A 144,179-nucleotide genomic window follows, 5' to 3' on the forward strand; every position below is an offset into this window, starting at 1 on the left:
CACGCTGACATGGACATACTAGGACATAAACAAGTCCCTTGGTTCTACAATTTATAAATTGCCTGATTCTGCACGTACGCCCACAGTGGGTAAAATGGCCACCCCCCACCATGAAGTTACAACATGAACACTGATGGCATCGAAAATTACCCGAGGGTCTGGCTGCACCCAACCAAGAAGTTGCTGCAGGATTGATAAATTCACTATGGGACAACCTATCTTTTAGATTAGGTACTCTTTTATACGATACACAGGGTAGCATGGTGCTCTTGTTCTGAAACAGTTTATCCTGTTGGATGATCCACCAGTTTTGGGCGATAGTTTTCTTTATCGTGTTGTACATAGGTGAATAGGAGAAGTGCATGAAAAAACGGTTCTGCTCAGTCTGTCGAACCCGGGGGACTAAAAGGGAAGGCCTGTCTCTCTTAGCTGCCTTGTCAAAAGCCTGATTAATTAATTTTTCACTATAACCCCGCTGATTCAACCTCTCTTTTAATTCACCAGCCTGCTGTAGAAAATCCTCCCATGTACTAGCATTTCTCCGCAATCGGAGAAATTGACTGTAAGGGAGACTTTTAATTGTTGTCAAGGGGTGGTAGCTTAGGCCTGTAACACAGAATTCACAGCCGATTTCTTCCTAAAAGTTTTAGTTAGTAGGCCCCCACCTCTGACAACAATGTCCAAGTCCAAAAACTGTAGTTGCTGGTCTCCCCAATGATGGGTGAATGACATGTTAACATCATTTACATTCAAAAAATTCATAAACTGTTCAAATTCACCCTCTGAACCCTGCCAGACCAACAAGATATCATCTATATAGCGGATCCAGAGCTTAATCCGCTCCAGGAATCCATTCCTCGATGAATAAATGGTGTTGGCCTCCCAGTGGCCCATAAAGAGGCCGGCATAGGTAGGGGCCACCGGGCTCCCCATCGCTGTACCGACCTCCTGATGGAACCACTGGCAGTCAAAGAGGAATGAATTCCTGGTGAGGACAAACTCCAGACCCGCCCCAACAAACCACTCCAATGCATCCCCCAATCTTAGTTCCGGCAAGAAAGCACCCACAGCTTGCAACCCATCCTGATGACAAATCCTACTATAGAGGGAGACCACATCTATAGAGGCTAGATGGTAGTCCGCCTGCCATTCAAAGTTATTCAAAATATTAAGTACTTCAAGGGTATCTCCTACGTATGATGGTAAGGAACGCAGAAGGGGCCGTAACTGATGGTCAAGAAATTGGGCCAATGGTTCAGTCAATGACCCAATAGCCGACACTATCGGTCGGCCCGGTGGGCACTCCAAGGTTTTATGTATCTTTGGGATACAGTACCACACCGGGCTCCGTGGGTATTCTGGTAACAACTTATTAGCAACAGATCTATCCAAAGCCCCATCCATCAAACCCTTGTGTAATAATTTTTTCAGTTCCCCTACATACGCAGGGATGGGATTTGAAGGCAACTTGGAATATGTGGAACTGTCCTCAAGTTGTCGAAGACATTCTGTGTGATAGTCCTCAGTTTTAAGAATCACAACCCCACCCCCTTTGTCCGCCTCTCTAACAGTTAAGTCTGTTCTTCCTCGGAGCCACTGTAGGGCGTCTCATTCTGCTCTAGAGAGATTCGGGGCTGCCTTGGGGTAAATTAATGACTTACAGTCACTCAAAACCTTTTGGTAGAACAGTTCCACTGACCCCCCAGGAATGGTCGAGGGATTGAAATGAGACTTGTTACCTATATTGTGGGGTAGTGAGCGTTGGATTTCAACTTCATTGGGGGTATGGGTTTCTGAAAGTTCACAAAGGTCTCGCAGGGTCTGTTGGTCCCAGTAGTCATCCTGGGGTCCCACCAACAATGGAATAGTGAACCTGTCAGTGTTCGTTCTATTGACAGTAGTTGTTGCTTTTGTAGAAAAGAACCTGTGAAGAGCTAATTTTCTTGTATTAACAAATAATTCTTGCTCGAATTTCACAAAGTCAAATTCCACCGTGGGGCAAAAATTCAACCCTTTTCCCAACAAAGAAAGGACAGCTTCACTCAGGTGGGTGTCAGATAGGTTGTATATTTTTAGTTCCGCTTGTTCCTCTCCGACCGTCTCACTTGTGGTTTGGTCCAAGCCACCTGTTTCAAGATCCCTTTTTGGCCTCCTTTTGCCCCTCCTGTTTTTCTTTTTTCTAAAGGGATCTCCTCTTCTGACGAGGAGCCTCCATTCACTGTTGTATTATAGGAGCTGCCAGGGGATGACTGAGGGGACCCCACTACAGAGCTCCCACCTGAAGGATTCCGCCTCCTCCTCTTTTTGTGCTTATTTTTAGGACTACGAAAGTAGTTGTCCTGTCTCCATGTGAAGACCTTGTGTTGTTCATAATCTATACGATCCCTAGTAAATTTCGCATTCTTGTCCTTTTTAATTTGCTCCTGAACCGGAATCAACTTCAGCTCAAACCTAGCTACACATAATTTAAGGTGATCTTCATCACTTGCAGCAATTATCAATTGTTTGACTTTTTCAATTTCTTCAGTGATTTCCTGATAGTCAATCTCATCCTCTTCAATCACCAAGTCAAGACATAGTAATACACATTTTTCAAACAGGGCATCACACTTGACCTTGGCTGAGGGACGACTTTTCGACTGAAGAGGGATTTTAGAGGTAGGGACTGGCACAAAAAGCTTCTGCAACGAGAAAGCTACTGGATATCATTTTTTGAGGCTACTGGACCTTTGGGCATGAATGAGAAGAACAACCTTGCAGTATTTATCTAACTATATGACAGTGATAGTTTAGGTGTTTATAATAATTTTTAACAATCTTAAGATGTGATTCAATATTAATATTTCTCTGTCTTTTGAAATGTCTCTGACTTTATGTATTTTTCTACTATTTGTCTTTTTTATAGACAAGGACCATATCCTTGGACATATTGGGTCCTGTTGAATATTGTGGGGTGGTGAGTTTTTTCATAACAGATGTATAATGTATGCTTTGGCCCTCTTGCTTTATATTCACCCCGCCATGACCTTTTATGTCTAGGGTATGTTATACTCCCCCTTTCTGTTGAGGCGGTTTTTGGATCCTAGTGGAATTGCCAAATGGCTGTTAATTGTTAACTGGCCACTAGGTGGCAGTCTAATTCAGGGAAGCCGTGAGCATGCGTAGATATTGCCGCTTGGTGGAGATGCATGATCTCTTGCAGTTAATGGATGGCAATAGTGCCCGGGGATCATAGATCCGTCGCTCCTATGACGCTATGCGACGCTTGCGCTCCATCGACCAACCGCGACCCGGAAGCCGTATTCCCTACCACGGAAGTACTCCGTGGAGGGCGAGCATTCAGCATTCAATTGATTGGTGTGCGTTCCACAGGGCGGATGGCCGCAAATTGCATTGGGATCTAACCGGACGGCCTCAGCAGGTAAGGGGGGTACTTAAGCAAATTCACTCTGGGGGCAAATTGTCCTGACGATGCGCCACAGTGCTTAGGCGCGAAACGGCTGTTGACCTTACTCTCTCTGCCTGTACCTCTCTCCATGGTGGTGATGTATATGGAATTTTAAACCTTATGGAATAAAGGCTATGTTTTACCTGATGTGCACAACCGCTTGTTCTTGGAATGGAGTTGCTGTGATGGTTACTGGGAAGTAGCACTCAGGTTGTACCCTGTAGTCCTGTGCATATATCCACTTCTCTGCTGTATAAAAGTCCCTTGGTGGTGAAGTGCTTAAGGTAATGGCACATGGAGGTGAGAAAGAGGCTGTTGTCCTCAGTATTTTCGACATGTTTGCAAAGGTATTCAACATGTTGAAATGCATAGTGTCTGGGCTGGAACTGGAAAGGGGACTTAACACTCACTATGCTACCTTTCCTGGATAGAGGGGAACCCTATGCATTTTTTTCAATACTACGTTCCCCCACACAGCAGTTGGAGGCTTGCCATGCCGTTTTGGTGACAATACATTGCCACTTAGCAGTGTTCTAGATCATAAGTTGGTAATAAGCTCCCCGGTGACTTCAAAGGCCCGTGTATGTAATTAAATGCGTATAATTACTATCTGCATTTCATTTCACGTTTCCTACAGCCCATTTTTCAATTCACTTCTCACTTTACACACACAAAATGACATTGATGAATAAGAAAATAAAGACTCTGCAGACAGATGTGGAATACATATAAAGTGAGAGTGAACGCTACATTTTTTGCACACCAATGAATTGGCCTCTAAATTCTTGTTTGGTCGCTAGGCCATAAACTTATATAGGGTCTCTATGCAACATACCTATAGATGTGGAAAAAGGGAATGTGGCATTGGTTTTAACAGAGGAAAATTGAGTTGCTCTTATAAGAGAGTAAAATGTAAATATTTTCAAGAAAAAAAGGAAGCCGATTCCTTAGTAGAATTTCTGTCCAGTCATTGTACGAACTGTGTAACTATAATTTTAAGTCAAGGGATGTTTTGATTTTCTACAAAATTTCTTATTTAATTGTCATGGAGAAAAAAATAAAGCTTCCAAGGCAGTCTGCAGATAAATCTGATCTCCCTGACAACATAGAGAGCTAGTGCATATTTTATGAGTATTATCATCACTTCACTGCACTAAGTATGTGCTTCTAGTCAGGTTTTCCTCTATATATGCTGATCTTTTTAGTAAGTGGCATACTGTGTTATAACTAAAGTAATCCTACATTAACACAAAAAAGAAAACTATTTTTATTGTCTAATTATAGCTATGCAAGTTTTTTTCCATGCTTAGCATAAGAGCATTGATTATAAGGAAAGGCACACAATTATGCCAATATTACTGTAATGCTGACCTGAACTATGTTAGATAGGTTTGAAAATCACATTTTTAAAACACCCTGCTAAAAAAAACAAAACCTAATTGTTCACAACAAGACGCATTATGAGGTCTCTAATTGCAAAATTAACTAACTTACTTTTGTAACTGCTCTTTTATGAGGACAGCCATATTGTTCTTTTTTTGGCTAGGGCTTGGAGATATTTTTTCCACCTGACATCCTGTACCTCGGCCTGCATGGGTTACATGTTACAGAAAGGGATGTCCAGACATCACAAACTAATGTTCCCGAACGCCCTCGCAAATTTTCCCTAGAAAATTTGCAAATGAATGTTCACGGCGAGCCCTACTGACTTTAAAGTGTACCTGAAACGGTACACTGTGGCTAATTTATACTTACCTCGAGCTTCCTCCGGCCCCATGAGGACCGTGAGCTCCCTCACCATCCTCTCTGGCTGCTCCGATGTCTCAGGATCGCCTCCGGTGTCTTCTAAAGTCAGGGCCAGTTGTGGTGTTCTGAACCTGTGCAGCCCTGTTGCCTGTTAGGAGTTTTTCGCATCTGCACAGTACTACTGCCCAGCCCCAGGAGAGTGACGGGGTGTGCATGTGGCCGGGTCACACAGGCTCAGAACACCACCACTGCAGAAGATACCAGAGGCGATCCTGGGACAACAGAGCAGCAGGGCAAGATGGCGAGGGAGCCCACAATCCTCATGGGGCTAGAGGAAGCCCAAGGTAAGTGTGTATAGCCCCATAGCAGTCATCTCATGTTCCCTTTAATGGCAGGTTAACGTCTAAAAACTTTAGTGGTTACTAGCAAAGCCCCCACTCATACTAGAATCAGGATTTAGAGGTATGTTAAAGGGACCCTGAGCAGTGACTAAAAAATGGAATTCTGAACTTACCTGGCGCTATAGCCCATGAGTCCCTCAGAGTCCTCTGGGTTTCCTCCGTGCCCCCACGGTCAACTCCATTAGGTGTGTGACTTTGCCCAGAGTCGTGCACAACTGCACATGCGCAGCCCGTCTGGCTCCTGGATCAATCACGAGCCATCGCTGTGGGCATTCTGCGCAAGGTAAAGACTGAACAATGCTTGCGCAGAACCTAGACCAGTGGGAACAAGAGGGAAGAAAAAATACCAAGTAGTTTTTTCAAAAAGACCAAGTAGTTTTTAAAAAAATAAATTTTGAATACTTCAAAGGAAAAATGTTTTTAAAGTCAGCAACATGATATTCTGAAACGGAATTCAGAAAGTCATTGCTCTGGGACTTGCAATACTTAGTATAGCAAGTCCAGGTCTGGGAATGGGATTGACATGTGTGGCTCTGTTCGTCAATCGTCGGGGTAGGGATTGACATGTGCGTTATTCTCCGTCGTTTGTTGAGTATCAATATGATATGGCGCTAGATCATTTGCAAAGATACTGTCATGGGAATAACAAAAGGTTAGCATTTATGGTTAATTAATTACAGTAACCACTTAATGTTTTTACTAAGTATATCTACGCCACCGGAGACTTCATCTTAGCTCCAGGTGTGTAGATATACTTATCTCATCGCAGCCCTTTAGTACACAGATCAGTGGCTGGGAAACTAGTTCCCATCCACTGATCTAAGTGCCTTTGATGAATGATCACCGACATCAATGAGATGCTGGTAGTCATTGACAAAAGTGAAAGTAAAACATACACACATTACTTCCTCTGTGTACTGTTCAGTACACAGGAGGAAAAAAAGTGGGTGGAGGGGGGGACATCTAGTTGCCAAATGGTAAAATTACACCTACATGCATTACAATAAAAAAAAATACATAAAATACCCCATTATTTATTCATTATTAATAAATTAGTGGCCGCCCCTCTCTTCCAGAACCCCCCAGAACACTGGGTCATGTGGTCTGATATAGCTCAGACTGAGGCGCCCCATGCCATCTGGGCACCGCTATCTGGCTATCTAAATCTGCATGGGTGACAGGGGGTTAAAGAGGCTTGGGGGGGGGGCACATCATTTTTTTTATTCAACTATGATGCAACCATAAAAAAGTTAAAAAGTTAAATGTCCAAGCCTCTTTAAAGGGACCCTGACCTCGGAAAATAATCAAAATTGGTACTTACCTGGGGCTTTCTGCAGCCCACCGTAGGTCGGGAGGTCCCACGGCGGCGTCCTGGCTCCTCTAGCAGTCTCTCCACACAAATGGCTCCCGGCAACACTCGGGCCCTCTCTTCCTGGAAAATGACGTTAGTCGTCATCACGCCGGCTACCTCGCGTCATCACGGCGGCCGGCGTGACTGTACTGCACATGCGCGGTTTAATCGCATGGCACCATACTGACACTCTACTTGGGATATTTTAAACAAAGCACTGAATTCTTTCATACATATTTATCTGGACATTGAGACTTGTTTTATTTCTGTCTGCAGCTTATTAGTACTGTTTGACTTTGGCGCTGATTCATTGTTCGTATATAATGTAGCAACAATGCAAGGAGGATAATACTAGGATGATACCATTTGCAGCAATATAATGAGGATGTTAATTTTTATGAATCATTATAATTGTGCGTGTATATACTGTATATATATATATATATATATATATATATATATATATATATATATATATATTTTATTTTTTTATTTTTTTTAATATTATGTTCTAAGGATGCAATTTGTTAAACCACCACGAGATGGTGGTGGCGATTTGCCTCTGTCTGCTTTCTGGTCACGCTGAGTGCAGGCGAGGGACTGGATGACATGGTGTGACTGGAGAGGAGCTGCGGGCTGACACACACGTGGTGCCATTATGGGCATTTAAAAAAAAAAAAACACCTTCACCATAAGTATCCATACGCCCTGATTAGAGATGGGCCGAACGGTTCGCCGGCGAACGGTTCCACGCGAACTTCGGTGGTTCGCGTTCGCGTCCCGCTGGCGAACCTTTGCGGAAGTTCGGTTCACCCCATAATGCACCTTGAGGGTCAACTTTGACCCTCTACATCACAGTCAGCAGGCCCAGTGTAGCCAATTAGGCTACACTAGCCCCTGGAGCCCCACCCCCCCTTATATAAGGCAGGCAGCGGCGGCCATTACGGTCACTCGTGTGCTGCCTGCATTAGTGAGAGTAGGGCGAGCTGCTGCAGACTGTCTCTCAGGGAAAGATTAGTTAGGCTTAACTTGTTCCTGGCTGGCTGCATACCTGTTTTGTGAACCCACCACTGCATACCTGTACTGTGAACCCACCACTGCATACCTGTTCAGTGAACCTGCCACTGCATACCTGTTCTGTGAACCCATCACTGCATACCTGTTCAGTGAACCTGCCACTGCATACCTGTGCTGTGAACCCACCACTGCATACCTGTTCTGTGAACCCATCACTGCATACCTGTTCAGTGAACCTGCCACTGCATACCTGTGCTGTGAACCCATCACTGCATACCTGTTCAGTGAACCTGCCACTGCATACCTGTGCTGTGAACCCACCACTGCATACCTGTTCTGTGAACCCATCACTGCATACCTGTTCAGTGAACCTGCCACTGCATACCTGTGCTGTGAACCCATCACTGCATACCTGTTCAGTGAACCTGCCACTGCATACCTGTGCTGTGAACCCACCACTGCATACCTGTTCTGTGAACCCATACTGCATACCTGTTCAGTGAACCTGCCACTGCATACCTGTGCTGTGAACCCACCACTGCATACCTGTTCTGTGAACCCGCCACTGTATACCTGTTCTGTTCAGTGAACCCGCCACTGTATACCTGTTCAGTGAACCCGCCACTGCATACCTGTTGTGTTCAGTGAACCCGCCACTGTATACATGTACTGTTCAGTGAACCCGCCACTGCATACCTGTTCAGTGAACCCGCCACTGCATACCTGTTGTGTTCAGTGAACCCGCCACTGCATACCTGTTGTGTTCAGTGAACCCGCCACTGCATACCTGTTCTGTTCAGTGAACCTGCCACTGTATACCTGTACTGTTCAGTGAACCCGCCACTGCATACCTGTTGTGTTCAGTGAACCCGCCACTTTATACCTGTACTGTTCAGTGAACCCGCCACTGCATACCTGTTGTGTTCAGTGAACCTGCCACTGCATACCTGTTGTGTTCAGTGAACCCGCCACTGCATACCTGTTCTGTTCAGTGGACCCGCCACTGTATACCTGTTTAGTGAACCCGCCACTGCATACCTGTTGTGTTCAGTGAACCTGCCACTGCATACCTGTTCTGTGAACCCGCCACTGTATACCTGTTCTGTTCAGTGAACCCGCCACTGTATACCTGTTCAGTGAACCCGCTACTGCATACCTGTTGTGTTCAGTGAACACGCCACTGTATACCTGTACTGTTCAGTGAACCCGCCACTGCATACCTGTTCAGTGAACCCGCCACTGCATACCTGTTGTGTTCAGTGAACCCGCCACTGTATACCTGTTCTGTTCAGTGAACCCGCCACTGTATACCTGTTCAGTGAACCCGCCACTGCATACCTGTTGTGTTCAGTGAACCCGCCACTGTATACCTGTACTGTTCAGTGAACCCGCCACTGCATACCTGTTCAGTGAACCCTCCACTGCATACCTGTTGTGTTCAGTGAACTCGCCACTGTATACCTGTTCTGTTCAGTGAACCCGCCACTGTATACCTGTTCAGTGAACCCGCCACTGCATACCTGTTGTGTTCAGTGAACCCGCCACTGTATACCTGTACTGTTCAGTGAACCCGCCACTGCATACCTGTTCAGTGAACCCGCCACTGCATACCTGTTGTGTTCAGTGAACCCGCCACTGTATACCTGTTCTGTTCAGTGAACCCGCCACTGTATACCTGTTCAGTGAACCCGCCTCTGCATACCTGTTGTGTTCAGTGAACCCGCCACTGTATACCTGTACTGTTCAATGAACACACCACTGCATACCTGTTGTGTTCAGTGAACCCGCCACTGCATACCTGTTGTGTTCAGTGAACCCACCACTGCATACCTGTTGTGTCCAGTGAACCCGCCACTGCATACCTGTTGTGTTCAGTGAACCCACCGCATCAGTGCGCATACCTGTGCAGTTAAGTGAACCCACCTACCTACGTGAGTGCACGCAGTGTGATATACCACTCCGTGCATACCCGATATGGACAAAACAGGTAGAGGAAGAGGTAGTGCCAGAGCCAGAGGAAGGCCACCCGGCAGGTCTGCGCGAGGTCGTGTAAATGTAATTTCGTGTGGACCTGGCCCACAGTACAGTGCTCGGAAGAAGGCACGTCCCATCACCTCCCAAGATTGTCAGGACGTGGTTGAGTATTTAGCGACACAGAACACCTCATCTTGCTCAGCCACCAGCACTACTACTAGCACCACTTCTGCTGCATTTGACACTTCACAAGAATTATTTAGTGTTGAAATCACTGATGCACAGCCATTGTTGTTACAGCTAGATGAATTTTCACCAGCTCATATATTTGAGTTACCCGGCAACACTATGGATGTAACGTGTAAGGAGGATGAAGGACCTACTGATGGTGCATGTTTGGATTTGTCTGAGGCAAGCGAAGCTGGGCAGGATGATTACGATGATGACGATGATAGGGATCCTCTGTATGTTCCCAATAGAGGAGATGAAGAGGGGGACAGTTCAGAGGGGGAGTCAGAGAGTAGTAGGAGGAGAGAAGTTGCTGAAAGAAGCTGGGGCAGCTCTTCATCAGAAACAGCTGGTGGCAGTGTCCGGCACCATGTATCGCCACCTATGTACAGCCAGCCAACTTGCCCTTCAGCATCAGCTGCTGAGGTCCCCATAGTGCCCACATCCCAGGGTGGCTCAGCGGTGTGGAAATTTTTTAATGTGTGTGCCTCAGATCGGACCAAAGCCATCTGTTCGCTCTGCCAACAAAAATTGAGCCGTGGAAAGGCCAACACTCACGTAGGGACAAGTGCCTTACGAAGGCACCTGGAGAAAAGGCACAAACAGCAATGGGATGGCCACCTGAGCAAAAGCAGCAGCAGCACACAAAAGAAAAGTCACCCTCCTTCTCCTCTTCCTCCTTCAGGTGCATCATCTGCTTCTGCCGCTTTCTCCCTTGCACCTTCACAGGCACCCTCCTCCACTCCGCCTCTGCCCTTGAGCGGTTCCTGCTCCTCTGCCCACAGCAGCAGTCAGGTGTCCGTGAAGGAAATGTTTGAGCGGAAGAAGCCAATTTCGGCTAGTCACCCCCTTGCCCGGCGTCTGACAGCTGGCGTGGCGGAACTGTTAGCTCGGCAGCTGTTACCATACCAGCTGGTGGACTCTGAGGCCTTCCGTAAATTTGTGGCCATCAGAACACCGCAGTGGAAGATGCCAGGCCGCACTTATTTTTCGAGAAAGGCCATACCCCAACTGCACCGTGAAGTTGAGAGGCAAGTGGTGTCATCTCTTGCGAAGAGCGTTGGGTCAAGGGTACACCTGACCACGGATGCCTGGTCTGCCAAGCACGGGCAGGGCCGGTACATTACGTACACAGCCCATTGGGTGAACCTGGTGGTGAACGATGGCAAGCAGGGCGCAGCGGACCAAATTGTGACACCTCCACGGCTTGCAGGCAGGCCTCCTGCCACCTCCTCTCCTCCTGCTACATGCTCTTCGCTGTCCTCCTCCTCCTTGGCTGAGTGGCAGTTCTCCTCTCCAGCTACACAGCCCCAGCTCCGCAGGGCCTATGCTGCATGCCAGGTACGACGCTGTCACGCCATCTTAGACATGTCTTGTCTCAAAGCGGAGAGTCACACTGGAGCAGCTCTCCTGGCTGCTCTTAAGAAACAGGTGGATGAGTGGCTGACCCCGCACCACCTGGAGATAGGCAACGTGGTGTGCGACAACGGCAGCAATCTGCTTGCCGCTTTGCATATGGGGAAGCTGACACACATACCCTGCATGGCACATGTCATGAATCTAGTTGTTCAAAGATTTGTGGCAAAGTACCCTGGCTTAGCGGATGTCCTGAAGCAGGCCAGGAAGTTCTGTGGGCATTTGAGGCGGTCTTACACAGCCATGGCATGATTTGCAGAAATTCAGCGGAAAAACAACATGCCGGCGAGACGCCTCATTTGCGATAGCCCGACTCGCTGGAATTCGACCCTGCTCATGTTCTCCCGCCTGCTAGAACAGAAGAAAGCCGTCACCCACTACCTCTACAACTACAGTAGAATGAAACAGTCTGGGAAGATGGGGATGTTCTGGCCCGACAACTGGACACTGATGAAAAATGCATGCAGGCTCATGCGGCCATTTGAGGAGGTGACCAACCTGGTGAGCCGCAGTGAGGGCACCATCAGCGACTTAATTCCCTACGCTTACTTCTTGGAGCGTGCTGTGCGTAGAGTGGCGGATGAAGCTGTGAATGAGCGTGACCAGGAACCGTTACGGCAGGAACAGGCATGGGACCAATTTTCATCAGACCCAGCTGTTTCCTCAACACCTGCGGCAGCACAGAGGGGGGGGGGAGGAGGAAGAAGAGAAGTCGTGTGCAGAAGACGAGTCAGACTCAGAGGATGATGAGCAAGGTGTTTCTTTGGGGGAGGAGGAGGAGGAGGGGACGGCGGCAGGAGAACACCCGCAGCAGGCGTCGCAGGGGGCTTGTGCTGCTTAACCTTCCCGTGGTATTGTTCGCGGCTGGGGGGAGGAGGTTGACTTACGTGACGTCACTGAGGAAGAGCAAGAGGAGATGGAGGGTACTGGATCCGACTTTGTGCAGATGTCGTCTTTTATGCTGTCCTGCCTGTTGAGGGACCCCCGTATAAAAAACCTCAAGGGGAATGAGCTGTACTGGGTGGCCACACTACTAGACCCTCGGTACAGGCACAAAGTGGCGGACCTGTTACCAACTCACCGGAAGGTGGAAAGGATGCAGCACATGCAGAACCAGCTGTCAACTATGCTTTACAATGCCTTTAAGGATGATGTGACAGCACAACGCCAGCAAGGTACCACTGCCACTAATCCTCCTCCCGTGTCCACGCAGTCAAAGACAGGACGCTCCAGCGATCTCATGGTGATGTCGGACATGCGGACGTTCTTTAGTCCAACGCCTCGCCGTAGCCCTTCCGGATCCACCCTCCACCAACGCCTGGAACGGCAGGTAGCCGACTACCTGGCCTTAAGTGTGGATGTAGACACTGCTGTGAACAGCGATGAGGAACCCTTGAACTACTGGGTGCGCAGGCTTGACCTGTGGCCAGAGCTGTCCCAATTTGCCATCCAACTTCTCTCCTGCCCTGCCGCAAGCGTCCTGTCAGAAAGGACCTTCAGCGCAGCTGGAGGCATTGTCACAGAGAAGAGAAGTCGCCTAAATCACAAAAGTGTTAAGTACCTCACCTTTATCAAAATGAATGAGGCATGGATCCCGGAGGGCTGATGCCCGCCCCAAGACTAAGTCAGTCCCCACACACACAGCATCTCTGCCTGCACGCCGTGTGATTGGCTGCCTGGCCTGCCCCAAGAAGACTAAGTCGCTCCCAGTCCCTCCACACAGCATGTCTGCCTGCAGGCCGCTTGACTACCTTCTCCGCCACCACCAACAGGGTCCGGGACTCCAGGCGGATTGCTGAATTTTTTAGGCCGCTGCTAGCAGCGGCCGCTGTAATAATTTTTCTGGTGCGTGTACATGACTGCCTAATTTTTCTGGCTGCACTGCGGGCAGCTGCAACAACAAAAGAAAAGGCATGTACATGCGCCCATTCCCCTTCGTGATCATTACCTTGCCGTGGTGAAGGGGCTTGCGTATCACAATGAAGCAATGACCGGCGCCTAGATGAGTGTCTCGGGGGGCACACAAAAGATAATAAGGTCGTTGCTTCATTGTGGTCAGACCAAATTTGATCAGCTGGACAGTCACTGTTCTGTCATTCAGCTACATCAGCCAGGCGACCATATGGGCTGAAAAGCCACCAAAACCTGCACTCTCGCCATGGTGCGCACCAGTCCAGCACGGCCATCACTACACAAACAGCTGTTTGCGGTGCGTTACACGGTGAGTTTGGTGTGTCAGTGTGAAGCAGTACCTTAATTACACTACCTGATTGATGTATACACATGCAAGATGTTTGAAAGCACTTTAGGCCTGTCATTTAGCATTCAATGTGATTTCTGCCCTTAAAACGCTGCTTTGCGTCAAATCCAGATTTTTCCCCGGGACTTTTGGCATGTATCCCACTCCGCCATGCCCCCCTCCAGGTGTTAGACCCCTTGAAACATCTTTTCCATCAGTTTTGTGGCCAGCATAATTTTTTTTTTTTTCAAAGTTCGCATCCCCATTGAAGTCTATTGCGGTTCGCGAACTTTAACGCGAACCAAACGTTACGCGAAAGTTCGTGAACCCGGTTCGCGAACCTAAAATCGGAGGTTCGGCCCATCTCTAGCCCTGATGATGCTGGTAGGAACAAGTGAAACTAGTCAGCAGTCTGGCTAACCTGCCACCTCACATCGGGGACAGTCTTGCTACTGATTCATATCTCCACTGATCCAGATCTCCTTGTTTCTATGAACATTTATTCTATACCACACATGATTGACAATGGATTGGGTGAGATCTCCTGAATCAATATCTGCTATTGGCCACTTTCTCCTTTCCTATGAATGTGAACATCCTGCATGTTTTCTGAATGGTATCCATAGAAATCCAGGGGCTGTGATTGGGCCTTATGTGACTTGCTAGTTGTCTCTTCTGTTTTCTTTTTGGATTATGATTGTGTCCAACAGTCTTGCAAGTATTGATATGGAACTTTATATGGTTTGCATCAGCAGCGTTCAACAGAGGTAGCCATAACCATTGTAGTGAAGCAATTATCCCAGATGGGCTTACATTTCTGAACTATCCTTTTTTGATATCTTAAAAAGGTATATGGTTCTGTGACATTCCACAACTTGCAGAGATCATCAACAGCACTACCGGGGATGCCCATTCAGTGCCTAGAGCAATGGACTGTGTGTTGGCAGGGAAAGCAACAGGTAGGTCCTGTTCACACTTATAAATGCAATTTGCATTACTTTTTCCGGTGATTTATAAGGTATTGTGTTTTGCGATTTTCATTCTAGTGAATAAGTATCGTGATGCAATCGCCAGGAAGATGCCGCTTGCAGCACGTTTGAGAGTAAACCTATAGGAGTACTTGTGCTTTGCTGTTCGCTGGCAATTAGCAAAGCGTGAATTGCAGGCAAAAACTGCCCGAGTGTGAATAAGGCCTTAGGCCTTTTTAATGTGCACTTAGGAGGGAATTGTCAATGTGGGGGTTTACTTGTGCACTTTTTATAACAATAACAATATTAAACAGTGGTTCTTTTCCATTAGCCGGGCACAACCACTAGGTGGCACTAAAACCCCAGTGGTCGCTGGCAGCAGAATTGCATCTTTCCCTACTATCCATGGCGGTCTGGAGGGGGAATAGTAATTAACGCCACCTAGTGGTTGCGCCCGGCTGATGGAATAGTACCTAAACAATTAAGCAGTTTGTGCCTGGTAATACATTGATCAAGGGGGACATGAGTATCTTTATTTACTTTGTTCTAGTACTTTCTACACCCACCCAGTGACCATGCTATTGTTTGCAAATTAGGCCATGGCAGCTTTAAAGAGGAACTGCAGTGAAAATAATGTAATAAAAAAGTGCTTCATTTTTACAATAATTATGTAATGATTTAGTCAGTGTTTGCCCATTGTAAAATCTTTTAAATACCAGATTTACAGTTGGACATTTATCACATGGTGACATTTTTCCTGTTGGCAGATGATGTAGCTGCTGCATGCTTTTTTGGCAGTTGGAAACAGCTGTAAACAGCTATTTCTTACAATGCAACAGGGTTCACAGACAGGAAACTGGCAGGAGTACATACTCAGAGTTTCTTGTGGGAGGGGTTTCACCACAATATCAGTCATACAGCGCCCCCTGATGGTCTGTTTGTGAAAAGGAATAGATTTCTCATGTAAAAGAGGGTATCTGCTACTGATTGGGATAAAGTTTAATTCTTGGTTGGAGTTTGTCTTTAAAGGGACTCCGAGCAGTGCTAAAACTATGGAAAGATGCATATCATTTTAAAGCTCTCTTTCTCCTCTTTCCAATGATGTATAAACCACCACCCTATGCCTTTTAGTTTTCTCTATTTTCGCGATCGAAATCGCGGCCGCGGCAATTTCAATCGCGAAAATAGCGAAAACTAAAAGGCGTACGGTGGCGATTTATATGTCATTGGAAAGAGGAGAAAGAGAGCTTTAAAATGATATGCATCTTTCCATAGTTTCTGCACTGCTCGGAGTCCCTTTAAGGCCTCGCTGCAGGGCCGCACAACTCAGCACACAATTGATTCCCTCCCCCCCCCCTTTTCTGTCCACCAACAGAGCTTTCTGTTGGTGAGCTGTGATTGCTCCCCCTAATGTTTGTTTATTTTTAAAAAAATATTTATTTGTTTATTTTAACAATAAATTTCTCTATTTTTGTAATTATTTTTTTAACCAAGTAGAAGTAAAAATGAACACCACTCACCACACCCCCTTTTTCACTTAGCCAGGTGCAGGATCACAGGCAGCCAAGGCCTTGCAGACACTGTGAAAGAAAAAATAGAAGATCTGCTTCTTCTGGCCTAAAAGTCCGATCTTTATTGAAAGATGAAAGTGCTGGACATACAATACAGCTCACGCGTATCGGAGCATCATAATCGCTCCTTAGTCATAGCTAAAAAACGTTCTCACAGGGACCACATTTTATACATGTGTAACTCCACCCACATAGGGTGGGCTTAACAACATGATTCACAATTACAAATACTAAACACGTATTCTTAAAGACATATAACACATTTATCAAAATTACATGAATGTGTACAAAAAAGTACTCAATTAAGAACAGAATAATCTCCCTAACAACCTGTGAAACAGTACTGTCAGGGTGCAACATTAAATCATTAAAAAGGAGAGAGGGAAGGAAAGAAATTACAAGTAGGACTGGAATGGAAGCTTAAAGATCATAAAAGAGGCTCACATCCCACCTTGAATTAAGACCCTCGGGGAACCGAGTCCCGAGTTTCCAAATCCAAGATGTCTCATGCTTCAAAACATTCCTCTGGTTGTCTCCCCCGCCCCCTCTAACAGGCCGCTTAACCCTTTCAATCCCCTGAAATTTAAAAGCAGACAAATCTCCATCATGGCATGTAGCAAAGTGTCGGGAAACCTTAGACCCCCAAAGTTATCCTTAGAGACCCCTCTGTAGTGTTCAGATATTCTTTCCCTCCCCACATACTGTAAGGAACATTTCTGGCAATAAATGGTGTAAATTACATTAGTGGTAGCACAATTGATAAAACCCAAAAATGGGGAAAGACTGTCGTTTAGAGCAAGAAAAGACCTCATGACCTTGTTAAAGATAAGTGCAATATCTACATGTGGAATAGCCACATCTATATGTACCAGTTGTAGACAACCATGTCCTATTTTGTGTTGATAAATCCTGATTGTATAAGCTTGGTGAAAAAATTGAGCCAAGAGTCTGGCTCTTACGTGAAGAAAAGGAACAGCCATTCGCTAAAATTCTGTTAAGTTTTTGATCCATATATAGGATCGGTAAACACTTACAAATCGCCGATGTAACCTGATCATACTCGAGGCTATAGGTCGTAACAAATGTAGCTTTCTGATTATTCCTGTCTTGTTGTTTCTTTATTAACCTATTCTTATTTGAGGAATCTGACAAGAGATCAAGTCTGTCTCTACGTTGGACTATGCCACGCGACCTACGCAACTGACAGTTTTTATAACCCCTCTCTCGCAGCCTGAACTCTACAGACTGCAATTCCTCATTGAGGTGAGTGGGGTTAGAGCAGTTGCATTTGGCACATACCATCTCCCCAACAGGGACAGCTTTTATAGTGTGATCAGGATGACAACTGGATGCAATAAGTACAGAGTTTACAACAAGAAGATTTATGCGTGCTCAACACCAAGCTTAACCCTTACAAGTCTGGCTTTGCAAATCTGGCTTAATTGGCTTATCATGAGGCATTGCTCATGCAAAATTGCATTTGCTTTCGCATGCCAAACTTTGCAGGGTCAAAAACTAATACCGCAAAGAGGTTGCCCTGCGGGAATTAGTTCGTGCTACATTAGCACTATCCAGGAGCGCCACGGGGAGGCTTCCCAATGCCCCCATACAACCGGGGGACTGTGGGGCCCCAGGGTCTCTCACTGCCTAGGGACCGCAGCGGCACCCCGGAGGGGGAGGCTGGGTGGCGCAGACGACCCCCCCAACGACCCCCCAATTTCTTGTGGTTAGCATTTTGCATTTTCTGTCCTTTGGAGGCAGGATGAGGATGGCTTGCTCTAGGTGGTGTGAGCCCTGGAGTGGGCTGTCTGTGCCTGTCCTTCCCCCCCTTCTGGAGTGATGTGTGTGAGCCAGCCCTGAGCCCTACAGCTCGGGTGACCCATGCGTCACTCCTTTCCCATGCAGTGCCCCCAAGTTAATGCGCAGTAGCAGAACGCAATGGACGTTAAGGTAAGTGTCTGTTTTTAATTTTGGGAGGTGGGTGCGGATGGCCCTCCCCGGCGCTGGCCACGCTTGGGGGGGGTCGTCTGCGCCACCCAGCCTCCCCCTCCAGGGTGTCGCTGTGGTCCCTAGGCAGTGAGAGAGCCTGGGGCCCGCAGCCCCCCACGGTTGTATGGGGGCATTGGGAAGCCTCCCCGTGGCGCTCCTGGATAGTGCTATGTAGCATGAACTAATTCCCGCAGGGCAACTGCTTAGCGGTATTCGTTTTTGACCCTGCAAAGTTTGGCATGCGAAAGCAAATGCAATTTTGCATGAGCAATGCCTCATGATAAGCCAATTTAGCCAGATTTGCACAGTCAGACTTCTAAGGGTTAAGCTTGGTGTTGAGCAAGCATAAATCGTCTTGTGGTTAGCATTTTGCATTTTCTGTCCTTTGGAGGCAGGTGGTGGATGGCTTTCTCTAGGTGGTGTGAGCCCTGGAGTGGGCTGTCTGTGCCTGTCCTTCCCCCCTTCTGGAGTGATGTGTGTGAGCCAGCCCTGAGCCCTACAGCTTGGGTGACCCATGTATCACTCCTTTCCCATGCAGTGCCCCCAAGTGCGCAGTAGCAGAACGCAATGGACGTTAAGGTAAGTGTCTGTTTTTAATTTTGGGAGGTGGGTGCGGATGGCCCCCCGGTTGTATGGGGGCATTGGGAAGCCTCCCCGTGGCGCTCCTGGATAGTGCTATGTAGCATGAACTAATACCTGCAGGGCAACCGCTTCGCGGTATTAGTTTTTGACCCTGCAAAGTTTGGCATTCGAAAGCAAATGCAATTTTGCATGCGCAATGCCTCATGATAAGCCAATTTAGCCAGATTTGCACAGCCAAACTTCTAAGGGTTAGGTTTGGTGTTGAGCACGCATAAATTGTGTTGTGGTTAGCATTTAGCATTTTCTGTCCTTTGGAGGCAGGTGGTGGATGGCTTGCTCTAGGTGGTGTAAACCCTGGAGTGGGCTGTCTGTGCCTGTCCTTCCCCCCCCTTCTGGAGTGATGTGTGTGAGCCAGCCATGAGCCCTACAGCTCGGGTGACCCATGCGTCACTCCTTTCCCATGCAGTGCCTCCAAGTTAATGCGCAGTAGCAGAACGCAATGGACGTTAAGGTAAGTGCCTGTTTTTAATTTTGGGAGGTGGGTGCAGATGGCCCTCCCCGGCGCTGGCCACGCTGGGGGGGGGGTCGTCTGCGCCACCCAGCTTCCCCCTCCAGGGTGTCGCTGTGGTCCCTAGGCAGTGAGAGAGCCTGGGGCCCCTGCAGCCCCCCCGGTTGTATGGGGGCATTGGGAAGCCTCCCCGTGGCGCTCCTGGATAACGCTATGTAGCATGAACTAATTCTTGCAGGGCAACTGCTTCGCGGTATTAGTTTTTGACCCTGCAAAGTTTGGCATTCGAAAGCAAATGCAATTTTGCATGAGCAATGCCTCATGATAAGCCAATTTAGCCAGATTTGCACAGCCAGACTTGTAAGGGTTAAGCTTGGTGTTGAGCACGCATAAATCGTCTTGTGGTTAGCATAAGTACACAGTTGCCAGCACAGGACTTTCTAATAGTGCGCATATCAATGGTACCCGTCGCAACAGATCCCATGAGAGTCACATCCAGATAGTCAATCCGATGTGCACCACCATTAGCCTTAAAACTCAAATTGAGATTGTTTCGGTTAACAAATAGAACAAATTCATCCACCTCTTCAGGAGATCCCCTCCAAATCATAAGCAGGTCATCTATATATCTCCTGTACCAAAAGGTACGGGAGAAATACGGATTAACATCCCCAAGGATGTGGAGCTCCTCCCACCATCCCATGTACAAATTTGCCAGGGATGGGGAGAACTTGGCTCCCACACCCTTGGAGATAACACCTGCCATTAAACATACAATAATTGTGTGTTAACAAAAATTCAACTGCCAAAATGAGGAAAAATCTCATTGAAGGAGAATAGGATGAATAACGATCTAAATGATAGGTTAAGGCCTCCAATGCTTTATCGTGTGGTATGAATGAGTAAAGCGAGGCCACATCAAGAGCAACCCAACTATACCCTACAGTCCATTTAATGTTATGAAGGCTGTCCAAGAGATGTTTAGTATCTCGTAGGTATCCAGGCAATCTTGTCACTAATGGTTGCAAGTGAGAGTCAACCCACTCACCCAAAAGCTCACCCAAGGATCCAATGCCTGCCACCATGGGATGGCCCTTGGGTGGAGTGTCAGGTTTGTGTGACTTTGGGCAGGTGATGGAAAATCGGCACAACCAGAGTTTTTACCATCAGGAAGTCCCTCATCCTTTTACTTAACACCTCCAAACGGAAACCGTCATCCAAGAGAAGGCCTAGCCTATCAGAGAAACGTGCTGTGTGGTCCGATGGAAGAGGGCGGTAGGTTTTGGCATCTTGCAGCTGTCTAAGAGCCTCATGCTCACAGTCCACAGCATTTAAAACCACTACCAAACCCCCCTTGTCCGCATTACGGATTACCACCGAAGCATTATCTCTGAGTGATTTTAAGGCCTCCCTTTCCCTTAATGTAAGGTCAGAGGGAGCCTTACGTACTCTCTGAATGTTCAGTAATTCTTTTTTTCTTTATTTTTCTTTAACCCTCTCACCCCTGCCAGCCATTCAGCGTGATCGGCTGTCAACAGCGGATCACTTATCTGCCGCCCAGGGGGACAACCGGCTGTCCCCAGTACAGTGCTGCCATAGATAGCAGTGCTGTACTATGTAAATAGAAGGCGTTTTTGACATCTAACAGTCTCCTAGCGGCGATCGCTCCGTCATTTGAGGGATGCAGCGAATCAGCAAAACACGCCCCCAGGACTGCATGCCGATCGGTGTTAGGCGGTCATGGGGCTGCCGCCGCAGTAACACCTGTCTGATGTGGTCGGCTATAGAGATGTCCCGAACGGTTCGCCCACGAACGGTTCCAGGCGAACGGTTCCAGGCCAACTTTTGCGGAAGTTCGATTCGCCCCATAATGCTCCATTGAGCAGAACTTTGACCCTCTACATCACAGTCAGCAGGTACATTGTCACCAATCAGACTGCACTCACTCTTCGAGCCCCCCCCCCCCTTATAAAAGGCAAGGTTCTGCAGTCGCTTTACTCACTCGTCTGCCTCCAGTAATTAGTTAAGGGACAGCTGCTGACAGACTCTGCTAGGGAGAGTTTAGTTAGGATCTTGTAGGTTTGTTCCTAGCTGATTGTTATTCCTTATACTCACTCCCTCCTCCCTCACTCCCTCACTCCCTCCTCCCGGAGGGAGGAGGGTCTCATCTTCCAGGGAATTGTAGTATTTCAAAAGCCAGCTTACATTCCGTGGCTGGGAATTGAACCCAGGACTCAGTGTGTGGTAGGTAACTCATTTAACCACTATAGGGAGGGAGTGAGAGAGAGAGAATTCCTGATGTCATAAAGTAGTGTAGGCCTGCAATTGAACATTCAATGAGATTTCTGACCTTAAAACACTGCTTTGTATAAAATCCAGATTTTTTTTCTGGGACTCTTGATGTGTATTTTACTCAACCATGTCTTCCTCCAGGTATTAGACCCCATGAAACATCTTTTCTATCATTTTTCCAATAAGCAGAAATTTTTCAAAATTTTGAAGTTCGCCTCCCCATTGAAGTCTATTGCGGTTCGCGAACGTTCGTGCGTACCGAACCTTCCGCAACGGTGTTCGCGAACCGAAAATCGGTGGTTTGCGACATCTCCTAGTTCAAGAAAGTCAGAGACATTATAAAAGAAAATGTGATACTTACTCGGGGTTTCTCCAGCCCCATAAGCAACTCTCGCTCGTCCCTCGCCGTCCTCCCCCATGCCTATGTTCAGCTGCAATCAGCTCAAGTAATTCGCTAATTCGCATCAGTCAAGGTTTTCTGCGCATGCCTGAGGGTCCACGCAGAAGACCCCGACTGACGTGACTTAGTCAGTTACCAAAGTTGATGCCATGGCAGTTGAACGCAGGCACGTGGGAGGATGGCGAAGGCCTCGACAGTGCTTAAGAGGCTGGAGGAAGCTTGGGTAAGTATCATACCTTTCTTTTATAACGTCTCTGGTACACTTTAACATCAGCTGACAGTAGGAGGAGTGGGATCTGCTTTGTTTAGCTTGCTGTATTAGGAGAAGTGTCTTGATCATACTGCCTCTAGCCTCCCTGTGTGTAAAGAAGCTAACCTGAACTTTATGGATAATGGATGAAAGGACCATTTTGAGCCTATTTGCTGGTCTTTTACTATGCGATTTGGTATCTAAATTTAGAAGGGAAGTGGGTTGGTAGTTTTGAAAAAGACAGGACAAGTCAAATAACATTTATATTGCGCTTTTCTCCTGGTTGACTCAAAGAACTTGAGCTGTAGAGATGGCCCAAACGGTTCGCCCCGCCGGTAGTTCACCTGGATTTCAGCTGTCTGCGTCCGTGGCAGGCAGCGGACACATGGCATGTTCTACCCGTTCCTATACCTCCTCATTGGGCTCAACTTTGACCGTCTACATCACAGTCAGCAGACACATGACAGCCAATCAGGCTGCACTCACCCACGGACCCCCGCCCCCCCTATAAAAACGCTGCAGTGTCGGCCATGTTCTCACTCTGCTGATGCTGTTATTAGTGAGAGGAAGTGAGAGGTTGCTGGAGATATAGGGAAATTGTTAGTTAGGCTCTTGTTAGCTTGCTCCTTGCTGAAATTTGTTGCTGAAAGCACCCCAAAACAGCTATTTTGAGGGCTAATGTTCTTCTAATGTGTTTTTTTTTTGTGTGTGACACTGACACTGCCCTGTCGCAGCTCTGTCGCAGCTGTGCCTTTGCTTGCTGACACACTGTATTAGATCAGTGCATTTCTTCCCACTCTATTTGTGTGATTCAATTTACTAGAGCATAGCTCTATTTGTGGATGACACTACATAGATACATTAGAGCAGTGCATATCTGTGTGAAGCAATGTACTACTTACACTACCTGATCCATGTATACACACACAAGATATTTTCAAGCACTTTATACCTCCAATTTAGGAATGTAATGTGATTTCTGTCCTTTAGGTATTATAACACTGCTCTCTGACAAATCCGTAATTTTCCCAGGGACTTTTGGTGTGTATCCCACTCCGCCATGGCCCCTCCAGGTGTTCGACCCTTTGAAACATATTTCCATCACTTTTGTGGCCAGAAACAGTGTTTTTAAAGTTTGTCTGCCCATTGAAGTCTATTGCTGTTCGCCGAGTTCGCCCATTCGCAGTCTGTTGCGGATGTTCCGGTCCACAAACCCAAAATCTGAGGTTCGAGCTATCTCTATTGAGCTGCAGCCACTAGGCAGTAGCAGTGTTATGGAGTCTAGCCCAAGGGCTCCTTACTGAATAGGTCCTAACTCATTAAACAGGAAGAGATTCAAACCCAGGAGCTTTCTTTGCCAGGTTTTGGAATGGCTGTAATAGTTGATGCAAAATTCTTTGTGGGAAAGGTCTTGGATGTTTCATTTCCCAGACTGTTTCATGCTTTTTGTAAATAGGGGAGCCATAAAGAAGTACGAATATCCATCAGGTCTTGGAGCCTTGCCTGGTTTGGTATCTTTTATTACATATAGGAATTATTTAGTGGAGATTGGTGCTTCCAGGTCCCTCAGTTTCAGCAGTTGGTAGTCTAGGAGGGGCAGTTCTATAAATATATCTTTGTATATCTCAGTATCAGCATGGGTTTACTAAAGACTGTTTGACTAACATGCTCAGCTTTTATGAGGTAGTGAATGCTAATATGGATATTGGGAATGCTGTAGATGTGATATACTTGGACTTTGCAAAGGCCTTCAACACTGTTCCCCACAAAATTCTGGTGCAAAAGTTGAGGATGCAAAAACTGGGTAAGAGTCTGTGTGCGTGGATAGGGAACTGGCTATTGTACAGAAAAAAAAGAGTTGTGGTCAATGGATCTTATTCAAAATGAGTGACTGTTAGCAGTGGGGTCCCACAGGGGTCTGTACTGGGTCCAGTGCTCTTCAATTTATTTATTAATGACCTAGTAGATGTAGTAGAAAGCAATGTTGCTATTTTTGCAGATGATACAAAATTGTGCAGAATCATCAACTTTCAGGAAGATAGTGACATATTGCAACAGGATCTGGATATGATAGCTATATGGGCACATAAATGGATGAAATTCAATGTCGAAAAATGTAAAGTCATGCATTTTGGTCGTACCAATAGTCTAGCACCATATAAAATAAACGGAATACAGATCATCAAACTTGGAGAAGGACTTAGGAGTACTCATCCACAACAAGTTAAATACTCATATTCAGTGCCAAGCTGCTGCAGCTAAAGCAAATAACATTTAGTCTGGAGAAAAGACGCTTTAGAGGGGATCTAATTAATATGTATAAATACGTCAGAGGGCAATATAAAAGCTTGACGGATTCGCTTTTTGTCCTTAGGCTTTTACAAAGGACTGATCGGAACAGCTGAATTCCAATTTCGTCGAAATTCTGTGTACCGCATGCGAAACCGAATTTCATGTTCCGAATGTTCGTGTTCCGAGTGCATTTCTATTGAATTAAATAGTGCCAACTTCTGCGGTTAATTGTAAAGCCCCCGTACATGCTAGCACCACCTTTTAGCATCACTTATCCCACCTTTCTCCTTTCTTAGTCTCAGTTCTTACTCTCCTCTTATTTTCCTCTGTTTTATATCTTTCTTCTCTCTTTCCATTCTCTCCTCTCCTAACATTTTTCTATATCAGATATATAGTCATCTCAATAAATATCTGGCTTCATATGTCATATCTTCAATTTCCCTCGTGTATGTAATATTGAAGTCCCTGACTATCTCTTTTAGCGGAGACCCCCGAGTGTATGTTCCCACTGGGGATATCCACTCCTCTATCTGTCCTTCCGAAGTTAGGCCTAGCCTCTGGGACTCTTTGAAGCTTGCATGAGGGCAGCCATGTAAATACAATATGCGCACTGCTACACATACAAGTGACTCTGATCACTGCTAATTTCTGGACATTTGTTGCGTTTAGAGACTTGCACCAAATGTTTATAGGGGTGCTACACATTTCTTAAACAAATTTGGCTGGCAACGCTGGTTTTTTGCCATCTGTTATGTTAATTATTATCTGTTTTTGACTGTGATGTACCTCTACTGTATGTATAGGATGTTATTTTTTATCTTTCTTTATAAAACTTAAATTATAAATAAAGAATCTTTAAAAAAAAAAATACATTTAAGCACCCAAAGGCGCCTGATAAAATCGCAGGAACCGAGGTACGCCGTTATGCAATGCCCCAATTTGTATATCGGCATGCCTTCATGCGCCCAAATTTCCCTACTTTGCAAATCTCGGCTTTTAAAATGGTCGCCTATGGTGGCTAGAGATTGCCCGAACCTCCGATTTTTGGTTCGCAAACATCGTTCGTGAACCTCCGCAAACGTTCGCCAACATGCGAACTTCCGCGAACCCCAATAGACTTCAATGGGGAGGCGAACTTTGAAAGCCAGAAACATTTATGCTGGCCACAAAAGTGATGGAAAAGATGTTTCAAGGGGTCTAACATCTGAGTTTTTGCATGGATGAGTGGGATACACGCCAGAAGTCCCAGGGAAAAATCTGGATTTGACGCAAAGCAGCGTTTTAAGGGCAGAAATCACATTGCATGCTAAATTGGAGGCTTAAAGTGCTTTAAAACATCTTGCATATGTATACATCAAATATACAACAAAACCTGAATTAGATAATCACAACAAAGCGTCCCTCTATACCGAATCTAAGATAAAAGATAACTTTTATTTCAAAATATTAAAAAAGGTCTGACTGACAATACACATACTCTAAAGGTATTGTGAGGCCTACACTGTAAGTAATGAACGGGTCACGAAGTAACCCAGGCCAAGGACCAATACCAATAATATAAAATCACACAACCCCCACCACAAAACCCGACATGTTTCGCTTCTAGATGAAGCTTTTTCAAGGGACAAGTGACATTAAAGTGCAAACAGTGATAAGGTGCAAAGTTACATAATTAAATTAATATAGAGTATGGCCTATCGGCTCATAACATATCAGCAGCCAAACGTTAATGGCAGCTTTCCTTCCTTATATACCCTGCATGGGGGTGTGGCCAAAAGCCGACCTCCCCCTGGACCTCCCCCAACACTCCTCACTGTTGGGCCAGCATGTAATTGGATATACATACTGTCACTCATCCCATCCACCAATAACAGAATAGATGTATTCAACCCTATGTTAATGTATATCCCCCTGTAAAGCACATTCAGTCACGGAAAAGCTCATGAGATTAAACTTCTACCTTCACTGTAAGTCTCAGGGGCAGATGTACCTCTTTACTCATAACAGTATCCTGGAGCCGCATAAAAAGCAAATGCTCCGCAAATGGAGCTCTCCGATTGGTCCATGGGGCTTCTCCCCTCGCCTCAGTGGCGGCCAATCAGCACGGATGCATGCGCTGACGTACGCGGAAGTATTTCCGCATAGTACGTTTTGAAGCGCAAACGTCACATCCTCTGTGCGGGAAGGATGGCCTCGTATTGCGTACCCCGTCATACGCTAGTACGCTGGACCTTCAACGTTGCCATGGTAACTCTCCACCATACAAAACAATGTACGGGGACAAATACAAATACAATAAACCCTTCCCTAATATGCCGCCTCATATTCAAACGGCGACACAGGGTTCGGTGATAACCATGGCAACTATAGTGAAAAAAGAAGCCAGCAAATAAAGTGGAAAGGGAGATTTTGAAAAATTAGAACACAATGCTTTACAGTAGTAAGGGATTATTAGGGTATGAGGACATTAAAGGACGTATAAAAAGGATATCCACCGTCAGCATTAAGAATAAATAATATGAGCTAGGGGGTGCAGGGATAAGGTAAATGGAAAATTATTGCATTTTTCCCCCCCTTTCCCTTTTCCATCCCATACGAGGGAAAGGACAAAAACAACAGACTAGGTCACACAGACCTATTTCAGTGGGTGACACACACATTTATATCATGGGCCCCTCTACAAAAAGGACCCACAACTTGGATATATTGATCTAATCTATATATTCAAAGGGATTCGCAGTCATAACATCAAAATAGATCACAGAAAAGGTGAGAAGGTAAAACCTTCATTAAGGCCGCCTGGACTGAGGGTCCCCAACCTGTATATCCACTTGGATTCTAATTGTCTAAGTTTTTGATCTAGGTTCCCTCCTCTGGGGCCCAGACGCCATTCCTGAATCACCCAATATTTCAGGGTTACGATGTCACCAGAGTGTTTGTCATTAAAATGGCGGGCAACAGAGGTGTTTCTCTTATGTTTAATGTCGCCCAAATGCTCGAGGATTCTTGTTTTGACTGTTCTCGTTGTCTCTCCAATATACATTAATGGGCAGGAGCACTCAATTGCATATATGACCCCCTCTGTGTCACAATTATAGAAATCAAATAGATCATACTTTCGGCCATTTTTTGGTGCCACAAAGTCTCTACATTTTGACACATGGGGACAGGCCTTACATTTGCCACATCTATGCATACCATTTAATCTGTGATCTAACCAAGTCCTTTTCTTATTCTCAAATTTCTCTGAATTGCTCACAGGTTTCTCAGACAGAAAAGAATGTACCAACGTATCACTCAGATTTCTTCCCCTTCTATATGTAATAAGTGGATTGGTGGGAATAAAGCTCCTCAGATCTCGGTCCAGTTGTAAAATAGGCCAGTGTGCTTTAATTATTCTCTTAATGCTTGGTGACTGCTTAGTATAAGTGCTGATGATTCTCGTCACATCTGCGTTTGGTTTCGCTCTCTCCTTCGGGCACAGTAATTCCGTTCTATCGGTGGATCTTGCCTTTAATTCCGCTTCCTCCAAAACTCTCTGAGGATATCCTCTATCCCTAAATCTCTTGTGCAGATTGTTACACTCTTTATCAAATTCTGTCGGTTCAGAGCAGTTTCTGCGTGCTCTGAGGAATTGGCCCTTCGGAATACCACGTTTCAAAGGCTCTGGGTGATGACTCTCCCATGACAATAAAGAGTTAGTAGCTGTGGGTTTTCGATAAATACTCGTATCTACCCCGCCTGCATTGTTTTTAACAATGTGCACATCCAGGAAATCTATGGAGGTCAGACTGATTTCATGGGTGAAGAACATGCCAATATTGTTGTCATTTAATTTGCCAACGAATTCGAGGAACATATCCCTGGGGCCGTCCCACAGGATGAACACGTCATCTATGAAACGGCCCCAGAAAAGGACGTGCGAAGCATACACTGCCAGGTCCTCACCAAATACATGAACATCCTCCCACCAACCCAGAAAAAGGTTGGCATACGAGGGGGCACACGCCGTCCCCATGGCACAGCCCCTCTCCTGTAGAAAATACTGGTTTTGGAAGAGGAAATAGTTGTGTGTGAGTATGTATCTCAAAAGGTCAAGAATAAACAGGGAATGCTCCCTAACGTGAATACTGCGTGATTTAAGGAAATAATCCACTGACTCGATCCCCAAGTTATGTTGTATGTTATTATAGAGGGACTCCACATCCAATGTTGCCAACCAGGTGTTGTCATTAATTTTGATGTCATGTAATTTATTAAGTAGATCCATGGTATCCCTGAGATAAGAGGGAAGACTTTCCACAAACGGTCTAAGAAAAAAGTCTACATATCTGCTCGCGTTTTCAGTCAGGCTGTTATTTCCCGCAACAATCGGTCTACCTGGTGGTGTTAGCAGATTTTTATGAACCTTTGGGAGTGCATAGAATACTGGAACAGTAGGATGCTTGGTGTTAATATATTCAAAGTCTCCTTTGTCCAAAATCTCATTATCTCGTGCCAATTTTAGTAGAGCTTCAAATTCAGTCTGATATTTAATCGTTGGATTGTTTTTAAGTTTCCGGTATTGCCTATCGTCATTAAGCAACCTATTACACATATCAATGTAACCTGCTCTTGACATAACTACAATATTACCACCTTTATCAGATTTTTTAATAATAATATTGCTATTATCCGAAAGGTCTTTGAGTGCCCTTTGCTCATTAGGGGTGAGATTGCTTATCACATCCCTATTACCATTTCTCCCTTTCGCCAGCTCCTCCAATTCCTTGGTTACAACATCCACAAACGTCTGAATGGAGGAATATTGGCTAATGGATGGACAAAATTTACTTTTTACTTGTAAATTACTGACTGGTGTACACTTAGACACTTCTCCTGTTACACTTTCCTCGAGCAGGTCATTAAGATTGGCAAGAGCTTCTTCATCTCTCCTATATTCGCTTCTACTCTGTGCACTCGGGGTACTCATAAACTTTTTTATAGCTAATTTTCTGGCAAACAGATTAATGTCCTTCACGGCCTCAAATAAGTCAAACTGTGGGGAGGGTACAAAAGAAAGGCCCTTAGATAAAACACTCATCTCTGTCTCGGTTAGAACATATTCAGTTAAGTTGATAATTTTCATCCTATCATGAATCACCGAATCCGTCACCATTCCTCCTCCCTCTGTTTCCAATATCTGGGTTTGTATCCCCACTTGTCTCTGTTGCGCAAATCTCTCGGAGTACCCACTGGTCTTGGTTGCTGACCCCTTGGTTTCCCCCTCCCTTTTGGTTTTTTCGGGGGTTTGTTCACTTCCCCTGATTCTGATTCGGAGTTATGCTCACTTTCTGACTCAGTATTGGTATCTGTTTCCGTATCTGTCTGCCCTGTTGGTGGTTTTGGTATAGGTTTCTTTGGGGTGCGACCCCAATCATATACCTTATTTAGCTTGAAGTCTTTGCAATCTCGAGTGTATTTCTTATGTTTTTTACTCTTAATGGACTCTTTGTGACTTTGGACTTTATTTTGTAATCTTTCCTCTAAATCTTTATATACTGGATGTGACTTAAAGGTTAAAACCTTTTTATGTTCATCTGCCAGTTTTTTATTTATTTTTTCTAGTTCTTTCAGCTCAAAATCCCTCAGATATGCCATTAGTTCAAGACTTTGTTTGGTTTTTAAACTATTCCATCCCTCCATAAATTCGCTATTGTTCGTATGCCTATGGGGGGTGACTAGATTTCTGAGACCTCGTACTGTTATTCTTTCTTTCAAGTATGTATTAAAGCTTGTTATTTCCCACCAACTTCTATTATGTTCCTTATAGATGTTGAAAATTGTTTTAAATGCTTCATTTATTTCCGAATCTGGTGTGGTACTTGTAGAGGGGGTGGCCTGATTAGGCTCCTCCAAGGAAAAGACCTGTTTGGCTTCAGCAATAAGTTTTTCTATGTCAGGGATAGTATCTAGGAAACCTGCCATATCAAATAAGTATGATTCAGATTTTGGGGACCAGGTGTCAGGACACCCAAACACTTTCAAATATACAACAAAACCTGAACTAGATAATCACAACAAAGCGTCCCTCTATACCGAATCTAAGATAAAAGATAACTTTTATTTCAAAATATTAAAAAAGGTCTGACTGACAATACACATACTCTAAAGGTATTGTGAGGCCTACACTGTAAGTAATGAACGGGTCACGAAGTAACCCAGGCCAAGGACCAATACCAATAATATAAAATCACACAACCCCCACCACAAAACCCGACATGTTTCGCTTCTAGATGAAGCTTTTTCAAGGGACAAGTGACATTAAAGTGCAAACAGTGATAAGGTGCAAAGTTACATAATTAAATTAATATAGAGTATGGCCTATCGGCTCATAACATATCAGCAGCCAGTATGTATACATCAATCAGGGAGTGTAGTTTAGTTAGAGTACTACTTCACACTGACACACCAAACTCACTGTGTAACGCACCGCAAACAGCTGTTTGTGTTGTGACAGCCTTGCTGGACTGGTGCGCACCATGGCCAGAGTGCAGGCCATGGCGGTTTTCAAGCCCATACGGTCGCCAGGCTGAGGTAGCTGAATGACAGAACAACAGTGACAGAGTGTCCAGCTGATCGAATTTGGTCTGTCCACAATGAAGCAACGACCTTATTATCTTCTTAGGTGAGGTGTGCCCCCCAACACACACTTATATAGCCGTCGCGTCGGTCAGTCGCTTCATTGTAATACACAAGCCCCTTCACCGCGGCAAGGTAGCGCTCACGAAGGGGAATTGACACATGTACATGCCTTTTGTTTTGTTGCAGCTGCAGTGCAGCCAGAAAAATTAGGCAGGCATGTAAACGCACCAGAAAAATTATTATAGAGGCTGCTGCTAGCAGCGGCCTTAAAAATTCAGGAATCTGCCTGGAGTCCTGGTGGACCCTGTTGGTGGTGGCAGTCAAGCGGCCTGCAGGCAGAGATGCTGTGTGGGGAGCGACTTAGTCTTGGGGTAGGCAGTCACAAGGCATGCAGGTAGAGATGCTGTGTGCGGGGACTGACTTAGTCTTCGGGCGGGCAGTAGCCGACTTCTCTTCTCAGTGACAATGCCTCCAGCTGCGCTGAAGGTCCTTTCTGACAGGACGTTTGAGGCAGGGCAAGACAGAAATTGGATGGCAAATTGTGACAGCTCTGGCCACAGGTCAAGCCTGCGCACCCAGTAGTTCAAGGGTTCATCGCTGCTCACAGTGTCTACATCCACACTTAAGGCCAGGTAGTCGAGGCGTTGGTGGAGGGTGGATCCGGAAGCGCTAAGGCAAGGCGTTGGACTCAAGAATGTCCGCATTTCCGACATCACCATGAGATCGCTGGAGCGTCCTGTCCTTGCCTGTTTGGACATGGGAGAAGGATTACTGGCAGTGGTACCTTTATTCCGTTGTGCTGTGACATCACCCTTAAACGCATTGTAAAGCATAGTTGCCAGCTTGTTCTGCAAGTGCTGCATCCTTTCTGCCTTTTGGTGATTTGGAAACATCTCCGCCACTTTGTGCCTATACCGAGGGTCTAGTAGCTCATTCCCCTTGAGTTTTTTTTTTATACGGGGGTCTATCAACAGGCTGGACACCAGGAAAGATGCCATTTGCACAAAGTTGGATGCAGACTTAATATCCATCTCCTCTTGCTCTTCCTCAGTGATGTCAGCTAAGTTCTCCTCCTCCCCGCAGCTACGAACAATACCACGGGAAAGTTGAGTAGCACAAGCCCCCTGCAACACCTGCTGCGGTTGTTCTTCTGCCTCCTCCTCTAAAACAACACCTTCCTCATCATCTGACTCCTCTTCCCCTCACGACTCTTCCTCCTCCTCCCCCCTCTGTGCTGCCGCAGGTGTTGAGGAATCATCTGCTTCTGCTGAGAATTGATCCCACAACTCTTCCTCCTGTTCCTGTTCCTGTTCACGCTCCTCCACAGCTTGATCCACCACTCTACGTACGGCACGCTCCAGGAAGAAAGCATATGTGATCAAGTCGCTGATGGCACCTTCACTGCGATTCACCAGGTTTGACGCCTCCTCAAATGGCCACATGAGCCTACAGACATTTCGCATCAGTGTCCAGTACTTTGGCCAGAACATCCCCATTTCCACAAAAACTCTTCCTCCTCCTCCTGTTCCTGGTCACGCTCCTCTACAGCTTGATCCACCACTCTACGCATGACACGCTCCAGGAAAAAAGCATATAGGATAACATCCCAAGCTCCCCAGAGCATGTCCTTTGACTGTAGTTGTAGAGATACTGTTTGACGGCTTTCTCCTGTTGTAGCAGGTGGTATTCTGCAGGTGTCTGTTGTCGTGGATACTTGCGTGTTAGCGCTCAGACCTTAGACTAGATCCCTGGTGTTGATGCTAAGGATTTCACACCTAGTCTAGGATATTGCTACCTTGCTATTGTTATTTGTTAGACTAGTTCCCGAGTGTTGATGCCAAGGACTTCACACCTAGACTAGGATATTGCTTATTGTATTGATCTCCTATGTATGACTCTTAGCGATTTCTCTAAATCTGATCCTGCTTTCTGATCCTGTACTTTTGCCTATCTGCCTATCTGTTGCTGAACCTCTGCATGACTACCGTTTACTCTCTTGTCTCACGATTCTGTACCAATACGTACCTTCCTGTTGCTGAACCTCTGCCTGATTACCGATTACTCTCTCGTCTCACGGTCCTGTACCGATTCTTACCTCTCTGTTGCTGAACCTTGCCTGCCTGACCTTTCTACTCATCAGTGGGCCCTCGTCACTGGTGAGGTGTTAGCTATGCCAGCTCTTCTGGTGAAGCAGTTCTGCTAGGCTGCAGTACAGCCTTAATTACCTGCTCCTTAGGTAATCTGTCATTGTAGTATTATTGTATCTCCTAGCCTGCAGTACATTCTGAATCACCCGCTCCTCGGGAGATTCAGCCTCTTCAGTTTTGTTCTCCAGCTTGCTGGAGCTTGTACGTTAGTGCACGATCAGTGTACTGTTATTACCTCACCAGCCCCTCTGGTGAGGTCTCATTAAACTATCAAAGTTACGGTTGCACCAAATCACTACACACTCTGCTCTTTGTCTGCTATACTGGTAGTATTGGTGATTCTGCAGATCACACATAATCGGGTATAGCGTCTGCATTATTGGTGTTTCTGCAGATCACCACATAATCACACATCTGAGCTACGACACCCAACCGTTACAGCCAGCTGTGACTGACTGACAGGGCTGTATATACAGTAGAGTGGGCCACACAAAAAAAAAATAGATCACAAGAACAAGATTAGCTCTCAAAAGAGCAAGCTAACAAGCCTACAAGAGCCTAACTAAACTTTCCCTATAGCTCTCTCTTCTCTAATTACTGAAGGCACACGAGTGAGTCCAATGCCTGACGCTGCCTGCCTTTTATAAGGGGGGGGGGGGGGGGCTCCAGGAGGAAGTGTAGCCTGATTGGCTACAATGTGCCCACTGACTGTGATGTCGAGGGTCAAAGTTGACCCTAATGATGCACTATCGAACGAACTTCCGGAAAAGTTTGCGGTTCTCCACGATCACGAACCCCAGAAGTTAGCCGGTCCCATTCGCCAGCGAACCGTTCGGGCCATCTCTCATGGTGGCCCCCTTTTTCTGCTCCTGCGCCCTTTTTTCATGGTTTGCCCTGGAGGTGGATGGGAATCAGTCATGTGGCTTTGCTGCACATCTGTGCACATAGAGCTTTGCTACTAAGCAACTAAGAGAAAAAAATGAGAGGAAGCTGACAGGGCTCTTTGTGTATGTAAACCCCATATTACCTACTACTGCTATGATGGCTATTGCAACACCCATGCTCAAATTCATTGTTAACATTCACATAGGAACATCAGACTGCAGAATTGTTTGTACACCAGTGACCTTTGCATGTGAAGGAGATCCCATGTATGCTGTGTGCCGGATACAGAATGCAAACACTGACATGCAATATGCAGGCACAATAAAACCCTTTTCAAATAGCATTAAAAGTGAGTGCCTTTGTATAAATAAAATATGACTACATTTGACTAAAGTTCCTGATGCTGTAATTCAAGTTTAATGTTTCATAAATCATTCATACAAATCTAAAAAATGCAGACTTAAAGAGCCACATTATCTGCCATACTTTTATGATTGCAGTGTATTTGACCATTCAATTTTCTCAATAGTCCCATATCAGATAGTCCAATTAAAATTATTAAAGACCCTCAATCTCTAACTTAATTTACTTAGATGTATTGAGACCTGTTATTGAATATCCTTCCACAGTGGGGTGTCCCCCCTCATTAGATAAGGGACACAGGCTTATTCCACTCAGTACAGATTGTAGAGAAAGCACTTACACTCCTGTCAAAGGCGTACATTTAAAATAGCTGTAAGTTAAAATGGGCGCGGATATCGGTCAACTTAAATTTCAATTGAAGTTAGTGCTATATAAATTCATACTAAAACAACCTTGTGCGACTGTAGGGAGGATAATATTCTAATAGTAGAGATCTTCAGCTTTATTTTAGTACTTAATTCACAGATATGGCTCGCTTCGTATGCAACTATTATTCAACGTTTCAGAACTTGCCTACACTATATCAATTAACGGGATCCTGTGCCGAACTGTGCGGCTGTAGCTAGAAGACAGAAATAGTAGAGATCTTTAGCCTTATGTAGCGGCTATAGTAAATGCTTGAAATGCAACATTCCCCTAATTTTCTCCTCATGTTTAACATTTATTAACGGTTATATGTGTAACTTTAGCTTTCATACCTTAGAGAAAAAGTTCGATACAGGGAGAATAACCTGTAAATTATAGTGATATAGGGCTGTGAATCACTGCTATTGGCAGCATATGCTCCCTATAGCCGCTTTTTCTCTTACATATAAAAGCAAAATGCACACACACAGTCCTTAATTTAGGTAAAACTTTAAGTGAAACTTAGTAAAAAAGTCCCTATTCAAGTAATTATCAAAGCCGCTAAAACAAGGCTACACATAAAACGCAGCTATAGGAAGCAAACATAGTACAGATTCGTGGGAAATAAAGGCGCACAGTAAAGTTGTTGTAAAATATCGTTATGAAATACTGATATTTTACTATAAAAACGTAAAATATCTATATTAAATAACAATATTTTACTATATGTCCATACTGCCAGCCAGGCTGAAACATGTGGCACTCCTTACATTGCTGGATCATGATCCCTGATTCATTTCACCCCTGTCCCGATCCCTGCTGTGCTCTGCCACAGTCAATTGTTACCTGTAAAGAGCACTGAACTCAGTGGAGATGATCTGGTGTATGAAACTTTTCCACCATTGTCTGTATTTAGTATTTAGGCTCTCATTCACTCCATATATCGTATCTGAGCACCAGCAGGACTCCTAAGCTGACCTGATCTTTCCCATTAGCTTTCAGCACTACTATTACAGGATCTGTATACTGAGATTAGTTATTACACTGTATAAGACGTGTTACATAGTATTCCAGAAACCCCAGCTGCTACATTATTGTGTCCAGTCTGCTGATGTGAGAAATCCCATGAGACTTTGTTACATTGTATTCCAGCACTTTCCATCCAGGAACTCTAAGCTGATCTGAGTTGCTACTACTCGGGACCCCCTAAACACTTCACCATTGATTCAGCATTCTGTGGCTGTGTTACAGCCTCAGAGCTGATCTGAGTTGTCACATTGTTTCTCAGCAGTCACAAATGCTTCTGACTGGTGACACTTGGTGCCCTTTGTGGTTTGACTTTGCATTGTATCAGAGAAGCTCCACTGGTGCATAGAAGTGCAGTGTAGCCCATAGCTGCGCTGAAGGTAACAAGTTAGGAGCTCCACCGGTGCATAGAAGTGCAGTGTAGCCCATAGCTGCACCGAAGGTAAAAAGTTTACTGCCAAGAGGTGTCTCCACAGTGCAGGCAATTAAGAGAGTGAGTAGCTGAAGAACAGCTAGCCCCCGCGGATCATGTTCCAGGATTATCCAGGGAGTTTTGACAGCTCGTCCCATGATAGCAGAAACTCTCCAGGCCAGCAAGAGGAATATCCCATAGCTACCTCTGTGCACCAGGTGAGGAGGGTGCCCATATCGGTTGTTGGTTCAACTTGCGGACAAATAATGGATATTAGTCTATAGTGTAGTGGATATTAGTCTATAGTGTAATTATAAATATAATTATTGAATAATAATGGCTATGGAATAGAATTGGGTGCGGGAGCAGTAATATCAGTAGATCGAGAATTTGAGGGAAGATACATTAAATAGCGGCTATTTCGTTATATTAAAGAATTATAAATATAATAATATAAAATAGGTTATAGAGTAAGTTGCTGACAGCAGTGATGTGACAATTGGGTGAAGGACAAATTATAAATTATGGCCACTGGAAGAAGCAAGACACGCTACTGAGAACTTAGCTGCAAATTGCAGACAGCTGTGAAAAGACAAGTTCAGTGGAACACACTATTAATACGCAAACATTTTAAGTGGTAGGCAGAAAAGTTAGGTGAAAACAGAAGTGTTATAAGCTGCGCTCACGAAAGCCACTGGCGCAAACATAAGTTACAGTGGGATAAGTAATAGCAGTGTTAAGCAGAGAACAGTTTCAGCAGTATAATGAGTAGCCGCGCATAATACAGGCATAGCCACTCTTATGAGAGCAATACATGAGTGGAGCGGTATCAGTATAGCTGCGTGTAATGCAAGCATAGCTGTAAATGCGCCCATATTATACAGTCTGCGCCGTGAAAGACTAATGTAGCCGATAAATACATTGGTGAAATAGCCGCGCCCAAATTAACTTGCGCTTCTATTAGCGTGTCCGTTGTCAAAGTACTCTCAAGCAGTATTTGAATTCTGTAAGCCCTAACCACAATAAAAAATAGCAATTAAGTGTGGATGATACTAATAGTGCCTGTCTACAGAAACTATGCCATATATTTGCTATGAATTTCGCTGTTAAACAACCCCCCTTCCCCATTCAGAGAGCAGCTAACTTCCACTGTCTAATTCATGTTATTGCAGTGATTACAGCCATCACATATGCAGAAAGAGAGAAGATGTTGTTGCATGTCTTTTTTCACAACTTTGCATTGTAAGGCTGCTAGTAACAGGTTTTATGTCTGATTTAACTTTTGTTAAAAAAAAATGCAGTTACAAATTTTAATAAAAAATAAGCATGTAAATGCAGTATTTTATAAAAACACAACAATAATAAAAATGAATAATACATTAATTAATTTATTTATTACTATTATTTTTATTATTATTATTAACCTACCTTACAAAACAGTTACTCTCATGTTAAAGTAAACAAACATGCTTTTTTTAACATTTTGCCATATTACTGAATATATTATTTATTTTTGGGTTAATATTTTAAATTGGGTGCCAAGGGAAAGACCTATTTGTTGTTAACAAAAGATACCAAGATATTCAAGAGTTATGAAGACTTTGTGGCCCACCACCAAAAGGAATAAAAGCCCCGGTACTTTTAGAAGGTTGTACTGGTGGTGGATAAGTGGAAAACTGTGGGATGGTATAACTCCCCTAAATAATGAAAGTGAAAACAGTGGACAACAAAAGAAAAACAACAAAAACTTAAAATGTAAGTTAAAGTATACTACTACTACTACCACATACTGATCACACAGCTGGCAATGCTAACCAGACCAGCCCTGTCTAACCAACACCACTAAAATAATAGCAAATACCAGTACTGCACAAAGTATCGTCTGACATAATGCTATAAGACATAGCTTTTGCTTTTCAGTGTGGGACTACCTATGCTTTTCCAGACATGGCACGATGATTCATAATCTCCATCCAGCCATCACAGTATATACAGTGTTCACTAGTTAATTACCACTTAAAAATCATCCTGTCTCAGAAGGGATTTTTTTCCACAAAAATTCAGATTTCTGTAACGCTATTGTCATTGTACAGGTATATCCCTTTCCTTTCATTGCATATCTTCCCAGAGTGAAAATCACGACTGCCATTTCTTATACTTACTTTATGGAATTGTATGTACTAATTCATTCAGGCCCACATGATAAAGAGCTATAATAGCACTGATTTTATTCAGAGTAGGCTTGCAAACTCCATCTTACTTAGATTTACTGACAAACTTAACTTGCATAGGTTTTGCGGCTAATTGAATTCATTCACTGCCTTACTTGTATCTAATCTGTCACATGAACTGTGTAATTCTCATGTGTCAGTAAATTAGGGAATGCGCTGATGCCAGTGGTTTTTTTATTTCTGAATTCTGAATACTGCTTACAGCTGCTTACAGCTTTAGATTTTGCTTTTTTTTTTTTTTTTTTTTACTTAAAGGTATACCTAACCATTCTTTCTAGTTTTTTACTTTCCAAAAATTGCTTGCAGCATTAAACCTTTGGAAGGGAAGAATTATGTTCTGTTTTTTCCTTGTAATTGCTCTGTTTAGTTAGAAAAAGATTATTATGATTATATTTATCAAATACTGTCACATTTATGTGGCTTACTACCTCTTTATTATACACCTACATGCGTATGTAACTTTGCAGTGCTGCAGAAGATGAGGGTGCTATGTAAACAATAATCATGATAATCTACCACTTCTGTATTATGTACCAATATCTGTATTTTCAAGTATGCTAATGTCAATATTTTATGTACTTATGGTCGTTTCTTACTCTGTACAGTAAGTGTTTTATAGTTAACCTATTCTTATTATTATCATTTTATACAGCATGATCATTAAAGTGACACCGAAGAGAAAAAAAATATGATATAATGAATTGTATGTGTAGTACGGATAGTTAATAGAACATTAGTAGCAAATAAAATAGTCTCATATTTTTATTTTCAGTTATACAGCTTATTTTCTATAACACTGCATCATTCTCTAATATTTACAGTTTACAAACTACACTCTGTATTTTAAATTATGAAAACAGAGCACAGTTAATGACCCATTCAACTTCCCTGCAGTAAAACCTTAACTGAAGTTCTCTTTCACTGTTTCTTTGATGTATAAGTACTTCAGAAACAGCACTGTCTTCGACCCAAGTTGGGACGGTTAGCTCAGAGAAGTTCTTTTGCATTGCAACAACTGACGTTTCTTAACTTTTCCTATACTGGAAATAATATGAGACTCCTATCTTTGCTACTAATATTCTTTTTCTTAGCTGTACTAAACATACAATTCATTATCTTATAAGTTTATTTTCACTTCAGATTCCCTTTAAGGTGCTGTAGTGAATAAGAAAGCCAGTGTTGCCAACTTTTCACATTATTTTTTACTGATAAAGATATAAAAATTTACTGACAAAGGATATTTTTTACTGACCACCGAAAAATGGGTGTGGTCACTTAACAGAATGTGGGTGTAGACATGGGTAGGGCCAAATATAGATGACCTTAGCAGTGGTGTAACAGGTCTGCCAGGGAAGTTTGAGCTTTGCCATAGTGTTTCCCCCCAAAATACATATAATCTGACTACATGTAATTTGGCAGAGGTTCCTCCAAAATACAGATAATATGGCAGTGGTTCCCCCAAAATAGACAAAATCTGGCAGAAGCGGTTCCCCAATATACGCATAATTTGGCTGCGGTTCCCCAAAATAAGCATAATCTGGCAGCAGATCACCCGAAATGTACGTATCACCCAAATACATGTAATCTGGCAGCAGTGGTTACCCCAAAATACACATAATCTGGAAGCAGCGGTTCCCCAAGCATACACAATCTGGCAGCAGTTCTGAACCATGGTTCCCCAACATACTCATAATCTGGCAGCTGTTTCCAAAAATACACTTAATCTGGCAGCAGTTCCCCCAAAATAGGTGCTCCCAGGTAGTATAATATAATTACAGTATAGGTAATAGTATAGTATAGGTATACAATATAGTCTGTAGGTATCCCCAGTGGAAATAACAAGGTCTATAAATGTGGAAATAACAAGGTCTATAAATGTTCACAGTATAGGTAGCCAGGTTTATAGGTGTCCCCAGTATAGGTAGCCAGGTCTATAGGTGTCCCCAGTATAGGTAGCCAGGTCTATAGGTGTCCCCAGTCTAAGTAGCCAGGTCTATTGGTGTCCCCAGTATAAGTATCCAGCTCTATAGGTGTCCCCAGTATAAGTAACCAGGTCTATAATTGTCCCCAGTATAAGTAGCCAGGTCTATAGGTGTCCCCAGAATAGGTAGCCAGGTCTATAGGTGTCCCAAGAATAGGTAGCCAGATCTAAAGGTGTCCCCAGAATAGGTAGCTAGGTCTATAGGTGTCTCCAGCAGTGAAGGGGGAGCAGCTGGCACAGCAGCGGGGAAAGGGGGGCCATCTCAACAACCTTCCCTCACCTTGGGGCTCCTCCTTCCTTGCGTGCCACTAGTCTGGTCTACTCAGTCATAATGTAGACCAGACTAGCGGCACTCAGAGCTCCCTCCCGTGCCTGGAATAAGGAAGAGGTAAGTCCCCACCCGCTGCCCACAATACTAAACTCTGGAGGGGGGAGCAAGGAAGGGGGAGCCCAAAGGTGAGGGAAGGGGGGTTGACGGCCCCCCTTCCCCGCCGCTGTGCCCGCTGCTCCCCTTTCACTGTGCTGCCACCCCTCCTGCTCACAGCACGCTGCTTTTTTTCTTGCAACACAGGGTGAGCCCACTCCTGACTACAGGCCCTCGGTCCATGTCCAAGTGTCCGAATGGTCATTCCACCCCTGAGTGGCAAACAAAATAATAATTTATAGTTACAATTGCACAATGATTAGCAAAACCTAGCAACCTATGTATTGTTTTGAAGTGGATGGATAGCAATTTCTTTTTGATACTATATACTGTGTAAAGTCTCCATACAATAATTAACCATATACAAGTACAGAATTATAGCAAATAAATTTTGGAAAAAAGATAAAACAATAAGATGTTTACGATATGCATTATGTTAGTAAACACAATCTACTTGATTCTCTCAATTCACATAAAAACAATGAATGGAGAGAGTATGTAATGGAATCACTTTAACATGGTCACTATGAATGGTTAAAATTGCAGTGATAACGTGACAATGAGCCACATGATTGGCTTGAAGTCCTTGTTCTCCTGCTTTCCACCATCTGTTGACTGATGAGCTAGCAGTTTGCCTCTTTAAATGATACAACAGCTCTGAGTAAACTTCATGATCCCATGTAAAAGCAGACAATGGTTCTTAAGTGGTTAAATGAATACAGTTGCAAATTAAAACTATTAAATTAAAACTATTTAATTAAAATTAAAACTATTAAAACTTAAAGCTATATTGCACAGGAATGCATAGGAATAAACACGCCTAGCACCCAAACATATCCATAATTATTGTGTCACTAGTGAAAGAAACAGAGCAGATAAAAGGGATGGTGGCTTTTTCTAAAGCTGCCTTTTTAGTAAGAACAGACTTAATTTTGAACTTGCTTGATTTTTTTGTGTGCTTGTTTATTTTTCTCTGCACTCATACATTCTTGTATTATTATTTTTTTTTAAAGTTGCAGTTGGATTTTTATCTGCTACTAAACACTAAAGGACAGGTTTTTAATAAAAACAGATGTACACGATTGACAGTTACTAGTGAATACAGTCAAATTCCAGATATCTATATGTTAATCTGGGCTTGGCCTACAAAGACAAGGGATGCGCCTCATATCAGCTACAGTGCCAACACTTTCTTGAACAAAAATATTTTATCCAGACACTGCATATATTTAATTCCATTTTTTGTTTATGAAGCTAATAGAAACAGTCAAAGTTAAATGAGCAAGGGTCAGATTTAGAGATACAAATTTGAAAGCCAAGTCAATTTCTAATTAAAACTCAAGAAGGCACTTTCACATAATTTTAGAAAAAAAATAAAAAATGCTGAAATTACAAAGTAAAAAAATTATAATGTCTATTGTGCAACACAGACGGTCGTAATAAAAGGCTAGCAATAGCCATTTATATTTAAGAACAGTTTTTAGGCTACAAATTAATTTCCTGATTTGTTGATTGATGTGTTAGTTATAAATCTTTTTAGACAGTTTAATTAGTACAGATGTAAAAAGCAATCTAATCCTTCAGAGGCATTTCAATTATAATGTAGCATGTATCACTCATTTAGTCTGTTCAAGGAATGTTTCAAATAAAAAATGTAACTATAAAAATATTATTCTTTAGGGGAAAATTAGACAGCTTAGCATGTTCATATTGGAAATATGTTACTCTGTAATTGTTTAACAAGATATACTTTGGCAACAGTAGAGTTTTGTGCATTTTATCAAGTCAAAATACAGTATGTATATTTCATTACTAGCTGATGGCCCGGCGTTGCCCTGGTATGTATTTGGCTGGTGTTGGCTCTGCCCAATTTTTTTAACCCCAACACACAAATACTCAAGTACTCAATGACCTAGTTTGTGAGCTTTGCGGTCTTTGGCATCAATAATTTGCATTGAAATGAAGCAAATCTGATTGGCTGTGGCTTCACCCCCTTTTCTGAATTTGAACCCCAATCACCCAATGACCCACTGTACCAGGTTTAAGGCTTGTGCCATTAACATTGCAAGAATGGCAGCAATTAAATATTCCCCTTGAAAATCAATAGGTAAATTTTGACTGGCTTTTGTAGGCTCCACCCACTTTTCTGATTATTAATCCCAGTCACCCAGTGACCAACTGTGCAAAGGTTGAGAACCCTACTATTAACAGTGTAAGAATGGCTGCAGTTTACATTTTCCCAGGGAAATTTGTATTTGTCTCCACCCACTTTTTGGTTATGGGGATGAAAAGTATCCTATATGTTGTTCCAGGTAATGTACTATGTGTGTGCCAAAATTCATTCAAATTCGTTCAGCCATTGTTACGTGATTGAACAACAAACATCCAAACGTGCAAACTTTCCCATTTATAATATTAGTGAGATTTTACATTTCTGAAAAACCCAACAAATGGCAACAACTGCTTTTTCACACTAAATTATGTCTAACACCTTAGAATACAAGGTAACCCAATACATGGGCAAAAAAAATCTTAGTCCACAGAACTGGCTGGTTTAAAATGTGGGTGGCATGATGGTGTAGTGGCATTTAACCTTGTATTGCTAGGTCCTAAATTCACAAGTGGGCAAGGACACTACCTGGAGCTTGTACATGCTTCCTGTGTGTGTGCGAGTTTTTTCCAAGCACTCCGGTCTCCTACCACTGCCCAACATCATACAGGTAAGTTAAATGAATTCCCTTAAAATTGTCCCCTAGACTGAGACGAACATATGAATAGGGCAGGGATTAGGTTGTAAGCCCCTATGAGGTCATCCCCTGTAACCTCTATCTATGGCCCTTTGATATATTTAATAATCTATTAGGGTCACATAGATTTTTGTAAAGTGCTTTACTATTACAATAATCTATTTTAGCAACTACTGCGGGTGCATTTTTATGTCTTATGCCTAGAGTTATAGTACTTTCCTACTTTACTTCCTAATTAAACCACAATATAAATTGATGACATGCTTAGCCTGGTTCCCATTACATTAATACTATCTACCCTTCTTTTTTGGCCCCTTTTGAGCTGTTAATGAGTTTGGCAGCCTTGCTTAAACTTGAGTGATATGTTTATGTGTAATAGAAGCCTTTTCCAAAATGTGGGGACACCCTCTAAAAATGTATTGGATAACTTGCATTGTTCATAGTGCTCTGAAATGAAAAGTCTCTCCCTTACCAACATTGGATCTAGCACGAGTCTGTTGATTATTAGCTTGATGTGTAAGACAAGCTGGCAGAGCCACACATGTCACCAGAGTCCCTGTTTTATTGATTTAGCTAATCCACTGATGTCTGTATAGCACCCTGCTCGCCACTCCACTTTTCTCTATGGTGCTTCAGTGTTACAGGTGATTGTTCCCAATTCTTATATTGGCAATATAACAGTACCAGCATTCTAACCAAGAGAGACTATTCTCATTATGTATTTCACTGTGTGAAATGTCCCTCCAATTTCCTTTTTATCTTTATCCCCAGACACTGCTTTGTATTTTGGTGTTTTGGTGCTGCATACCTAGTAGGTAAAGTCTTTCCAAAGGCGAGCTTCCCTCCCAGTGTTTTGGGGGTACCCCTTCTTATAATTTCTTTTTAAAAATCAAATGATAATTCATAGAAAGTCTGCATTAATGCTGATCCCTATGGAGGGGACAAGGAGGCTGAATCATGGTACAATGCTTCAGTACTAGGTACAGGGTCTTGACAATTTCCCATTTTTTTCTTATTTCTGCTTACCTTCCTCTATGATATACAGTGCTACCCATAATCATTCATAACCCTGGCAAATGTTGATTTAAAGTTACTTTTATTCAACTAGCAAGTAATTTGTTGATGGGAAATGACATAGGTGTCTCCCAAGATAATAAGACAATGTACAAGATGCATTATTGTGGGGGGAAAAAAACATTTCTCGTCTTTTATTTACATTTGAGCAAAAACTGTCCAGTCCAAAATTATTCATACCCTTCACAAACTGTCTCAGTCTGTGGGAAAATTCAAAGTTCTTTACCATTCCAAATAGCCCAAGCTGTTCTAAAGCATCCTAATTACTCTGATTAATTGGGAACAGCTGCTTTAATCAACTTAACAGGTGAAAAACAGCAGCTCTGCAGTTGGTTTGAGGACAGTCATGGCTAAGACAAAGGAGCTCAGTGAGGACCTGCGGCTGCGCATTGTGGCTGCTCACAAGTCAGGAAAGAGCTACAAGGCCATTTTTAAATGTTTTCAAGTTCCAGCGGCTACAGTGCAAAGTATTATTAAAAAATACAAGATGTTCTGCACTGTAGAAAATCTCAGAGGACGGGGTTGGAAACCAAAAGTGACACCTGTGCTGCTGGCCAGGAGGATAGTGAGAGAGGTAAAAAAAAGAATCCAAGGATCACCACCAAGGCCATCCTGGTGAATCTGGGCTCTGCTGTTAGCAATGTCTCAAGGCAGACAATCCAACAGACACTGCACACTGGTAGGTTCCATGGATGCAGACCAAGGAGGACACCACTTCTCCAGATAAGGCACACAAAAGCTTGCTTGGCCTTTGAAAATGCTCATCTGGACAAAGAAGAAGACTTCTGGTCTTCTGTGTTATGATCAGATGAAACAAAAATTGAATTGTATGGTCACAATGATATTTCCTTCATTTGGCATAAAAAAGGAAAAGCCTTAAACCCAAAGGACACCATCCCCACTGTCAAACATGGTGGTGGAAACCTAATGCTTTGTTGGTGTTTTTCAGCCAATGGACGAGGGAACCTAATCACATTAAACGGCACAAAGAAAAAAGTTCTGCACCCGAGGATTCTCAAGGACAACATCAGGCAGTCTTTAGAGAAACTTGGCTTTCGGCCCCAGTCGACATTTCAGCATGATAATGATCCAACACACACAGCTAAAGTGGTGAAGAAATGGTTAGCAGACCACAACATTAACGTTGGAGTGGCCCAACCAGAGTCCTGACTTTAATCCAATTGAAAATTTGTGGAGGGAGCTAAAGATCAGGGTGATGGCAAGAAGACCCTCCAACCTAAAAGATTTAGAGCTCATTGCTAAAGATGAATGGGCAAAAATATCTATGGAGACATATGGGCAAGAATATCTATGGAGACATGCAAAAAGCTAGTCTGCAATTATAGGAAGTGGTTGATTGCTGTAATAGACAATAAAGGCTTTTCTATTGATTATTGAGAAGGGTATGAATAATTTTGAACTGGACACTTTTTGTTTAAATTTAAATAAAAGCTGAGAATTTTTTTTCCCCACAATTTTGCTTCTTGTGCATTGTTTTATTATCTTTTGGGAGACACCTATGTCATTTTCTGTCAAAAAAAAAAAATACTTGCTAGTTGAATAAAAGTAACTTTAAGTCAAAATTTGCCAGGGGTATGAATAATTGTGGGAAGCACTGTAGAAGTATCAGAGATTACAAAAATATCTAAAACGTTCTATCACTCAGAATTTTCAGTTCATGATCTCAATCAAACTTGAGAAAAGTTAACTAAATTTAAAATGAAAGTGGACTAAGTTCTATTCAGTCTCCTTGCTCCCCATTGTTTGTTTGCTATTTTTTTTTACAGTTCTGTACACTCTTCTAATAATATAACAGCAGATAAAAGAGGACTTTTTAAACAATGGTAATAACTGTGGGCTGTATCTATGCAGTGTCACCCACAAAGAGAGCTATGGTACAATAAGTTAAATCACACAAATACAGTGGAAAGATATGCACTGGTGGTAATGCAGTGGGCTGGCGGACTACAGCAAGGGCGAGCTGGAAACTGTGGGCTGTATCTATGCAATGTCACCCACAAGGAGAGCTATAGTGTAGGAAGTTAAATCACACAAATACAGTGGAAAGATATGCACTGGTGGTAATACAGTGTGCTGGCGGGTGGACTACAAATGCCAGATGGCAACTTTGGGCTGTATCTATGCAGTGTCACCCACAAAGAGAGCTATGGTATAGTAAGTTAAATCACACAAATACAGTGGAAAGATATGCAGTGGTATTATACAGTGTGCTGGCGGTCGGACTACAAATGCCAGCTGGCAACTGTGGGCTGTATCTATGCAGAGTTACCCACAAAGAGAGCTATGGTATAGTAAGCTAAATCACACAAATACAGTGGAAAGATATACAGTGGTATTATAAAGAGTGTTGGCGGGCGGACTACAAATGCCAGCTGGCAACTGTGGGCTGTATCTACAGGTCCTTATTGTGATAAAGTTAATTATTTTCTGTAATGTACTGATAAACATTAGACTTTCATATATTTTAGATTCATTACACACAACTGAAGTAGTTCAAGCCTTTTATTGTTTTAATATTGATGATTTTGGCATACAGCTCATGAAAACCTAAAATTTCTATCTCAAAAAATTAGCATATCATGAAAAGGTTTTCTAAACGAGCTATTAACCTAATCATCTGAATCAACTAATTAACTCTAAACACCTGCAAGAGATTCCTGAGGATTTTAAAAACTCCCAGCCTGGTTCATTACTCAAAACCGCAATCATGGGTAAGACTGCCGACCTGACTGCTGTCCAGAAGGCCATCATTAACACCCTCAAGCAAGAGGGTAAGACACAGAAAGACATTTCTGAATGAATAGGCTGTTCCCAGAGTGCTGTATCAAGGCACCTCAGTGGGAAGTCTGTGGGAAGGAAAAAGTGTGGCAGAAAACGCTGCACAACGAGAAAAGGTGACCGGACCCTGAGGAAGATTGTGGAGAAGGGCCGATTCCAGACCTGCGGAAGCAGTGGCCTGAGTCTGGAGTAGAAACATCCAGAGCCACCGTGTACAGGCGTGTGCAGGAAATGGGCTACAGGTGCCGCATTCCCCAGGTCAAGCCACTTTTGAACCAGAAACAGCGGCAGAAGCGCCTGACCTGGGCTACAGAGAAGCAGCCCTGGACTGTTGCTCAGTGGTCCCAAAGTACTTTTTTCGGATGAAAGCAACTTTTGCATGTCATTCGGAAATCAAGGTGCCAGAGTCTGGAGGAAGACTGGGGAGAGGGAAATGCCAAAATGCCTGAAGTCTAGTGTGAAGTACCTACAGTCAGTGATGGTCTTCAGTGATGGTCTGGGGTGCCGTGTCAGCTGCTGGTGTTGGTCCACTGTGTTTTATCAGGGGCAAAGTCAATGCAACTAGTTATCAGGAGATTTTGGAGCACTTCATGCTTCCATCTGCTAAAAAGCTTTATGGAGATGAAGATTTCATTTTTTTAGCATGACCTGGAACCTGCTCACAGTGCCAAAACCACTAGTAAATGGTTTACTGACCATGGTATTACTGTGCTCAATTTGCCTGCCAACTCTCCTGACCTGAACCCCATAGAGAATCTGTGGGATATTGTGAAGAGAAAGTTGAGAGACGCAAGACCCAACACTCTGGGTGAGCTTAAAGAGACTCTGTAACAACAAAAACCTCCCCTGGGGGGTACTCACCTCGGGTGGGGGAAGCCTCCGGATCCTAATGAGGCTTCCCACGCCGTCCTCTGTCCCACGGGGGTCTCGCCGCAGCCCTCCGAACAGCCGGCGACTGTGCCGACTGTCAGTTCAATATTTACCTTTGCTGGCTCCAGCGGGGGCGCTGTGGCGACTTTCGGCACGGAAATAGACGGAAATACCCGATCTCCGTCGGGTCCGCTCTACTGCGCAGGCGCCGGAAACTTGCGCCTGCGCAGTAGAGCAGACCCGACGGCGATCGGGTATTTCCGCCTACTTCGGCACCGAGAGGCATCAGAGCGCCTGCGCAGGAGCCAGGAAGGTAAATATTGCGTCACGGCTGTACGGAGGGCTACAGCGAGACCCCCGAGGGACGCAGGACGGCGTGGGAAGCCTCATTAGGATCCTGAGGCTTCCCCCACCCGAGGTGAGTACCCCCCAGGGGCCGTTTTGTCATTACAGTTCCTCTTTAAGGCCGCTATCGAAGCATCCTGGGCCTCCATAACACCTGAGCAGTGCCACAGGCTGATTGCCTCCATGCCACGCCGCATTGAAGCAGTCATTTCTGCAAAACGATTCCTGACTAAGTATTGAGTGCATAATTGAACATAATTATTTGAAGGTTGACTTTTTTTGTTATAAAAAACACTTTTCATTTATTGGTCGGATGAAATATGTAAATTTTTTGAGATAGGAATTTTCGGTTTTGATGAGCTGTATGCCAAAATCATAAATATTAAAATAATAAAAGGCTTAAACTACTTCAGTTGTGTGTAATGAATCTAAAATATATGAAAGTCTAATGTTTATCAGTACATTACAGAAAATAATGAACTTTATCACAATATGCTAATTTTTTGAGAAGGACCTGTATGCAGTGTCACCCACAAAGAGAGCTGTGGTATAGTATAGTAAGTTAAATCACACAAATGCAGTGGAAAGATATATGTACAGTTTTGTACACTGTTCTAATAATATGACAGCAGATAAAAGAGGACTTTTTGAACAACGGTAATAAGGGGTGAAGACAATTGATTAGTGTAACGATTGGTGCCAACACGCAGAGAGAATCTGATTATTGGTGATCTGCAGAATCACCGATAATACAGACATATTACTAACCTCTAGACACCTAAGGGTATGTAAGTGTTTGGTGTAACAGTAGTACTTTGAGCAATGCACCTGCTGGGCAGGTGATATTAGGCAGTAAAGGAACACTGCTCTGAGAGCACAGGAACCTTTCAGCAGCCTGAGAGTCTCCAAGGGGTGGAGTCAGGCTGGAGACAGGAAGGGCCAGAGAGTGAGTGACACCTGAAGGTGGATGTCACTAACTGATCTGGAGACTATCTCTTAAAGGGGAGAGATAGCTCTCGAGGTCAGACACGGCTGGTCGGTAACACACGGACAGATAAAGTACAAAGACAGAAGGCTGATTCGGTATCCAAGGCAAGCAGGGTCTGGCAACGGAGTATCAGATCTGCGAGGTACCGAATCAGAGGACAGAGGTGTAGTCAAGAAAGCAATAAGTCATAACAGATATCAAACAATGTCTGGTCTGGGTGTGAGGTCCGTGGTCTCTCCACCCTGGAACTAGGCTGATGTATAACAAAATGATTGCACAAGTTCCCTAATCTTGGGTGCGAGGTCCATGGTCTCAGCACCCTGGAACTAGTCTGATGTATAACACAAATGATAATACAGTTCCCTAGTCTGGGTGCGAGGTCCGTGGTCTCAGCACCCTGGATCTAGTCTGGAGTATAACACAAATGATAATACAGTTCCCTAATCTGGGTGTGAGGTCCTTGGTCTCTACACCCTTGAACTAGCTTAAGCATAAACAGAATAACAGTTCAAGTAATCTGGCTCAGTGTGAATTCCCATGTCCACCTGGTTCAAACACACTGTTGGATCTGACTAAGGTCTGAGTGCTTCCACGTAGTGTTCGCAACCGCAGACAACTTGCAACTGGCCAGCAGTAACTATATATGGAGTAGTGCTCTCCAGCACCACCCCTAATTGATCAACCAATAGTATCCTGCTCTGGAGTCAGCTGATCGGCGTGATCAGCTGACTCTCTCTGCCCAGTATAAGAATTCTGCCTCTCAGCGCGTATTCCTAAGCCTGTGTGCACTAACAGACTCAGCCACACCAGACACACGCTGCCGCGTGCAAACCGCCGCGCTGGACGTGGAACCAGCCGCCTTACTGCTGTTACATGCTGCGGCTTTTCCGCGTTCTGCCCTGCTACCAGACACACGCTTCCGCGTGCAAACCACCGCTTTGGACGCGGAATCAGCCGCCTCCTCAGTAGCACACGCGGCGGCTTTTCCGCGTTCTCTCACAATTAGACATCACTACATACTACATAAGCCCTCTCTCTGACTTGTATTAAAAAGGGGCTAGAAGAGAACGAAGCTGGGTCAGATAGGAGGCAAAAGGGCATTTGTGCAGCATGCTGTGCATCATAATAAAATATATGGGAATATGTCATTGAATTATTGAATTCAATGAATTGAATAAATCAGTTATTTCCTATTTCTGTGACCAGGAACATGATTCAAATCTTTTTGAGCATTTGTACAGAAAAATCACTATTTATCTGAAAACAAACCAGGTTGAAAATGACAAGACAGAAGGAATTCCTCAGATTTTAATTTGGCAAATCAAGCAATGGAATAAGGCCACTTACTGTAAACAGGTAAACATTTCACGTAGGCTACTAAAAAGAAAAGAAAAACAAAGCTTGAATCCCAGACATCTCAATAGATTTTTTTAAATCTTTTGTCATTGTATAATGCATCATTTTGTAAATGGTCCATTTTATGCAGACGTCATGTATAACATGGTGAAATAACATTTGGGTCATATGTTACATTTTTTTAAATGAATGAATCCTTTTTAAAACATTCCATAGCACTGTTTCTGGCCTCTGAAAGTAGCACAGCAGTGTAGCCAACATAGACAAATATTTTGAAGAAAATAAATAGAGAAATCACAAATGCAATTTTTATCATTACATTGGGATACACAGGGAAGCAAGTGTACAAAAAGCCTTATTGTATTATTGTCCTGGCTTCCTGAGGTTTATAAAAGAATTTGTTACATGAAGTGACAATGCACAGTCTGATACCCTTCTTTTGAAGCCATGTTAAGCTGGGATGCTGTGTTTTCTAACTACTAGACTTGATTTCTCTCTATCCTATAACAAAGGATGTAACACATCAAGGATGATGAAGAAAGATGCTAGGTAAAGCTTAAGCTGTTTTCTAAATCAATGTTGTAGAAAAGAAAAACAGAAAATGAAATTTACAAAGATGCAAAGCAATAACGGTGATATTTGAGATGAGCTGAAACAGAGGAGCTGTGACCTGCAAACAGCAACCTAGCAACAACTGGAAAGCTATTGACAATATCCTAACCATACTGATGGAACAAAAAGAAGTGGAAGCACAGAGATGCATAGACATCAGTAAGACTTAATAATAGATTTGTTAGCATATGGGATTAACTCGGTTGCTATGGAATGCTTACATCTCTCATCCATGCTGATGAAAACTAGAAGTTTTCAATTTTTGTTTTTAAAAAACCTACAGTTGAGGACCACAAAGTTGAGAAAATCAAAAAGGAAGAGAAAAAACTTTGAAAAGGAAAATAAAAAGCCTCTCAGTATGTAGTGTATGTATTTACAGTAACTGTTGATCAGTCCTGCACATTGAATTGGAAGAGTTTTAGCCCATTCATTCATATAGAACACCTTGAGCTCATAGATGTTGGAGGGGTTCTTACATGGAGCACTCGCTTCAGGTCTTTCCACAACAGAACCAAGGTCAGAACTTAGACTTGGCCATTCCAGAAATGCCCTTATTTGTTCTTTAGCCATTCACTGGTAGACTGAGTTGTGTATTTAGGGTTCATGTAAAAACACGTGTGCAGTAAATGCTTGGCCAGATTCTTTAGTTTCAGTTTTCATCAGAATAATTTTTGTTTGGTCAAATAAGTTTTCGATTACAAGGAATGTGACTTGGCAATTATTTAATGGATACAGACAATAGGATATCCAGACAGACAGTATACATATTACAAATCAAAGACAGCATAGGGGTTAAAATAATGGAAAGCAGGATACGTGTTAATTTCCAGGTTTACAGAACTGCTCTGTAGTGGTTTCATTTTCTAGCAGTTTCAGCATTGTTGTTTTTGCTGTGTATGTGGGAAGTAGACTTTTTTGTGAGTAGCAGAAGTTATAGAGATGCATGTGATCATTTAATCAGGTGATAGGTTTGTAATGCTTTGATTGCTGGTCATGATCTCTGATTCCTGTGTAGGTTAAGGGTGGCCACTAACTATCCAATCTTTTTCATCCAATCTTACCAAATCTATGTAGTAGAAGAGTAAACTGAGTGAATATGCTTGAACAGATACTATAGGCAGTCCCTTATATTGCATAAAAATGGTAAGATTGGATGAAAAAGATTGGATCGTTAGTGGCCAGCTTAAAGCAGGAAGTAATCATCCTAATGGTGGCCATACACGGTACAATAAAAATGTTCGATTTTCTCGTTTATTCGATCTAAATGTCGAATTGAATGAAAGTTGAAAATATTTTTTTTTTCGATCAAGAAATTCGAACGATTATCCTGTTTTTTCGGGAAAAATGATCGGACATGCTGGAAAAATCTTTATATTCGATCTAACGGAATAATCGAACTAAATTATCTAATTGAAAAATTGTACCATGTATGGCCACCTTACCATCCAATCTTTTTCATCCAATCTTACCATTTCTATGTAATATAAGGCACTGCCTATAGTATCTGTTCAAGTATATCAACTCAGTTTACTCTTCTACTACATAGATTTGGTAAGATTGGATAAAAAAGATTAGATCGTTAGTGGCCACCCTAAATAAGACCCTTCTCTATTACCTGATCAAAGTGATCACATTTTCTCCATGAATACTGCCTCTATAGTAGGGATCGGTGTATCCATGGTCAGGGCTGGATTTGCCATAAGGCACCCTAGGCACGTGCCTACAGGCGCCTGATTGGCCAAGGGGCGGGTTTAAAGTATGTCCCTTTAAGATGGGAAGTAGAAAAAGGAACACTAAAGCCAGAGCGGCGGCCGCAACTCTCCCCACCCATCGGCTGCCGCCGTATTCATTCCTGCACGCAGCGCTGCAACTTGACAGCAGCTGCTGCGTGCATAGGCGGCAGGGGGCGGAGTGATTGTCTCTGTAGCCCACTGGAGATCTGAGGCTCTGACTTACCATGTGGGCGGCCGCGAGGTCGGTGCATTCATCCGGCGAAATTAACCGCCTGCGCCGGTGTGATCAGGGGTACAGAGAGGAGGACAACGCGTGGTGCAGGTGCAGCACAGCCAGGTAGGAAGAAGCTCCGCTCCGCCGACCCCTGGCTATCCATTAAGATAGCCGATGTGTTTTGAAGTGACAGGCAGGGAGGGCTGCGGAGGCAACAGTAGGACACGGGAGATAGGCCTGGCCGGCTGCACTGTCTGTATAGTGACAGCTCCGCCCCACCCCCTGTGTGTGTGTGTGTGTGTGTAGTATTGGGGTCTTGAAGCTGTCTGCACACGTGTGTGGCATAGTGTGACAGACAGAGACAGCACCGGTGTGTATGTGACACAGTGCCCTGGCCCCTGGTGGTCCCTGGAATTGAGAGTGAGACCAACTTGCTGTGGCACTCAGGCAACGACACAGACCAGAGATAGGCAGAAATCCACAGTAAGTGACACTGTTCTTTAGCATGCATCATGCATGCCATGTCATAATTGGTAGGACTCTTTCACAGTAGAGCCCTTTTTAAAGTGAATGGGAACCCATTTTTAAATATAAAAGTCAGATACGTACCTAAGGAGAGGGAGGCTCTGGGTCCCATAGAGCGTCCCCTCTCCTCTCCCGGTCCCCATCGTTGCGCTGGCTCCCCTGTAGTGGTATTCGACCATTTCGGTCAAATACCTCTGTTTCCCGGCCGAAGGGAGGCTTTGGAAATGCTTCGGGAGCCTGAGTGCTCCCGAAGTCGGGCCACTTAACCCTGCGCACGCGTGAGTACCCTCTATGACGCACATGCGAGTGCGCAGTATGGAGCCGCCTGTCTTCGGGAGGACTCGGCTCCCGAAGACTTCCGAAGTCCCCGCAGCAGCCAGCAGCGGATGCGAACGGGGGAGCCAGCACAGCACCGAGGGCACCCGGAGAGGAGAGGGAAGGCTCATTAGGACCGAGCCTTCCCTCTCCTTAGGTGAGTATCTGACTTTTTTTTTTTTTAAATATCCGTTCACATTAGCTTTAAGCGTGGAAACTTTGCTGCAGTTGTGGGTGTGGCCTGGGTTGAGGGGCGGAGCTTAGGGCGCCAGAACCCCTGTGCCTACAGGCTCCTGAGTTGTAAATCCGGCCCTGTCCATGGTGTTTAGTGCACACTTTATTCATTTATTTCCTTTTAATTGTAAGGGAAAGTTTTACAAACAAGCCTCTTGCAATGAAATGAAAATGTTTACAACAAAATATCATAAAAGAACTATAACCCATATAAGTACTACTCAGTAATACAGAAAAATAAAAAGTAAATTAATTTATAACAAACAAGTACAGTCCTTGAAATAAAACTCAGCTGGAAATATGTACAAAGTACAGGTAAAAGGAAAACAGCCTTAAAGTGCACCAGAGATGACATGTGACATGGTGAGACAGACATGTGCATATACAGTGGCAAGCATACTTATGCTGTGCTCCTCTTCTTTTTTCAATGCCTGAAAGAGTTTATAATTAGCTATGGAATTGACAGTGTTTCTCCCATCAGGACTCAGTCGGCTCATTGATAACAAATTACAGCAATAAAACACTTTCCTAAGCAGATAACTGGGCTTCTTACTGTGAGAGAAGATAAAAAGGTCAATAGTTCCTCTATTTGCACTCTGGGGCCCACATGCAATTCACTTTTTCACCTGAGTTTTCTCCTAGGAGATAAGTTTTCATATTCGATTTAAAATAACTTTGCAACAGTTTTCACCTAAAAAGTACCAAAAAGTAGATGAAAAAGTATTATCAAAATTATTTCGAGTACTTTCTTGCTTTCTGTTGGCTTAAAAGGCATTTTATTGGCAAGTTTAAAAATATCACCTGGGAGAAAACTCAGGAGAAAAAAGTTAATTGCATATGGGCCTGGGACTCTAGTGACACTGCAATTGAGCAGAGACTACTATGAAACATTACATTTGCTTTGTAAATGTTTATACATAAAATAAAACCTTGAGATATCTAATATCATTTTTAGGAGTAGAAGGACAGATCCAATTGTTTATCTCATTAGTTTATTTTCATTTCTGATTCACTTAAAGAGAAACTCCAACCAAGAATTGAACTTTATCCCAATCAGTAGCTGATACCCCCTTTTACATGAGAAATCTATTCCTTTTCACAAACAGACCATCAAGGGGCGTGTATGACTGATATTGTGGTGAAACCCCTCCCACAAGAAACTCTGAGGACCGTGGTACTCCTGGCAGTTTCCTGTCTGTGAACCAAGTTGCATTGTGGGAAATAGCTGTTTACAGCTGTTTCCAACTGCCAAAAAAGCATGCAGCAGCTACATAACCTGCCACCAATAAAAATGTCACCATGTAATAAATGTCAGAATGTAAATCAGGGATTTAAAAAAATTTACAATGGGCAAACACTGACTAAATCATTTATGCATAATTATTGTAAAAATTAAGCACTTTTTTATTACATTATTTTCACTGGAGTTCCTCTTTAAGATATTGTAGAAATTAAAATGTTAATAGCTATTTAATCGCCAGTACGACACAACTACAACAGAGAGAAAAAATCATTAACAAAACATGAAGAAAAGACAAAGCAGTAGCTCAAATTGTGTCACACAAGGTGCAAAATAAATGATTGCATGCTTAACAACAAGCATATCTATGCTCACTGTAGATCTTATCACTACCTTCCAGGTAGTCTCTTTACTTATTGTATATCTCTGCACCCAAGACCTCAGCCAAAAGATAAACTAATGCCTTCTTCATGGTTTTCATAGTAGAGAGGCTGGAAATCCCCTAGCCACCCCTCCCCATGCCAAATTGAGTGACAGATAAGGAAGGCGGGAGACTCCCTTTCCGAGGACATAATCTGCATGGAGTTTGTATGCTCTGGCCATGTCTGTGTGGGTCTCCTTCAGGTCTTTGGTTACTGGATAGGTTGGTTGGCTGTCAACCAAACAATGAATGGTGTGAATTTTAATGCATTCTGTAATGCCCCATGTAATATAGGAGCACTAATATGAATACAAAAGTTAATACATAATGCAAAAAGGGCAGAGCTGCTATGAACCATAAAGTGAAAGATCCTCTGGTATACAAAGCAGGAGTTGATGTTACAAACTGTTCAATAATTAACCAAAATCATTGAGATCCCAGAATTCTTCTATATTGGGCAAAACAGTAAGGATTTGTTCCATGCCATAGATAGACACTATCATTACTTGCTTTTGTCAGGATTACGTTATTCCGTTCACCAATTTGCTACATGCAAATCAATCCCTAAATGAACTCATTCTGCTCAATCCAGTATTAATGAGATACTGGCATTGGTAATTTTCAACTCTGTGAAGCATTTAACAATTAAATGATGAGGCTAATAGAAAAAAATACATTAATACAGTATAGATATTTTAAAAATAGTTTCTTTACTCACAGTTAAATACCATTATTGTATAATAGATATGCACAAATGCATATTAAAGGGAATTTGAAGTGAAAATCAACTTATAAGATACTGAATTGTATGTGTAGTACAGCTAAGAAATAGAACATTAGAGATGGCTCAAACCTCAGATTTTGGGTTCGCGGACCAGGTGAACCACCATAGACTTCAATGGGCAGGCGAATTTTAAAACCTACAAAAACTGTTTCTGCCCACAAAAGTGATGGAAAAGTTTTTTCAAGGGGTCTAACACCTGGAGAGGGGCATGCCAGAGTGGGAAACATGCCAAAGTCCCTGGGAAAATTACGTATTTAACAGGGCTGCGACAGACAGGGCTGCATCTATACTGTGTCACCCACAAAGACAGCTATGGTATAGGAAGTTAAATCATACAAATACAGTGGAAAATATGCACTGGTATAATACAGTTTGCTGGCTGGCGGACTAAAAATGCCAGCTGGCAACTGTGGGCTTTATCTTTGCAGTGCCACCCACAAAGAGAGTTATAGTATAGTAAGTTAAATCGCACAAATACAGCGGAAAGATATGCACTGGTGGTAATACAGTGTACTGGCGGACTACAGCAAGGACCAGCTGAGACTGGGGGCTGTATCTATGCAGTGTCACCCACAAAGAAAGCTATGGTATAGTAAGTTAAATCACACAAATACAGTGGAAAGATATGCACTAGTATAATACAGTGTGCTGGCGGGTGGACTACTAATGCCAGCTAGCAACTGTGGGCTGTATCCATGCAGTGTCACCCACAAAGATAGCTATGGTACAATAAGTTAAATCCCACAAAAACAGTGGAAAGATTTGCACTGGTGGTAATACAGTGTGCTAGTGGACTACAGCAAGGGCCAGCTGAGACAGGGGGCTGTATCTATGCAGTGTCACCCACAAAGAGAGCTATGGTATAGTAAGTTAAATCACACAAATACAGTGGAAAGATATGCACTGGTATCATACAGTGTGCTGGCAGGCGGACTACAAATGCCAGCTGGCAACTGTGGGCTGTATCTATGCAGTGTTACCCACAAAGATAGCTATGGTATAGTAAGTTAAATCACACAAATACAGTGTAAAGATATGTACTGGTAAGACAGTGCGCTGGGCCTGCACAGTACAGCAAGGGCCAGCTGCAACAGGACTGTATCTATGCTGTGTCACAAAAAACACACGCACGCACACACACAAAAACACATCAGAAGAATATTATCCCTCAAAAGAGCTGTTTCGAGGGTAGTTTCAGCAACAAATTTTAGCTAGGAGCAAGCTAACAAGAGCCTACCTAACACTTTCCCTATCTCTCCAGCCTTTCTCTCACTACAGCAGCAGACAGAGACTGAGAAAATGGCATACGCTGCTTCATTTTTATTGGGGGGAGGGGAGGGGCGGGGTCCAGGAGGGAGTGCAGCCTGATTGGCTGCCATGTGTGTGTGCTGACTGTGATGTAGAGGGTCAAAGTTTAGCCCAATGAAGAGGTATAGGGGGCGAGTCAAACGTGCTATGTGTTCGCTACCCGCCGCTGACAGCTGAAATCAATGCTAACTACCCACCAGGCGAACCATTCGGGACATCTCTATAGAACATTAGTAGCAGTCTCATATTGTTTCCAGTACAAGAAGAGTTAAGAAACTTTAGTTGTTATCTATACAAAATAATTTCTCTGGACTCCCTTACCCAACTTGGGTTGCGCTGTTTTCTGAAACACTTATGCATCAAAGAAACAGTAAAAAAACTGCTTCAGATAAGGTTTTACTGCAGGTACGTTCAAAGTGTCATTAGCTCTGTTCTGTTTTATAGTTTTAAATACAGAGTGTAGTTTGTAAACTGCAAATATGACAGAATGATGCAATGTTATAAAAAAAGATATATAACTAAAAATAAAAATATGAGACTCTTTTCTTTGCTAGTACTTATATGTACTACACATACAATCCATTATATCATACGTTTTGTTTTTGTTTTTTTCACTTCAGTGTCACTAAAACGACCAGCTAACACCGATAGGCGGCGCCTGGTCGTTAGTAGTATAGCATGGAAACGGCCGCTCGTACGTTGGTATGTCTGGGCCTGCGCAGTACGCTCCTGGTGCCATCAGCGGGAGTGAGGACACGGCAACGCAGGCGCAGTGGTTTTCAGACTTTAAAGTCTGAAATTCCACAAGTGAACCGGAGGCGGGGCCAAAGCATCGGGGAGTGGCTGCGTTGGCACAGGATGTCTGCGGGGGACCATTAGAAACTCCGGGTAAGTTCAACTCATTTTCCCCCGACTCCCTTACAGTATCCCTTTAAGTGGTTAAAAAACCTTAAGGCTAGGTTCACAGTGGGACATTGCGGAGATACGTTATAACGCAGCTTACCGCACTGCAATAAAAAGTCTATGCAACTTTCACAGTGCAATGTTAGCGCTGCATTGTAATTTGTCGCGTTATGGTAAAGCACTGCTGCATGCATTACCTCTAAACGCACACATTACCAGGTACAGGAAAGCATTAACTGCATACTTTACTGTACCTACTTAATGTGATGGTAATGTAGAGTTAATCTGCATCACCATTTTTTGTTGCGTTGCCTTGTAATGTTGCTTTGCAACTTTACAACGCAGCGTCCCACTATGAGAAGAAAATTGTGGTATTTACTCAGGTCTCTGAAGGGCAAAGTAAAAGCAGCCAAATGGATCAAAAGGACATTGGAAGCCCACCAAATGACTGAAGAATATTAGCAATTTAAAAAGGTGATTATGTAAAGGGTTTATGTTATGTGTCTATGTGACGAGTAGAGGTGTTGTGGAGCATTCAGCTGGTTGCCAATAGATGTGCCCAGGCTAGGATCCAGCAGCACTCCAGATCAATCTTGCAAGGTAGAGAATAGCCAGCATCATCAAAAGTACTATTATGCTCTTTTATTGGATTCATGCATTACAGCAGATAAATGCAGATGCGATGTTTCGAGGTGTATACCTCTTTATCAAGCTTTGCTGCATGTCAGATACAACTCGTATTCACACAGAAGTATATATAGAACAGCCCATCTACTGGTGGCCAATCAATTCAAAATACAGTGTACCAATCAAAATGGCCCACGCTAGAGCGGACCTGATGGGGAACTAAAACGCTCACCTGTAGATGTGGACGCCTCCTTAGTGTCCCTCCCATCCGTACACACTGCCAGTGTCAGCAGCCACAGCCCCCTTCTCCCGTCATACCCGGCAGTCCCACCACACAGGGCGCAGCACGGACCTGATGGGGAACTCAGCCGGATGATGCTCTGGTGACAGCGCGCAAGCGCAGTCTCCAGGCGTCCAGACGGGAGACGCGATGACGTCAGCGGCAAGGAAGCCACTGTCAGTCACCAGGTGGAAGGCAGGGCCGTGGCGGCAGCCAATGAGGGAAGCCCATAATACACTAGTCACAGAGAAAGCGACCAATCGGTCGCATATACGCATGCTGGCTAATGTTTATAAACATATATATAAAAACACCAGAGTTACACTGATATATATTAGGATAGCAATGTGGTAATACATAGCAATATAGATCAAGCGTGGATCACGCTAGCTACAGGGGGAAAAAACAAAGGAATGAGGACCAGAACGATCCGACATGCTTTAGGACACAGTTCCCAGACATTAGAGGAATGTCTGGGAACTGAGTGTCATACTAATGTAAATAACTAAAAAATAAGAAGGTGAGGAGGTGAAAAAGGTAAAAAAGGTAAAAATATCAAACACAGCTAGAGCTGTGTTTGCTATTTTTACCTTTTTTACTTATTTTACCTTTTTCAGCTCCTCACCTTCTTATTTTTTAGTTCTTTACATTAGTGTCATTTTGAGATGGCTCTAATGTCTGGGAACTGTGTCCTAAAGCATGTTGGATAGTTCTGGTCCTCATTCCTCCATTTTTTCCCCCTATACCTAGCGTGATCCACGCTTGATCTATATTGCTATGTATTACAACATTGCTATCCTAATATATATCAGTGTAACTCTGGTGTTTTTACATATATGTTTATAAACATTAGCCAGCATGCGTATATGCGACCGATTGGTCGTTTTCCCCGTGACTAATGTATCATGGGCTTTCCTCATTGGCTGCCACCGCGGCCCCGCCTCCCACCTGGTGACTGACAGCGGCTTCCTTGCCGCTGACGTCATCGCGTATCCCGTCTGGTCGCCTGGAGACTGCGCTTGCGCGCTGCCACCAGAGCGTCATCCGGTTGAGTTCCGCATCAGGTCCGCGCTGCGGCCTGTGCGGTGGGACTTCCGGGTATGACGGGAGAAGGGGGCTGTGGCTGCTGACACTGGGAGTATGTACGGATGGGAGGGACACTAAGGAGGCATCCACATCTACAGGTGAGCGTTTTAGTTCCCCATCAGGTCCGCTCTAGCGTGGGCCATTTTGATTGGTACACTGTATTTTGAATTGATTGGCCACCAGTAGATGAGCTGTACTATATATACTTCTGATTGTGTGAATACGAGTTGTATCTGACATGCAGCAAAGCTTGATAAAGAGGTATACACCTCGAAACATCGCATCTGCATTTATCTGCTGTAATGCATGAATCCAATAAAAGAGCATAATATTACTTTTGATGGTGCTGGCTATTCTCTACCATGTGTCTATGTGACAGCATGAATAATATGTAAATCCTTAAAGAGAACCTGAACTAAAAATAAAAAGTCAAAATAACCATACACAGGTCATACTTACCACCCGTGTAGTCTACGCCTCAATCGCCTTCTCCCCTGCAGCGTCCTATTTGTCCACTGTGATCAATGGAATTTTCCATCCTCCATTTTAAAAATGGCCATTACCCTATAACAGCTTCCTGGTTAGCACACTGTTAAACTGTAATATCACCCACTTGAGCCATAAGGAAACATGGACAGTACCTTGCACATTCAGTTGTAACTGACAGTGCTGATATATAACTGACAGCAACTGGTATATTTCAGTTCTGACAAAATATTATCAGAACTGGACAAGCTCACTGTAAGAAGAAAATAGTGAGCTTCTGAAAGGAACTGATGGCGAGGCAAGTATGTAATATTCATTTGCTGCTACCTCATGTGTTTATTTTAAATAATTTTACTCGCTTTAGGTTCCCTTTAAAGAGACTCCGTAACAAAATTTTCATCCCTTTTTCTTCTATCCTACAAGTTCCTATACCTATTCTAATGTGATCTGGCTTACTGCAACATTTTTTAAATGCCCCCTCTGTGAAACAACTCAATGTTTCTTCATTCTGTCTGATTTGTCGCCTTCTATCTGGAAGGGGCTGTCTCCTCAGTAATGAGGACATGTTATGCACGCCCCTTCCATGCCCTCCCGTGTGGTGTATTTACATTGCACCTCCTGATGAGTGAGGGAGCTGCGGAGACAGAGAGTGTGACAGGCAGAGGCTGGAAGAGCCTGCGTGACGAGCTGAAGGCTCCGATAAACAAGCCTGTCACGCTTCATTGGATCACAGCGGCAGGGGGGACAGAAGGTAAATACTGACTTCACACGTCCGTCTGCAATACTTGTGAGTTTACAATGAATAATCTTTGTATCTGTCCCCCTGCGGCTGTGATCCAACGAAGCGTGACAGGCTAGTTCATTGGAGCCTGCAGATCGTTACACAGGCTCTCCCAGCCTGTCACACTCACACCCTGTCTCCGCAGCAACCCTCCCTTCTCCACCTCACAGAACGATAAGAGAACGTAATGTGTAATGTAAACAGAGAGGGCAGCTGATTAGGATCCAGCAGCACGAGAGGGCATAATGCACATGCAGTAACCTACGCTCCTCTCGTGCTGAGATGTCTAGTGGACTGACCTACTTCCGGTTTTGGCGGCCATTTTTTTTGTTTATAAACAAACTATATAAAACAGTTTTTTATTATGTTTAATGCGGCTGGGAGGGGCGAAATTATGACAGAGGGGAATAGGAGAGTTCCCTGAATACATAGGTATGTTTTTTTATGCTGCATTTTTTTAATACAGATTCTCTTTAAGACCCTATTCACAGTGGTCAGTTGCGTTGCAGAGTCCAGTCTCCATTGCTATTCACAGTCATTATAACACATAATAAGGCCTGTGTTTGCAACTGACCAAACCTAGCCTTAAAGAGAACCTAAACTGAAAATAAAAAGTCAAAATAACCATACACAGGTCATACTTACCTCCTGTGTAGTCCACTACTCAATCTCTTTCTCCTCTCCTGTGTCCCATGTGTCCACTGTGATCAATGGATTACTCTGTCCTCCATTTTAAAAATGACCAATACCCCCTAGCAGCTTCCTGGTCAGCACACTGTTAAACTGTAGTACCACCCACTTGAGCCATAGAGAAACACGGACATTACTTTGCACATTCAGTTGTAACTGACAGCTGCTGATATATAACTGACAGCAACTGTTATATTTCAGTTCTGACAAAATATTGTCAGAACTGGAAGAGATCACTGTAAGAAGAAAATGTTGAGCCTCTGAGTCATTAAATCATTTTCTTTGCTTCAGGTTCCCTTTAAGGCAGGGGCGTAACAATAGACCCTGCAAAGGATGGCTTCAGATGGGGGCCCAGAAGCCACAGGGGGCCCTGTGGGGGGGAAAGTTTGAGAGACTGACAACTAAGGGCATAGAGAGAAAACATATTCTGCTCTCATCCCATTGTTATATTGACTGCATGTGTCCACCACACAGATAAGGAATCATACACACTTTGGAATTTGTACACTGTCCCTGCTCCCCAGGGTCAGGGACGGATCTAGGGGGGGCAAGCGGGTCTCTTGCCCCAGGCGCAGTTTGTTGAATTCTTAAAAAGGCGGCAAAATTTGGATGGGGAATGGCAGTTTAGGCGCCAAAACCTGACTTTTAGGCGCCAAAACCTGACCTTTAGGCGCCAAAACCTGACCTTGACCCAGGCGCAACTTGGTCTAGAGCCGTCCCTGCCCAGGGTTCGTAAAAAACATCTGTCTCACACTGTAGCAAAGTTCTGATGACTTCATGTACAACTTTACAAGCAAAGGAGTCATAGGAGTGTCCCTTATTCAGCAATCCCTCAGAAGAGATTCCTAGATTCTTATCACACACAGGCTAGTGACCTTTTGGTGTCTGATTACGGACACAGCGGAGTGGGTAACATTGATGTCTGACTGTCGCTTCCTCATTGAGAGCTTGTTGTCTCATACTGAGTCCAAGATCTATAATAACTATAACTATAATAACAGTATCATTTAGTGACACTCTGAATGTTTTTCCAAGTTACAGTAAATACTATATCGTATGTTCAGCATGTCATTATTGTTCCTCCATATAGCATGTGCTCTCACGTAGCACGTAATAATACGGCTACTTGTGTATGTACATGCTGGGAGCAGAGCTGCAACAAGGGACTTGGCTGCAAGGGGCTATAGGAAGCCCCGGGTAAGTAGATCTGGGGGTAGCATAGATTGCCTGACATTTCCCATTTCCTAAGTGTTTTTATCTGCATGGGGAAAACACATTGGTCCAAAGTTTTGCAGGGGGACCAGTGATGTCTAGTTACGCCCCTGCCTTAAGGAAATGTCAAGTGAAACATTTTCCCATTTTTAATTTACCGAGATCTTCTTCTAGCATTGTGTAACCCTCCTGGTTCCTCGCTGTGATGCTCGCTTCAGCTGCTGCACTCCTCTGAAAGTTGCATCCATGGCCCCAGGCCTTGTGCCTCTACGACCAAGCTCCTATGGGCGGGAACATTTTGTGCCTGTGCAGGTCTTGAATTATGGACTGTCCTTTAGCCCAACGAACTGTCCGAACTTTTTTCTACTTGAACAAGAACTTTTTAGGTTCTGTAGAAACATCAAGCTGAAAGCCTTTTTCAGCTCACTGCCGATACCCACACAGGAGGAATCCTCTGATAGTGTGGATAAGTTAACTTTGTCTTCCACAGGTTTACGGTTAAGGAGTACTTTTACGCCCCCCAACAATGCACTGGTGGACTTGTTCATCTCTAATGTAGACAAGGACATCAAGGTCATCGAGAAAGACTTCACACAAGATAGTGTCAGATTTAATCTTACTAAAGGGGAACTTAGAGCTTTGCAAGATCTTCAATCCAGAACCGATATTGTTATCCGCCCCGCGGATAAAGGCGGGGCAGTAGTTGTTTTGGATGCAGATTATTATCGGGGGGAGATTCTTGGGCAATTGAGTCAGGGAGATGTATATAGGAGGGTGGAGGGTGATCCACTTTGTGCAATACAGGTTCGCATTAAAACACTGGTTCTAGCAGCATTTGAGAGTGGTATTATTGATGAAAAGTTATCAAAATATTTGATTAAGGATCATCCAGTGACCCCTAGTTTCTATACACTGCCCAAGATACACAAAAGTCTTGAGTTCCCGCCGGGTAGACCAATAGTCTCCGGCGTGGACTCAATATTTGTCCCCTTGGCTCAGTATCTGGATAAAGTGTTGCAACCCCTAGTAGTCCAACTAGATTCATACATAAAAGACACGTCCAACTTTTTGGAGAAATTATCTATGATTGATGGCCTTGGTGAAGAGATCTTACTGGTTACTCTGGATGTTGAAAGCCTCTACACCTCCATCCCACATGATGGGGGTGTAGAGGCAGTAGATTGGTACATGATGATGCATCTCGATCTCACGAAAGAACAGCGTGGGTTCCTGATTGGTCTGCTGGAAATTGTATTACATTGTAATTACTTTAAATTTGAGGAGAGCTTTTATGTGCAACAGAGGGGAACTGCGATGGGGTCGAACGTGGCCCCCTCCTACGCAAACCTTTTTATGTGTTTGTTTGAGGAAACTTTTATTTATCTTGATGATCTTTTCCACCAGCACGCAAAATGCTGGTGGCGTTATATTGACGACATTTTTTGTTTGTGGGCGGGGCCCCGTTTGACCCTTGAACAGTTCCTCTCTGATGTAACGAAACGTTTCCCTACTATTAAACTAACTGCCCATGTAGACTGTGAGAGGGTCTCCTTTTTAGACACTATGGTATACAGAGAGGGGAGGGGTTTGGGGACAGATCTTTTTGTAAAATCCACTGATAGGAATTCTATCCTACATTATTCAAGCTTTCATCCATTGCAGACAAAAAATGCGATACCAAATAGCCAATTTAAAAGGATTACCAGAATTGTTTCAGATGAACAACAACAGCACCACCAATTAGATAATATGAAGAAAAAATTCAGATCCAGAGGTTATCCAGCTCACACGTTAGGTGAAAGGGGCATGACGGGGAGAACCACCAGAGGTGGTCCCCGACTTCCCTTTGTCTCCACCTTTAATACCTGTAGCCCGCAGATAGGCAGGATTATTCAAAAACACTGGCATCTGCTGAGGAAAGCATTTCCACGTGTTCCAGAATTTCGTTACCCCCCTCTTTTATCTTTTAAAAAAGCCCCCACTATCAGGGATAAGTTGGTCCATACAAGACCCCCTATGAGTAGACTCAGGGAGGGTAGGAAAGGAACATACCCGTGCCTTAGCTGTCATCTTTGTAATTTTATTACAAGGGGTGACATTTTTAGACACCCTTCTAAGGGAACAGTTTTTCATATTAAGGAGCACTTTGATTGTAATTCCAGTTTTGTCATCTACATGTTGAAGTGCCCGTGTGGTCTGGCATACATAGGAAAGACTACTAAACCTCTTAAAGTACGCCTCTCGGCACATAAATCTACTATAAGGACCCGGGACACTTCGCATGTAGTGGCAAGACATTTTACTGAGACTGGACATAACTTATCGCAGCTTAAAGTACAAGTGATAGATGGGGTACCCTTGGGATGGGGTGCGGGGCGGGACAGAGAAAAGGAACTTTCTAGACGCGAAGCACTTTGGATTCGTAAATTGGGGGCGTTGGGGATTGGGGGTCTCAATTTAGATTATGACTTATCATTCTCCATAGGCTGATTGTGAGTACCTCTGTAGTAATGTTCATTGTTTTTATTTATTTTAGATATGGGTGCAGCGCTGGCCTTTATTCAATTTTGGACTAAGGTAAAGAAATCTTTAATAAGGAGTTTATGCAATTTTTATTATAAAAAAACTATTTTAGTTTTTGCATTTATACAATTCTCCCCCCTTTCTGTGATGGTTGTTTGCCTTGTTTTGGGTTTGAACACCGCTAGATTCACGCCTTGTGATCATGGCCAATTGTTACCATGACGACTTAGTGAGCGTACTTCCTTGGTGGGCGTGGTTCACATTGTTTTGTACAGCAAGGGACGCGCCCATGTGAGACGCATGGACGTCCGCAATAGATGACGCCTGTTTATTTACATGCGTCTAGCGGGCGTTCCTTTTCTCCGCATACGTCATGACGTGTGATGCGTACTTAGTTCCGCATACGTCATGACTACGCGTCATGGACTTGCGGCCATTTGATTGGTCGGCGGCTCCATAGGAGGGCGGGGCCAAGTATTTCCACCCTGTCTATATGGTAGGACATTTGTGGGAGGCCCCTGCGAGGGTACCTCACGCTGATTGGCTGAATTTATTTTATACATTTTACCGTGGATGGTCGTAGTGAATCTGGCGGTGAGTCAACTATATGATAAGGTGCAGTTAGCGCTTTGTGGTGTGCAATTTTTGGAGAAAGCGCTTAAGATGCACAATGCCTAATAAGGATTTTTCTGACAAAAGGGGAGGTTTTTTCTGAAACATTGAAGTTCCCCATCAGGTCCTCTGATGACATAATGTCCAGTGATTGGATGATACCAGTGCTGCACTCTGATTGGTTTTTAGACCTATATAAGCACATGATTTGTTTGTAGATTTTATGCAGTGTTGAACAACTTGATAAAGAGCTCATATGTTCGAAACAGCGGTCTGTCGTTGTACCCTCTGCTCTGTCTGATGTGACCAATAAAGAAGCTTTAATTCATTATATTGGTGCCTGCAAAACCTGTGTTCCTGTGCCTGTGCAGTTAGTAAAAATTGCAATTACGCATGCACCAAATGATTTAGGAGGCAACTGACCGGCAACTGGCTGTATCGACCAGCTTTCTGAGGGGTACAGCGGCCAAAGGGAGCAGCACAGAATTATGGAGAGGGACCTGGAGGATTACAGGAGACTAGGATAAGCCCTAGGTAAGTTAAAGTGGGGAAAATGTTTCACTTAACATCTTTAAATGTTCAGCTGTGAAGGGTCTCTTATTGTATGGGAACATGCATGGGCAATGTTAACAATTTGTTTACATACCTTTATTTCTACTCACCCAAAACACATTTAAAAAACTGTACTTTAAATTAGAGATGAGACGGATGCCAAATTTCATCAAATCTGAATCCAAATCCCAAAAAGTTTTTGAATATCTGGGACCTTTCACATCTCGAATCTAAGGAATCCTGCACATAATTGTTTGATCTGTGTAAGAAATCTAGTTAGCAATTCAACCTCTTTATTCTTATGAAGAATAAAACAAGATAAAACGGTGATTACCATATATATAGAGTCTGAAGAATTATTGAAAAGTATTGCAACACATTTCAGGAGGTTATCCTACTTTAACCAGGCAAAACAGATGAAATAAACCTTCACTCTATATACGGTAGCCACTGTTTTATCTCTCAGACACTGCTTCATGCAACTGATATTGCTCTACACTGCTACACCCAACTGCCCGTGAGCTGCTCAGTGCAGTCACATGAAGCAGCATGGGCTAAGTCTTTGAATCTCCACTGCCTCATCCTATGGCTCTGAACAACTCCCTGTTCCTAAGTCTGCTATGCGCCTGCAAAGTGCTGGATACACATGTAGACCCGGCATATAATCGTCACAAGGAATCCAATGTTGAATGCTGCTGTCTGGAGTACGATTGTGACATCAACAAAAGCCTGCACGCTGGTTAACCCTGTACAGGCTTACCAGCCAAATCTAGAGGTGAGGTTATTCTAAGGCCGGCTGGCCTATTACTCCTACCGATTGCCCTGAGTGTGCTCTCTTCCTTGTCTTTTACTGCAGATGTCTGAAACCTTTATCCTCAACTATGGAAAGTGGATGGTGATCTTAACAGATCATTTTAGCAACTAATTGTGCAATTGTTTTACCTCTTTTGTCTCCAGGTTTAAAACTTTGCGTTTTGTCAAGAAAGGCTGCCACAGTCCATTGCTTAGAATGTGGTGGTACTTTTTTGTGTTTCACTCGGGGTAGTTTGAAAGGACTTTCTGTAATGTGTGAATCAGCTGACTCTGGACTAGAAGCTGGACTAAACATTGATGCAGAACTCTCAACAGAAGCTAGTTCATCCGGGTCTAGGCATTGAGTCTTTGTCTTGGGATGGTAAATTGCACTGACAGACAAAGGGCTTGAGGTTGAGCAAGAAGCTGGAGGCAATACTGGCGATGGTTAATGTATACCTTTCAGTTCCTGAAATGTGGACAAATGTTTGGCTTTCAAATGTTTCCACATTGTTCAGGTTGTATGTGACTCTCTTCCTCAGGATCTTTTTGCTGAACAAAGGTTCAGATATTTGATGCCAGTGGAGATGATGCCATCTTATGAGATGATACTGGTACACTCTGCCTGAAAGTTAAACAAAACACAATGCAGTAGTAAACAGAGGCGCCAGTAAGATGAAAGTTATTAAAAGGTTTAAAAATAGATGAGGCAGTGGTGGACTTACCTCCTCCAAGTAGATTTAAAAACAGTATTGATAATATATCAATAAAGCAATAAAGCAAATTTTAATTACATACACCTGGGTTCGACACAATGTGTTTTGCAGGCAGGACTCTGCTTTATCAGTCACTAAGGATGGAGTATATAGTAATATAGGTCTAATGCTGAGCCAAGCGCCTCTGTTTTTTTTTACCCCTACATTTGTATAGCTCCCTGTCACTGCTCTCTTCTCATGCCTGCCTCCTCAGTAAATAGTGCCCCCTTAGTAAACTAGATACAGTCCTTCAGTATAGAGCCCCATTAGTAGACAGAGAGGTAATACAACCTAAGTACAAAGTGCTCTCTTAGACAACTAGATAATTTCCCCCAGTAGTGTCCCCTTAAAACTGATACAGGTAATATGCCCCTTACTATACTACCACTAGGGAATGCCCCCTCAGTATAGAGCCCCCTTAGTTGTAATACCCTCTCACTACATTGTGCCCCTTTATTAGAGAATTTCTGTGATACCCCTCAGTACATAGTGCCCCCCAATAGTTCACCTTCAGCAGAGAATCTCAATCTGATAGAACATTAGGTAATGCCAACTCAGTATAGAGCATTGGTAGAGCTGTGTACACTATAAATATATAGTTGTGTAACAAATTGTTGAACAGCAGTGGTAGAGCTGGTACAATGACCAGTTAATGCCAGTAAGCATACAGCATGCAAGCTACAAATGAGCAGCACTGAGACGCTCTCCAGAAAAATACTAACTCTGTCTTTCTGTCTGACCCTGCAGGATATAATAGAATTTCAGCATGACATAATAATGTTACTGTGTTAAATCTGTCAGAAAACTAGGACATTGTATTAGACATAAACAGGTGATCTTGCTAAGCATATTATTTGGTGACATTATTTAGCCTGTTATTTTGAAGGTTATGCTGTGGGGCATTATGTTTTGTAACATTACTATTTTGCTTTTATTGTTGGTTTTCAGCTGTTATTATGTGTCTTTATGCGTAGAGAACTGTTGATGGTGGCTGATAAATTGTATACATAGTATTTGTTTTTGACAGACTGTCCTTGCTTTGTATGTTAGCATGTGGTTTTCTCTGTAAGGGGTACGATAAATAATGTGACCGAACAAAACTTCACTCTTTAGTTGTTGACTATATTATGTATTGATTTTTTTTGTCAAAATTTTATTTTAAGCCAAAGGAAAATTACTTTCAATTATTGTTTTCAGTTCTGTATGAGTATACTTTAAACAAAACAAAACACTGGCATCCTTTCTGCATGATGAATCAACCGATGTAAATAAAAGCGTGAAGAATATTGCAACACAGAATTTCTATGTACTATATGCCTATATACCAAGAAATGCAAAATTAATGTATTTTTGGAGTGAATGTAATTTTATTTTATGCCTTAACCACTTGAGAACCGCGGGCTTTACCCCCCTTAAGGACCAGGCACTTTTTTTCCATTCAGACCACTGCAGCTTTCACGGTTTATTGCTCGCTCATACAACCTACCACCTAAATGCATTTTGGCTCCTTTTCTTGTCACTAATAAAGCTTTCTTTTGGTCCTGTTTGATTGCTGCTGCGATTTTTACTTTTTATTATATTCATCAAAAAAGACATGAATTTTGGGAAAAAAAATTGATTTTTTTAACTTTCTGTGCTGACATTTTTCAAATAAAGTAAAATTTCTGTATACATGCAGCGCGAAAAATGTGGACAAACATGTTTTTGATTAAAAAAACCCCATTCAGTGTATATTTATTGGTTTGGGTAAAAGTTATAGCGTTTACAAACTATGGTGCAAAAAGTGAATTTTCCCATTTTCAAGCATCTATGACTTTTCTGACCCCCTGTCATGTTTCATGAGGGGCTAGAATTCCAGGATAGTATAAATACCCCCCAAATGACCCCATTTTGGAAAGAAGACATCCTAAAGTATTCACTGAGAGGCATAGTGAGTTCATAGAAGATATTATTTGTTGTCACAAGTAAGCGTAAAATGACACTTTGTGACAAAAAAAAAAGTTTCCATTTCTTCTAACTTGCAACAAAAAAAATTAAATCTGCCACGGACTCACCATGCCCCTCTCTGAATACCTTGAAGTGTCTACTTTCCAAAATGGGGTCATTTGTGGGGTGTGTTTACTGTCCTCGCATTTTGGGGGGTGCTAATTTGTAAGCACCCCTGTAAAGCCTAAAGGTGCTCATTGGACTTTGGGCCCCTTAGCGCAGTTAGGCTGCAAAAAAGTGCCACACATGTGGTATTGCCGTACTCAGTAGAAGTAGTATAATGTGTTTTGGGGTGTATTTTTACACATACCGATGCTGGGTGGGAGAAATATCTCTGTAAATGACAATTTTTAATTTTTTTTTTACACACAATTGTCCATTTACAGAGGTCTTTCTCCCACTCAGCATGGGTATGTGTAAAAATACACCCCAAAACACATTATACTACTTCTCATGAGTACAGCGATACCACATGTGTGGCACTTTTTTGCACCCTAACTGCGCTAAGGGGCCCAAAGTCCAATAAGTACCTTTAGGATTTCACAGGTCATTTTGAGAAATTTCGTTTCAAGACTACTCCTCACGGTTTAGGGCCCCTAAAATGCCAGGACAGTATAGGAACCCCACAAATGACCCCATTTTAGAAAGAAGACACCCCAAGGTATTCCGTTAGTAGTACGGTGAGTTCATAGAAGATTTTATTTTTTGTCACAAGTTAGCGGAAAATGACACTTTGTGAAAAAAAAAACAATAAAAATCAATTTCCGCTAACTTGTGACAAAAAATAAAATCTTCTATGAACTCACCGTACTGCTAACAGAATACCTTGGGGTGTCTTCTTTCTAAAATGGGGTCATTTGTGGGGTTCCTATACTGTCCTGGCATTTTAGGGGCCCTAAACCGTGAGGAGTAGTCTTGAAACAAAATTTCTTAAAATGACCTGTGAAATCCTAAAAGTACTCATTGGACTTTGGGCCCCTTAGCGCAGTTAGGGTGCAAAAAAGTGCCACACATGTGGTATCGCCGTACTCGGGAGAAGTAGTACAATGTGTTTTGGGGTGTATTTTTACACATACCCATGCTGGGTGGGAGAAAAAACTCTGTAAATGGACAATTGTGTGTAAAAAAATCAAAAGATTGTCATTTACAGAGGTATTTCTCCCACCCAGTATGGGTATGTGTAAAAATACACCCCAAAACACATTTTACAACTTCTCCCGAGTATGGTGATACCACATGTGTGGCACTTTTTTGCACCCTAACTGCGCTAAGGGGCCCAAAGTCCAATGAGTACCTTTAGGATTTCACAGGTCATTTGTGTTTCAAGACTACTCCTCACGGTTTAGGGCCCCTAAAATGCCAGGGCAGTATAGGAACCCCACTAATGACCCCATTTTAGAAAGAAGACACCCCAAGGTATTCCGTTAGGAGTATGGTGAGTTCATACAAGTTTTTATTTTTTTGTCACAAGTTAGCGGAAAATGATTTTAATTGTTTTTTTTCACAAAGTGTCATTTTCCGCTAACTTGTGACAAAAAATAAAATCTTCTATGAACTCACCATACTCCTAACGGAATACCTTTGGGTCTCTTCTTTCTAGAATGGGGTCATTTGTGGGGTTCCTATATTGCCCTGTCATTTTAGGGGCCCTAAACCGTGAGGAGTAGTCTTGAAACCAAATGTCGCAAAATGACCTGTGAAATCCTAAAGGTACTCATTGGACTTTGGGCCCCTTAGCGTAATTAGGGTGTAAAAAAGTGCCACACATGTGATACCGCCGTACTCAGGAGAAGTAGTATAATGTGTTTTGGGGTGTATTTTTACACATACCCATGCTGGGTGGGAGAAATATGTCTGTAAATGACAATTGTTTGATTTTTTTTACACACAATTGTCCATTTACAGAGAGATTTCTCCCACCCAGCATGGGTATGTGTATAAATACACCCCAAAACACATTATACTACTTCTCCTGAGTACGGCGATACCACATGTGTGACACTTTTTTGCAGCCTAGGTGCGCTAAGGGGCCCAACGTCCTATTCACAGGTCATTTTGAGGCATTTGTTTTCTAGACTACTCCTCACGGTTTAGGGCCCCTAAAATGTCAGGGCAGTATAAGAAACAAGTGACCCCATTTTAGAAAGAAGACACCCCAAGGTATTCCGTTAGGTGTATGGCGAGCTCATAGAAGATTTTATTTTTTGTCACAAGCTAGTGAAAAATGACACTTTGTGAAAAAAAAACAATTAAAATCAATTTCCGCTAACTTTTGACAAAAGGTAAAATCTTCCATGAACTCGTTATACACCTAACAGAATACATTGGGGTGTCTTTTTTCTAAAATGGAGTCACTTGTGGGGTTCCTATACCGCCCTGGCATTTTACGGGCCCAAAACCGTGAGTAGTCTGGAAACCAAATGTCTCAAAATGACTGTTCAGGGGTATAAGCATCTGCAAATTTTGATGACAGGTGGTGTATGAGGGGGCAAATTTTGTGGAACCGGTCATAAGCAGAACGGCCTTTTAGATGACAGGTTGTATTGGGCCTGATCTGATGGATAGGAGTGCTAGGGGGGTGACAGGAGGTGATTGATGGGTGTCTCAGGGGGTGGTTAAAGGGGAAAATAGATGCAATCAATGCACTGGGGAGGTGATCGGAAGGGGGTCTGAGGCGGATCTGAGGGTTTGGCCAAGTGATCAGGAGCCCACACGGGGCAAATTAGGGCCTGATCTGATGGGTAGGTGTGCTAGGGGGTGACAGGAGGTGATTGATGGGTGTCTCAAGGTGTGATTAGATGGGGGAATAGATGCAAGCAATGCACTGGCGAGGTGATCAGGGCTGGGGTCTGAGGGCGTTCTGAGGGTGTGGGCAGGTGATTGAGTGCCCTAGGGGCAGATAGGGGTCTAATCTGATGGATAGCAGTGACAGGGGGTGATTGATGGGTAATTAGTGGGTGTTTGGAGGAGAGAACAGATGTAAACAATGCACTTGGGAGGTGATCTGACGTCGGATCTGCGGGCGATCTATTGGTGTGGGTGGGTGATCAGATTGCCCGCAAGGGGCAGGTTAGGGGCTGATTGATGGGTGGCAGTGACAGGGGGTGATTGATGGGTGGCAGTGACAGGGGGTGATTGATGGGTGATTGACAGGTGATTGACAGGTGATTGATAGGTGATCAGGGGGATAGATGCATACAGTACACAGGGGGGGTGTCTGGGGGGGGGGGCTCTAGGGAGAATCTGAGGGGTGGGGGGGTGATCAGGAGGGGGCAGGGAGCAGGGGGGGGGATAAAAATATAGTGTTGACAGATAGTGACAGGGAGTGATTGATGGGTGATTAGGGGGGTGATTGGGTGCAAACAGGGGTCTGGGGGGTGGGCAGGGGGGGTCTGAGGGGTGCTGTGGGCAATCTGGGGCAGGGGGGGTAAAATCAGTGTGCTTGGGTGCGACATAGGGTGGCTGCAGCCTGCCCTGGTGGTCCCTCGGACATTGGGACCACCAGTGCAGGAGGCAGCCTGTATAATACACTTTGTAAACATTACAAAGTGTATTATACACTTTGTATGCGGCGATCCAGTGTTTAGTAACCTGCCGGCGCTTCCGAGCGGCCGGCGGGTTACAGCGCGAGGTGGGCGAAGCCAGTCCCCGGCGGCCGATCGCGTCACGAATGATGCGATCGCGCCGCCCATGCCCCTACAAGGACCGCCGCCATTTGTCAATACGGCGGTCCTTGCGGGGTCCACTTCCCGGCCGCCAATTGTCTATACGGCGGTCAGGAAGTGGTTAAGGAGCACAAAGGCGATGATTACCACTGGAGTTGATTATTTTTAGGGGTCTGTTTATAAAGTGGGGATAAATCTCCTGCTTTATGTTTGAAGGTGTTGAATGTTGGTAATGATTTTGCTTCCAAGGTTTTGTGGGTCTTTAATATTTATCTAGCCTCAGCTTTCAAGAATACTGTAAATGCAGTATGTTTATCACTGTAATGTTCAAATCAGCAAAGTTGCTGTAACGAAAAATCCGCAACACCGGATGGATTGCGGAAATACGGTCGCATCCGTTCCGGCAGGCGGACTTTCCAGCGCGGGATGCGGAAATTTGTCCGCATCCGTTGCGCAAAACCTTCCGAGCGCACAGCGCCAAACTCACCAGCGTGCTGCTCACCAGGGCTCTGGTATCTGTATCTCCCGCTCCTCAGGAGATAACCTTTCTTACTGTTGCACCAAACACTCACATTACATAGGTGTCCTGTGTCAAGCTATACAGAGGGGTCCAGTTTGTCTCAAAATTCTGGCGGGCCTTCTGTAAAAGGATGGGTATGTCATTGTCCTTTTCGTCGGGTTACCACCAGCAGACCAACGGTCAGACGGAAAGGATCAATTAGTCCTTGGAACAGTTCCTGAGATGTTATGTGGCGGATGCTCAACACCAGTGGGTAGAGTTTCTACCATTTGCAGAGTTCGCACATAATAATCTCAGGAATGAGTCTTCGGGGTATACGCTATTTCAGGTGGTCAATGGGAAGTTTCCCAAATTTTCCTCCTTACCCGTGAGGGCCTCTCCGTTCCCTGTTCTGGAGGAGTGGCAGAAATCTTTTAGAAGGATTTGGGCTAATGTCAGTGCAAATTTGAAAAAAGCTTTTGGCATACAGAAGAGGCAGGCAGATAAGAGATGATCTGCGGAGTGGGAGTTCAAACCAGGAGACACGGTTTGGGTGTCAACTCGACATATAGCTCTGAGACAGCCGTCCGCAAAACTGGGGTCCAGGTATATTGGACCATATCAAATTTCTGAAAGGGTTAATCGTGTCACTTACAAGGTCAATTTACCCCATTCTCTAAAGGTGGGAAAAGCCTTTCATGTGTCACTCTTGAAGCCGGCTGTACAGATGGAATTCTCTCCTCCTCACCCTATCATGGTTGATGGTGAACCTGAATGGGAGGTTGAGGAAATTTTGGACTCCAGACGAGTTCGTGGTTCACTGCAGTATTTGGTGCATTGGAGAGGGTACAGTCTTGAGGAAAGATCCTGGGTTACAGCAGATAATTTACATGCAGATAATATTAGAAAACAATTCCATGAGCTTCATCCTGACAACCCAGGTGGGACGTGTCCGGAGTCCACATCTAGAGGGAGGGGTACTGTAACGAAAAATCCGCAACGCCGGATGGATTGCGGAAATACGGTCGCATCCGTTCCGGCAGGCGGACTTTCCAACGCGGGATGCGGAAATTTGTCCGCATCCGTTACGCAAAACCTTCAGAGTGCACAGCACCAAACTCACCAGCGTGCTGCTCACCAGGGCTCTGTCATCGTGCCTCTAGGGGGTGCGTGCGCACGCCGGACACGCCTTTATGCTCCCAGAAAGCGGGTCAGCTGACCTGGAGGTCAGCTGACGTTTTTAGCCTGCTCTGATTGGTTGCTGCTTGGGGTGGAGACTCCTTTCCCAGGCAGTATTTAAGGAAGTGCTTTTCAGTAGCACTTCGTCTGTGTTTGTGATACCCTGTGTCAGCACTCAGACCTAGTCAGTTCCCGTGTGATAATCCGGCAGGACCCCGGCTCTTGTCACACCTAGTCAGCCTTGTATTTGATATTGTGTTATATATTGGTTTATCGCCAATATATACACATATTATACTGTCTTGATTTATCGTGTATGATTCTGTGCCTGTTTTGACTATTCTTCTGATTCCTGATTCTGTACTTCGCCAGCCCGTACCGTTATTGACTATTGGCTTGGTTTCGACTATTCTCTTGTCTCACGTTTCTGTACTGTTGCCGCCTGATCTGTTGCCGAACCTCATTTTGTCTGACCTTTCTCCCTTCAGTGGAACGTCTCCCACTGTAGGGTTCTATCAGAGGCTTGCCTCTTTGAGACGACCGCCACTAGCAAACCCTTGCTGCTAGAGGCCGAGACTCCTCCACTACGTCCTTTGGAGGATCTCACACACGGGGTTCCCATTCAGATGTAACCACACCTCTGAGGAATTACTGTGTGGTGGACTTTTCCACAGACTTGTGAATTTACACTGTATATCATTGTTGTCTGCTGTTCCAGCTTGCTGGAGGTTGTATTTCTGTGCCCTATAGAGATACTCTATTGCACCAAGCACCTTCTTGCATCCGATTGTTCCATGTCACGCTATACTTGCATTATTGGTGATTCTGCAGATCACCATATAATCAGGTATAGCATCTGTATTATTGGTGATACTGCAGATCACCAATAATCAGAAAATCTGTGCTTGCTGACACCAATCGTTACAGTTACGTTGCCATACCCATATAAATATTTTAAGGGATCTACAGTAAATATAAGTGTACATTGAAGGTGAAAAAAGTATGCAGGTGCCATACCCTGGAACCAATTTTGCTGCCAGTGCATATAGGCTTTAAAGTTTACAACTTTTTTTTGTTTTGTGTAAAGTGGAAAACCTCATTCAGATGTTAGAGCTGTCTGTATCCTACTGGGAAGAACAGCTCTCATTGTAGGAAATCAGATACATATTTTGAAAAGGTATACAGCACTCTTTCTATACAGCTTGAGGAATAATGTGGAACCTCTGTCAAGTTCTCCGTGGGTTTTGTAGCCACACTGGTGGCCTTAATGTATGCAATGCAACTGGTGTGGATGTACACCATTTAAGTGTACATGAAGTGACATGTAACATGATAAACATGTGTATGTACAGAGTATTACTAACCAAGCTGTTTCACTTTTTTTTTAAAGAGTTTTTATATAAAGAGTTAATTTTTAGGCATGGATGTGACAGCTTTTGTCTTGTCAGTACCTTGTCGGGAATATATTATGTTAAGCAAATTTCGGCCATAAAAGTTTTCCTGGCAGAATACAATTTCTCAGGACAGGGGAGTGATAGAAAAATGTCCATAGTTGATGTATTTTAACTCTGGGGCACATAACAGTGGCTGAATAGTGTACTGGTTAACCACTTCAGCCTTCAGTCATTTTTCACCTTATGCACCTGAGCAATTTTCACCTCCCATTCATTCACCGATAACTTTATCACTACTTATCACAATGAATTGATCTATATCTTGTTTTTTCCGCCACTAATTAGGCTTTCTTTGGGTGGTACATTTTGCTAACACTTATTTTTTTCTAAATGCATTTTAATGGGAATATTAAGAAAAAAATTGAAAAAAAAATCATTATTTCTCAGTTTTCGGCCATGATAGCTTTAAAATAATACATGCTATGATAATTAAACCTCAAGCATTGTATTTGCGTATTTGTCCCGGTTATTACACCATTTAAATTATGTCCCTATCACAATGTATGGCACCAATATTTTATTTGGAAATAAAGGTGCCTTTTTTCAGTTTTGCATCCATCACTATTTACAATCTTATAATTTAAAAAATAATAGTAATATTCCTCCACATGCATATTAAAAAAGTTCTGACCCTTAAGTAACTATTTATGGTTTGTTTTTTATTGTATTTTAATTTTTTTTATTAAAAAAGTTATTTGGATATTTTTTGGAGTGTGGGGGGTTAACAGTTAATTTTAAATGTAATTAATTGTATTTATTTTTTTAAAAAATGTATGTAGATGTAGTATTACTATTTGGCCACAAGATGGCCACAGTCAAAACATTTTTTTTTTTAGCCCTGTAAGCGAGCTCTCTCGCTTACAGGAAGTGAAGGGAGGATGGGAAACTTTTTTTTTTCTTTAGAGAGATCTTTCTAATGGGGACTTCGTTCAGTGAATGGGAACTGTGCTAGAGTATGCAGCCACACGCAACACAGCAGCAGCTGCCTTTTGGACATAATAGCAACGTCCAAAAGGCCAAAGCAGTTAAGGGCTCTGCCTCTGACACAGGAGACCTGGGTTTAAATCGTGACTCTGCCTGTTCAGTAAGCCAGCAGCTATTCAGAAAGGAGTTCCTGGGGCAAGTCTCCCTAACACTGCCACAGTCTACTGAGTGCGCTTTAGTGGCTGCCTCACAAGTGCTTTCAGTCCGATAGGAGAAAAGCTCTATACAAATATAGGAATTATTATTATTATTATTGTTATTATTATTAGGCGTACACTGAACAGAGACAATAACACATTTAATCTACTATGTAAATGTTGAAATATAAAAAATATAAAATAAAACCATGGGATATCTAAAAAAGTAAATTTTAGGAGTGGAAGGATAAAGACAATTATTTATCTCATCAGTATATATTCACCTCGGGCTCACTTTAAAGCAAATCTTGACCAATAGTAAAAATGTAAACCCTAATAGATTTTTGTTCCTGCAAAGAAATAAGAAAAATGAAATGACATTAGTTAGATACAGCTACAGAAGTGTATTCTTTTTGTGTTCTATCCCTGTGGCATAGGTAAGAAAAACAGCAAAAGGTGCCTAACCCACATTTTTGAAAGGATAACATATAAAAAGAAAGTACTCGGACTTTAATGTATCATCCCAGGGACATACATGGGGAATTGGCTCAGTATTATGCAGATTTTTACCAAAAAAACTCAGAATAGGGGTATCAACCAGGATAGAACATTTCTAAACAAAGTAAAATTAAGTACATTGTCCCAAGAACAATTAGAGGACCTAAATGCCCCAATAACAGACAAGGAAGTGCTAGGTGTCATTAAAAGTCTTCATAATCATAAAGTCCCAGGCCCTGATGGTCTAACGCAGTGGTCCTCAAATTAAGGCCCGTGGGCCGAATGAGGCTTTTTCACCGGCCCCCACTTTCAAAATCTATTACTTATAGATGCGGTCCACTGCATCTTTAACCACTTGAGGACCGTGGGCTTTACTCCCCTTAAAGAGAATCTGTACTCTAATATTCTTACAATAAAAAGCATACCATTCTATTCATTATTTTCTCCTGTGCCCCTCTGTACTGTTTCTGCCACTCTCTGCTGCAATCCTGGCTTGTAATTAACAGTTTTAGGCAGTGTTTACAAACAAACTAACCAGCTTCTAATAGGCTCAGCTAAGCATAGTGTATGAGTCATTCAGAGTATGCAGGGGGCCTGCAGAGGGTGTGTATCGCTTCTACCAATCACAAGCAGCCCTGCACATTCCACACAATCAAGCTTTAGCCCGACAAACAGGACAGAGGAAAGATACATTGATTTATTACAGAGACAGTGCAATTAGGAAAGACTGCAGTAAGCCAGAGCAGATTAGAACAGGCATAGGAACTTATAGGATAGAAGAACTAAGGCTGAAAAATTTGTTACAGAGTCTCTTTAATGACCAGACTCTTTTTTTCCATTCAGACCACTGCAGCTTTCACGGTTTATTGCTCGCTCATACAACCTACCACCTAAATGAATTTTGGCTCCTTTTCTTGTCACTAATAAAGCATTCTTTTAGTGCTATTTGATTGCTGCTGCGAGTTTTACTTTTTATTATATTCATCAAAAAAGACATGAATTTTGTCAAAGAAATGATTTTTTTAACTTTCTGTGCTGACATTTTTCAAATAAAGTAAAATTTCTGTATACATGCAGCACGAAAAATGTGGACAAACATGTTTTAATAAAAAAAAAAACCCATTCAGCCTATATTGATTGGTTTGGGTAAAAGTTATAGCGTTTACAAACTATGGTGCAAAAAGTGAATTTTCCCATTTTGAAGCATCTATGACTTTTATGACCACCTGTCATGTTTCATGAGGGGCTAGAATTCCAGGATAGTATAAATACCCCTCAAATGACCCCATTTTGGAAAGAAGACATCCCAAAGTATTCACTGAGAGGAATGGTGAGTTCATAGAAGATTTTATTTTTTGTCACAAGTTAGCGGAAAATGACACTTTGTGACAAAAAAGAAAAAAAAAAGTTTCCATTTCTGCTAACTTGCGACAAAAAAAATTGAAATCTGACTCACTATGCTCCTCTCTGAATAACTTGAAGTGTCTACTTTCCAAAATGGGGTAATTTGTGGGGTGTGTTTACTGTCCTGGCATTTTGGGGGGTGCCTAATTGTAAGCACCCCTGTAAAGCCTAAAGGTGCTCATTGGACTTTGGGCCCCTTAGCGCAGTTAGAGTGCAAAAAAGTGCCACACATGTGGTATTGCCGTACTCAGGAGAAGTAGTATAATGTGTTTTGGGGTGTATTTTTACACATACCCATGCTGGGTGGGAGAAATAACTCTGTAAATGACAATTGTTTGATTTTTTTACACACAATTTTCCATTTACAGAGATATTTCTCCCACTTAGCATGGGTATGTGTAAAAATACGCCCTAAAACACATTATACTACTTCTCCTGAGTACGGCGATACCACATGTGTGGCACTTTTTTGCACCCTAACTGCGCTAAGGGGCCCAAAGTCCAATGAGTACCTTTAGGATTTCACAGGCCATTTTTGTTTCAAGACTACTGCTCATGGTTTAGGGCCCCTAAAATGCCAGGGCAGTATAGGAACCCCACTAATGACCCCATTTTAGAAAGAAGACACCCCAAGGTATTCCGTTAGGAGTATGGTGAGTTCATAAAAGATTTTATTTTTTATCACAAGTTAGCGGAAATTGATTTTAATTGTTTTTTTTTTCCACAAAGTGTCATTTTCCGCTAACTTGTGACAAAAAAATAAAATCTTCTATGAACTCAACATACTCCTAACGGAATACCTTTGGGTGTCTTCTTTCTAGAATGGGGTCATTTGTGGGGTTCCTATACTGTCCTGGCATTTTAGGGGCCCTAAACCGTGAGGAGTAGTCTTGAAACCAAATGTCGCAAAATGACCTGTGAAATCCTAAAGGTACTCATTGCACTTTGGGCCCCTTAGTGCACTTAGGGTGTAAAAAATTGCCACACATGTGGTACCGCCATACTCAGGAGAAGTAGTACAATGTGTTTTGGGGTGTATTTTTACACATACCCATGCTGGGTGGGAGAAATATCTCTGTAAATGACAATTGTTTCATTTTTTTTACACACAATTGTCCATTTACAGAGAGATTTCTCCCACTCAGCATGGGTATGTGTAAAAATACACATACTTCCGAACGGCCGGCGGGTTACAGCGCGAGGGGGGCGGAGCCAGTCCCCGGCGGAGGATCTCAAATGACACGATCGCTCCGCCCATGCCCGTACAAGGACCGCCGCCATTTGTACATGCGGCGGTCCTTGCGGGGTCCACTTCCCGCCCGCCATTTGTACATGCGGCGGTCAGGAAGTGGTTAAAGGAGTTGTCAGGCAAATAGTAATAAAATAAATGCTACTTACCGGGGGCTTCCTCCAGCCCCAAGCTCCCTGGACCTCCCTCGCCGCAGCTCTGCCCGCAGCCGTTTGCCGGAGCTCCGTCCCGGTCCCCAGCAATGACGTCAGAGCGACCTGTACTGCGCCTGCGCGATCGCGCTGTCAATCACCGCCACGTGGGCTGGAGTGGACTGTGCAGGCGCTGTAGTTCAGCCCCTCCAGGTCGCTCTGACGTCATCGCCGGGGACCGGGACAGAGCTCCGGCAAACGGCTGCGGGCAGAGCTGCGGCGAGGGAGGTCCAGGGAGCTTGGGGCTGGAGGAAGCCCCTGGTAAGTAGCGTTTATTTATTACTATGTGCCTGATAACTCCTTTAAATATCTGCGATCCATATGAGTCCAATAGGACTGCAGGTTGTCACCAGGGCATGTTTCACTGTCTGTAGCAAAGATGTTCTTCTGGCACCACATGAATGGATGCTTCTCCTCCGGAGGAGTTCTCCTCTGTGTTGCAGGACATACTATCTACACATGCTGTGTTAGGGGGGGGGGCATACTATTGGATTTGGTTAAATGGGAGACATATGGGCTGCACATGGTAACAGGTAATAGTTTACACTACCTAGGTTAAATGTAATGTTTTCTACATTTTATGTATACTCCGGCCCCCCAGCAATCTGAAGTATGTTGACCCAGCCCTTGACCGTAAAAGTTAGGGGACCCCTGGTCTAACGGCTGAATACTACAAGATAATGAAGACAGAAATTACAACAGTACTCACTTCTCTTTTCAATTATATGCTAGAAGGAAAGGGGTTTATACCATCAAGGAATGAAGCCCACATAACATTAATTCATAGGGCTCTATTCACAAAACTTGTCATAAATGATTTCTTTATCACCTAATTGATAAAAATAACCTTTCAGCATATTTACAAGCAATATAACCACACAAAGCAAGTTGTTTCTGATTAACTTCATTTCAATATTTATTTTCTTATCTTAACCCATTCAGGTTCCATGGTTTTCACGTGATACGTATTCCAACAAAGACCGGCACCACACAGTATCTGTAGCTCTTCAAGATTTAATAGCAGCAGACATGATAACAACAACAGACATGCTGTTTCGGCCCCTTGTGGCCTTTGTCAAGTTGCTCAATAATCACGTATACCAAACTGAATATAACACATACATTTAAATAGAAAAACACACCCACATAGTGAACTTGTGACCAATCACAGGAAGTGCAATCGGAGGACCTGATGGGAGACTTATATCGTCCAAGAAGGACCAATAGATGCTGCACAATTTAAAATTTCACTCACCAATCAGGCGCGCAAGAGGGGTTCCTACTGCACGCAGCACTGCTGGAAACGTAACGGCGCATCATGGTTCCAAAACCGCCGCTTCCATCCACGGAAGCGAGCGGTATGACGACAACGTCATGTGACCTGATCACATGACCCAGTCAGCTGAGAGCACTACAGCCAATCATATGCGCCCAATACATTTACCCAGCACACATGCAGCCCACGCATAGTAGCGGAGGGCGGTGCTAGAGCGGCCGGCAACGTTCCCATAGTAACCAGGACGCACCACCATATACACAGACCGCAGCACTCACCACACCATAGCGGGGTTAAAGGGGAACACCTCTCGCACTCCATCCACTTCCTATGAAGGTCTGAAATACAAAATAAAAGCATATTAAAACATTAAAGTGCCACATAACTATAATACTTATCATAGCAGAGATGTACAAATGAGTCACCCAAGGATTAAATGCAGAAACCCAAATCCAGCTCCCGATTGAGCCCTGCCCTCCCCATGGCATCCAGTCGTCTAATCCAGCCCGCCTCCCTCCGCAAGAGTTCCTTGAGTCTATCACCTCCTTTCCAAGTTAATGGCCATTGATGGGGTTCCATTAACTTGGAAAGGAGGTGATAGACTCAAGGAACTCTTGCGGAGGGAGGCGGGCTGGATTAGACGACTGGATGCCATGGGGAGGGCAGGGCTCAATCGGGAGCTGGATTTGGGTTTCTGCATTTAATCCTTGGGTGACTCATTTGTACATCTCTGCTATGATAAGTATTATAGTTATGTGGCACTTTAATGTTTTAATATGCTTTTATTTTGTATTTCAGACCTTCATAGGAAGTGGATGGAGTGCGAGAGGTGTTCCCCTTTAACCCCGCTATGGTGTGGTGAGTGCTGCGGTCTGTGTATATGGTGGTGCGTCCTGGTTAGTATGGGAACGTTTCCGGCCGCTCTAGCACCGCCCTCCGCTACTATGCGTGGGCTGCGTGTGTGCTGGGTAAATGTATTGGGCGCATATGATTGGCTGTAGTGCTCTCAGCTGACTGGGTCATGTGATCAGGTCACATGACGTTGTCGTCATACCGCTCGCTTCCGTGGATGGAAGCGGCGGTTTTGGAACCATGATGCGCCGTTACGTTTCCAGCAGTGCTGCGTGCAGTAGGAACCCCTCTTGCGCGCCTGATTGGTGAGTGAAATTTTAAATTGTGCAGCATCTATTGGTCCTTCTTGGACGATATAAGTCTCCCATCAGGTCCTCCGATTGCACTTCCTGTGATTGGTCACAAGTTCACTATGTGGGTGTGTTTTTCTATTTAAATGTATGTGTTATATTCAGTTTGGTATACGTGATTATTGAGCAACTTGACAAAGGCCACAAGGGGCCGAAACAGCATGTCTGTTGTTGTTATCATGTCTGCTGCTATTAAATCTTGAAGAGCTACAGATACTGTGTGGTGCCGGTCTTTGTTGGAATACGTATCACTGTGGCCCCCAGGTACCGGGGTGAGGACCGTGGCACACCATTTTTCTATTTGAGCCCTACAGTGGTGCTCCTGGACGCTTGTGCTATATGGTTTTCACGTGAGAAATGTTCACCTCCCATTCATTAGCCTATAACTTTATCACTACTTATCACAATGAACTGATCTATATCTTGTTTTTTCTGCCATCAATTAGGCTTTCTTTGGGGGGTACATTTTGCTAAGAGCCACTTTACTGTAAATGCATTTTAACAGGAAGAATGAGAAAAAATTGAAAAAGTCATTATTTCTCAGTTTTCAGCCAATATAGTTTTAAAATAATACATGCCTCCATAATTAAAACTCACGTATTGTATTTGCCCATATGTCCCGGTTATTACACCGTTAAAATTATGTCCCTATCACAATGTATGGCGACAATATTTTATTTTGAAATAAAGGTTCCTTTTTTTCTATTTTGCATCTATCACTATTAACAAGTTTAAAATAAAAAAAATATAGAAATATTTCATCTTTACATTGATATTTAAAAAGTTTAGACCCTTAGGTAAATATTTACATGTTTGTTTGTTTTTTTATTGTAATGGTTTTTTTTTATAGTAAACATTTTATTTGGGTAGTTTTGGGAGGGTGGGGGTAAACAATAGATTTATAATGTAAATGTGTGTTCATTTTAATTTATTTTAATTTTCAGTTGTAGTATTACTTTTTGGCCACAAGATGGCGGCCATGAGTTTGTTTACATGACGTCACTCTAAGCGTAACATACGCTTAGAGTGGCGCATCGGGGAGGGAACGGCCAGAAAAGGCGCAGCTTCCGAGAGAAGCTGTCGCTTTTTCAGCGGCGGAGAGGAATCAGTGATCAGGCACCATAGCCCGATACATTGATTCCCTGGCTACCGAATCCGTGGCCGGGAGTGCGTGTGCACGCGCGCGATCGGCCGCGGGAGCGCGCGGCAGCGCGCATGGTTCCTGGACGTAGTTTCTACGTCCAGGAACCAAAATAGGTTAATTATATTACATGTTTGCTCTTTGGAAGCTTAAAAATGTAACATAGATAAGGTGAAAACAGAGGAAAACAGGTGAAAAAGCTTTCAGAATCATGCCCATTAACAGGGGAAAGACCCTCGATGTTAAAAGCAAATAAACTTACTCAATGAGACTCCTCCATTTCGTGCCAATGAAAATGAAATCTTTATTCACTCAGCTGAGGACCCTTTTATATACCAGCATTTATTAAAAGAGAAACAGGCTAGCTGCAGCCCGGCTAGTCACAAAAGGGTGGAGACTTCCTCCACCTGTCGATCTTTATACCCCAGTTAACATGCTAATATATTCCTCCCTCCAAACAGTCTGTAATCCCATGAGTCCAATGAGCAATGTCCAGTATCTTCTTTTGGGTGGGTCCGGTCCTCCTCTGTGTCCTTCATAAATGAATAGAAAGTCAACAGGAAAGAGAAATATTCTGACATCAGTTCCTTGGTTCATTCCTCTCAAAGTCGTATCCACCTTCAGAAAACTAGTTTAGACTGCCCTTCCCAACATCCTGCCTCAGGGCCTGGCACAGAATGACACTGAGGGGGGAGGGGAGGTGCTGTGGAAAAAACATGAGACTGCGCACAGTGAATAGTTCAGAGGAAGAATACATAACATATATGTGATATCGTGATAATTCTCTGGTTAACAATAATCCTTTTACTTAAAGTGTCACTCTAACACAATAATCTAATCTTGTGCATGCGGCTATAAGGATATACATAAAGATTAACAGATTAATTATAAAATTCTTTCCACATTTCCCTCCTGTTTATAATTAATACTGTGGGTTGTGGCTTGATTATATATGAATATCAAAAGAAATATTTACATTCACATTTCTGCGCTTATGCTTTCTTAAGCCTCAGGTATCTGCAAATGTGTCTCCACTACAGGGGTTAGAGGTTCAAGCAAACACAGCCTTCTATTCCCCTTTGCTGCAAATGGGTATGCACTACAGCAAGTCAGGGCATAGAAGTGAAATGCTCAAAAACAAAAATCAGGCTCTGGCCGTGAGCTGGAATTATTGCCTCACACGTTGGCCTGGCCATCTCCCTCCAGCATACCATCATAATCTCCTCCCAAATCACCGCATGCTTCTTCATCATGCTGTGCTAAGGCTGCATACATAGTAATACTCATATGCTTATCTATCAACCTTGCAAAAAATGTTCTCAGCATTGGAAAAATACAGCAGGCTAGTAGGAACAGAACCATAAGAACAGTTAGAAATGCGATACCAAAACTCTGAAAAAATGAAGTCCAGCTTCCAAACCAGTTCTGTAACCAGTCTGTTATTGGGTTTGAAACACCTGAGTTTCGTTTCAGCTCTTCGGATAGGTCTTTTAACTGCTGAAGAGCCACTGTCACTTTTCCATCAGGGGATGTATTATCTGGAATGTAGGTACAACATTGTTCCCCAAAAAATTCACATACACCCCCTTTCTCTGCCAACAGCATATCTAATGCAATTCTATTCTGCAGTGCTGTTAATGATGTTGCTTTCAGTTGTTCTGCCAAACCTTCGATAGCATCTCTAGTATAATTAACAAATCTTTGCTGATTGTAATAAATGTAATTAATCCAATCTACATTTTTGTTAACTGTTGGCCATAGGAAAATGGACTCAAACCCTGCAGCAATTTGGTTCCTAGCCTTGAACTCGTCTGGCACCCCTCTGGGGACCCCTATCGCATCAATATATACATATGGGTCCAAACTCCCTTTTGGTGCCTCCCTTTTACTCCGGTGTACCTTTTTATCCACCAAAATTTTAAAGGACTCATAGGGCAATATAGTGACATGTTCTATCATCCAGACAGGGGCACACAACCCTTTCCATTCTGGTGGCAATGATGATTCTGCTTTGTTGGGTTCACAAGTCCACCAAGTATCTTCTAACTGCCATTTTGTTCCTAGGCTCAACCCTTTATCGTTGGTTATTTCCACTATTTCTCCACAATACTTGATCATCGGATGGTTACTGGGGGCAGATCTATTATAGCACGTAAGATTGCTGGCTGTAGCAAATGCACGCTATGGCATGCCTGGTACCTTCATACGGGCTCTCTCTGTGGTACAGTTCAGTGGTTGATTCACACTTATCATACTTTGTATCATACATTCTAGTTCAGACCCACTCGCCACTACTGGTACCAGAGCAATCTGCGGTCTAGCCGCTGCACACACAATACAGTCAGACGCATTCATTTGATTTGCAGTAAAAGTTGCCAAAGAGGTCCAAAGATTCCCCCTGTATTCTACCTCGTTTAATAGATGGAGTAGCTTAGGGGGTAGCTGCTCTCCTTTCACTAAAACCTTGTTACTAGTCACGTCCATTCTGTTAACACTGTTCAATGAGGGTCTGTCAGTAGTCTTTTTGTCTGGCCTACCATTTCTGTTCAATGGAGGTCGTTCAGTGGTTTGTTCGGGTCGAACAGTGATTGTCATTGTCATAATAACATAGGGATCTGTCCCTGGGATCGTAACCCCAAGTACGTATGTGCCAGTATCTGTCGCCTCAGGTCTTTTTAATATTATCCAAACTTCATTTGCGACTTTCTGGATGCTTATTCTGTCGTACAGGTTTATGTCTTTGGGATCTAACTTTGTACTCGATATCTCCCACCCAGATGGATCAGTAGTCTTCCACACATCTTTCCAGCTCAATATGGGTAGTCTGTCCCTTGCTCCCAAGTAAAAGTTGTAGTTAGTTCCATACTTATCCACAAATATTTCAGCGGGCTTTAGTCTAAACACTACATTGTCCATACCAGGTGAGATGGTTGCATTCAAGTCGATCACCCCTGTCCCATACCCGTGGTTAGTATATTTGGACGTTCTTTGTGTGATTAGTTTTCTAACTTGTCTAGTTAAAGTCTCGTCGGTAGGGAGTTGTAACCAGGTGATTCCTTCAACTATGATCACAATCAGGGCCAATGTTACCATAGCAACTATGGTTCCTTTTCCCACTGGAGTTTTAAAGAAACCCACATCCATTATACTCATGTGCGGGGGTGCCCTCTTTCCCTCCTCTACCTCCTTCATCCTGCTTTAAACAAGGACAGCCGTATAGGTGAGAAGCAACCTGCTAATATATTTCTCACCCTCGGCCCCTCTTGACCAGTTCAGGCAAATGTTCCTTCCCTGAAGACAGGTAGGGGGCACCCTTTTACAGTGAATCAGATGGACCCAGGCTTCAGGAACTTGGTAAGGGCCCTCCCACCCTGGGGAAGGACAATGCTCCTTCTTTGTTACCTTGTCCTGTCCTTTTCTGTGGGTATTGGGCCTGGGTAAATGTTTGGTGCTTGCGGGTATGTCTCAGGTTATCTGTCAGTCACCCCTCCTCTGGAGCTATTCCTGTGTATTGAAAAAGAGGACATCTGTTTGTTTCACAACTGCGGACAACATCTCAAAGCATCACAATTTCTTCCATGTGGTGTTTTTCTAGCTTAGTTACCACACCCTTAGTTACCACACCATCCCTCCTGTTGACACATGTGTAAAAAACATGTGTCATTACTGCACATCAGTCAAAAAAAGAAAAAAAAAAATTAGGAGGTCAGCAGTATACAGGGTGACCTAAAAGCGAAGCCTGAGACAGCAAAGCTGCAGAGGGAGCTGTAGTTGTAGACGTTAGAACTGCCATTGCGTTGCCACGGGAGATGAGGGGACTGGGAGGTTGCACACAAGTGGATGGCCAGTGCTGCGGGAGCCTGCATAACATCCATGGTCCGTAGGACAGGTGGGCTCTTCAGTTGCTGGCACCTAACCCTGCGGACACCACTAAGCCGCGAACATATGCATGATGGGAAAGCATATGGGCTGTTAGTGAAAACAGTGGGGGACGGAATCCCATATAACAGGGTGGCGTAGGGTAAGTGATAAACACACAGCTTGAGCAAAGACGCAGAAAGAAGCTTATCTATTCTACGATGTTCTTCAGCTCACTACTGTAAGACCTGTTGGTGTATTCCCTCCTGTACACATAAACTGATCCACAGAGATTTGTCAATTGCCCTGGGACAAGTCACTGCGCACATGCGGACGGGAAAAAATTCCTTTGGTCAGTAAACAACAAAGAAAACAAAAGTACAGGGCCAGGGTGGTGCAGCAGTTTTGGACAATAAAGACGTAGACGCCCAAGCAAACAGGCTATGCAGCATAAACGGGGGGGGGGGGGGATGGATGGATGGGATGGAGCTGGTGGGGGGTGGGGGGTGGGGTGGGGCTGGGGGGGGGTGGGGTGGGGCTGGTGGGGGTGGGGTTGGGCTCTTGGCAGAGAACTACAATCATGCATCCCTTTCTGCAGTCGCCATCAGACAAGGCTTTGTGGTCAAAATATTTCTATGAAAGTCATTTTACTGAACTTCTTCTAACATATCCATGAATTATAAAAATTTAATCAGGTGTCAATCAAAACGGCCAATCAATCGATGACAATGACCCACATACTACAGCAATGCAGCAATCAATTGTTCCCAGAAGCAAAAAACAAAAATCATCATATTTTACTCTTATAATTGAAAGTAATATCTGCGGGGTTTCTCTTTTTCTTTTCTTTTTTTTTTTTTTTTAAATATCCCGCATTCTGGGTTTCACAAAATATACATATCTTTTAGACAAACCTCTTACTTTACTCCATACATTCTCTCAAATCACTCTGTTCCGCTCCAACACACATACACACATCTAGGCTGCTAGCTGGGTTTCATACCTTCTCACAGATCCCAGGCAGAAACTCCACTCAAATTTCACAGAATTCAACAGTACAAACACATTTCAAATAACCGACATTCACAGACAATTGCAGACAGTATAAATGCTTTTAAACCTCCAAACTTCAGACAAAAACATCAGACAAACAGAATATAAAGCTTCTACAGACATTTGTATACTGTACATACTACACAAACAACAAACAGACAGACAAACAGCAGCTCAGAACTTGTGGATTTTCTCTGTAGCCCCCCTCCTCCTCCCCCTCTGCTGGATACTTCCAGGGGAGCTCTGGTGATTTAGATTTCAGAGCTCAGAATTCCCAGCTTCACATTTTACACGATCCTTTTAATACCATAGCATAACATTCCATCTTGACATTCGTTTTTTCAGTAATACACTTAGCATTTACCTTCAACTAGGGCACAAATGAGTACCCTTAACCACACTTGTCACTTAGTAACCTTGGTGTCTGTCAGGACACTGCTGGACTAGATGATCCTTTTTTCCACATTGAAAACATTCTCCGCGTCGTTTGCGACCTTTATGATCCCTATATCTGCGCCCTCGTGGGCGAAGTGTATGCCCATGATCATTCATGTAACAGCCATTTTCATCATCATCACAATCATAACCATATGTAGCAACTTTCTTCCCTTTCTTTTCCTTAATCCCACATACAGGGTGCCGGATGCTTTTTAGAAAATCACTCGGTCTGCAGACTCTATGATCCACAACATATTGTGTGACACACTTGCACAATCCTTCAGTCAAAACCTCACGTATAGCAATCCTACACCGTTCATAAGGGGAATCTGTTTTTTCAGCAGCAGGGGGAGCTATACCTCTATATTTGCTAAAAACCTTCATCACTTTACCCAGTAGCTCATCTATGTCTGATGCATTAATACCATATTCCGCCTCATATGTCTGGGAGGTCCCATCCACCTTTTGTGGGAGGGGCTGAGTTTGGTTTTGGGGAAAGTCCCGGGGAACCTGGCATACGGTAGATGGTACCTCCTCCAAGTCTTTGTTCTCTATCCTTAACCAATGTGCTAAGACTTGGCCCCTCCTTGTACATGCTTCTAGTAGCCATCTTTGAGCTTCTGGTAAACCATATTGCTTCTCTAAAACCACATTTCCCTGTGCATCACTTTTAATTTGAGAAACAAGATTTCTGCACCCCTCAAGGTGTAAGTGTCCTGCAAAATCATATTTACTTTTCCACAGGCTGCAATATTTTACCCAATTTTTATTTTTCTTGCGCATAACACATTCATCATTAGTGGCCATAAGTTTACTTGTACCTTGGCCCATTCTCTCACAACAATCGAACAATTCTTCACTGTTTAACTCGCCCCCCCCCCCTTGTTTACACACCTCTTCGCAATGTCCCGTGGGTCCCCTCCCGGAAAATGTACTGCCCTCTATGCACAAAAATATAACAATTCCTGCATTTACAGCGCAAAGGTCTTACAATTCCCGCTGAGGCAGAGTGCATGCACTAAGATGAAAACTTTCCTGCTAAGGCACCTCGGGGGCTGCAGCAGAGACCTGACAATGCTCAGTGTAATAAACCATTACTTGGGACTTAGGACTTAGGACTTAGGGAGTTAAACCTTTAAACATACTTCAAACATCATAACAACACATCAACAGCTTACACTCTAATTTTGCGCAGCCCTGTGTATGAGAAGTTACAAAAACAAAAGGTAGTACTTACAATTAAGAAGCTTTCAGGACACCCGAGAAGTTTGTTTTAGAATCCTAAGCAGGCGATTTCACCGACCTTGGCTGAAGAAGTCTCACGGTTCGAAATAAACCGTATGTCACAAAGACGTGAGATCTAGATCTTGCATTTGGCCACCTGTTTAAAGGAAACGTAGTCCCGGTGGACTTTCACCAGCTTTTTTATCAGATTCGCCAGTCGCAAACGTGCTCCTAGGACTCACCTCTCTGTGACTATAGGTTTTCCGGTTCGCAGGACCAGATGTTAAAAGCAAATAAACTTACTCAATGAGACTCCTCCATTTCGTGCCAATGAAAATGAAATCTTTATTCACTCAGCTGAGGACCCTTTTATATACCAGCATTTATTAAAAGAGAAACAGGCTAGCTGCAGCCCGGCTAGTCACAAAAGGGTGGAGACTTCCTCCACCTGTCGATCTTTATACCCCAGTTAACATGCTAATATATTCCTCCCTCCAAACAGTCTGTAATCCCATGAGTCCAATGAGCAATGTCCAGTATCTTCTTTTGGGTGGGTCCGGTCCTCCTCTGTGTCCTTCATAAATGAATAGAAAGTCAACAGGAAAGAGAAATATTCTGACATCAGTTCCTTGGTTCATTCCTCTCAAAGTCATATCCACCTTCAGAAAACTAGTTTAGACTGCCCTTCCCAACATCCTGCCTCAGGGCCTGGCACAGAATGACACTGAGGGGGGAGGGGAGGTGCTGTGGAAAAAACATGAGACTGCGCACAGTGAATAGTTCAGAGGAAGAATACATAACATATATGTGATATCGTGATAATTCTCTGGTTAACAATAATCCTTTTACTTAAAGTGTCACTCTAACACAATAATCTAATCTTGTGCATGCGGCTATAAGGATATACATAAAGATTAACAGATTAATTATAAAATTCTTTCCACAGGGTCCAGCGTCATATAGACCCATTTCATTGATGAATCAAGACATAAAAATACTTACCAAACTTATGGATGGCAGATTGGCTGAATATACGCCAGAGTTGACACACCCTAACCAGGTAAGATTCATGAGGGGAAGAGCAGCAGTGACAAACATAAGGAGGCTGTTGACAATCCTGGAACAGGTGAAAGCATATCCAATAACCCACAAATGCACGGCTATTCTAATTTTTAGATCCAGAGAAAGCATTCAACGCAGTTCAATGGGACTGGTTACATAGGGTCCTAACACGAATAGGGTTTAGTGGGACCTTCCTGAACTTTTTCCTTCAAATCTATAAAGAGCCCAAAGTAAGGTTATATACCCTGGGCTACTTGTCTTCTCCTTTTTAGACTGTTCAGAGGCACTCGTCAGGGGTGTCCAATGTCGCTACTGCTCTTCAACTTTGCCCTTGAGCCCCTGGCCAGATATCTCCCATCACAAGTGGAGGGTGTGACAATAGGGGACCAGAGAGTTGTGTCTGTTCTTTTCGCGAATGGAATACTGCTCTTTTTTAATAAGCCTAGTGAGCAAGTCCCCAGGGTATTAAGAGCTATTGATAACATTGGAGGGGAATCGGGATTTAAAATAAATGTTCAGAAGAGTGAAATCATGTATCTATCTAAACATCTAGAACCCCATAATCATGTGCCATTAGGTGTAAAAGTAGCCCAGAAAGAAATTACATACCTAGGTCTAAAAAATTAATTGCTACTCTGCGTTGCTTTATAATGTTAAGTATACTCCCCTAATAAATAAAGTCATTTAGCAACTTGAGAGCTGGACCGATATTCCAGTGGGATTGGCAGGCAGAGCAGCAAATAATAAAAAAAAGGTTAGCTTTTTTTTTTCAACATTAATTTTTATTAGTGTTTTGTCATAACAAACATCAAAGAAATATAACAATATTGTCATTGTTTCAAATCTTTTGTTATACATTGCATTCTACAGATAAACATTATCTGGTTTATTTGCTGCTTGTTATCCAATACTAGATATTTTATCCAAGGAACAACCACAGACCTAATTTAGGTTCTTTGGTTGGTTGAACAAGATACCTAGTTGTTCTGTACAATTGGAGCTGCGATCATTTGATCAACGAATTGTTGTACTTTCGCTATTATATTGTGGTGGATCAAGCAGTACAAATCTCAATCTGTTATTATTGTTTGACATAACAATACTGTTGTTCTTATCATTTATATCCTTTATGTTTTTGATGGTGGCAAGGGTACAAAGTTTGAACTAAATAGCCAACAGGGCTAACATTTCACTTAGCTGTTATTTATGGGTTGGGATTGTTGTTGTTTTTTTTAGGTGCGTTTTCCTTAAGAGAGTTTCTAAATTCATATTTCATTTATAATTAGTTATTAGATTTGATATGAGCATGGGGTTGTTAGATTTCCAATGTGAGGTGATCATATGTTAAGCAGCTAGTAGTAGATGACAAACCTCTGGTTTATATTGTGGGGTAATTGTTTCAAAGTCCAAATGTAGAAGAGCCATGCGGGCAGTTACACAGAAAGTAGGTATATAGTTTTGTCTAATATAGGATTCTACAGCATACCATAGTGTTCTGGTTGAGGAGCATTCCCATAGCATGTGAGTTAGTGTACCTATTTGGGAAGAACATTTCCCACATAGCGGTGATAGCTCGGGAGTGTATACAGCTATTTTCCTGGGTGTTAAGTACCATCTCATGGTTATTTTTTTGTGCTGTTCCCAGTGTGAGGTACATTTAGAAGATTTAGAGATAATTTTATTAGCTGAGAGTAATTGAGAGACATCAATTTGTGTGGAGAGGTAATTTGACCATATTTGAGCATATTTGGTTAATGGTGAGTTGGGCATGGTAATAAGTTCATCATACCATAACGCTATAGCACCTTTGATTGGTTAATGGGCATTCATCATTGTAAGGATCGTGCTCTTTAGGTTCGGAATGCTTATTTGTCTGGATTTAAAGAAGGTGATTATTTGGTTACGAGGGAACATAGATAGCTGTTGTTGGTAGAGAGTATGTGATTTTTAATTCTTCCAGAGTTTTGATCTTTTTTTTTTATGGAAAAGAAATCATTTAAGGTGGTGATTCCTGATTTCTGTAATAGAATGGTATTGATATCAGGGATAAATAGTTGAATTGAAGAGAGGTTGATTTTGGGTTGTATATGTAGTTCTCCATGTGGAGGATGTTTGATATAATATTCACATGCTAGGATCGTGGATTGTATTGTTAGGAAGTTTGATTTGGGAGGTTTAAATCCTAGTAGAATATTGGACAGCAGGTAAAAAGGTTAGCTTTTAGGGCCGACTCCTGTACCCAATGAAGACCCTTCTCTTCCTGATTAAGCATATTCACAGAGGTGCCATTCGTGCTACTGACAAGCTACTGTTTGTCCCCTATCTTATTGCCTGATGAAGCGGGCTGTGCCTGCGAAACGCGTTGCATCTTTTGGGGTACCAATAATAAATTTATTTGTTTAATTCAGACAGTATTTTGAGTCTGCTTTCCGGAGGTAAGTCCACCACTGCCTCCCAGCAAATTTTACAATTTTTATTACCTTTTATCCTGCTGGCGCCTCTGTTCTCTTACGATGATTAAGCATATTGACATTACCAAGTTAAATAGGGCCTTTTCACACTTTCTATGGAGAGGGAAAAGAGTAAGGATAGAACTAAATCAATTGCAGGTACCGAAACATCTAGGGGGATTAGGAGTACCTGATGTGAGAAAGTATAACCTAGCCTGTTTAGCGGCACATGCAAGAGATTGGATGTCAGAAACTAAACATTTCTCAAATGCGAAGTCGGAAAAAGCATTGGTTAAACCCTGGTCCCTGAGAGGACTCTCACATGCCTCGTGGGCCACCCAACATTGCAAATATATCTAAGCCAATTAATTAGAGGCACAGTGATTTCATTGAAATATACTGTATGCCCCTATGGAGTCTCCTGGGGTTTGTCCCTGGGATGATGCAATAGGTATAACTCCACTGGGAAGAAAAGGGGATATGTAAGCTAAGTAATCAGCTAAATTTACATGGCCATATAGGGCTCTCTTTTAGGGAACTTCAACTTGACTATAATATAGCAAAGCAACATTTAATAATATACACTCAGATCAAATCATTTATTTGTAAACAGCTTACTAATGTATCTGGTATAGCACAAATGACGCCGTTTTATACATTTTTGCAACCAGGTGACTCTCAGTCTCGGAGCTTCAAAAGCTGATTAAGGCCTCTTGCACACTGCAAGTGATTCCGATTCAGATTCCGCTTTTTAATCAGTTTTTACATCCGATTCAGATTCCGATTTGCAGTTTGCTCCCTGCACACTGCAAATCGGAATCTGAATCGGATGTAAAAAACTGATTAAAAAGCGGAATCTGAATCGGAATCGCTTGCAGTGTGCAAGAGGCCTAATGAAGTCCATCTGAAACCTAAAGCACATTTTAATTTTAAGGGATGGTATAAGGTATTCCGAGATACGCAAATTGAGGAAAGAATTTTTGAAGGGAATAATGCCTTTCAGAAAATTTTAATCAGCGAGAGGTGGAGGGAGTCACACCTATTATTCCTTTTTAAAGCAAAATATGCTTTTAACATAAAATATTCCAGTCCCTACATCATATACAATAATCATTGCCCAAAATGCCACCTGATAAATGCGGATTAAAAACATTGTATTTGGGTTTGTCCGATAATGAGGTTCTAGGATGAGGTCTCCACTTTCCTGAGTATAATCTGCAATAGACAAAAGGTAAAAGAACCAGTGTTGTTTCTGTTTCACTCCTCACCAGAGGTTACTACTGATACCACCTCTAAAAGGGTAGCTGGTAAATTGCCAGAGATAGGTCAATTAATCCTGGAAGCATCTAAAAAAGGTATTTATAATCACTGGATATTCCCAACACCTCCAACGCTACAAGATGTTAAAGATGAACTATATATGAACTTATATTCTGTGATTGGATAGGTTGGATGCAACACAACAGTAAGAAAGTTACCAAGAAGCTGTTTCATAAGTGGTAATCTTACATTTTTCACATATTACCCCAGGATGACCTAAAGTACTTCATGGAGCCATTCAAGTATTTCTTTTGGTATGCATATGAGCAACTTGGTGACCCACTTAGCTGCATAGAAATATGAAAATTGCTGGCTGAGATGACCTAACTGACTGCAGCTGTGATAGCAATGGGAACGCTAGGAGAGAGAGCAAATGGGGTGGGATAGAGGGTGGGGGGTAAAATGGGGGGGAAAGTGCCACAAGTAGAAAAGTCTCCTCTGTACTGCAAACATTGTATGGATGCTCAACCTGGTCGGGGACTGGTGATTTTCCTTGTCCACTCTGGTGCTGCTCTGAATCAGTGGGTGCAAATGGATTAACAAAAAGAATAGAAAGCAAAGTGTACCAATAGAGTTACAAGGTTTACTAAATATAAATGTCACTTATGAAATTTATATGAATAAACAGCTTGTAGTAAACATGGTGAAGGGCTATGCAACCACAGAGCCGGCTTACAGCCTGCGCATGGCCACCATACTGGAAAGTTTTTACACGAAGTCGGACGCCATGAATTGGAGGACACTCAAAACATGTTTCAGTGTCACTTTCGCCTTCGGTGGTTGGCAGATATTCTACTAGTAAAAGATAAAGAATTGTATACTGTATATACAGGATATCTTTAAATTAAATTAATGTGCAACATAAAAAAATCTATTATGGTCAAAAAAAGGGACAGTTCAAAAGGTACTTGTTCACTTATGCGCAGGGTATTGTCGTTAGTTTATGTAATAGGGATAAAGATACCAGAAAAAAGTATAGTCTAAAACAGTGTACACATTTATAAGAATTGTGGCAATGATACACAGTAAACAATCTAAAATATTGAGAGTGCTGAAAAAAACAGCTAAGCCAACCTCACACTCATTCCATACTCCTCCCACAGTAACAACTGTCTACTACGTAGATCATGTTCCTAGGAGATATCACCATTTTTATTCAAACAGACAACTTGATTATGTACGACCTTAAAGTCCACTATACAACCCAACAACATACTCTGGTTATGCATGCTTAGGCGTTGTGGGTAGAGGCAAAAGCAGCATAGCAAAGTGACAGTGTAGCAGTCACTTGAAGATAGGCACCTGCATTGAAGCACATCTCAAGCAGTTGTATGCATTGCAGTGAGCAAGTTAGAGCACATAAATGTTCAAGCAGTTTGCATACAACCATCAGGTCAACACCAAAGCACCAGGCAAATCAGCTGCAAAACATAAATGTGCCACCAGCAGCAGGGCTTTATTTTTTTGTTTAATTCTGGATAAGCTGTTTAATGATGGTGCCAGAATGGTAGCCACAGACACAGGGCTCCAGCTCGCATCTTCTTTCCCACCCTTTCCCCCATGGACCCAAGGCCAAAAACTTACTAAGTGGTCTCCCTCCAGCTCCATTACACTATCAGATGGATGGGAATCACTCTGGCTCCCTGGGCACTGGCACCCAAACACCCGCACTAAGGTCCGGCTTACCATTTGGTCAGCTTCAGCTGATGGCCTACATATCTCTTGCCCCTGCAGCAGCTCCAGTGGCTCCGGATGAGCCCATGTTTTTGGCCCCTGTTAGCTCTGCTCCAGCTCTGAGGACCCGGTGATTGAGAAAGCAAAGAAACAGGTGCATGAAACTCCCACCCTGTGACCCCAGACTGCTGCAAACCACACAGCCCTGGATACAGCACAGCCATGGTCACACTCTTCAGCAGCCCAGCAGGTCCTACGGGAACCTGTGCCCTCTTCCACAGCTGACGGAGCCTTCTCAATCCCCCGTTGCCGACCAGTCCACAGCACATCTGCAGTACAATTTTTGGAACCACCTCCTAGCAGCCCAGCTAATCTCACTATTTTTTGGCACTGAATCCTGCACCTTAGCATGGGCCCATCAACAATCCAGTCCAACCAATGGATAAGAAGGAGGCACACAAGTGGATTTTAAACTTACATTTATCAAATCTCAGAATTACACAACATGTTTTGGGGTGACCCCCTTCATCAGGTACAACTGCCTACCACCAAAACCGCTGTTTTGTAAGAGTTCAGCCTCAACCAGCTGGTTTTCACTCAATTTTGTAATTTCACAGGCATTGATAGATGTTGATGGGTTTTGTGTGCCAGGCTTGGAGGACACATAAGCTATGTGTCATCTGTGTAACAATGGTATCCTAGGCCATAGTTCTGGTCTGGACTATTTTTCCCACTGGGAGCATGCAGGTTGCAAACTGTAATGGTGATAGTATAGAACTCTGTAAGGCTCCATAAGCAAGTGGCACTAGTTTAGACATGCCAGACAGGAAGGACTGAAACAAGCTGAAAACAGCACCCCTTAGGCCGCAGTATTTCTTCAATTGCTGAATTAATATTCCCTGATCCACGGTATGAAAATCTGCAGACATGTCAAGAAAAATCAAAATTGAGCACTCTCTTGCTGTAACTACCGTATTTTTCGGACTATAAGACGCTCCGGACTATAAGACGCACCCATGTTTAGAGGACAAAAATCAGGAAAAAAAAATAATATAAACCTGGATGCCTCCATGGTTCAGGGCGTCTTGTAGACCTTTTTCTCCCCAAGCTGTATAACCAGCTACAATAACTTAGCTTCAGTACCCAGCTACACTAACCCCTGCTGCCCCCACCAGCTAGACTACCCTATACTAAACCCTGATGCCCCACCAATAACCCGTATGCTACACTTCACTTCACTACGTTACACTAGTGCCTGATACCCCCATAAGTTCCTATGCTACACTACACACTACACTAGCCTACATCTGCTGCCCCTCCAGTAACACTAAAGTACATTAAACTAACCCCCTGCTTCCCCACCAGCTACAATACCTAAACACTACAACTTCAAAGTGGATGATCTCACCTATCCAGGTGTCCATCCACGTGCTTCTGTATTGTATTCTCCAGCAGCTTTGATCATCCTGACGCAGAGGGGCAGCAGCAACAGTGTGATCTGATATCCCACCATCCAGCAAATTAAGGACCATTCCTGTGTGGCTGCAGCGGCTGTCATCCCATCATCCGTCCCCCGATCTTCCTGCACTTGCGGTGGAGCAGATGAGGGACTATTCCTGTGTGTCTGCAGCGGCTGTCATCCCATCATCCATCCCCCGATCTTCCAGCGTGGCTGCAGCGGCTGTCGCTGATCCTTATGTGTTGCGGTAGTGGATCAGAAGAGGGTCGATCACTGGCAAGCTGCAGGGGCTGTCCTCTTAACTTGCGGTGGCAGCGGCGGTGGTGCAGATAACGGGAGATCACAGCGGTAGTTCTGACTACCGAAGTGTCTGAACTTCCTTGTTTACTGGCGCCCCCTGATGACGTGCGACGCACACGCGGCTGAGTCATAAGGGGGAAGGAAGTTCAGACACTTCGGTAGTCAGAACTACCGCTGGGAACTCCCGTTATCTGCCCCACCGCCGCTGCCACCGCAAGTTAAGAGGACAGCCCCTGCAGCTTGCCAGTGATCGATCTTCTTCTGACCCACTACCGCAACACATAAGGATCAGCGACAGCCGCTGCAGCCACGCTGGAAGATCGGGGGATGGATGATGGGATGTCGGATTGCGCTGCTGCTGCCCCGCCATGCCAGGATCATTAAACTAGCTGGAGACATTGAGCACTAAGCGCGCAGATAGGTAACCACTTCTGCTTCGCTATCTGCATTTGCTACACAGCGGCACATTCGGACTATAAGACGCACTGACTTTCCCCCCCTACTTTTGGGGGAGAAAAAGTGCGTCTTATAGTCCGAAAAATACGGTACATCATTTAGTAGTGATGGCACAAACAGTTTACAAGGCCCTGTGATGAACTGATCATCCTCAAACAGTACTTGTAAATACTTTTGGGTCAGAGAGGTCTGTACATAATGTACAGGTGCTGGCTGGCAGCGCACATCCTTAATTGCGCGTCCCTTTCCGTTGTTGTACATAACCGTGGCGTCGTGCACATACATAGCTACATGCCCGGCTACAGGCATGTGATCAAGGACGCGTACCGATAGCGAGCGTATGTGCATTACTTAAAGGCCTCACCGACCAGGAAGTGGTAGCGAGTACTGTTCATTGGCGGACAGTCAATCACAGGGCAAGGTGAACTGTCCGTGCCATCACTATCCTTCAGTAATCAGACCAGTGCCATTTCAGTGCTGTGCCTTTTCCTGGGTCCTGACTGAAAAGTTTTAAATATGTTGTTATCTGTAAGCTTGGCTTCTAGCTAGTTGACGACTGCCTTCTCGATAACTTTTGATAGGAATGGTCAGTTCACCAGAAACTTTGGATGAGAACACCAATATCTGCCTCACTCAGAATGTCAATGACTTGCCATGGTCATACAGCAATAGGCCCTAGGGTCCGTTGAGGTTGTTGGTATAATGCTGGCATGGACGGCAGACACCTTGTTAGTGAAAAAGGCAGAGAATTCTTCTGAAGAATGTGGTTGGGGATTTTAGGCATGAAGAATTGCAGTGGAGTGTTTACACAGGGTGAAAGAGCAGAGCTGCTCTGCAATGGGTGTCACTGCCATTCAACCCAAAGTCTTACATGTTCCCAAAAATATAAAACACAGCAATTCCTCAGTGATGCCTAGGCTTCTTTACCTCTTTCAGGCACTGCCAATTCCAGTGCCTGCCAGTTTTTTCTAGACAGGTTGTGCGTGAATTTACGCTGTTTATCTGGAAGAGGAAGAGATCTAGGTTACGATATAACCTTCAGACAACTCCAAAGGAGAAAGGTGGTATGGCTGTACCGGACCCAAAATTATATTATTTATTGAGTTGCCCATGTGGACTCTCATATGTGGGCCGCACAATCCAAAAGTTTCAAATGAGATTAAACAAACACAGATCAAATATAAAGAAAAGTGAATTAAATCATGGAGTATCTAAACATTTTCATCTTGCTCATGATAGGGATTTCAAATTATTGAGGGCCACTATTATCGAGCAGGTATCACATTCTAGTAAGTATGAAAGGTACCGCGTCCTATGCAGATGCGAGTCCTTTTGGATTTTTTTTTTAAATCAGCGTTTAATAAAAGATTATTCACAGTATAAAAAATACAAACATTTCAGTTGAATATCTTTAACATCAACACATAAAGCAGCAGCAGCAGAAATTCTTCTATCAGAATTACTCAGAGCAGTCCAGTTAGCATCAATATCAACAACAAAAACATAACAGACAACAAGATCACAAAGAAAAGTAACCCTATAAGCCACGATTTCCCATAAGTATCCTGTCTTGTATTAGTGCCGAATCAGGTAACCCTGGAGTATCTAGCCAACCTCCCCAAATCTTTTCAAATTTATTAGGTGCCCCCCTATGCATATATATTAATTTTTCTAACTTTAAATATGCATTCACTTGCTTAATCCAAAAAGGGACTGTAGGTGGATCTGAGCTTTTCCAGTTTACTAGAATAAGCTTTCTTGCGTGAAACAATAATCGCTGAACCATAATATGCGTACATAGCTGATTTTTAGTATTGGAAATTAATCCCAAAATACAATACCTTGGGTCCCTTGAAGCTTTCTGCTTTGAGACCAAGTCAATTATATCTAAAATTTCAGCCCAATACCTTTGGGCAGCAGCAACATCATATGAAGAAGATCCCCATGATCCCTGGAGCATCTAGGGCATATTGGGTCATCCCGAAGATGCATATCAAAGAGTTTTTTTGGAGTAAGTAAATTTCTGTAAAGGATATTTAATTGAGACAATTTATGTGTTGCATTTGTAGATACCAGTGGTACTGCCTGTAGAATCTCTACCCAGTCCTCAGTAGAAAGATTATCTATGTCTTGGGCCCATTTATCATAGCATTTGAGAGGACATTTCTTCAAATATATTCCAAGTAGTAAAGCATAACACATTGATATGAACCCACTTCGATTGTTTTGTTGACTAATAAAGTTAAAAACTGGAGAAGGGAAGTGACTTAAGGAGTGGGTAGAACGTTGTTTATTAATAGCATGGGAGAGCTGCATATATTGATATTCCAATAATACTGTTTTGGGTTTATGCAAATCGCTCAGTAACACTGGCAGGGGTTTCAGGGATTGGCCTTCCAATATTTGTGTAAACAAAGAAATTCCCTCTCTCAACCAATTATTAAGGAAATTAAAATTTGCCAGCTCGGGGAAACGGATTATGCTATTGAGCGGGGTGAAGCTAGTAATTCCCTCAATACCTTGCATATACCGTACTCTATTCCACAGTTTTTGCATTAGTTGGAGTGTAGGACAACCTTTCCCCATCCCTTTACTGCTACATACACCAGCCTCCAAAGCAAGATATATTGACTGAGAGTCCAGACGTTGATTTAATACCAATCTACTAGGATCCAGTAATTCCTTGTTTTCCCAGCCTACCAGGTGCTGTGCCTGAGAGGCTAGAAAATAAACCCACGGATTGGGGACCGCCAGACCACCCTCCTCCTTGGAATTTTGAAGAAATTGTACCTTTAGCTTAACCCTTCCCTGGCCCCAAATGAAGTCTCTAAAAATTCTGTCTATGGTTTTGAATAGTTTACGTCTAATATTTATGGCAGTAGATTTAGAGGGTATAAATCCTGACTGGTCTGGTTTAATTATAGATGATATTATTTTAGCCAAACGATTGGAGAGAATTTTTGCTAGTATTTTAATATCAACTGTTAAGAGGGAGATGGGCCTATAAGACTCAGGTTTTAAGATGTCTTTTCCTTGCTTTGGGAGAAGAATTATAGTGGCTTCAGGCATAGACGGAGGCAATGTCCCTGTTTTAAAGTACTCATTATAGACATCTAATAATACAGGAAGGAGTGTTTCATAATATCTTTTATACACCTCTATCGGCAAGCCATCACATCCCGGGGCTTTATTACCTGGAAACGATGCTATTGCAATCTCCAATTCGTCCAGCACTATTGGAGCATCCAACATGGCTCTATCCTCATCCGATACCTTTAACAGTGGAATGGAATTCAAATAAGCCTCCAACTCATCATCCTCATACTGAACCTTAGAGGTATAGATTCCCATATAGAAGCCTACCAACTCCTCAAGGATACTTGGTGTGTCAGTCACCAAATCCCCTGATACAGTTTGAAGGGATATATAATATAATATAACTGGTAGGCTCCTGGGCCTTAGTGATAACTGAGAGCAAGTGGCCTGTTTGATCCCCTTGCTCAAAAAAGGCCTGTTTGAGAAAAAAACGCTTATGATTAGCTTTAGTTAACAAGAATTCATTTAAGAGGTCTTGTGCTTGTACCCACACCGCTTTCAACTTATCCTCTTGTGAATTCAATATATATGCAGCTTCGGATTCCTCCACCTTACGTAATAAAGACTCATGTCTCTCTCTAGTTCCAGACCTAATTTTGTTAATTTCCCTTATAAATATCCCCCTTAGATATGCCTTGAAAGCTTCCCACACTATCCCATATTTCAAAGGGTTTTTATTGTGCATAAAGAACATTCTAATATCCTGTTCTAAATTAGCATATGAGTCAATCAATGTCAACCAGTATGGATTAAGCTTCCAGGGGGTTTTAAATTTATTATTCATTGGGGGTGCTTTAAGTTTAAGTAATAGAGGAGAATGATCGGATAGTGATCGAGGTAAATAAGCTACTGTATCAATTACGGAGGCCATAGGTACATTGCCCACTGCTAGGTCTATTCTGGAGAGACATATGCGTCCTACTAAAACATGAATATTTAAATTCCTGAGGATGGGTGCTCCTCCAAAGATCTAACATATTTAGTTCTAACAACATTTTGGCTAATACCAAGGGCTGGCTTTCCTGATTCCTTGTTCTAAGTCTATCAAGTTTTGAGTCTAAAAACATATTATAGTCCCCTATCCATAGCACAGGCAGATGAAATTTTTCTTGTAGCAATTCCACTATTGGTTGGATACTGGAAGGTGAGAAGGGAGGCGGACAATATAATGCCACTAGAATACATTCGAATGAGTTAAAAGTACCATGAATTATCACAAACCAGCTCTCCGGATCTATATGAGATACAATTTGCTTAAATTGAATTTTTGAGTGGATTAGAATTGAGACTCCTCTTGAATAAGAATTGAATGGAAGGCTATTGGAGCCCATTTCTTGTTAAGCCATTTCAAGGACTGTGACGTTAGGTGCGTCTCTTGTAGGCAGTACACTGCCAGCCCCTGTTTTTGTAAGAAAGACCAGATTGCTTGTCTTTTAATAGGATCCACCAAAGCTCTCACGTTCCAGCTAAGTACAGCAAAATTAGCCATAACTAGAGATGTAGCGAACTGTTCGCCGGCGAACGGTTCCAGGCGAACTTTGGGGGTTCGTGTTCGCCTGCACCAGGCGAACTTTTGCGGAAGTTCGATTCGCCCCATAATGCTGTAATGAGCAAAACTTTGACCCTCTACATCACAGTCAGCAGTCACATTATTGCCAAACACACTGCTCTCACTGCTGGAGGCCCGCCCCCCCTCCCTCCTCCAAGCAAGGTCCTTATGCCATTTCACTCACTTGTCTGCCTACACTAATTAGTTAAGGGACAGCTGCTTCCCTCCACCCTCCTCCCTCCACCCTTCTCCCTCCACCCTCCTCCCTCCACCTTCCTCCCTCCACCCTCCTCCCTCCTCCCTTCTACCTATTCCCTCCTCCCTCCAACCTCCTTCCTCCTCCCTCCACCCTCCACCCTTCTACCCTTCTACCTATTCCCTCCTTAAGCAACCTAATGTTTCTATTGCATTGAGCATAACAAGTAAATGCTAGGCCAGCTTCAGTTAGTACTGTTGTGGTACAGCAGTTAGGGTGCTTGCCTGGGTTCGATTCCCAGCCAATGTGAGTTGGCTTTTATGCTACAAATCCTTAAAGGGAACCTAAACTGAGAAGGATATGGATTTTTCCTTTTAAAATAATACCAGTTGCCTGAATCGCCTGCTGATCCTGTGTCTCTAATACTTTTAGCCACAGCCCCTGAACAAGCATGCAGATCAGGTGCTCTGACTGAAGTCAGACTGGATTAGCTGCATGCTTGTTTCAGGGTTTGATTCAGCCACTATTGCAGTCACAAAGATCAGCTGGACTGCCAGGCAACTGGTATTGTTTACAAGAAACATCCATATCACTCTCAGTTAAGGATCCCTTTAAGCAACCTAATGTTTCTATTACATTGAGCATAAATAGTACATGCTAGGCCAGCTTCAGTTAGTACTGTTGTGGTACAGTGGTTAGGGTGACTTGCCCACCACACAGTGAGATCTGGGTTTGATCCCAGCCATGGTATGTAAACTGGTGTTTGAAATAGTATAATTCCCTGGCAGATGAGACCCTCGTCCCTCCGGTAGGAGGTAGGAGGGAGGAGGGAATAGGTAGAAGGGTAGAAGGGAGGAGGGTGGAGGGAGGAGGGTGGAGTGAGGAGGGTGGAGGGTGGAAGGAGGAGGATGGAGGGTGGAGGGAGGAGGGTGGAGGGAGGAGGGTGGAGGGAGGAGGGTGGAGGGTGGAGGGAGGAGGGTGGAGGGAGGAGGGTGGAGGGTAGAGATGGGCCGAACGGTTCGCCGGCGAACGGTTCCAGGCGAACATCGGGTGGTTCGCCTTCGCCGGGGAAGGCGAACTTTCCCAGAAGTTCAATTCGCCCCATAATGCTCTATGAGGGTCAACTTTGACCCTCTGCATCACAGTCAGCAGGCACATTGTAGCCAATCCGGCTATATTAAGCCCTGGAGCCCCCCCCCCCCCCTTATATAAGGCAGGCTCAGGCGGCCATTAGCCTCGTGTGCCTGCTAGAAACAGAATAGGGACAGCTGCTGCAGACTTGTTCTCCTAGGGACAGATTAGTCAGGCTCTTGCCTTCTTAGCTTGCTTAGCTGAATCTTATTGCTATAATAGCGCCCCAGAAAAGCTCTTTTCAGAGCTCATCCTGCTCGTGTGATAAATTTTTTTTTTCTGTGTTTGAAACTGACACTTGTGTTTTTTGGACAGCATTGCTAATTCATACTGTGTGTCCCACTGCCTGCAGCAGCACATTCGGTGACTACCTGTGTGTGTGAGACACTTGTGTTTTTTAGACAGCATTGCTAATTCATACTGTGTGTCCCACTGCCAGCAGCAGAAGCACATTCAGTGACTACTACCTGTGTGTGTGAGACACTTGTGTTGCTTAGACAGCATTGCTAATTCATAATGTGTGTGTCCCACTGCCAGCAGCCCACCAGCATTCAGCAGCACATTCAGTGACACCTGTGTGTGTGGCAGGGAGCTGCACATTGTACTACCTACCCAGTACTGCATTTACCTACTACTAGTACCTGTTGTGTTTAGTTAACCCACCTCATCATTGCATACACCTACGTTTGTGTTGAGTGAACCCACCTCACTGCACATAACTACCTTTTGTGTTGAGTGAACTCGCCTCACTGCATATCTACCTTTTCTGTAGAGTGAACTCACCTCACTGCATATAACTACCTTTGTATTGAGTGAACACAGCTGACTGCATCTAACTACCTGTTGTGTTCAGTGAACTCATCTCACTGCATATATAACTACCTTTGGGTTGAGTGAACTCACCTCACTACATATCTACCTTTTCTGTTGAGTGAACTCACATCACTGCATATAACTACGTCTGTGTTGAGTGAACTCAGCTGACTGCATCTAACTACCTGTTGTGTTCAGTGAACTCACCTCACTGCATATATAACTACCTTTGGGTTGAGTGAACTCACCTCACTGCATATATAACTACCTTTGGGTTGAGTGAACTCACCTCACTGCATATATAACTACCTTTGGGTTGAGTGAACTCACCTCACTGCACATAGCTACCTTTTGTGTTCAGTGAACTCACCTCACTGCATATATAACTACCTTTGGGTTAAGTGAACTGACCTCACTGCATATATAACTACCTTTGGGTTGAGTGAACTCACCTCACTGCATATCTACCTTTTCTGTTGAGTGAACTCACCTCACTGCATATAACTACGTTTGTGTTGAGTGAACTCAGCTGACTGCATCTAACTACCTGTTGTGTTCAGTGAACTCACCTCACTGCATATCTACCTTTTCTGTTGAGTGAACTCACCTCACTGCATATAACTACGTTTGTGTTGAGTGAACTCAGCTGACTGCATCTAACTACCTGTTGTGTTCAGTGAACTCACCTCACTGCATATCTACCTTTTCTGTTGAGTGAACTCACCTCACTGCATATAACTACCTTTGGGTTAAGTGAACTCACCTCACTGCATATATAACTACCTTTGGGTTGAGTGAACTCACCTCACTGCATATCTACCTTTTCTGTTGAGTGAACTCACCTCACTGCATATAACTACGTTTGTGTTGAGTGAACTCAGCTGACTGCATCTAACTACCTGTTGTGTTCAATGAACTTACCTCACTGCATATATAACTACCTTTGGGTTGAGTGAACTCTCCTCACTGCATATATAGCTACCTTTGGGTTGAGCGAACTCACCTCACTGCATATCTACCTTTTCTGTTGAGTGAACTCACCTCACTGCATATACTGTACCTAGCTTCCCCCCGAGATTGACAAAATGGACAAACCGGGTAGAGGAAGAGGTAGAGGAAGACCCAGAGGAAGGCCACCTGGCACTGGCAGGTCTGTGCGAGGTGGTGTTGCTGTGATTTCGTGCGGACCTGGACCAAAGTACAGTGCTCAGAAGAAGGCACGTGCCATCACTTCCCAAAATTGTGAGGACATGCTTGAGTATTTAACACAGAAGACCTCATCTCCCGCAGCCAGTGCTACCAGCGCTAGTACAAGCACCACATCCGCTGCATTTGACACTTCGCCGGAGTCATTTGGTGGTGGTGAAATCACTGATACACAGCCACTACTGCAACAACAAGAAGAAGGCGCAGATACACCACCTCATACGTCTGAGTTAGGTGGCGATAGTATGGACGTAATGTGTGAGGAGGGGCATGATGAACCACCTGAAGTTGGTGCAGTTGTGGAGTTGTCTGAGGAAAGCGAAGCTGGGCAGGAGGATTATGATGACGATTATACGGATGCCACGTATGTTCCCAATAGAGAAGATGACCAGGGGGACAGTTCAGAGGGGGAGCCAGAGAGGAGTAGGAGGAGACGACTCCATGATAGAAGCAGAGGGAGTTCGTCCTCAGAAACAGCTGGGGGCAGTGTCTGGCGCCATGTATCGCCAGCTATGGCCAGCCAGCCAACATGTCCTTCAACGTCAGCTGCTGATGCCACCGTAGCGCCATCACCCCAGGGGGGCTCAGCGGTTTGGAAATTTTTTAACGTGTGTGTCTCAGATCGGAGCAAAGCCATCTGTTGTCTCTGCCACCAAAAATTGAGCCGTGGAAAGGCCAACTCTCACGTAGGGACAAGTGCCTTACGAAGGCACCTGGAGAGAAGGCACAAACAGCTATGGCAAGAACACCTGAGGAAAAGTAGCACCCCTCAAAAGACAAGCCACCCTCCTTCTCCTCTTCCTCCTTCAGGTGCATCGTCTTCATCCGCTTTCTCCCTTGAACCTTCACAGCCACCCTCCTTCACACCGCCTCTGCCCTTGAGCGGTTCCTGCTCCTCTGCCCACAGCAGTAGCCAGGTGTCCGTGAAGGAAGTCTTTGAGCGGAAGAAGCCAATTTCGGCCAGTCACCCTCTTGCCCGGCGTCTGACAGCTGGTGTGGCGGAACTATTAGCTCGCCAGCTATTACCATACAAGCTGGTGGAGTCAGAGGCTTTCCGTAAATTTGTGGCCATTGGGACACCGCAGTGGAAGATACCAGGCCGCACTTATTTTTCACGAAAGGCCATACCCAAACTGTACCGTGCAGTTCAGAGGCAAGTGGTGTCATCTATTGCGAAGAGCGTTGGGTCAAGGGTCCACCTGACCACGGATGCCTGGTCTGCCAAGCACGGGCAGGGCCGCTACATTACGTACACAGCCCATTGGGTCAACCTGGTGACCGATGGCAGCAAGCAGGAAGTACGTGGCTGTTCAGCGGACCGACTTGTCACACCCCCACGGCTTGCAGGCAGGCCTCCTGCCACCTCCTCTCCTTCTCCTCCAGCTACATCCTCTTCGCTGTCAACCTCCTCCTCCTCAGCTAAGTGTCAGTTGAACTCTAGCGGTGCTGCCATCTCCTCTTCCTCTCCAGCTACACAGCCTCATCTCCCCAGAGCCTACGCTGCATGCCAGGTACGACGGTGTCATGCAATTTTAGACATGTCTTGCCTCAAAGCGGAGAGTCACACTGGAGCAGCTCTCTTAACAAACAGGTGGAGCAATGGCTGACCCCGCAGCAGCTGGAGATCGGCAACGTGGTGTGTGACAACGGCAGCAATCTCCTTTCCGCTTTGAATTTGGGAAAGCTGACTCATGTACCCTGCATGGCACATGTGCTGAATCTGGTTGTGCAAAGATTTGTCTCAAAGTACCCAGGCTTAGAGGATGTCCTGAAGCAGACCTGGAAGTTGTGTGGGCATTTCAGGTAGTCTTATATGACCATGGCACGCTTTGCGGACATTCAGCGGAAAAACAACTTGCCGGTGAGACGCTTGATATGCGATAGCCCGACTCGCTGGAATTCCACCCTGCTCATGTTCTCTCGCCTGCTAGACCAGGAGAAAGCCGTCACCCAGTACCTGTACAACTACAGTAGAAGGACACAATCTGGGAAGATGGGGATGTTGTGGCCCAACAGCTGGACATTGATGCGAAATGCATGCAGGACCATGTAGCCTTTTGAGGAGGTGACCAACCTGGTGAGTCGCGCTGAAGGCACCATCAGCGACTTGATCCCCTACGCTTACTTCCTGGAGCGTGCCATGCGTAGAGTGGTGGATGAAGCTGTGGAGGAGCGGGAACAGGAACAGCTACGGCAGGAGGAGTCGTGGGACCAATTTTCAGCCGAACCACAGGTTTCCTCAACACCTGCGGCACCACAAAGGCGGGAGGGGGAGGAAGAAGAGGAGTCGTGTGGGGAAGGAGAGTCAGAGTCAGACTCGGATGATTATGAGGAAGGTGTTTCTGTGGAGGAGGAAGAGGCGGCAGCAGCAGAAGAACAACCGCAGCAGCTGTTACAGGGGGCTTCCGCTGCTCCACGTTCCCGTGGTATTGTTCGTGGCTGGGGGGAGGAAGAGGAGCTGCGTGACGTCACTGTGGAAGAGCAAGAGGAGATGGAGAGTACGTCTGGATCCGTCTTTGTGCAGATGGCCTCTTTCATGTTGTCCAGCCTGTTGAGGGACCCCCGTATCAAAAAACTCAAGGCGAATGACCTGTACTGGGTGGCCACGCTACTAGACCCTCGGTACAGGCACAAAGTGGCAGACCTGTTAGCAACTCAACACAAGGCGGAAAGGATACAGCACTTGCAAAACAAGCTGTCAATGATGCTTTACAATGCATTTAAGGGTGATGTGACAGTACAACGCAATAAAGGTACCACTGGCAGTATTCCTCCTCCTCCTCACCAGTCCACGCAGGCAAGGACAGGATGCTCCAGCGATCTCGGGGTGATGTCGGACATGCGGACATTCTTTAGTCAAACGCCTCGCAGTAGCCCTTCGGGATCCACCCTCCACCAACGCCTGGACCGGCAGGTAGCCGACTACCTGGCCTTAAGTGTGGATGTACACACTGCGACTGCGAGCAGCGACGATGAACCCTTGCTCTACTGGTTGCGCATGCTTGACCTGTGGCCAGAGCTGTCCCAATTTGCCATACAACTTCTCTCTTGCCCTGCCGCAAGCGTCCTGTCAGAAAGGACCTTCAGTGCAGCTGGAGGCATTGTCACTGAGAAGAGAAGTCGCCTAAGTCATGACAGTGTTCAGTACCTGCCTTTATCAAAATGAACGAGGCATGGATCCCTGAGGGCTATTGCACAACCGAAGACTAAGTCAGTCCCCACACACAGTATCTCTGCCTGCAGGCTGCTTGACTGCCTTCTCCGCCACCACCACCAGGGTCCAGGACTCTAGGCGGATTCCAGAATTATTTTTTTAAGGTGGCTGCAACAAAATAACAAAAGGCATGTACATGTGCCCATCCCCCTTCGTGATCATTACCTTGCCGTGGTGAAGGGGCTTACATATCACAATGAAGCAATGACTGCCGGCTATATGAGTGTCTCGGGTGGGGGTGGCACACCAAAGATAATAAGGTCGTTGTTTCATTGTGGTCAGACCAAATTTGATCAGCTGGACAGTCACTGTTCTGTCATTCAGCTACATCAGCCGGGCGACCATATGGGCTGAAAAGCCACCATCACCTGCACTCTCGTCATGGTGCGCACCAGTCCAGCATGCCCGTCACTACACAAACGGCTGTTTGCAGTCACTGCATACCTTTCACTGCATCTGTGACTGCATTATACCTGGCAGTCAGTGCATAACGTGCACTTGAATGGATACAGTTTTAAACAATTGAAAAATACAACCATCTACATTTTAAAACAATTTAAAAATACAACCATCTACATTTTCAAACAATTTAAAAATACAACCATCTACAGTTTCAAACAATTGAAAAAAAAGGCAAAAAACGTGCCCTCCGTAAAACATTCTTGGCAAATGCTTTTGACTTCGTTTGTGTTCCGCTGGGTCAATGGTCCATCTGATCACAGATGCCTGGTCTGCAAAGCACGGTCAGGCAGCTACAGTATGGGTCTCAGCAGGCTCCCACTTGGGGCCGGAATCCAACTTTCATTCCCCGCCCATTACCCGCGGTGACAATGTCATGCTTGCCCGCCTCCAAATGATTCTCGTGAAAGGAATGTGGTGTCATCTTTGCCCACCATAACTGGTTCTCATTAAAGGATTTAAAGTACATTCATTTCAAATACAGCAAGCCCTCGATAGTCCTCCTGTATTGTTATTTTTGGTCACTACCTCGGGGCGGGCATGCCTGCCTGCTGCCCTCCCTTGCCTGGATGTGTGGTGGGAGCCGTTTGTTAGGCTACAACTCCGGACCGGAATCACACCAGGAAGGGTTCCCCCGCCATTAGCCATGGTCAGTGGTCACGATGGCAGACTTGACCTCCATAACAGATTCTCGCCGGAGACCAACCTGGTGAATCGCAGTGAAGGCACCATCAGACTTGCCCTCCATAACGGATTCCCGTTAAAGGATTTAAAGTTGATTCATTACAATTAGGGCCTCAAAAGGTCCTCCTGAGTCCTGTATTGTTATTTTTGGTCACTACCTCGGGGGCGGGCGTGCATGCCTGCCTGCTGCCCTCCTTGCCTGGATGTGTGGTGGTAGCCGTTTCTCAGGCTCCAACTCCGGGAACGCAATACAACCATCTACATTTTAAAACAATTGAAAAACACAACCATCTACATTTTCAAACAATTTAAAAATACAACCATCTACATTTTAAAACAATTTAAAAATACAACCATCTACATTTTCAAACAATTTAAAAATACAACCATCTACAGTTTCAAACAATTGAAAAAAAAGGCAAAAAACTTGCCCTCCGTAAAACATTCTTGGCAAATGCTTTCGACTTGGTTTTCTTTCCGCTGGGTCAAGGGTCCATCTGATCACAGATGCCTAGTCTGCAAAGCACGGTCAGGGCAGCTACAGCATGGGTCTCAGCAGGCTCCCACTTCGGGCCAGAATCCAACCTTCATTCCCCGCCCATTACCCGTGGTGACAATGTCAGACTTGCCCGCCTCCATATGATTCTCGTGAAAGGAATGTGGTGTCATCTTTGCCCGCAATAACTGGTTCTCGTGTTAAAGGATTTAAAGTACATTCATTTCAAATACAGCAAGCCCTCGATAGTCCTCCTGTATTGTTATTTTTGGTCACTACCTCGGGGCAGGCGTGCATGCCTGCCTGCTGCCCTCCTTGCCTGTGTAGTGGTAGCCGTTGCTCAGGCTCCACACCGGATTCCATCCCTCATTCCCCGGCCATTACCCGGGGTCACAAATGGGGGTGCAGGGTGAAGGGAGGAGGGTGGAGGGAGGAGGGTGGAGGGTGGAGGGAGGAGGGTGGAGGGAGGAGGGAGGAGGGTGGAGGGAGGAGGGTGGGGGGTGGAGGGTGGAGGGAGGTGGGTGGAGGGTGGAGGGAGGAGGGTGGAGGGAGGAGGGTGGAGGGTAGAGGGTGGAAGGTGGAGGGAGGAGGGTGGAGGGAGGAGAGAGGAGGGTGGAGGGTGGAGGGAGGAGGGTGGAGGGTGGAGGGAGGAGGGTGGAGGGAGGAGGGTGGAGGGAATAGGGTGGAGGGTGGAGGGAGGAGGGTGGCCGGTGGAGGGAGGAGGGTGGAGGGAGGAGGGTGGAGCTCCAGGTATTAGAGCCCTTGAAACATGTTTTCTATCATTTTTGCAGCTGGTAGAATTTTTTCAAATTTTTAATGTTCGCCTACCCATTGAAGTCTATTGCGGTTCGCAAACTTTTTTCGCGAACCGAACCCTTCACGGAGGTTCGCGAACCGAAAATCGGAGGTTCGCGACATCTCTAGCCATAACCCTGTCTGTTAAAAACAAAGGAATGAGCCAACTGACAAACTAGCCCTGAAAGATAACCTGTGCTGCTGTGTGGAAGAAGATTAAATGCAGAATACACAAAATTAAAACAGAATAAACAACCCCACCTTCCCCAATAAGCCAATACAGTCATTGCGTAGGCAAGACTAAAAGGCAGCACACTGACTAATCAGATGCAAAGCCCAGACTAGCCGCCTGGTTGCTTCGCAGACCAGCGTACACAAGGTGTATAATACCTCTTAGAGAATATGAGAACTTCACTTAACAGATGAAGAAGAGAGAGAAAACACGCTTCTATCCCCACTTCCCTTAGAAACAAGTACTTAACTCGAGTTATAGACCTGCGTGAAAAACCTTTTACCCCCCCCCCCCCCATAATTAATTATTTAAATGCCCACCCACACTCACTGGCTGCTTTTTTAAAAGAGAAAAATTAAAGGAAACATAATAAGCATGTACAGCCATAAACACTGAAAAAGGAAGGAGAGTTAGAGCAGACTGATATACTATGCATATATGTATATATATATAGGCCTCTTTAACCACTTAAGGACTGCAGTCATAAAACCCCTTAAGGACCAGAGCCTTTTTTTCCATTCAGACCACTGCAGCTTTAACAGTTTATTGCTCGGTCATACAACCTACCATCTAAATGAATTTTACTTCCTTTTCTTGTCACTAATACAGCTTTCTTTTGGGGCTATTTGATTGCTGCTGCGATTTTTACTTTTTATCATATTCATCAAAAAAGACATGAATTTTGTCAAAAAAATGACTTTTTTTACTTTCTGTGCTGACATTTTTCAAATAAAGTAAAATGTCCTATACATTTGAGCGCGAAAGTTATTCTGCTACATGTCTTTGATAAAATAAAATCATTCAGTGTATATTTATTGATTTGGGTAAAAGTTATAGCGTTTACAAACTATGGTGCAAAAAGTGAATTTTCCCATTTTCAAGCATCTCCGACTTTTCTGAGCACCTGTCATGTTTCATGAGGTGCTAAAAATCAAGGATAGTATAAATATCCCCCAAATGACCCCATTTTGGAAAGAAGACATCCCAAAGTATTCACTGAGAGGCATGGTGAGTTCATAGAAGATTTTATTTTTTGTCACAAGTTAGCGGAAAATGACACTTTGTCACAAAAAAAAGGAAAAAAAAGTTTCCATTTCTTCTAACTTGCGTAAAAAAAAATGAAATCTGCCACGGACTCACTATGCTCCTCTCTGAATACCTTGAAGTGTCTACTTTCCAAAATGGGGTCATTTGTGAGGTGTGTTTACTGCCCTGGCGTTTTGGGGGGTGCTAAATTGTAAGCACCCCTGTAAAGCCTAAAGGTGCTCATTGGACTTAGGGCCCCTTAGCGCAGTTAGGCTGCAAAAAAGTGCCACACATGTGGTATTGCCGTACTCAGGAGAAGTAGTATAATGTGTTTTGGGGTGTATTTTTACACATACCCATGCTGGGTGGGAGAAATATCTCTGTAAATGACAATTTTATGATTTTTTTTTACACACAATTGTCCATTTACAGAGATATTTCTCCCACTCAGCATGGGTATGTGTACTAATACACCCCAAAACACATTATACTACTTCTCCTGAGTACGGTGATACCACATGTGTGGCACTTTTTTGCACCCTAACTGCGCTAAGGGGCCCAAAGTCCAATGAGTGCCTTTAGGATTTCACAGGTCATTTTGCGACATTTGGTTTCAAGACTACTCCTCACGGTTTAGGGCCCCTAAAATGCCAGGGCAATATAGGAACCCCACAAATGCCCCCATTTTAGAAAGAAGACACCCCAAGGTATTCTGTTAGGAGTATGGTGAGTTCATAGAAGATTTTATTTTTGTCACAAGTAAGCGGAAATTGATTTTTATTGCTTTTTTTTCACAAAGTGTCATTTTCCGCTAACTTGTGACAAAAAATAAAATCTTCTATGAACTCACTATACTCCTAACGAAACACCTTGGGGTGTCTTCTTTCTAAAATGGGGTCATTTGTGGGGTTCCTATACTGCCCTGGCATTTTAGGGGCCCTAAACCGTGAGGAGTAGTCTTGAAACCAAATGTCGCAAAATGACCTGTGAAATCCTAAAGGTACTCATTGGACTTTGGGCCCCTTAGCGCAGTTAGGGTGCAAAAAAGTGCCACACACGTGGTATCGCCGTACTCAGGAGAAGTAGTATAATGTGTTTTGTGGTGTATTTTTACACATACCCATGCTGGGTGGGAGAAATATCTCTGTAAATGACAATTTTTTGATTTTTTTTACACACAATTGTCCATTTACAGAGAGATTTCTCCCATCCAGCATGGGTATGTGTAAAAATACACCCCAAATCACATTATACTACTTCTTCTGAGTACGGCGATACCACACGTGTGACACTTTTTTGCAACCTAGGTGCGCTAAGGGGCCTAACGTCCTATTCACAGGTCATTTTGAGGCATTTGGATTCTAGACTACTCCTCACGGATTAGGGCCCCTAAAATGCCAGGGCAGTATAGGAACCCCACAAGTGACCCCATTTTAGAAAGAAGACACCCCAAGGTATTCTGTTAGGAGTATGGTGAGTTCATAGAAGATTTTTTTTTCACAAGTTAGCGGAAATTGACACTTTGTGAAAAAAAAACCAATACAAATCAATTTCCGCTAACTTGTGACAAAAAATAAAATCTTCTATGAACTCGTCATACACCTAACAGAATACCTTGGGGTGTCTTCTTTCTAAAATGGGGTCACTTGTGGGGTTCCTATACTGCCCTGGCATTTTAGGGGCCCTAAACCGTGAGGAGTAGTCTTGAACCCAAATGTCTCAAAATGACCTGGGAAATCCTAAAGGTACTCATTGGACTTTGGGCCCCTTAGCGCAGTTAGGCTGCAAAAAAGTGCCACACATGTGGTACTGCCGTGCTCAGAAGAAGTAGTATAATGTGTTTTGTGGTGTATTTTTACATATACCCATGCTGGGTGGGAGAAATATCTCTGTAAATGACAAATTTTAGATTTTTTTTTTACACACAATTGTCCATTTACAGAGATATTTCTCCCACCCATCATGAGTATGTGTAAAAATACACCCCAAAACACATTATACTACTTCTCCTGAGTACGGCGATACAACATGTGTGACACTTTTTTGCAGCCTAGGTGCGCTAAGGGGCCCAACGTCCTATTCACAGGTCATTTTGAGGCATTTGTTTTCTAGACTACTCCTCACGGTTTAGGGCCCCTAAAATGCCAGGGCAGTAAAGGAACGCCACAAGTGACCCCATTTTAGAAAGAAGACACCCCAAGGTATTCCGTTAGGGGTATTGTGAGTCCATAGAAGATCTTATTTTTTGTCACAAGTTAGTGAAAAATGAAATTTTGTGAAAAAACAATAAAAATCAATTTCCGCTAACTTTTGCCAAAAAATAAAATCTTCTATGAACGCTTCATACACCTAACAGAATACCTTGGGGTGTCTTTTTTCTAAAAAGGGGTCACTTGTGGAGTTCCTATACTGCCCTGGCATTTTACGGGCCTAAAACCATGAGTAGTCTGGAAACCAAATGTCTTAAAATGACTGTTCAGGGGTATAAGCATCTGCAAATTTTGATGGCAGGTGGTCTATGAGGGGGCGAATTTTGTGGAACCGGTCATAAGCAGGGTGGCCTCTTACATGACAGGTTGTATTGGGCCTGATCTGATGGATAGGAGTGCTAGGGGGGGTGACAGGAGGTGATTGATGGGTGTCTCAGGGGGTGGTTAGAGGGGAAAATAGATGCAATCAATGCACTGGGGAGGTGATCGGAAGGGGGTCTGAGGGGGATCTGAGGGTTTGGCCGAGTGATCAGGAGCCCACACGGGGCAAATTAGGGCCTGATTTGATGAGTGGGTGTGCTAGGGGGTGACAGGTGGTGACAGGAGGTGATTTATGGGTGTCTCAAGGTGTGAGTAGTGGGGGGAATAGATGCAAGCAATGCACTGGCGATGTGATCAGGGCTGGGGTCTGAGGGTGTTCTGAGGGTGTGGGCGGGTGATTGGGTGCCCTAGGGGCAGATAGGGGTCTAATCTAATGGGTAGCAGTGACAGGGGGTGATTGATGGGTAATTAGTGGGTGTTTAGAGGAGAGAACAGATGTAAACAGTGCACTTGGGAGGTGATCTGACGTCGGGTCTGCAGGCGATTTAATGGTGTGGGTGGGTAATCAGATTGCCCGCAAGGGGCAGGTTAGGGGCTGATTGATGGGTGGCAGTGACAGGGGGTGATTGATGGGTGACAGTGACAGGGGGTGATTGATAGGTGATTGACAGGTGATCAGTGGGTTATTACAGGGAAGAACAGATGTAAATAATGCACTGGCGAATTGATAAGGGGGGGTCTGAGGGAAATCTGAGCGTGTGAGCGGGTGATTGGGTGCCCGCAAGGGGCAGATTAGGGCCTAATCTGATGGGTAACAGTGACAGGTGGTGATAGGGGGTGATTGATGGGTAATTAGTGGGTGTTTAGAGGAGAGAACAGATGTAAACAGTGCACTTGGGAGGTGATCTGACGTCAGGTCTGCAGGCGATCTAATGGTATGGGTGGGTGAGCAGATTGCCCGCAAGGGGCAGGTTAGGGGCTGATTGATGGGTGGCAGTGACAGGGGGTGATTGATGGGTGATTGACAGGTGATTGACAGGTGATCAGGGGGGATAGATGCATACAGTACACAGGGGGAGGGGGGTCTGGGGAGAATCTGAGGGGTGGGGGGGTGATCAGGAGTCCCCAGGGGGCAGTTTAGGGACTAAAAAAAAATAGCGTTGACAGATAGTGACAGGGAGTGATTAATGGGTGATTAGGGTGGTGATTAGGTGCAAACAGTGGTCTGGGGGGTGGGCAGGGGGGGTCTGAGGGGTGCTGTGGGCGATCAGGGGGCAGGGGGGGGGCAGATCAGTGTGTTTGGGTGCAGACTAGGGTGGCTGCAGCCTGCCCTGGTGGTCCCTCGGACACTGGGACCACCAGGCAGGAGGCAGCCTGTATAATACACTTTGTAAACATTACAAAGCGTATTATATGCTTCTGAAGCGGCGATCGTCGGGTTAACAACCCGCCGGTGCTTCCGATTGGCGGGCAGGTGGACGGCGCGGGTAGGTGGAGCCTATTGCCGGCGGATGCGCGCGCATCCCAGCGCGCGATCCCCGGCAAAACAGTGCCCCAGGACCCGACGCCATTCTGCGTTACGTGGTCCTGGGGCTTCCACTTTGCCGCCGCCAATCTGCAGTAGGCGGTCGGCAAGTGGTTAAGAAGGCCTTAGTGCAAGAGTCAGCAGTAAAAGTGGTGTATTATACACCTTGCATGTTCCATATCATAGAAGATAGGTTCATAACTTATGTAGGTTCATCTTGCTCCTCTTGTGGCTTGAAAGACAAGTGCTGCTTGTTTTGGTCCAGCCAGATCATAGCCTCTTTGGGCGAAAGGAAGAAATGAGCTTCATTTTGTGCTATGACTTTAAGCTTAGATGGATATAACATGGCATACTTTAATTTTTGCAGCCTTTTTTTGACATCAAAGAACTTGGCTCTCTGCTTTTGCACCTCCGCAGAAAAGTCAGGATAAAAAGATATCTTATGATCACCATACATTACATTGCCTTTTAGGCGCGCTTGCCTAAGGATTGCCTCACGGTCTTGAAAATGAACTTTTGCCAAGATCGACCTGGGAGGTGCGCCTGGTTTAGGAGAGCGCGTAGGGACATGGTGCGCCCGTTCTATAGCATACAGCTTGGAGAAGGAGTCCTGGCCAAACACATCTAGTAACCAATTTTTAATAAAGTCTGTAGTGTTAGATCCTTCTGCTTTTTCCGGAAAACCTACAATACGAAATTTGTTCCTGCGCAGTCTATTCTCCAAGTCATCGGATTTATCCGTATTGGCTATTGCGTGACTAATAACTCTGCGCAGATCCCTTACAGCAGGTGCCATAGCATCTTCAATATCACTAACACGGCTTTCCAATGCTGATGTTCTACCATGTAAGTTAGACATATCCTGTCTTATCAAAGTTAGTTCCTCCTTTATGCCCCCAGTTTGCTGAGAAAGTGAGGTTATGGCTTCATTGCACATAGTCACTGCCGCCAGGATGTCACTTAATGATGGCTCTTTCTGGTCAGTGTGGTCGGAATTATGTGGTGAGTCTGCCTGTGTTTGGACCGCAGCAGGTACTTCTGACGCCATGTCAGGTTCCCACTCCAGATCTGCGCCATCTTGTATAGAGCCTTCTGCCTCCGTCTGACTCCCGTCTATCTCACCCCAATCCTCTTTCTGACGAGTAAAGTTAGACTGCGTAGAATCTTCCACTGACCTGTTTTCTTTATGGGCGAACTTTTCCAGGTGTGCTGCCACTTCCTCAGCCTGGACTCCAGCCTTTTGCGAGCGGGTCTGTTGCGAGACTGCGCCATCTTGTTTTCTCGGCGTGTCGAGTAGGCCTTTCTCCTCATGGAGCCTAGTTTTGCGAACTCCGGCCATAACAGACTCCAAAACAGGGCTACAGGATCCCCAAATAGTCTCCTCCACGATGGGGGCAGTCAAAAGCAGAACCGAGGGGAATCCGCCATCACACAGGATCTATAGTGCAGGATCAAAGCGGGAGCTGTGCGAGACACGTCTGCTCACATTGCCGGCCGGCCACGCCCCAAGTCCTTTTGGATTTTAAAACTGGGGATCCTTGAACCAGGGGGTCTTAACAAATGCCTGGAGGAAATGAGTCACCTCCAACTGGTTGTACATTAATGTGAGATTAGGGTTCTCTATTTAATTATTCTATTCCTTCCCACTTTTATTATTCTTTATTATTATTATTATTATTACTCTGTATTTTGATTACATATATATGTATTTTGGACTACTAGGGACAATGGATTAGACGGTTTGTTCTGGGGGGTATATTAGGGTCTGATTCGTGTAAGGTTATATGGCATTGCATGGAGTGGGGTATTTTTTATCTTAATTTTTTTCTATATACATTTTATCAAAATAATTTCCCCCCTTTTTCAAATAAATTATTTGTTATAATAACACCTTTTGGGGAAAAAAGCTTTTTATCCCTTTAAAATATGTGCAATTAGATTATTGGAAAATTTAAATGTAGTATGCTCCTATATTAGGAGACGTACATCTTGAGCTGCTCTATGGATAATTAAGGTAATAGTATTACCGCCCATGCAAAGCTTAGTGGCCAATAAGGGCTGTTTACATATTATATAAGGTAGGGTGCATTTTAAATTTGTATATGACTAACTTGAAAAAGCGGAGGATGTGCCTCCGTGAAACGCGTTGTTGTTTTAATAAATTTGTACTTTAATAGTACATTTTTAGTGTTTTTGCACCTTATTTTAATTTATGCTGCAGCTGGATCTCTCTAGCAGCAGCACAGTTTTAGTACCAGAACAGCACTCGCCGCTTGTCTAAGCGAGCGTCCAGGTTGCCATAGCTACTGGTCCTGGAGGATCCCGGGACGTGACGTCACTTCTGCCCCCGCGATCGAGAGCCAGGTACCCGGCTCGGCTTTAGTGGGACACAAGCGAGCGGAGGCTGTGTACGCTGTGCCAGACGCAATTTTACCAGGTGAGACCTGCCCAGTAGAAGTGATATTTGCATTTTCAAACAAGCTCAAAGCGCCCCTTTTTTCTTTTCACGTCTTCATAGTGGTATTTCTGGCAGCAGCTGAGCGCATTATAATAGGGCCTGATCGCACTAGGGGGTGTTACCTATCACGCCACACTTTTTCTTTCAAAATTATATTATGTAGCAGCAGTGCTCAATCGTGTGGTGGATTGGCACAGGCATCTACAGAGTAAAGAGTGGGTGGCGATGGAGCAAGAGATTGCTGGTTGCTTCATGGAGAATATTCCATGGATAGCAGAGAAGCATAGTGTAGCCCACCCTGCTGCAGCCTTGATTAACCATACAATACATATTTTCTCTAAATATAGGAATAGGGAAAGAATTTCTCCGTGGCCCACACCACTACTGCCTTTTCTGGGCAACCCACACCTCCCTCTGGGGTTAAGCCATTCCAGCTTTGGTCAATGGAGAACTACTTAGATGTTGCAAGCTAGATATTTCTTTAGTGAGGGCGGATGGGCCTCTTTGCCACAAGTAGCCATGAATCTGGGCCTGGAAGCCATAAGATTGGATGTCTGTGGCCATAACCAGTATAAACACTATATACAATCGATAGGGAAAAGACAGGTTATAGATAGATCCTTAACGCAGTTTGAGAAGACCTTTCAGGGAAAGGGCCCTACACGGGGAACCATTTCCCTTATCTACTCCCTTTTGAGAGAGGACGAGGACCCAACCTAACATATCCTTAGTAAGTGGGAACAAGAGCTCGGGACCACTTTTTTGGACGGACAATGGCAGAAAATTAGGACTTTGGCACATAAAACATCAATTTCTTCTAGAATTCAGGAGTCAAACTACAAGGTTTTCACAAGGTGGTATTATACACCAGACAGACTTAACAAGATGTTCCCAACCCTTTCCCCACTTTGTTGGAGATGCGGGGAGGAGAGAGGTAGTCTACTACATATTTATTGGCATTGTAGGAAGTTGGGGAAATTTTGGATAGAGGTTGGGAAGTACATTAAGGCTTCTTGCACACAGGGACATTACAGGCGCACGTTAGTGCAGCCTGTAACGCTCCCCCAACGCACAGCAATGTAACACAAGTGGGCTGTTCACACTGCCCATGTTGCGTTACATTGTAACGCAGCAAAGTGTTGCATGCTGTGCGTTCTCCGCGGCCGCATTAGACTGTTTGCACATGCTTAGTCATGTTGGGGAGGAGGGGAGAGCGGCCGGGCATATGGCTAATTAATATTCACTGCACTCAGTGACGTGCAGTGTTTACTTCCTGGAGCGGCCGCTCTGTGCGGCAATTGGCAGGACGGGACCACGTGATGCCGCATGCATCCAAGAGTACGCATCGCGGCATCACGGACGCCAGAGTGAGCTGCACAACGCGGCTCACTCCGACGTCCACACCAGAGAGCACCACGCGTTGCGTTAGGGGCACGTTATGTGCCCTATAACGTCCCCTAAACGCAACGTCCTGGTGTATAACTAGCCTAAAGAAATAACAGGAGTTTGTCCTCCCGAGGAGCCTACATATCTTTTGTTACATAATAATGATTGGACTTTGAATAAGTATAAAAACTTAGTTAGACATCTCTTGAATGCTGCAAAGTCTCTTATTGCAGTACATTGGAAGAAGACTCGATCTCCGACTATTAGGGATTGGTTTGCGGAGATAGATGTCACTCAACAGATGGAAGACTTAACCCTTTCTAGCAGGGGTAGGGCAGAACAATACTATAGCATCTGGACTGGGTGGATGGAGTTTAAACGGACTACATCCTATGGAGGGGAAATGGCCTCGACCCTTCCGCTGGATGAATAGGTTACTGTTGAAGCCTACAGGGTTTTTTTTGACCCCTGGTGTTGTGCACAATAAATGTTCTGTTTGCAGATGTTCTGATACTATGGTGGGCTGGGGTCCCCCTCTCGCGTACCTGCTCGGTGGACCGGACTGATTATTTATTTATTTATTTTTTTCTCTCTTCTTCTTTTTTCTTTTTTTCTTGCTCCCTTTTTTTTAATATTGGCATGTCTTGATGAAGGCAAATTGATCTAATGGGCTTAATTTACGATATACTTTATTTATGAATAAAACATTAGAGGGGTGAGGGAGGTGGGCTTGGGGTGGGGGAGGGGTTGGGGACACATGTGTGTATCTTAAATTTTTGTATAAAAATCAGAGTGAATAAGATGGAAATAAAGGAGAAGATAGTTTTCCTGAAGCAGACTATGGGCTTGATTCACAAAGCGGTGCTAACCTACTTAGCACGTCTAAAGTCTTTAGACGTGCTAACCAGGGTGCTAAGTAGGTTAATCAATTGAGAAATCCGGTGCTAACTTACTTAGCACCCTGGTTAGCACGTCTAAAGACTTTAGATGTGCTAAGTAGGTTATCACCGCTTTGTGAATCAAGCCCTATGATGCAAAGTATAAACTTGTAGCCTGGAAAGGGGTTGATGGTATCGTTTCAACTGGCCAGTCTACTCAATTATTAAAGCTGATGTCTGCAAAAAAAAAAAAAGAAAAAAAAAAAAAAGAAAAAGAGAAAAAAAAAACAAAAACAAAAAACACAGCAAGTCCACCAAGAATTTCCATAAGTAAAAATGCCCCAATTCTCTGGAACTTAAAAAATGTGCCCGCTTATCCCTATATACAAGCACTTTACTGTAAATGGCATTTTTAATTTTCATTAGTGTAATGGAGGGAAGGGGGGTCTGTATGTTTGTTAAAACTTCCTTATCTCCAGTTATGATGGAAGACATGGCTGAGTACTGTGACAGTGTGGAATCTGTATGGAATACAAATAAATACTCATTCTGTATTGTCAATTGCTTATCGGGGTCTGCTATAAGCCTCATCACATAAATTACATGGAGGAAGTCCAATTACTGTCATAGATTGAAAAATTTGCAAGCAAAAATGAGGTCATAATTAAGGGTGATTTCAATTATCTACACATAAACTGGGGTATTGAAGCTACTTGCTTAAGTAAAAGTGACAGATTTATATCAACATTGCAAGACAATTACTTAAAGCAAACCTAAAATGACATGTGACATGATGAGATAGACATGTGTCTGTACAGTGCATAGCACACAAATACAGTAAATATGCTGTGATGCTTTTTTATTTCTCTGCCTGAAAGAGTTAATATTCTACTATGCAAATGACAGTTGTTATCAAGTCAGTATCCAGCCAGACTGCTGATAAAGAATTACAGCCATAAAATACTTTGCTCTAGGAAGCCTAGTTCTCTGCCAGGAGAGGATAGATAAAAAAGGGCACTAGTTCATATATTTGAGCACTCTATGGGGGACATTTATCAAGAGTGTCTGAGACAAAATATTAGTAGGTTTTTAGAAATCCGTGCAGAATTGTCTCAGCCATCCTAAGAAATCACTAAATCATGCAGATTCCTTCTTGAACTGTTTGGAATAGGAGGAGTTAGGTAGGTCTCTCAGGCAGTGCAGAGTGTGAGGGGTTTTGCTGTTGCTGAGGTAACCAATACATCAGCTGTATTGCATCAATGCTTAGCACTGGAAGGGTTAACACAGAACAGCTTCACAGGATACCTGCTAGTAGCAGGGGGAAGGAGCACTTCACAAATCCTAGCCTGCACTGCTGCACTATCTGTACTGTAGAACTGCTATTAAGCACTTCTTAATCTGCAGCACAACAGGATGAAAAGTGCCCAGAGAATGATGAAATGAATAAAAAAACAATAAACTAAATACATTTTGAGGTGGCTTACTTCAATGGAGACAAATTCATATAAAAGGAACTTTAATAATAACCACTTCCTCGGGCCAAATCAAGTGCCTCACTATGTTAAGAGCCAAGGTTTGAGCACCTTGAAAGGCGTTCTGCTGTTTGACCGCTTTAAAGTGAGATTGTCAGCGACAAAATCAAATTGCATTTACCTACTGCTCTGTGTTTATTATGTAGCCTACATCCTGACCCTGCATTTGCAAGCATTCCAATATAATCATAAATATTTTTGCTGTAAGGAATCTTAATATCTCCCCGCCCACATTCCTGCTGAAAAAAAGAGAAAGGGAGGAAATTATATCTGGATTGGCTTCAGTCAGAGGCACTTAAGATGAAAAATGCATGGAACAGTTTTCTCTTTACTATATAAAATTCACTGAAATCAAAAACTGGACAGTGCGAGATATATGTTATGCAAGTAGAAGTATTTATCTACTTATATATGTGTTTTTTCCTGGGATAGTATGGCTGTCCCTAAATGCGATCCATACACTACAGCACTACAGTACCCTCTCATAGGCATCAGCCTATGAGAGGAATTCGTTTGTGAGCCACTCCTGGGGACAGTTACAGTAAATGACAGGGCTGTCCCCCGTACAGTGCTGTGCTAGATCGCAATGATTATTGCATTTATTTTTCTCTATTTCATTCCCAGGGTGCCCCCACCCGTTTTCTTCTTTCCCCCCAATTATCCTTTCTTCAGTCTTTCTATGATAACCCAAAGTTTGTTAGCTAATAGCATGACTAACCCACATATACCCTGGTAATGTAAGCCCTACAATATGGCATTTTCCATTGGTCTCTAGGCCTTAAAGGTCAATCTCTACACATGTAACCACTAACGCATGTCAATAGCTAAGTGTGTTGCTCTTCTACAGTTTTGATTCATTGATGTCATGTCGATGTGTCACATAAGTGCAATGTTATGTTCTTGTACTCCTCTCTTGAAAATTCAATAAAAAAAACTCAAACCAGAAAATGTAATTTATTTTTTGACATGGTTTTGTGTTTGACACTTTTATTATACTCAAAATGTTTACTAGACCCTTGCCTGTCACATTTTAGTAAGTTGCATGCAAAAATGTAACGAAAATAAATGTATCCACTTTTTGCACAGAAATCCAGAAGAAATTGAATGCCAGGGAGGTTAATGATTTAGTAGATGAAATACAGATGATACAACATTATGCAGAATTATCAAAATCAAGCAGGGTAGTCACATATTACAACATGGTCATATGGCAGATGAAATGTAATGCATCATGTATATAGATGGCCCGAACGGTTCGCCGGCAAACGGTTGCGTAGAACCGCAAACTTTACCGGAAGTTTGATTTGCCCCCATAGTGCACCATTAGGGTCAACTTTGACCCTCTACATCACAGTCAGCAGGCACATTGTAGCCAATCAGGCTACACTCCCTCCTGGAGCCACTCCCTCCCTTATAAAAGGCAGGCATCGCCAGCCATTTTACTCACTCATGTGCCTGCAGTAAATAGAGAAGGGACAGCTGCTGCAGACTCTCTCATAGGGAAAGATTATTTAGGCTCTTGTAGGCTTCTTAGCTTGCTCCCTGCTGATTCTTATTGCTAAAATAGCACCCCACAACAGCTCTTTTGAGAGCTAATCTTGTTCTTGTAATCTATTTTTTTTTCTGTGTGTCCCACTGACACTTGTGTTGCATAGACTTGATAATTCATACTGTGTGTGCCACTGCCAGGTCCAGCACATTCAGTGACTACCTGTGTGTGTGACAGGTGCACATTACCCATCACTGCACCTGTTGTTCACAGTGCACCTACCTACCTACGTGAGTTGAGCACACGCAGTGTCATTGTGCCTGTCTGCTACCTATCTGTGTGTGACAGGTGCACATTGTAATACTCATTACTGCATATACCTACCTACCTGTTGTTTACAGTGCATACCTTTCACTTGAATGGATGGCAGACTTGCCCTCCATAACAGATTCTCGTTACAGGTGGTACAGTCTATCAGTGTCATCTACAGCAGGGCCTCGAATGTCCTCCTTTTGGTCACTCACTACCTCGGGACGTGCATGCCATGCCTGCTGCCTTCCTTGGATGCGTGGTAGCCGTTCCTGCTCCTTTGCCCACAGCGTGCCTGCTGCCTTCCTTGGAGGTGTGGTGGTGGTAGCCGTTTCTGAGGCTCCCACTCAGGACCGGAATCGAACCAGGAGTCCCTGGCCATTACCAGTGGTCACTCCCAATGGCAGACTTGCTCTCCATAAAAGATTCTCTTTGCTGAACAGCAAGCAGAACAAGTATTTAAAAAAATAGATGTAAGCTTTAACAATGGTAGAGAAAGAACCATTGAAAGTTGATAAGGCAGTCAGACATTACCTGACATCACTGAGTGAGGAAGAGCAATCTCACCATGGTGCGCACCAGTCCAAAACGGCCGTTACTACGCAAACAGCTGTTTGCGGTGCGTTACACAGTGAGTTTGGTGTGTCAATGTGAAGCAGTACTCTAATTACACTCCCTGATTGTTGTATACACATGCAAGATGTTTCAAAGCACTTTAAGCCTGCAATTTAGCATTCAATGTGATTTCTGCCCTTAAAACGCTGCCTTGTGTCAAATCCAGATTTTTCCCCGGGACTTTTGGCATCTATCCCACTCCGCCATGCTCCTCTCCAGGTGTTAGACCCCTTGAAACATCTTTTCCATCACTTTTGTGGCCAGCATAAGTGTTTGTATTTTTCAAAGTTCGCCTCCCCATTGAAGTCTATTGCCGTTTGCGGAAGTTTGCGCAAACCAAACTTTTGGCGGAAGTTCGCGAACCGAAAATCGGAGGTTTGGGCCATCTCTAAACATGTATGCATCCTTCACAGCGGGATGAGTGTATTGCCGTATAACGGCATGTAGCATCGTAACACACTGCATGCAGTGTATCACCGCACACATTAACAGTTACAGTGAAGCATACTTTTCATTGACTGTATGTGTATATGATGCAATGCGCAGTTAATGCGTGGCGCTCCTTTCCCCATCTGTTTTTCACCTTCCTCTGGATCAGCTGAGATATGTGAGAGTGCACTGCAGGCTAATGTTGTACCATATTTTCTGGTTGAACTTGATGGGCATATGTCTTATTTAAACCCAACTAAGAAAGTCATTAGAGACATGCACAAGTCTTTAGGTCTCATACAGGCAACATAAGGGGCTAAGTAGGGGTTAACACATGATTTAAGAAAAGTAAATCACTTATTTTTAGTTATCTCTAAGTTAGCCAATAAATGGTATCATCCAGGTTTAAAACTTTTGCCTTTTTAAATGTTTTAAAAGCTTTTTTAACTTTAAATGATTGATTTTATGCTATTTGCTTTTGGATGGGTGTGCACAGGTTTTTGGACACATTAGTAGTGGTCGTGTGCGTATGCATGAATAGGAGCACGCATTGGTGGCTTTCATAGAATCTGTGTCAGAAATGATAACTAGTTAAAAGAACCTTAACCACTTGATGACCCACCCTTTACCCCCCCTTAAGGACCAGCGCTGTTTTTACTGATCTGTGCTGGGTGGGCTCTGCAGCCCCCAGCACAGATCAGGTAGCAGGCAGAGAGATCAGATTGCCCCCCTTTTTTCCCCCCTATGGGGATGATGTGCTGGGGGGGGTCTGATCTCTTCTGCCTGCTGGGTGATGCGGGGGGGGGGGCACCTCAAAGCCCCCCTCCGCGGCGAAATTCCCCCCTCCCATTCCTACCTGCTGCCCCCCCAGCGATCGAGGCTGCACAGGACGCTATCCTATGGGGATGATGTGCTGGGGGGGGTCTGATCTCTTCTGCCTGCTGGGTGATGCGGGGGGGGCATCTCAAAGCCCCCCTCCGCGGCGAAATTCCCCCCTCCCTCTCCTACCTGCTGCCCCCCCAGCGATCGAGGCTGCACAGGACGCTATCCGTCCTGTGCAGCCAGTGACAGGACGTCCCCTGTCACATGGAGGCGATCCCCGGCCGCTGATTGGCCGGGGATCGCCGATCTGCCTTACGGCGCTGCTGCGCAGCAGCGCCGTACAAATGTAAACAAAGCGGATTATTTCCGCTTGTGTTTACATTTAGCCTGCGAGCCGCCATCGGCAGCCCGCAGGCTATTCACGGAGCCCCCCGCCGTGAATTGACAGGAAGCAGCCGCTCGCGCGAGCGGCTGCTTCCTGATTAATTAGCCTGCAGCTGGCGACGCAGTACTGCGTCGCTGGTCCTGCAGCTGCCACTTTGCCGACGCACGGTATAAGCGTGCGGTCGGCAAGTGGTTAATGTTCTACAATTCTGAGTCTTAAGGTGCGTACACACATGCGACTATAGTCGTTTGTAACGATCGTTCCCCGATCTTTACCAACGACGATCGTTACAAAAAACGAACCACCGACTATTAAGGCAAACGACGAACGAGCCAAATCGTTACAAAAGAAAGTTCTGTCTCAGCGGATTTTAACCAACGACGATCGTTTGTAAAAGTAGTACATCATTGGAAACGGTCGTTCGTACTAGGTTTGACATGCGCATTTCACTATTTCTCTGCGAAACTTCTCATTTTTATGCGCAGGCGCAATAGTTGCTTTACGTGATGTAACGTTCGTTCTAACGATCAGATCGTTACACACCTTTTAAAACTATCTTTACTTAGGTCGTTCTTTCATCAATTAAAAGTTTGTTTGTCGTTCTCAACGAACGATCGTTGTCGCATGTGTGTACGTAGCATAAGGTGTCTAATCATGCAGCCCACAAGCTGCACATAACATGCAGAGCAAGAAACCACATAAAACCTACATAGTGAGAATTGCAGTTTAAGAGCTGCCACATAGAAAATAGCGTACGAGAAGAATCGGCGTGGGAGACTTGGGCGCAGGATACGGCCGGTATATGGCTGATCCTGCTGTTGCACAAGTCCCGACGTGTTAAATACTATTCTCCCTCCAGGCCGCCATGGATGGTGGGGAATGAAATAATTCAGCTTCCAGCAATTGCAGGAAGCAGAATTATTGTGTTTTAAAAGTAACTTCAGCTCCATCTTCTGACGGCACCGAAGTTACTTCCTGTGCGCTGCTATAGCCGTAATTCCTATTACCGCCTATGGTGGCGCCGGCTGCACCCAAGTCTCCTGCGCTGGATTCACTGTGTTCGGAGAAAATATTTTGCCATTATCCTGTACAGCACAGTAGTGGCACACTGCTGTGCCGAATTTGTAAGAACCAATGGTGGTAAGCCAGGTGGAATGTATAGTCCCAGGAGAAACAAAAAGACTTGGGGCTTGATTCACCAACCGGCGCTAATGCAGTTATCCCGCGCTAGGTGTTTGCGCGCGCAAAGTCGCGCGATAAGCAGATCTGCGCGATCGTATTGCGCGCAAAGTGTGTTGCGCGCAAAACACTTCGCAACGCGCCCGCGAACGCTGTGCTTCGCGTGCACCGCGCCCACAGCGATACGCTTCGCGCGCAGTGCGCGCGTTGCGCGGTAAATACGGCGCTTCGCGCACTAAGTAGATAGAATGTGACAGTTAACTTGCTGTGTTCCTAGTTTGCGCGCGAAAATCATTACGCGCGCAGGTGTAGTGAATTTAGCTGGTGTTTCCAATTGTTTTGTTTAATGTGAGTATAAAAGGTTAGTTTAGAGGGGGGGGGGGGTTGTGGGTAGAGATGGAGAAAGACAGGAGCAAGGAATTGCGGAGGAGTGGGAGAGTGCTTGCCACTCGGTCAGTGACCCCGAGTCCCCCTGCACATGGGCATGGTGGCCGCACTCAGCGCGCTGGCCAGGCTCAGAGTGGTGGCCGCACTCAGCCTGCTGCCCAGGCTCAGAGTGCTGGCCGCACTCAGCCCGCTGGCCAGGCTCAGAGTGCTGGCCGCACTCAGTCCGCTGGCCAGGCTCAGAGTGGTGGCCGCACTCAGAGCGCTGGCCAGGCTCAGAGTGCTGGCCGCACTCAGTCCGCTGGCCAGGCTCAGAGTGGTGGCCGCACTCAGAGCGCTGGCCAGGCTCAGAGTGCTGGCCGCACTCAGTCCGCTGGCCAGGCTCAGAGTGGTGGCCGCACTCAGAGCGCTGGCCAGGCTCAGAGTGCTGGCCGCACTCAGTCCGCTGGCCAGGCTCAGAGTGGTGGCCGCACTCAGGCCGCTGGGCAGGCTCGTGGCGGTGTCCGGAGTCGGAGTCCCCGAGGCCGCAGGCCCAGCTGGAATCCTCCAGCTGCCACTCAGCGCCAGCACAGTCCCAGCCCTCAGCCTCATACTTCCGGCAGCCACAGGACATCGCAGCGGCCAAGCACCAGACAATCCCGGGTAAGGGCCCTAAGGTTCTCAGAGGGGGAGAATCTGGTGCTTGTGCAGGAGGTGCTGCCCCATTATGCAGAGCTGTATGGTGAGCGTTCTGGGAAGACGGATATTAAGACCAAGAAAGCGCTCTGGGGGATCATTCGCGATTCTGTGCGGGATGTGGCCCATGAGCAACGATCAGCAGAGCAATGCCGTAAGCGTTTTGCTGACATAAAAAGAAGGCTGCGAAATAAGCTCAGCCGTTTGCGACAATATGCGTAAGTGTGTATATTTTTATTACATAATGTAATTGTATTCACATATGCATGAGCAAATGTATTATAATGCACAACTGAAGTTGGAGTGATGTGGCTACTCATATTAGGCCACAACTGTCTCTGCAATCACATTTGTTTTGTAGTTTTTTTTTTTTAAATTATTACTTAATGCTAGTTGCCAGGCAGTCCTTCTGATCCTATGGCTTGTATGCTTGTTGCTTTAAACCCTGAACAAGCATCATTTTTAATTTGTTTTTCCTTTGTTAATGCTTTCCTGTGTTGAGTGGCTGCATGTTTACTCCTGGTGTGATTCAGATAGTACTGCAGGCCCAAAGTTCTGAAGAATACCCACTCCACTTGCATTTTTGCCAAATATATAAATGTCAGCCACAATATCACTCTCACTTCAGTTCACTTTTACATGGATTGCAAACATACACTGACAGTGATATAGATGTTGCCTTGTAAAGGTCAAACGAAGCAAGAGGCTTATGCATGTGGCCATATTTCTTGGTGTTAAAAAAATACCAATTGCTTGACTATCATGGTGTAATGTGTGTAATGCCTTTACCCATAGTCCAACATCAAAAATGCATGACCAACATCTTTCCAAAATGATTGTTGCATCAGCCAAGTGGACACACATAAACATGCTTGTTTCTGTTGTAAAGGAACCACAACTGTATTTCAACAATACCATTTCGATGATTTCTGCAGAAGTTTAAGACTGCAGTATTGTCTGAATCACACACCAAAAATCTGCATGCTCTTAATATTGTGTCTTTAGTGCAAACACCTGATTTTTCAAGTGTGCTCCTGCCCAGTGGATTTAAATGTGTAATGCCTAGTACACAACATACAAATTGCCCTGACATTTTTGTTACATGCTCTGTTATGTTGCCCATACACGGCACATTTTATGTGGTGAATTGAGGGCGCCGCTCGATGATGCGCCATCCCCACTACTCAGTGTTGCCAACTCATCCCTTTAAATACGGACACTTATGAATTATACATGTCTTGAGTCTAGTTAGATGCAGTTTAGGCACTGATTATGTGTGAGAAGCCCCAGAACCTGTATAACTTAGATGTGTCAGTATTTAAAGGGATGAGTTGGCAACCCTGCCACTAGTGCGTCTGGATCAATTGCCGCTTTTCCCCGTGGGAGTGGCCAATGAGGCACTTGTGTCTCCCCATTGTCCTCCTTGCTGGTATTGAGAGCAGAATGAATCCGGCAGGGTATGCCACATGTCGGAGATTATCAATTGAGCCATCATGCTCAATTGATGATCCTCCCTCGACACCGTGTATGGCCGGCATTAGATGTGTGTTCATAATATTATTGTCTGTAAAGTACTGGTACAGAGTGTTCATTATCTGTGGTGCATTGTCTTCAGGATCTGTTGTGGTTAGTTCAACAATGCTGAATTGATAGGCAGATAGATGGGTAGCTACATAATTCCCCATGTTGACAAAGATCAATTTGCCACTGAAGTTACAATGAAAATGAAGCCACCATTTTACTTGTGTGTAGTAGGTTTGAGATTGGATGAGTATGACAGTGAGACAACGGGGTATTTTTTTTTTTTTTACTTGCAATAAAGGTTTTTTGGTGTGGTAATGTTAGAATGTATGTGTAATTGTATGTTGCATTATTTTTCCTAGCACTGGTACAGGTGGTGGGCCACCTGCATCTCTCAATTTGTGCGACTATGAGGAGTTGCTGGAGCCCTTCCTTCGGACCGCCGCCCTTCATGGCATTCGTGGGGGCTATGATGCGGACAGGCCTAACACCTCATCAGCTTCGGAAGGCGGTAATTGATGAAGCTGTTGTAGTTGTAATGTCCAAACAACTGTAACATGCCTTTTACTATGGTTCTTATGTGAGGACTGGTTTTCAATTATGAATTTCCACTCTTCTTGTATATTTCTGTAGGTGAGGGTGCGTCTGGGTCGATGGGGGCCTTTGTGGGACACAGGCATGCCACCACCCCGTTAGCGGAGGCTGCTTCTGATGTGACGGCAACTACAGGTTGTTTTTTTTTTTTTTTTTTATGTTGGTGGAAATGAGGACATTTGCAGCTAGTGAAATTGAAGTGTGTGTGTGATGCTCTGGATGGCATATTGACCTTCTTTCATATTATACATTCTTGTAGGCCAGAGTGCAGGGGATTCTGCGGCTGAAGACCTTCAAGCCCAAGAGGTCATCCATGAAGGTGCTGCACAATATACTGGTGAGTGTTGTCCTTGAGGTTCATCTGTACCCTGACCAGACATCCCATTTTACCTGGGACACGTCCCAGGTTCAGGGTCCCATGTCCCAGGCTGCAATGTGTCCCAGGTTAGGTACCACTTTTTGCCGCTGGGTGTCCCAGGTGTGAGACTCTGTGGCCGCATGAGGGAATGTTTTCCTCATTTTCCGTTTGCAGAGTTTGAGTAATTGTTTTCTGCTGCATTTCATGTGTCAGAGAGAACGGCTGCTGCAGTTATTATTTGAGGAGACTGCATTGTAAACGTTGGGGTTATTATAGCAGCATTTGACATTTTGGGGGCTCATGATTATCAAATGGTATGCTAATACTGTAGCATCAGCAGCTTCTGCAGATTTTGCAGTCAATGTAATCCCACCATAGTCAGTCTATGGCCTACAAGATAATTATGTATTTAAATAGCACTGGCATCTAAGGCAGCACTTCACACAGAATGTAGTCAAGTCCTTTGCGTAGCTCACATTCAAATCCTGGCCCTAGTCAAAGTCTAATGTCCCGCCATATAATTATTATGGATTTATGTAGGACTTGCATCTTCTGCAGCGCTTGTACAGAGTACATTGTCATGTCATGGACTGACATCCATGATGCAAATCGCCCTTTTCACAACATCTTTTTGGGAACACTGCTTTGTTATGTTTGTGATTAACATTGCCTACTTACCTTTAGGGTCACTTTGACTATCTATGTTTTTTAAGGAAACTCTGTCCCACTGCCTTAAAATTACATTAGTTAGCTCCACCCACACCATGTCATGGACATGCTCACTTTCCCACAGTGGTCATGGACACTCCCATTTTTTTGGTGCGCCACTAGCACACGACGTCCGTGCCAGGTTGAGGCCAGAAAAATCTAGTCACTATATTCATATGTAACATATACGGAGCTGCCGTGATAATGATATACTGAATGGCATATTGACCTTCTTTCATATTATACATTCTTGTAGGCGAGAGTGCAGGGGATTCTGCGGCTGAAGACCTTCAAGCCCAAGAGGTCATGCATGAAGGTGCTGCACAATATACTGGTGAGTGTTGTCCTTGAGGTTCATATGTAACATATACGGAGCTGACGTGATAATGATATACTGAATGGCATATTGACCTTCTTTCATATTATACATTCTTGTAGGCGAGAGTGCAGGGGATTCTGCGGCTGAAGACCTTCAAGCCCAAGAGGTCATGCATGAAGGTGCTGCACAATATACTGGTGAGTGTTGTCCTTGAGGTTCATATGTAACATATACGGAGCTGACGTGATAATGATATACTGAATGGCATATTGACCTTCTTTCATATTATACATTCTTGTAGGCCAGAGTGCAGGGGATTCTGCGGCTGAAGACCTTCAAGCCCAAGAGGTCATGCATGAAGGTGCTGCACAATATACTGGTGAGTGTTGTCCTTGAGGTTCATATGTAACATATACGGAGCTGACGTGTTAATGATATACTGAATGGCATATTGACCTTCTTTCATATTATACATTCTTGTAGGCCAGAGTGCAGGGGATTCTGCGGCTGAAGACCTTCAAGCTCAAGAGGTCATCCATGAAGGTGCAGCACAAGATACTGGTGAGTGTTGTACTTGAGGTTCATATGTAACAGGTACGGAGCTGAAGTGCTCCTGAGATGCTGGATGGCATATTTCCCGTTTTCTAAAACCTTTGCAGTTAAAGAGACTCTGAAGCGAACAAAAAATGAGGATATTATGATTTGTATGTGTAGTACAGCTCAGAAAACAAACCTTAAGATCAGATACATCAGTGTAAAATTATTTCCACTACAGGAAGAGTAGAGAAACTCCAGTTGTTATCTGTATGCAACCAAGCCATTAAGCTCTCCCAATAAGTTAGTCGTGGAAAGGCCTGTTATTTGACTTTTATTATCTCAACTGTAAGTGAACGGTTTACTTTTCCTTTTCTAGAGGAGAGGTCATTACTTCACAGACTGCTCAGAAATACTCATTTTTAATGCTGAGTGTTGTGTAATCTTCACATATTATAGAATGATGCAATGTTAGAAGAAACACTATATACCTGAAAATAAAAGTATGAGAATATTTTCTTTGCTGCTAATCTTCTAGTAATTATTCATAGTACACAACCAATTCATTACATCATTTTTTTTGTATTTTGCTTCAGTGTCTCTTTAACCAGATGTGCGTGTGATATTTAACGTGGAAATGTTGTGAAAATAGTACCATTTACAACACATAAACGAAGAAGTGCATTGCTTCATGAGTCCAAGTGGTAAAAATGAATGTGGTCTTACGTTGCTGTTCCTTACAGTAATTACTCTAAATGTGTGATTACCGCATTATTGTGCATCATCCCATGTTCTAATAGTGGGGTTCTCAGGGTTGCCTTTATTTGTAAAATGGCTTAGTCACTTCCCTTTGCTCCATCCAACGGCAAAGTTCCGCTCTAGCGAGTCAGGGCAGCCTCCTTTCACACTATTTTTAACCCCAATTTGTTTGTAAAGACTAAAGGCCATGCTCAGAATCCCCTATGTAGACAGGGATACCTCATAAATCTGTTGGTAATGTAACATTTTTCATTCCTAGTTTTGTCCGCCACTATGTTACAGCTTTGGGATTATTCATTTGTTACTCATTATAGTTTGTTTTAGTTGCACATCGTACAATTTTACAAACACTTCCTTTTTAAAGGGACTCCTCGCAGTGCCGAAACTAGGGAAAGATGCATACCAATTGTCAAGCTTTATCCTCTTTCAAACAATATATATAAAACACCGCCATACGCCTTTTTTGGAACGTGTTTTTAGCTATGTAAATAGTTTGTGATGCCATTTGTTGTCAAAAATAGGGAAGAGTAAAAGGCGTAGGGTGGAGGTTTACATATCCTTGTAAAGAGGAAAAAAAGAGCTTCTAAATGGTATGCTTCTTTCCATATTTTCTCCACTGCTCGGAGTCCCTTTAAGGGTAGATTATTCAAAGCACTGTTAAATGGAGTTTAATCCAATTCTGAACAGACATGGGTTACAATCCAAAAATGTTGTCAAACATAAGCAAATATGTAGCTCCTGTAGATGGGCCTGGAATCATTCCGAAAAATGTACTACACATGCAGAAATTAGTTATCCAACATGTAGAGCATAGAATGTTTTTGGTATTTTGTATTGTATTTTTTAAAAAAAGAAATAAGTAATTGAGTATACTCAATACAACATGTCCGTTGGGTCTTTGGTTTACAATCATTGACATTATTGTGCAATGCCTAAATACATCAAATGAAATCCCCATCGGTCATGTTGAGTATAATCAATGAATTGCTTTTAATGCCAACAAACATCGTATGCTGTCGATGTTGTTCAATAAATTTCAGGTGACTTTGTACAAAGTGGAACTGGAAAACATATCTCTAGAAAGTTTGAGTAGTACATGTGGCTTCAACAAGCCTCCAGCTGCCGGGCGTGCACTTGTTCTCAACGAGCATTAGTTTTGCCACCACCAGCTATTTTTCTAATTTGCCGGCGCACCACTGGCTTTGCGTGGCTCTGTCCAGGCGTATCCTTTTTTTGTGTTCCCTGCTATTGCCGATGTGGAACACAAGAATGGATACCCTTGGCAGTGCGGCGTTGGCCTCAACTTTCAAGTTGAGCTACAGAGCAGGAGAGCGGAGGCTTCAGCAGTTGTGGTGCGTTAACGGACTCCTGCAGGGGCCTTACACAAGTCCCAGGTAAGAGAAACAGAGTATAGTAAAATTAATGCCACTTCCACTTTAAGGTTCTAAATCTGAATGCACTCTATATTAATGTAATACAGGCCCTAAACGCACATGTTTTTCATAGGTAACATTGATGAAGACCAGCAAGTGGTGATTTTTTTGGAGCCCAAAACTGACCAAGAAGTATCTGGTGAGTGTGGAAATGTTGACCCATGACCTTGTTTTTAGTGAGAACATGAACTTACCATCTTCTCCATTACTTTCATAGCTGTGGGGACTACTCGGGAGGAGCAGCATGAATGTGAAGCTCCAGAGTTTGTGCTGCACATGTCTGAGACGTCACACAGCACAGAGCGGATATCCTCGCCCAGAGCCATAAGTTATGAACAATTTGCAGGCCAAAATGTTCCTTCTGGCCCTTCCTCAATATCAGCTGAAGAAGACGAATCCCGGGAACAATACAATTCAGATCGGTGGCACTCACGCCACTTCCTCCAGGCACAATCTGACTACAGGAGGCTCATGGACGACCACCTGAGAAACGTGCATGAGGACCTGGCTGAAGGCAATGCCCATTCCCGGGAACTGGTTTCGACACTAAGACAAGTGGGGGAAGGGCACCGAGCTGCTGTGCTCCGATTGTCCGCGGTGCAAGACCGGCAAAATAATATATTAAGCCGATTGGCTCGTGTGGCCGAAGGCCAAAATGTTGCATTAGGCCGTTTTGCTGATGCGCAAGAGCGCAACAATTTAATTAACGGCAGATTGGCCGATGCTGCAGAATTGCAAAACGATTTCTTTCAGCAATTACTTAATAAATAATTTTGTTTCACATCCTTATAGACTTAATATTGCTTTCTTTACTGAGCCTTATTAATAGTGTTCATAATTGAGCTGATTTTCAAATATACACCAAACAGTACATTACTGTTGGATGGTATATCCTATGCATTACGAGTCCTTTCCATAGTGTAAAGTTTTACATCAATGTAACCAACAAAGTGATGCATGCTGACAAGAAAATTAAGCACTTCTGTGTATATAGAAGGCTCACATGCAAGCATATGTGTAGACTGTAACTATGTTCCTGGTGACATACCCAGTTTTACTAATCAAATGGTCTGCATGCTCACTTTCTAGGCCTCAAAGAAATTCCCTAAGCTGTACTTGCAGCATTATATGTTTCTTATGCTAACTTTAGTGGATTGAATAAAGTCAATAGTGGCAGTAACATGACCAACACAACACAATTAACTTTACTCAATCCACCACACATTTCTAAAACTATAACTTCAAAGGAAATACACAATCATGAGACAAATAGAAAGTTATAACATTTGTATTGTTTTTTTTTTTCTTTGTTTTTTTTTTAAAAACAAAAATATGAAACATATGGCCACTGGCCAACAAAGAAAAAGCGTTAACAGACACACACAAAAATTAAGGCAACACATCAGTATGTTGTAGGGCCTCTTGAAGAGACCCCACAATTTGGCCGAGCTGGCGCAGCAAGCCCTGCACTTCCGCACGTCCTGTAAAACACAAACAAAAAATGAAGCCACTGATGTTCCAAAAATGCTAAGCATGCAAGTGTTTATTGAAGTAGAAATAATGTCCCCACTTACTGTTGGGTCTTGGTCGAGGAGGTGCAGCAGCTTGTGCTGGCTGGGGGACCTGCTGCTGTGGAGCATCTGGGGCCTCAGGGACCAAGTCTGGTGGTCCGGCACCCTCCTCCTGAGCCTGGTTTGCCTGATCACCCAAATCCAATGGAGGTGGTTGTTCCGGAGACTCCTCCGACTGGGATGGCTCCTGCCTTGGTCCACCCCGGTGTCGCTGGGGTGGCATATTGGCATCTATGGAGAAATTCAAACATGATGTTAAAGGGGCACTTAACTCTATTTCCCCATAAACATTTAACTCACCTGGCCCTTCCAGCAGCCCCCCGCAGCTGTCTTGTGGCGACTCCATCACCGTTTATTGTGGTCATGGCCACTCCTGGCCCCGCTGGCATCCACTTGCGGTTTTGGCTACAGGAGGCGACATACAGGGAACTTAAATATTTGCTTTCACACCCACAATAGCGCCCTCTATGCTGCTATGGCATATAGCACCATAGAGTGCGCTATTGTGGGCGGCAATGTGAATACTCACTTGCATTCCCTTCCTGACAAAAGCTGAAGTGCCTGCCACCAGGGCCAGGAACATGGGAGCTAGTGTATGTGGCCACAATACAGCTGCAGGAGGCTGCTGGAAGGCCCAGGTGAGTAAAAGTGAAGAAATGCAACAGACTTACCAGCCCCTTGAAGGCACATACACACTCAACAGTGGTATTTTACACAGCACAACTGTGAAAGTACTTTACTACATAAAAAAATATATTACAACTTAAATAAAATTATGAAGATTTCACTGCAACAGTTGGCATGAGTTGTTATTACTGTGTCTTTTGCATAACAATGGCCATTGTGTAATGGGAAGTTGTTTAGATCTTTTTAATGCCAAACAAACATTGTGACAATTATGCTTGTGAAAACAGCACTGTTGAAATTGGGTATGGGACAGCACAGAACAACAGAACACAATTATCTGTCCGTCAATTCTAAATCACACTTGATGGTGTGTCCTAGGCCTGAAGGTATCAGTCCTATTGACTATACTGCATTACTGACATAACACAACATAATGTAAAAAGAGGCACATCAGTTTACCAAACACTTTTATAAGCAGATATGCATGCTTGCTTGGGGATTGTAGGTATCAATCTTGACAAAACAATACAACTCAGCCCTGCAATAGGGGTTTGTGACATTGTAAGGTACAAGAGGTTGGCCACCTATTGAAAAATGAATACATGTGTTTTTACACGTATACGTGAACAATTTGTTGCCAATACAATATTCTGCCTGGCTCTGTGCCTGCTTACCTTGACAAATATTTGCTACACAATCCCAGAACAAGCATACAGAACTAAATAATTACACAAGGAGTGACACACATCATGATTAAACTGAGCTTTCAAAACCCTCCACCCACACCCCCCCCCCTCCCACACCACAAAAACACATTTCTAAATACATTTTACGATCTGGACATTACTTACTAGGCACATGCTCATCCCTCACTTGTCGGAGAAATCTCCGGTCCCTCCGCTTCATATCAGACCACCTCCGCTGGATTTGGGTGATGGAGTGGCGTGCCCGGAACTGCTGCCACAACTCCTCCCTCAAGGTCTCCACGACCCGCCGCTTCTCAAAAAGGTCATGTAGACCATCATAATTTGAGGCCAGCATTGTCTGTAACAAGAAATGTCAACTTGTTAACAAAACATACTTCAGTTTCCATGTACAGCTACAAACAATAACCCTGTCATCACGCTCAAACAGTATGAAATGTGTGACAATTAGCCCATCATAATCACTAATACATGTCAACCCGAAACTCACAAAGATGAATTTTTACTTGATAATCCATTGTCAGCATTTTGATAGAGGTCCAGTGGCATCTATAAGGCCTCATGCCCTCAGTACCTTACACATACAAATATCTTGCTATAAGTGAGCAGCAGGGGGTTCTGTATGGCTTTTCTTTTGTCGAAGCCCTTCTCAGCACCAACTCTGCAGACCATGGTCCACTCTGTTAGTCTGTGAACGGTGTTGCATTCTCAGAAATAACTGTTTACACTTCCTTACACCTGTGAGCCAAAAACAACCCTGCTACCTGACCTTCCACCATCACACATGTCATCATGTCATGAATGTCAGAATGAGATTACGTGCCAATCACACATTCACAGTGGCCAAACCAGGACTACAACATTGCTACTTCAGTCTGCTTAACCACTTTACACCCATAGGTGTGGATATCTCCATCCCTTTTTGCCACCATGTTAACACCAGGGACAGCGATATCCGCACCTCACGCCGCTGACGGCTCTCCTGGTTGGTCATGGCCACGCTCATGCGCGCCGCCGGCCACTCGGGCCACTGCTAGGGACATAATTTCCATGGTTTTATAACCAGGACAAATGGCCAAATCCATTTCAGGGGTTTCAATTACAGTAGCATGCATTATTTAACAACTAAAATGTAGCAAAAGTGCTATTAAAAGATTTGTCAACCACATTTTCCACGACGTTCCCTTTAAAAAACATGTAAAATAAAAAAAAAATTGCCATAATGTTCCACCTAAAGAAAGCCTAATTGGTGGTGAAAAAAACAAGATATAGTTTATTCCATTCCGATAAGTAATAATAAAGTTACAGATGAATGAATGGAAGGAGCGCTGCAAGGTGAAAAATGCCTGGTGTTTCAAGGGAAA

This window comes from Hyperolius riggenbachi, chromosome 5, assembly GCF_040937935.1.
Source record: "Hyperolius riggenbachi isolate aHypRig1 chromosome 5, aHypRig1.pri, whole genome shotgun sequence".
Taxonomy (NCBI): Eukaryota; Metazoa; Chordata; class Amphibia; order Anura; family Hyperoliidae; genus Hyperolius; species Hyperolius riggenbachi.